Raw genomic sequence first — 144179 nt, forward strand, 5'->3', positions numbered from 1 at the left:
AGTTCGTGAGAAGCCACTAAAGATGCTAAGCCAAAAGAATCAACACAAATCACTAACTGCTGAACACTGTCTCAAAGGACACGTCGTAATGAGGTTGTGTTCTAATCGCCTCGAGTAGCACTCTCCACCTGCACACATTAAGCCTCTAAGTTCCCTTCAGAGCTCAGACAGTTTTAACCACGATCAGTTTGTTAAGACTCCGAATACAGCCGAGTGAAAGCGTTCCAGCAGACATGGGAATCTCAAAGGGGATGCTAATCTATAAGCTCGATCACGCCAGGTGCACTAACCACACCGGCCACAAGCAATCAATGCTGCATCCATTACTGAAACGAGTCTAATGATGCTTCGGTTACTCCGAGGTTCTAAATAATGTATACAACACGGTCAGTTCATCACGAACGAGCTGAGGAACATGACCGTGCTCCGGGATATGTGGCATTATTTAACCTTCATTAGTTTTGGGAAATTTGTTTAGCTTTAGGTCAAGAAGTTTAGATCCAAATTTGATATTTTAACTAGTCAAAGCTTGAAAAATCTCACCAAATGTACACTTTATATACAGAAAGTATTGGGACACCTGATTTTCCAGCCAAATGTGGTTATTTCCCAAACAGTTATCACAAAGTTCAAGACATACAATTACATCGGACGTCTTATATTTTCCCTTCACTTGTGCACAAAGCCAGCACTGAAGATCTGCTCTACATGGGTTGGATGTATGTGGAACATTTACATTTACATTTGCGGCTTATCCAGAGCGATGTACAAAAGTGCTTTGAGTCTCCAGCAATGAATAAATCTACACTGGTACACAAGATTACAAACTTAATATAAATATAACTCTTGATTTCTACAAAACAAACTTGGAAAGTGCTAATTTAAGTGTTTTAGGAAGAGGTAGGTCTTCAATCGTTGCTTAAAGATAGTCAGGGACTCCGCTGTACGGACATCTAGCAGAAGTTTATTCCACCACCTCGGTGCCAGAACAAAGAAGAGCTTGGAGTATACTTACCTCTCATTCTGAGAGAAGGTGGTACCAGTCGAGCAGTGCTGGAGGATCTCAGACCTGGTGCTGGTGCTGGTGCTGGTGCTGGTGCCTGGTCCTCAGATCTGGTGCAGTGCGAGATGTGATGAGGTCACTGAGGTAAACTGGTCCATTTTTGGCCTTGTAGGCAAACATTTGTGTTTTGAATCTGATACGTGCAGCTACTGGAAGCCAGTAAAGGGAGCGCAGCAGTGGGGTGGTGTGGAAGAACTTGGGCTGATTGAACACAAGTCGTGCAGCTGCGTTTTGGATCATTTGCAGTGGACGAATAGCGTTCAGGGGAAGACCTGCCAGCAGAGACTTGGAGCAGTCCAGACTTGAAATGACAAGACACTGAACAAGCACATGGTCAGCCTGTGTGGAAGATCTTCTGATATAGAGCTCCAACCCTATTGAACACCTTTGGGATGAGTGTTAATGTGCTGACTGCACCCCAGACCTCCTCACCTTCTCACCCACATCACTACCTGACTTTACTCACACACTTAAGGCTGAATCTCACAGAAATCTCAAAACAAATGTTGAATGTGATGTTCAAAAAGCACATAGGAATCATATCACATGTCCACAGACTTTTGCTAGCCAGAGTACAATTCATAGCAATTTTCACAAAATGTCAAGAAAAGTCAAAAGTTTGCTAGCGACAGTTTGTTTCCAGAAGAAACTTGTGGTTTGGGACACTAAATACCATTAAGAGAAATAACTTATCATTAGCTTTGTTAATTGTAATTTGCTAATGCTCATGAAACATGTCTTAGATTAGGGGTTTAACTGAGAGAAGTGATTAATAGAAACACTGAGTCATGCTAGACTTTAGCTTTTCTTTGTCAAGGGTGAAATTTGTACTACCTTTTTTCTAGAAACTCTTATTTCTGAGTACAGGATGCTACATTCTAGCTTTGGAAGCTAGTAATTAGCATGTTTAAATGTGGGATGAAAACAGAACTGCTCTTGTTCTGATTGAAAGTTATGATTATAATAATAAATACAAGAATTTTATTTAGAAAAGAAATCACTCAAAAACCTAAAGATAAAGCGTTTGAATCCCTCAATCTCTAGAAGGTCATAGTGCCCCCTAGTGGTCGGTTATCTTCAGTGCACTACATAGTGATAAGTATTGATTTATTGTTGTTTGGTTGTTGTTGTATTTTTGTTAAAAAAAAAACTATTTTTAAATATACACTTACAGGAACAGGTCTGGCTCGGATGTCTGTTTTGTACCGCGCTTTATAAATAACATAATCGGATAATTCAGTTAGAACAAAGCCCACTTCGGAGATGAATGCCGGTTTATTTTTAGACATCCTTCAGGCCGGTGTGTTGTATAATTTTATTATGTTGTACTTCAATACCTTGAGTATTTGTAAATGCAGTTTATGACCTGTTAGGGGACTGTGGTACGTTTATAAACAGGGCTTATTAGAGGAAATAATGGTATTTATGTTGACTTTGGTTTTAACATTGAATACAGATTAGCGTCAGTCTTTTAAATCTGATCGGAGAAAAGGTCACAGGCAAAAAGGATGCAGGAAAGGAATATCCAGGGTGTGAATTACGAGCAGGTTTCAGACGGGTTGACTAGCATTAAAAAATCCAAACACTGGTTTCGGGTATCTGAATTATGACTTTAAATATATATAAAAAAAAACATTTTTTAATATGTTTAAGTGAGGAAGGTAGCTAACATGTTTAGCCGGGAAATTTATACCTGTTTCCACTCCCATATTAAAGTATTATTTTTTTCTTACATTACATGAGAAAAAAGGTTTGTGAATACCTGAGCATAAGATCATCTAAGAAGATGTTCCACTAGATTTTGTGTGAGACTCATTCAGCCACAAAGGTGTTAGTAAAGTCAGGTACTGAGGTGGCATTAAGAGGTCTGGGGTGCAGTCAGCGTTCATCCCGAAGGTGTTCAATGGGGTTGAGGTCAAAGTTCTATAGAAGGAGATCTTCCACTCCAACTCATGTAAAGCATATCTTCATGGAGAGGGGTATTGGTTTGGAACGCATCCTATACAATTGTGTGCCTCCGGCTTTGCAGTAACAATTTAGGAAAGAACCACATATGCCAGGTGTCTTAATACTTTTGTCCATATAGTGTCTGTTATTTACTTTATTTGTGTATAATGTTGACTGAATATATCTAATTACTGGATTACTGGCTAATTATCTCTACCAAATTCTTTATAATCTAAAGCTAAAATAGATGTTTATGCTAGCAGTATTTAAAAGGGGAAAAACCGCCATAGCTGCATATAAACATCAATTTAGCTATGCTAGATTTAGCCAAGTTAGCTAACTGTTCATCTCGCTAATTCAGTATGTAAGTAAAAAATTAATGAAAAATTAACACTAGGGCGAAGTGATGAAGCAAAATTACTGTTCCAAAGTTGACTATTTTCCCAAAAAAAATGTTCCGAAGACATTTATTCCTCTTTGACCTCATCAATATGCTAATTGGTACAATTTCTATTTATTACAAAAAGACATTCATGTATTTGTCATTAACCTGTAGTAGTTTTTATGTCTTGTTAATATAGTAGCTGTCATTTCTTTACCACTCTCTACTTTTATTGATTCAGTATCAGTATGGAAGATCTTGGATGAATGTGAACACTGACTAGATCCCAGACCTCCTCGCCTCACCTTTGTCTGAATGAAACTCCACAAGCGCACTCCAAAATCTAGTGAAAACATCTTCTCTGAAGAGTGGAGCTCTTCAAAAACGTTATGTTTAAAGAGGTATGTTCAAAAAGCATATACAAACCGTATACCCAGGTGCATGGTGTTCCACAAACTTCCATATTGTGTTTTTACATAAGTACAGGAGTGGTGTATTTTACCCTCCACTGCTATTAATGTAATATATCAGCGTTAATTGGTTAGCGTTAATGTGCACCTAAAAGATGAAGGTGAAGTTCTTCACATTTATCTTCCCATTTTCTTAAAGCATTAATTTGCCATTGTTTGGTTTTGACGCTTCAGTTTTAGAAAAGAAAATGAAAAACCCCACACCGAGTTTGTGTGATGTTGACTCCCTGATCCATAAATCAACAGAAGCAGTGTGTAAGATAAGGACAGCGATATTGAAGTGTGTTTTCAATCACAAGCAAAACAAAAGCTCTTTTTTTTTCATGTCTCTGTATCAACTCGCAAGGGCCGGAATGTTAATGTGAACGCTCATTAAACAACTTTCAATTCTAGAGGGAGAAAAGAATAAATGAAACCTGATGTATATTTAATTTGGGAGTCTTCTGTTTAACATTAGAGGTGCCTTTGTTTCATTTTCAAGCAATACAGTTGTCAACTGTAAATATATCGTATAATCCAATCTAATATTTTTTAGCAATACTGGCTGTAGTTTAGCAGTTTAAGAGATTGGACTTTGGAGCTGAAGGTTGTGAGTTCAAATCCTATCCATCCCAAGCTGCCACTCCTGGGCCCCTGAGCAGGGCCCTTAACACCATATCTGCTTAGTTGTATGAATGAAATAAGGACATCTGCTAAAGGCCATAAATTGAATGCTGTGATGTAAATAACAGCGTAGGTGTAAGTGACTTGTGCAAACATTAATGAAATATTAGTGATTAGCCAACTAGTGATCAAATGCTGGCCATGCCCACTAGAGTTTGCATCATTTGAGGATGAGTGAAGCAGTGTTAGAGGATGGAAGGATGAGGGGACAGTGGCAGAGGATAGGGGGATGAGTGAAGGATTAGTAAAGGATGGAGGGATGAGTGAAGAAGCAGTAGAGGATTGAGGGATAATCTATCTATCTATCTATCTATCTATCTATCTATCTATCTATCTATCTATCTATCTATCTATCTATCTATCTATCTATCTATCTATCTATTTATCTATCTATCTAAATAGAGAAGTGGTAGAGGATGGAGGGATGAGTGGAGCAGTGGTAGAGGATAGAGGGATAAGAGAAGGATTAGTAAAGGATGGAGGGATGAGTGAAAAAGCATTAGAGAATGGAGGGATGAGCGGAGAAGAGGTAGAGGATGAAAGGATGAGCAGAGCAGTGGTAGAGGATGGAGGGATGAGTGGAGAAGAGGTAGAGGATGGAGGGATGAGTGGAGCAGTGGTGGAGGATGGAGGGATGAGTAGAGAAGAGGTAGAGGATGGAGGGATGAGTGGAGCAGTGGTGGAGGATGGAGGGATGAGTGGAGCAGTGGTGGAGGATGGAGGGATGAGTAGAGAAGAGGTAGAGGATGGAGGGATGAGTGGAGCAGTGGTGGAGGATGGAGGGATGAGTGGAGCAGTGGTGGAGGATGGAGGGATGAGTGCAGCAGTGGTGGAGGATGGAGGGATGAGTGGAGAAGAGGTAGAGGATGGAGGGATGAGTGGAGCAGTGGTGGAGGATGGAGGGATGAGTAGAGCAGTGGTGGAGGATGGAGGGATAAGTGCAGCAGTGGTGGAGGATGGAGGGATGAGTGGAGCAGTGGTGGAGGATGGAGGGATGTATAAAGGAGATCATGTTTTTCTATTTCTGAATGTTTCAGAAGTCAATAATTTTCACTTAATTGAGAATACAAGAGTTAATATGGAGCGAAAGATACGATTTAATGTTTACATCAAATCAACTAATTCTGATTCATTAATACTGGAGATCGTCGGATTGTTGTCGATGTGTCAGATGTGTTGTCAATGTCAAAGAGCATTTTGAAATGTATGAGAATAATGAGAATTGTTGCTCTGCTCATCATTTTATCACCTTTCAATGCGTTTAGACATTGGATATGATTTTTTTTCCAATTTTACTCTGATCCGATCTCACTGCTGGTTATTGGTGCAGCAGTGGAAGCGCACGTTGTTGAGGGACGAGTCGTCCAGAGCGCCCTGGTACAGCTCCATCTTGGTCTGGATGCCGCAGATGCCCCCGTTATGACAAACGTCACTCCAGTCTCCGTACTCGCCCCAGGACATGCCGCGACCCTCCACTGTCGGGTTGCTGCTGCAGCGAAAACGGATGTTGTTGGCGGTCGTGTCGTCGCCAAAGATGCCCAGGTGTGGCTCGACACGGAGCTGGAAGGAGCTCAAGGTACCAGTTGGGCACCACTGAGGGTCTGTCCACTCACCAAAACTGAGAAGGACGAAGAGGTTCGTTACAGCAGAAACATCAACATGTAGTAAATTTGTTTGCTAGATTCAATTCTAGTGGGTTTGTTTATGATTGAGTCAGTCTTAAGTCATTCATTTGGCAGACGCTCATCCAGAGTGACTATTTCATTTATACAAAAGAGCAAATGCGAGATAAGGGCCTTGCTCAAGGGCCCAGTAGTGAGCGTGTAATGGTGGTGTTGGGGTTTTGAACTCACAACCACGCTACCACTTCTGTGGTGGATGTGGTAGCTCAGCTGATTAATTTTTGCATTTCTGATCGAAAGGTCGTTGGTTCAAATCCCAGCACCTCCAAGCTGCCACAGCTGGGCCCTTAACCCTTAATAGCTAAGCTGTATGTAAGAAAAATGTACAGTCATTTGCACTGGATAAGGGCGTCTGCCAAATGCACTTAATCAGTTAATCACTTAATCACTTAAACCGACAGACTCAAATACAAGCCCTTTTTTATTAGATGTATCCAGTGTATTATTTTGTCCAATAATCGAACCCCAATGCTTCTTTCCAACATCTGGTTAACTGCTGCATGTTGTGAACGTGCTGCATTGCGTGCATTGAGGATGATTAATTATCAGGCTAAATGCAAATGAATCTTCTTAATGAATAAAAGGCACAGCAGGGACAATTACATATATTCTGAATTGTTGACTGTATTTGATTAAACATTGAAACATTCGAAATTTCATTCATTTGGGGACGAAATATTTCTGTTCTTATTAGTGGATTAGATCAAATGCGTTCCCTGAAAGATTTTCGTCACGACTCTGTACCATGGCTGATGGTGAATCCTGCAAGGGAGAAGACTTAAGTTTGGCTCATGTTTTATACATGACAGGAAGTCACACTGTGTCCTAAACCACATCACTGAGTCTGGAAACTGTCACTGAAGAACAGGATGTGGTTCGATGTGGATAGAAAAAAATCGGGGGAGTTTTTCACAGCTTTCATGATACGATCCAATAAACAAACACCGAATATGTCTCAGCTACTGCAAAATCATTCAGACCAAAAAGAAACGTGAATTGGATTTCTCATTATATATCCTTTAAGAAATATAATAATTTTCAATTGCCTGAGAAAACGAGGATATATTTTACTTTCCCACACTGGAATCCGAGAGGAACCTCATAAACAATCATTTACATGCATTTTGTCTTTGGGAAATGGAATGCTGACCTGGAACCAGTTTCGTGAGCAGTTTCTATGAAACACAGATCCAGTTTTACGATAACGATTGATACTTCCTCCAAATTGGCAGTTATAAACCAAGGTGGCTGGTGTACATTAAACCCTGATTTTATCCAAAAACAAATTTTTCAGATATATAGAATTCAGCACAGGTCAGTAATCTCATGGGTAGTTACTGCTCCGGTATCTGTTTTAGAAAAACTGGTCTCCAGCCTAACAGAATCCCAGTGAGACACAAGTCTAAAATCCCAACACCAGTGTCTACTTAATCATGCAGACTACATCTAATCAATGCTGAGTCCATTACTGGCCATCTCTAATGATCTTTCAATTACCCATAGAGATCGGACCTTTACCCTCTTACTTCATGGTCACACTTTATGGTCTTGTTTGTAATTATTGCACTGGGGTGAATGGGGTGGGACACTACAGTATTAAACATTACACCAGAGCCAGCGGTGGAAAGTAACGGATTACATTTAGTCGCGTTACTGTAATTGAGTTGGGTTTTTTTGTACTTCTACTTTTTAAAGTTTGATTTTATTTAAGTATATTTTGTCCTTAACTAGATTTGAAATCATATCTGTTAGTGACTAAGGAAATAGATGAAAAAAAAAATTATTCAAGGGAAAAGGAAATTGCAGCCCGGAAATTGCACTGATTGATTGATGGGCGGAGAACAAACATGCCGTCGATTCGAAAGTTGTTCAATGCGTGCGCTCGCTGTCTGAATTCCGAATTTTTGCGATTTCTCTAACATCATAAACGACAATATAACAGGATTTGTTTGTTTTTTTGCTGTGAAAGTGTAAACTCATATTAAACTCATGGACTGTAGTATTTTTTTACTTAATTGTAATTTCAAAAATTTTTTTTTTTTAAAGTAACTGTAAATATTTCTTTTAAAATGTTAACGTTTTACTTTTACTCGAGTAGATTTTATTAACTTGTACTTAAGTAAAAAATTAATTAAAGTAACAAGTATTTTTATTTGAGTCGAATATTTTATTCAACTCTTTCCACCTCTCTAGAATTCTCACTTTTTTGCAACAGAAGCTTTGACATTTGCAAATCACGGGTTTATATTAATGTTGTGGTTTTAATACGTTTTTATACCGACGGCTTACACAAGGATGTGTTTTTCCGATGCTGGGTGCAATCGCTGATATGGTGAGGGGACGTTTATTGAGCATTTTTATGCATCCAATGGAAATCTGACACACAAAACATTTGTAATATAACAAACTGTCTTTTTTTTTTTTTGGTTTGCTTCAGGTAAGTTTTTTTTTTAAATGCTGGAAAGGAAAAAACAGTTTATAGTTTATAGATAAGGAATTAGTTTCACTGTTCCATAACATTAAATATACTGTAACTATAAACAGATAAAAAGCACAAGTCGTCCTGTACTTAAAAAAAACAATTAAAGAATTCATTGTGATCATGTGGTCAATTTTTTTAAGTGCTGGATCCTGCCTTATTGTATTTCTCTCTAATAGAAACTTGCCAATAATGAAAAACACCAAGTCGTCTCTATGCTGTAGAAGTGGGACAGCGTCTGTGATTCTTTTGTCTTTTTGATGTCAACAGCTAAGTGAGTCATCCTCCATTTCACTATTTCAGTTGGTTTAAAAACAATACGCTCAAAATAAAATATAAAAATTGTATAATATAAGGCTTTTGCATTTCCCGATTAAATTACGGCATATGATTTGTCGTATATGGCATGGATATACAGCATACGGCCGCTTTTTCGTAATTACAATGTGAGAAGTCGCAATAACAGAGGTAGTGAGAAAAATCTCAAAAGTAGGCCAGGATCCTGAGGGTTCAATAATTTATAGAAAAAGTCACTTTATCATGAAAGAGCTAGAAATTTGACAGCACTCCTGGATATGTGGAGCACCGTGGCATCATTAGTTCGGCTCCTAAAATCACCTGGAACTTGCCTCGAAGACCATCATTCTTTTGTCTACAGTAAATAATAACCCTGTAAAGTCTCGAGTCGTAATTCAGTTATTAATCTTCAAGCCAATTATTCAGAAGCTGAATTGAAAGTAATGGCAAAGGTGAGAAATGGAGGGCTGGACTTGGGTTCGGCTCCTGGGAGTTTAACGGGTTAAATAATAAATAGCGTTGTTGGTTTGCTGCCACATAACAAAAAATGCCATTTGACAAACACACAGATGGTTTTCTGGTGTCCCAAACCTGAAATAACATTCTGGATCATCTGGTTCTTATATGCGAGGAATAATGCTGCATTCTTTGGAAACCTCTGATGGGTAAATAAATGTAGAAAGTCTGTAAATGTTTCTCAACCCTACGTTTACAACATGGCTTCCTTATTTTAAATGAGTTATTAGTAGTATTTCACTACAAGCACAATAGTTTGTGGAAACCTGACCATAAGATTGGTATGAGCTTTTTTTTTTAGTCTGTATTTGCAGTTATAAAAACCTCCACTCTTCTGGGAAGATGTTCCACAAGATTTTAGAGTGTGCTCTTGGAGATTTGTGGAGATCCATTTAGGATGTTAGTAAAGTCAGGTAGTGATGAAGGAGAGGAGGCCTGAGGTGCAGTCAGCATTCACACTCATCCCAAAGGTGTTCAATAGGGTTTGAGCTCTATAGAGATCTTCGACATACATCCAACCCATGTGAAGCATATCTTCATTGAGCTGGTTTTATGTGCTGGGGCATATTCATGCTGGAACAGGTTTGGGTCTCCTAGTTCAATTGAATAGACAATTTGATGCTACAGCATCTAAAGGAAAAATTGTGTGCCTCAAACTTTGGGGTAACAGTTTGTGGAAGAATCTCATATGGCTGGAAAAGTCAGATGTCCCAAAATTTGTGTCCAAATAGTGCACTTTTGATGAAAACACAGACTCGTTATTTGGAGATATCTATAACACTGCACATACAGCTCACTGTCTTGAGACATGAGAGTTTTTTATAACACTGACTTCCTTAAAATACTGACCTCAAACCATAATTTTTTACTTAATATTTCCTAAACAAAATATTATAATAATTATTATAATTATCATTATTGTGATATCTTAGATTTTTTGAGTTTTCTATTAAACATTCCAAATATTCATTGAGGTTTTAAAGGATCTCACTGTCCAGTATGGGACTCCACACTGTAGACGAAGCGACGGTCATCATTCTGGACGCAGAAGAGACGGATTCCGTTCAGAGCCGTGTCATCATTTCCATACTGGTTAGGCTCGACCTGTATAGAGGATCTTCTTAGCATACACAGATATGCACTACAGATGGATTAGTAGACATTCATTCTGATGATCACATTGATGAAATGGACGAAATGGTTACCCTCAGGCTGAATCCCGTGGCATAGAAGTTGACAGGACACATCTCGGACCACATCCAGATCCCGAATTTCTCTCCATTGGGCACTGTAAGGATGGAGGTGTAATTTCGGGACGCGAAATTCACCCCGGCACGAATGACACGAGGTTGATCGTCGACCTCGATCTCGGCGGATGAGGCCAGAGTCAGCAAGCAGAGAAGGGAAATGTAAATGAAAGCCATGGATACAGTTTCATGAACACGTCTGCTTTCAGGACAAGATGGGTTTTTATTAGTAGCGCTCACGTAACTAGAACGGCTTATCACGGGTTAATCATTTATTACACATGGACTTGGGAAGACACAGCTGCCACAGGACGGTGTTTGACTTTTACATACGCTAACTTACGGGTCCTTTGAATTTTTTGCTGCTCTTGCATCATTTCGATCTTCTGCACAAAAACCATGTTTAATATATTTACATTTTCAGTTAACAGATTAAATGCTATGAAATTACAAATTAATGTGCACAATATTTGTGCCTTTTTTTACATTTTGATTAAAAAGTCTTTCTATCTATATTTGTTTAACTGGGCTGCCCTTCAAATGTACTTTCATGAAGCATAATTTCGATTCCTATACAGTGTAAACATATAGACATTTGATGGGGCAATTAAATATTATTTTACCTTATTTAACACCATTCTGTGTTTTTTTTTTCTATTTGATTTCTTTATTATCTGCAGGATGAATAGTGATTAGACTAAAACATAAAAACAGCAGGTGTTCAAACACCTTTCCGAGGCAGTGTACACGGTATTATCTTGGTGTGGGGAGGGGGTGTGGGTAAAATGAGACACAGGAGAGAAGTTCTTAAATAATCTATATTTTAGCATTTTTACTTGAATTACCTCATCAAAAAAGGTAATAGTAGTTCTGAAGTAAATTGACAAATTATTATTATTATTAAATCTACAACCCCAATTCCAAGAAAGTTGAGACAATTTCTGTGTAAAATTTAAATAAAAACACAATGCAATGATTTGCAAATCTGATAAAACCATATTCTATTTACAATAGAACAGAGAAAACATCAAATATTCAAACTGAGGAAATGTACCATTTTAAGGATTATAAAGGTTGAATGCACAGTTTGTAATGTCATCCACAAATTCAGGTTAAATCTCTATCATGCAAAGGAGAAGACATGTGTGAACATGATCCAGAAAAGCTCATTTAAAAAGTACTGAGGCAAAGTGGAAAACTGTTCTGTGTTCAGACGAATCAAAATTAGAATTTCTTTTTGGAAACAATGAACAGCACATCCTCCGGACTAAAGAGAATAGGGACTATCTGGCCTGTTATCAGCGCTCATTTCAAGCATTTGGAATTGGGGTTGTATTATTATTATTTAGCAAACTGAAAATGTTAGAAATGCCTTTGTTTTAGTGGAAACTTTACGCACACCAAACATACTATATTGTCATAAGTATGTGGACAGCTGACTACTGAACATCTGATTCCAAAAACCATGTTTTTTACCAACTGTATAGCAACTGTTTGAGGAAGACCCATTAAGACCCACTGGCTTCCTGATCGTTCAAGGTTATGGTTATATCTGAGGGTAAGGTAAGGATTAAGGTCAAGACCAACCTTTTTGGTTTCTGCAAGTGTTTATTGTATATAATGAGTTTTATAGCTATTACATTAAACTCTGAGGCTAATAGCTTTAATAATATAAGAAATTATTTAAGATATTGTTTACATTTCTGCTCTAACTGTTCATAAATATTGCTGTACAGTATTCATTATAAAAAAATGCAACACTATTTAATAGCAAAACAGCTGTACGAGGTGTTATTATGCTGTATATTATTTAAGGTTTATGAATATGGGCTTCATAACAAGTGTTAGAGTTTTTATAAACCAGGCCTCAAATTCTTTTAACCAGAATCCGATTAGCACCATATCTATTCAAATCTCGCTGCTGGCTGTGGGTGCAGCATGGAAGCATAGAGTTATAAGTTCATCAAGGGTGTCCTGTTACAACTCCATCTTGATCTGGAAGCCTCAGATGCCCCTGGTACAACAATCATTACTCTATCTCTGTATGTTCTCCAGGTCATGCCCTGGCCTTTGATAGGCTGCTTCTGCAGAGGAATTGGAAGTTGTCAACGATCATGTCACCACTAAAGAAGCCCAGATGTGGCTCCAGACACTGCTGGAATAAGCACCACTGAGAGTGTTGTCAGACTGAGCACTAGAGCTACAGTTGCTTCAAACAGCAATAATCTCTTTCCCAAAACATTTTGTAATTGTTTGCTGAGATCAATCAAACGGGATGAACAGCAGGAAAGCAGAGTTAAAGCCAATAGGAGCTAAATACATTTTTCAGTGGTGCACCATTCTGCCCTATTTCAAACCAGTAAGAGCTTGAGATTATATTTAAAGCTAAAAACAGCCAAAGTTTCCTCACATTCTGTACTTACTATAAATAACCCCCAAAAAGATTTACATTGTATCTTTGAAAGGTATCTGTGAGAATAAATGTTGATATAGAACACGTTTCGTGACAAACTTCATATGGATAGCTAAATCCAAACTGGCAGGCATAATCCTACATGCTTAAAATCCAAATCCTGATCTTAACCCGTGAGTCCTGCAGCGTCGAGAACAAAAACAAAACTTTAATTTCAGTCCAGTAGAGTTCAACAGAGTTCAACAGAGTTCACTTCACTTCAGGTTGTTTTGTGGCTAGTTACTGCTGCTGTGTCTGTGGCAGAAGAACTAGTCTCCAGTCAAATTGGATTTAATGGAAAGCCCAGAGACACACATGCCTATAATCCCAATACCGGGCTGACTTTAATCATGTTGACTACATTTAATCAATTCTGCGTCCATTACTGAACATCTCCAATGATCCTTCAGTTACCCAGAGATCAGGGCATTACCCCTTCAGACATGATGAGCCTTTCATGTAATCATGGGGGGTGAGATGTAGGCAGGGCTTGGATTGGTGAAGCCTGCTCTGAGATTATGAAGATAACTTCGGAGATTAGTGCATATAAAGCCCAGACAACTTCACTGATACTCTAACAATGTGATAGGTCCATGTACGTTGCATTCATTCGTTTTTTTTCTTCGGCATTTAAAAAACAAAAAGTAAATTACAACATTTTTGTTCCTTTTTTTATTTGAATTTTGAAAGCAGTGGCACAGTTGAGGGGTTAAGGAGGACCCCAGCAGTTAAGGGGTTAAGGAGCCCAGCAGTTAAGGGGTTAAGGAGCCCAGCAGTTAAGTAGTTAAGGAGCCCAGCAGTTAAGGGGTTAAGAAGGGCCTCAGCAGTTAAGGGGTTCAGGAGCACCCCAGCAGTTAAGGGGTTAAGGAGGGCCTCAGCAATTAAGGGGTTAAGGAGCACCCCAGCAGTTAAGGGGTTAAGGAGGACCCCAGCAGTTAAGGGGTTAAGGAGGACCCCAGCAGTTAAGGGGTTAAGGAGCCCAGCAGTTAAGGGGTTAAGGAGGACCCCAGCAGTTAAGGGGTTAAGGAGCCCAGCAGTTAAGGGGTTAAGGAGGACCCCAGCAGTTAAGGGGTTAAGGAGCCCAGCAGTTAAGGGGTTAAGGAGCCCAGCAGTTAAGGGGTTAAGGAGGGCCTCAGCAGTTAAGGGGCCCAACAGCGACAGCGTGGTGGTGCCAGAAATTAATCTCCAGACTCTCCAATCAGAATTCCCACATCTTAACCGCTGAGCAACCATTTCCCCAGCGACATCTAGCAGAGAATTAAAATGGAAATGGAAACCGTATTCATGGTTTCAAGAACATGTTCCATGTCAGGATATGACAGATTTATATTAGTACCATACACGTGACTTCATTGGCTTGTCGCAGGTAATTCATTTTTTACACATGCGCTGTGACAATATTTGACATTTACCTATCATACAGTTCCTTTGCATTTTTAGGCTGTTACATAATGATCTTTGTAACAGCATAAGGATTGTACATATATACAGAACTAAGCAGCAGTTAATCAGATGTAATAGTAGCTCTTTAAATATGATTTACTTGAATTGGCTTACTGCCCCAAAACAGCCAGACTTATCTACATATATTATGTAATACATTGTACTTTCTTTGTTATTACAGAAACATTGATTACTAAAACATTAAAATTCTATGATAACGGCACTTTTATTAATGATTAAGTACTCGCTTAGCCGAGGTTTCCCTCTACAGTAACTAATCTTACTAGTCTTAATCGTCCTACTAACACATTTCTGTAGCTGCTTTCATCAAATTGAACTCACTAATGTTCAACTATGCAGCCGAATATGGACCATCTCACTTATGGTTCTTCTCTCACCCTGCACTGCACCACCACACGCCTTCCGATCCTCAACCTCTGGTTGACTGGTTCCACCATCTATCAGCATACAAGAAAGACATGTTTCCAGACTCTTCTGTGTTCTGGAATAAGTGGTGGAATAAACTTCCACTTCATGTCCTCCAGTAGTCTTTAAGCAAAATCTAAAGTTCTAGCTTTAAAATCCTAAAAAATTACCTTTTAACAATCTCCCAACAGATCTTTAGACTGATGGTATTCTTATTCGGTGTCCGATTGAACCAGCGTTAGAATAATTTTATTGATGCAGATGTCAATGTATAACTAATAAGATGAGGCTACGCACCCCTACAATGCTAACAAAACTCTAACGACTTGTTACCCAATCTTATATATTAGTTACAAATGATTAAATTGTAAGGATAAGAGCATTGAAGGGTAAGCAACTTACAATTATGCCCTTCATACAACTGAGCAGTTGAGAGTTTAAGGCCTAGTGGTGGTTGGACTTCTTACTCAACACTGTGCGCTTCCCCTGCTGAACCTAGAGCCAGGATTAAGATCAAATCAGGTGCTAATCAGATTTCTGTTGAAGGAAATTGAGTCTTACGCTCTGTTCCAGTCGATAAAACAAGATCTCACACTTCCAATGAAGCCCATATTCGTAAATCGTTATTATTGATTTCTTGTAATCAAGTTTATTTGCCCTATTAACCCCTCATAAAATTGTAATATTGAGCTATTAATAATTTCTTAATAACTTTTGCTAAATTATTGTATAATGCAACCTTAACTTTAACCTAGCAGGGACAGGAAGTGACCTCAGGGAGCTACTGTGGTGCTATCAGGAATATAGACCAATGTTTATGATAAAAAAAGAGTTAAACCTGAAGGAAAGGGAAAAGGAAATTACCATAAAGTCCTTAATAGCTTTTAAATATTAAATATTGTTTTTATAGTAATAGCTAGTTTACTGAAAGTTGTATTTTTGATGATCCAGATAAGCTGAGTATAATAAAAACAAGTATAAATGTGTAATCATTAATATTGTAAGGATTATGACACGGATTTCATTTCCCATCAGCCACTGCAAATCACCGGGACCATGCCGCATTCTTGTTTGCAAGTCAGTGGTTAAGATTTTGGACTTCTGATCTAAAGGTTGTGAGTTCAAATCCCAATAAAGCCAAGCTGCAACTGTTGGGCCCTTGAGCAAGGCCCTTAACCCTCAACTAGTCAGTGGCGTAAATGAGATAATTGTATGATAAGGGCATTTACCAAATGATATTATTGAAGGTCTTTATTGTTGCTTTCAAAGCAGGATCCCAATCCCTGGGCCATGATTTTTCTTCAAATTTTTTTGATCTTGTCTAAATTAATGACAAAGAGTGATACTATTTAAACACTGTATAAACAAATGTATTGGGACATTTGACTTTCCAGCCATATGTTCTTCTTCCACAACCTGTTGTTACAAGGTTTGGAGGCACATCATTTATAAAATGTCTTGGAATGCAGTGTAATTCAATTTAACTTATACTAGAAGATCCAAACATGTTCCAGCATGACAGCACCTCTGTGCTCAAAGCCAACCATGAAGATATGCTTTACTTGGGTTTGAAAGGGAAGATCTCCAACTACAGAGCTCAAACCCTACTGAACACCATCACCAATGTGAACGATGGCTGCACACCAGTACCAGACTTTTCTATCACCCTTGTAGCTGAATCTCCAAAAGCACACTCCAAAATGTAGTGGAACATCTTCCTAGAAGAAGTAGAGGTTCTTATGATCAGGTGTCCACAAACTTTTGTCCATACTGTGTGGATATCTTCATATGGTATGCCAGTTGCATATAAATAAAATATAAAAAAATATTCCACTGCTACACACTCATTTCAGAAAGGGAATAATATGCAGCTTTCCCAGGTTTGCTATGACCACAAATGGATTATTCAGCACAGAACTGGAAACACAGCTTGTGAATAAAAACATGTCCACCGAGGCAGCGCATTTTGTTTATTCGGTCATGTTGCAGCTCAGCATTTACTAATCGTGCTTGTTTCCTTGATGAGTGATGTACTTGATGTAGTCTTGTGAATTGGTCATTTCTGGGTAAAACAATACACTGCACTGCACAGCATCGCTGACAGGAATGCAACTGCAAACCCCCAGGTTTATATGAATTGGTTTAGTGCTTCATGTTTTTTAGTGACAACTTATGCAGGGACTTTTACTGGGAGAGGAACGGTGAGACTGAGTGGAGACTGGAAGGACCCAAATGCAGGATGCGACAGGACTATAAGCAGTTAAAGACTGCTTATAATTAAGCAGTCTTTAAGGAAGGGTAGCAAACAGAGGAAACAGTTCTATGGTCAGACCCGAATGACAGAGCAATAGGGCAAAGGCAAAAACACAGTTCGATAAAAAGTCCAAAAAAACGCTGAGCCAGGAGACAGAGCAATTTGGGGGAAACCAAAAAATCTGAATCCAATAAAATGTCCAAAAATCAAACAGAGCAACAAAGGGGCAAAGCAAAAAAAACACAAACCAAAAAACAAGTTCAAGTCCATAACAGAACCTTGGGAAGTAGAGCGGAACAGGATCAGGAACAGGAAGTGGAACCGGAACAGGCAGGGTGGCAAGAGTACACTCAGGGACTTAGGAAGCCGGTAAGATAATCTGGCCCTGAGCTAAAGTGTTGATGTCCTTAAGTACCAGGTGGAGCAGGAAAAACGGCAAGATGGCCACCGACCTGGAAGCAGGCGCCAAACTGGGAGTGCACACCGTGAGCCCGGAAGATCCTGACACACTCTATAAATGAAAATGTGTGGAATTGTGAAAATGTTTTCTGTAATATGTTTTGATATTTTTGGGAGACATTTATTGAAGGAGTCTGGGGTACTAGCATATTTTTGTCCTTTTTTTTTGGATATTAGAACTGGAAATTCTCATTATTAATATTAGTAGTTTTCCAATTAAACTACTTCAAGATACTGTATAGGGGCAAAAGTGTTGGGACACCCAACTTGTCCCGCCATATGTATTTTTTTTTCCACGTATGTTCAAAGCTGGAGGCACACAATTGTAAACTGTATGAAACTTTCCCTTCACTTCAGCTAGGAGACCCAAACCCCTTCCAGCCTGTGCACAAAACCAGCTCCATTGAGATATGCTCAACATGGGTTGGATGTATGTGGAAGATCTTGAGTGGCCTGCTGCAACACTCTAACCTCAACCTCATTGAAACCCTTTTGAGATCACTGCAATCTCCACAATCTAGTGGAATATCTTCCTGGAAGAGTGGAGTTAATTATAAGTGCTAATGTGGTCTGAGTGTGGAATGGGATGATCTAAAAATCACATACCAATCGTATGGTTTAGTGTCCACAAACATTTAACCAATGCAGTGTATAAAGGAGAGCGTTTCTTGATTCGTCTGTTTTCCCAGCACTTGCCCGCAGGATTTAATGATGTAAATGCGTCACATTTATATATTACGGTGTGCCAAATTAGACAGCGCCGAATGGACATTAGATTAAAGCAGACAGCAAGACAGAAAGGGCCGAGTGCATAATCGGTGCTCTATCCTCTCGGCCATGGCGAACATAGTTATCCGATACACAACTGCCGATACGGATGACTGGAAAGAATAATTGTGTTTTTATACTGTGAAAAATGTCGCTAATTAACGTAAGTGGCATCGCGATCACTCTTGCTGTAGGCCACGCTGCTTACGGTAGGACAGTAATCAGAACAGAGTATTTAATAAATCATGGACAAATGCTGCTGAAAGCCATAATAAAGTCTCATTGCACAGTACAGTTGCAGTTCCAAGTTGCGCTTTATGCGGTTTTAACAATGGACGTTGTCCCGAAGCAGCTTTTTGGAATAGAACTAATGATGAATATTAAGTTTTAATCTCAGAATTTGGAAAGGAACTATGTGAGATGATATGAGGAACAGAACAACCATATTCTAAAGGAAACCCATTTTCATCTGGGTGACACCAAATGTCAATTCATTATCCAGATCATTCATTTATACAGATCATTAATGGAATGCAGTCCTGGTCATGGTCATTGTAGCTCAAAGCCATTGCAGCAAACTGTTTCTATTAATTACAGTCCAGATCCATTTACTATTAAATGATTGCTATTACTCCTTTATACACTGTGCTATCGAGGTCTCTGATTGGGGAAAGTGGTAACTTAGTAGATAAGAGACTTCTGATCGGAAGGTTATGGGTTCAAATCCCTTGAGCAAGGCCCTTAACTCTCAATTGCTCAGCTGTATAATTGAGATCATTGCAAGTCACTCTGGATTAGGGTGTGAGGAGGTGTCATCTTAGTGGTTAAAGCATTGGACTTTGGATCTGAAGGTCATGAGTTTAAATCCCTGCCAAATCATTATTGTACGACTCTTCAGCCCTTTGCTTCAACAGCGGTACAATAATGCATATCTGCAGGTAACAGTGAAGCATGGTGGAGGTTTCCTTGCGAGCTTGGCGCTGCATTTCTGCAAATGAAGTTGGAGATTTGGTCAGGATTTTTGGTGTCCTCAATGCTAAGAAATACAGATACTTGTCTGGCAATCATCAGTGGGATTGACCCCAAAATGTATTTTGCAGTAAGACAATGACCCCAAACATACACCCAATGTCATTAAGAACTATCTTCAGAATAGAGAAGTCCTGGAAGTGATCATTTTGGCCTCCACAGAGTCCTGATCAACATTATCGAGTCTGTCTGAGGTTACATTAAGAAACAGAAGGATTTGATGCAGCCTACATCCACAGAAGATTTCTGGTTAGTTCTCAAGATGTTTGGAGCAACCTACTGGCCGAGTTCCTTCAAAAACTGTTTAAATGTATCTAGAAAACTTGCTGTTTCGCAGGCGAAGGGTGGATACACCAAATATCAATTTGTTAACTGATAAAAACAATAAACTATTAACACTTATTTTTGAAAGCATTTACAGCATTTTTTCCACACCTGCCTAAAACCTTTGCATTAGTATATTTAAAAATATATAAATATTGTGTGTGTGTGTGTGTACATTTCTCTAATTTATATGCTAAGAATACACTTTCATATAAAAAAACCCAAGACTAAAAGAACCCCCAGGCTAGTCTGCATTATGCTATAGTTATAAACATTAATAACAACTCGTCTGGCTTTGAGTATTTTCTTCCTGTCGTTCTATCACCATAAACTCCAAAATTATAGCCATAAAATGTGGTGCTTAATGATACAGGAAGTCATTATTTTAAACTGTTTACTAAACACACAACGTAAATGTATGCTCCTGGCTTGTGTTTTGGTGGCTCAATTGCTCCACACTGTGTCCATACAGGCACATTGCACTTTGGGCAGAAACACTCCCAAAACTGTGGGGTTGTAGCACCAGTTAAATCGAGTCTGATCCCATCTGGCTTCATAATACATACATTAGCATAAATCTGAATATCTGAGCTGAAAGATATTGTGGAGTAGATCTTTATATATACATTATATTATTGAAATGTTCCAGTTTGTGTAAATTTTATACACATATACCACAGAGAGAGTGTGTTAGAGAAGTGAAGAAAGAGGAGTGGAGTGGGTGGAGAAAATGGATAGCAAGAGTGATTTGTGATAGAAGAGTATCTGTGAGAGTGTAAGGGAAAGTTTATAGGACTGTGGTGAGACCTGAGATGTTTTATGGTTTAGAGACAGTGGCAATGAGTAAAAGACAGGAGGTGGAGCTGGAGGTAGCAGAGCTCAAGATGTTATGTTCTTTGGGAGTGATGACGATGGACAGGATTAGAAATTAGTTTATTAGAGGGACAGCACATGTAGGACGTTTTGGAGACAAGGTGAGGGAGGTGAGATTGAGATGGTTTGGACATGTGCAGAGGAGGGACATGGGGTATATCAATAGGAGAATGCTGAGGATGGAGCCACCAGGAAGGAGGAAAAGAGGAAGACCAAGGAGGAGGTTTATGGATGTGGTGAAGGAAGACATGCAGGTAGTTGGTGTGAAAGAGGCAGATGTAGAGGACAGGGGGGTATGGAGACAGATGATCCACTGTGGCGACCCCTAACGGCCAAACGAAGATGATACTATAAGGTCAAAAAAATTGTGAAGACACCTAATCATAAGGTTGGTCTGCTTCTTGAAGGTCCTATTCCACAATTGTGTACTGAGAACTTTGTTTGGGGAAGAGCCAAGTTTACAAGAACTTCTGTATGTAGAAGAGGGTTGACAGCAGTTTTCTTAAATTAATGCTGCTCTTTCATACAACATGGAAAAACCAGCTCATTGGAAGCATGTTAGTCTTTCCTGGCATAGCTGCTCTTTGAAAGGATAAGCTTTTAAAAAGTATATTCAAATATATTCATCTGGGTCACTGGGCACTGAAACAACACGTTCACGAACATCTAATGTTATAATATATCTAAAGTTTATACATTACAGTACTGTAAATTGTTTTGCTAAATTATATACCGTAAATATCTCCATTAACATATGATGGTATATTACCTCACACTGATCATCATTCTTTAGGAATGATGTAGGCGAGGCCACGTCTTAACTTACCGTATTTACAAGTTGCATTGGGGGTCGTTGACACGCATCTCCATCCTAAGTTGTTCCTTTAAAAGAAAGCTTGTCCTAAATGTTGACAGGACACCTGGTTGATCGAAAAGTGTGCATCAGGACATGAGGGGGAGGTTTTTATCTTCATCTTGATGGCAAACAGGAAGCCAGACATGAAGCGCACAGTGCTACCGGTTTTTATTCTGTTCTTCATTCATTAGGATCATTCATCCTTAGTGACCACCTGGTCAGGAGGCGGAGTTTCTCGTTGAGATGATATAAACTGGAGCGATGTAGCTGAGGAGGCGATAGAGCCTAAATTCACACACCACGCTGATAAATAAGTGCATCTACTTACCTGACCGCATTACACCGCTGATAGATTGTACAAATATCGATTTGTTTATTTTTGTGGAGCGAGATGTTCATGTCGAGCTCTGAGGCGCCATCAAGTGAAAGAAGACGCAACAGTGTTGAAGTCAGTTGGCATACATGTATTCACACCCAAATAAAACCAAACTAAATATACAATTCAAAGACCTTTTTTTTTTTTCTTTAAATATAAATATCGCAGGAACGGAATGTTGTGTCTGTGCAGCTACATGTTTCACAACAACCGGGTGGTATTCCTTACATTTGAGAAACAAAAAAAAAAAAAAACAGGTTAAAACGATGAGTCGATACAAAAAAATATATAATTAAAGTGGAATAATGATCCGAGGAGGTTATATACAACAAATCGCTTGTTTGTTTTCATGCACTGGCTTTTTTTTTTTTTTCCTCGTTTTTCCCCCCTACAAAAATCACTATTTCCAAACCTGACAAATGAAAGAAAGCTGAAACTTCAGGCATCACATTTCCAAACAAGGATTTGGATTTTGAATCTGTGACTTAAAGCAGCACGAGAATGCGAGCGACGAATTGAACAGTTAGCGCTTGTCAAACTGAGGTCAGGTAGCGTGGGATTATCGTTATCATCGTTAGCGTGCACTCGGTCTCAGGCCGGGTTAGTGAGGCCGTGTAGGATTACTGGAGAACAAACTTCAGCTTGAGACGTTTAGAACCTGCATTGGATGATGTGTAAAAAAAAAAAAAAAAAACCAATGTTAAAATGAACAAACAACAAAAAAGTGAAAATGGAAGGTGCGGTCGGTGAAGGTGCGCGTCCTCGAAACCGTGAGAAACGTTCGGAACCGAAGCTGGATCACAAAAATAAAGCTTTCGTCAGCCCCTCCGAAGCCACGCCTGAATTTTGTTTTAATTTTAAGACCTAAGTCACCGATTACACCTTTAACTAGTTTTTAAACACATTACTGGTCAATGGAATAATCGCACTGAATAACCTTGAGTACTAGTTATACAAGTTTGACGATGGACATTCCTTCCTTTGGCTAATTAGTTACACGCACACACACAAAAAAAAGCGAATTCTCTTTAGTCGTCGGACGAACGGCCGTTATTTTGCTTCCTGATCGGGTTTCCAAGTACAACGAAATCGTCCGCTCTGATATTCTCTATGAAATATGGAGTTAAATTGCTTTGCTTGGTTTAAATCAAGGTGGCCGTAAGATCGAGATAAAGGTAGGCGGCGTCCAATGCTGTGGTCTGCAGAGACAAAATTTACAACAAAGCTTTAAATCCACAAGCAATGAAAAAAACTCGTATGTGACTGACTCAACTCCAGCGCAGTTTCTATGTCCACATGACCTCCCACTATGGGCACGATTATAAAAGTCTTCTTTATGAAAGAAAAATTAATTCAACACAGTCTGTACATCGTTAACAAACACGTCTCAAAACAGGCTTTTGGGAATCTGTTGTTTCACATGAAAGTGTGTCCTGGGGGACGATACGGTTTGGCTCTTGTTTTTTTTTGTTTTTTTTCCATTTGTTTCTTCTTCCGTCTTTCCATCTCGGGATTTCCGGATCACTCATACAGCCTCACCATTTCTGTCATGGATTCGTCTCGTCCGTATTTTAGGACGTGCCGTTGTCAGTGCTCTTGTAAACCCGGATGATCACCTGGAGTCAGAGTCACTGGTGTCTGAGGAAGAAGAGTCAGAGGAGGAAGAGGAGGAGTCGGAGCTGGAGCTGGAGGCGCTGAGGCGAGCGGGCATGGAGTGGTTTGGCTCTGTGCTCACGCTGGCCTTCTCCGCTGTGGAGGAGAAACACGGTCGATTTATTTATACATACATACATACATACATACATACATACACACACACACACACACACACACGCACACAGAGACTAAAGGTCGACCGATTCATAAGTTTAATCAACAATAGTTTGATTAATTGATGAACCGACCCTGATAGCCGATTGCTGGAACTTCAGCTATGGCATAAATCCATACCGATAGTTTTTCCGGGTTGCGGCATAGAAAAACTGCCGTCATTACACACTGCAAGAGCGACATTTAGGGGCGAATCATTGACTCCACGTGCAGTTCATTTAAGTGTTACTTTTTTATACAATATTTATGACTATAATATTTTTTAGATATTTAGCACACTCTCATGAATCAATACTACTTTTGTAATAAAAGACCAGCACTATTTGTGGAATTCTTTTTTCCCTTACACATAAGATTCAGCAGTGGGAACATGGTGGTGCTGGGGTATGAACTTTTTGATCCAGAGTCCAAATGTACTATACACGCTCAATACAATATAATGTAACAGTGGTGCATTATTACACCGTAATAAACGTCTCAAAAAAAATACTAAAACAGAACCACACTTTCTGTTCCAAGTTGATCACAAACCATGTCTGCTGCATGAATGGTAAAAGAATGCAGACTATTTCCCCAGAAATAGCGATGGTGCCGTCTGTCTCCCCTAGGTCCAGTGAATTTTCCAGAAACAGACTAAGGACTGATTAAAATCACAAATGTATTCGTAAAACGTTCTCAGTTCCGACATTCAGCTTTGATCGGTCGTTTCGTTGCCCCCAGCTGTCTGCGCACTTGACCTTATTTCACAGGTTGTGCGTGTTTGTCTTTCCACTTACACACAGAGTACAAAGAAGAAAAAAAAAAAAACGCATTTTTGAAAGTTTTAAAACTCGGGCGGTAATTTTACAGATTGAATTACAAAAAAATAAAAAAATAAAATTGTACACAACTTGATTGTAAACCAACTCAATGATGCCAGATGCTACTTTAGTTACAGTTTATAAACGCTCTGACATTGAATTCTGGACTCAACATGTAAACCTCCTCAGAATAGGATGATGAACTTCTGATCGGAGGTTCGCGGGTTCAAATCCCAGCATCGGCCAAAGCAGCCACCACAGGGCCCCTGAGCAAAGCCCTTATCAGTCAGCTGCTGCACTGTTTACATTGACAGCATACCCTTATCCAGGCGTCTAGAGAATGTTGTAAATGTTCACACCAAGTGATGAAAAGATTCTCACCTTTGGGTTTCTGGGGCTTTTTGACAGAGTTGAGTTGGCCACTAACATCCTGCAGCCGTCTCTCCAGCTCCTTTCTCTTCTCTAAAGCCAGCTCCTCACGAGACTTCCCACCAGCCGGCTTCATCACTACACACACAGTCATGGACAAGCCATGAGATGAGTTTGATATGAACTCAACTCAAAACCCTTATATACTTTACCATTATTATAATTAAATTGTCATTTTGATTAAATTTGCATCGAGATATAAACACGCTTGCAGAGCAGCGGTCCAAATATTCAGAAGTACCAGGACAGAGATCAAGTTGGAGTACTCGTGAAACCTCACCGTAAGGTTTCCGCGGCTTTTTGCGCAGGCAGCTGGTAACGTAGCTCTCGAGTTCACGCAGCGTAGACGGTTTGAGCGTCTCGAAGTCGATCTCGATCTCCTCGGGGTTGGTGTCGCGGAGGGACGGCTCGCGGGACTGGATGATGTGCACGACTCGGCCCAGCTTATCTCCCGGCAGCTTGTTGATGTCGAGGCTGAGTTGGCGTTTGGCGTCGTAGCTCATAGGCAGACCGTCTTCCTCCTCCTCGGAGTCGTACTGTGGTATCGGCGGGGCAGGAGCCGAGAAACGGGCCGCTGGTGCCAAGGACTTCTTAGTTGTCCTGAAAAAAGGAAAGACGACAGTTCTGAGTTAAAACACACACACACACACACACACACACACACATATATATATATACACACACACACACACACACACACACACACACACACACACACACACACACACACACACACTTAGATACAGCTGTCAAAACAATAATACAATAATTCCTTGTCATACTTGTTGCTCTTGCTGTTCTTCTTGGCAGGAGCTTTTTTGCTCTGAGTAGACATTGTGGCCATCTTGCTGGATTTGCTCTTTGTTACTTTGGGGACTTTCTCTCGCTCCCTCTCGTTGCTCCGGACGCCTTTGCGCTTCTCCGGCTTCTTTTTCTTCTTCTTGTCCTTCTTCTTCTCCCGCTTCTTTTTGGGTTTGATGATGGGGCCAGACGAGAGAGCGGCCAACTGCTCGTGCACCGCCCGCAGCTGCACAGGGAAAGAGCAGTGTGATTATATGATATGGGTAATTACGTATAAACCATAGAGAGATGAGTGTGTTTGTGTGCATACCTGAGTGCACACTTGGTCCTGTAGCTGGGCGAGGCGCTGAGCTCTCTCCTCTTCGCTGTCCGAGCTCGGGCTGCTTTCGCTGCTCGGCTCGCTGTCGCTGCTCGGCTCGCTTTCCGAAGAGGACGACGGAGACGACGAGGACGATGAAGATGAAGATGATGACGACGACGAGGAGGAGTGCTGCAATCCCATAATGCCCACGTTACGACCCAGAGAGGTCGGCGCCAACCCTTCTTCGCCCTCCTCTTCCTCCAGGACCTCGTCGGGCATCTTTGCGAAACGGAACTCGAACACGTCCTTAAAGAAAAACGATTGTAAAAATTAAAAATTATATATAATAGCAGTGTTATAACCGCTGAAGTAACAGATTAAATGGAGGACAAAAAGAGAGACATGCTTTAAGGGGAAAATGTATTATAGGCGTCAAGAATTGACTTGAGGTGTGTGTGTGTGTGTGTGTGTGTGTGTGTGTGTGTGTACCTGCAGTCTGCGTGCCATTGCCACAACGTCGTGCTCAGGTGGATTGTACTTATAGCAGTTGGAGAACATGAGCCTCACGTCAGCACTGAACTCCTGAGAGTCCCTGTACTCCCGCTCGTCCATCTTCCTCTGGAGATTTAATTAAAAAGAAAAATGTAAATAATAATAAATTTTTTTTAAGTTACACTTTGTCATTCGTCACTCAAATGTGGATTTTATGCCGTTGCTCTCTGTGGTTTTACGTGAATTATATTGAACAGTATATTAAAATTAAATGCAGACCGATTCATCGTTTGGTAATTATTCAGCACCGGTAGTTGATTGCTGAAACTATCGGAAAAAAAAAATCCATACCAATACTTTTCCCAGCTTGCGTCTGAGAGGGTGCGCGGTCTTTACGAGAGCGGCCTCTAGAGGCGAATCACTGATGCCACGTGCCGTTTGTTTTTACACTGAGACTGACCTTGATGGTGCTGAGGTCCATAGGGTGTTTGATGATGAGGTGGTAGTCGTGCAGCCCGAGCAGCGACGCGTCGACGGGTTTGTAGAAGGGCCAGGCGTAGGCGGCGTGCTTCTTGCTCAGCAGCTCTTTAAGGATGGAGCTGCAGTAGCGCAGCTGGCCGCTCAGCTTGGTGCGGTGCCGCGGTGCACTCTTCGGCCTTGCCATCTCGGGCAGGTCTTTGCGCGGGGGTTTGATGGGACGGCGCGGCACCGAACGACCCATGACGGGCTGCAGGTGCACGGGCTCGCTCACGCCCATGCCGCACGTCAGGCTGGGTACAGGCGAGAGCGAAAGAGCGCCACGCCCCTTCCCCATACCCATCGCACGGCCTGCAGGGGGCACGGGGAAACCCGTGGTGCTCGGGGTGGTGGTGTCCGCTTTGCGCTTCACGCCTTTCTTCTGTAAGGGGGGGATTTTTTTTTTTAAATAAGGCTCTGCCAATCTTCCTCATGAAAACAGTCTATAATCTGCTCTATTCCCCCGATCGTATCATAATGCTCATAAATAAGACATTTTGACCCATTTCGTCCTCCATCATTTCATAAGTGTATATCAGTACCTTAGCGGTAGGCTGTGTGGGGGGCAGAGTCATGAGGGAAGGAGGAGGAGGAAGAGGAAGAGGAGGAGGCGGTCCGGGTTTACTAAGCATCACGTGGGGAGAGCCGGTGAACCTGGAGTCCGGGGTTTCGGGAGACGACGGCGAGTAGGCGGATTGGGACACAGCCGGAACTTGCTGAGCTGCACTCAGACTACCGCCTGTAAGAGCGAGAGAAAGAGATGGACAGATGAAGAGAACAGAAGGAAAAAAAAGGAGAGAGAAGGATACAGAAAGACAGATAAAGGCAGAGATAAACAGAGATGCAAATAAAGGATACAGATACAAAGAAAACAAAAGGAAAAAACGACAGCGAGAGAGAAAGAAATATGTTCATCATTAGCTCGGCAACACGTCAATAACACGTCAGTAACACAGAAAAGACTGAGTACTTAAAAAGTGCACTAGATAAAAGATTACGCTATTAAAATCAGTTTATGTGAAAAGACTATTACTCATATGATACGAGTCAAACAATGATTAATATTCAAATAATCATGAGCCCAGAGCACTGCTTTCAACTACTACAAAAAAATTATAATAAATTGGTGCAAACGAGGTCACGTGTGTTGTGTTGAGTTCGAGTCTGGAGTTTCTTCCATTGTTTATTCCTCCCTAAATGTTCTGTTGAACTGTATGTTGGTGATCAGTAGATACACAGAGCGCCGATCAGAACGAGTTCAAAACAAAGCAAACGCTCGACTCTGATTGGTGGATCGCTGCGTGTTTACGTTTTTATCCTCAAATAAAAATAACTGATTTCGCAAAATGTAGTTAATTTAAAACAAAAAAAGAAACTTGTAGTGAAATTAAAGTACAAATCTCCCCGAATGAAAATACTTCAGTAAAAGTAAAGATGAGAGAAAAAGCGACTTCGGTACAGTAACGAATTACATTTACTTCCTTACTGTTCAGCACAAACATTTCTTTCGTGAATCCCTTCTACCAGCAGAACAAACGTTCTTCACACGTAAAACACACACGGTTATTAACAGACGCTCCCTTGTGACATCACCTCTTCCCCGCCGGGATTTGGCCGTCTTCATAGCTCGGCCCCTGGGTGCAGGAGGAGGCAACTCGATCTCTTCCTGTGGCATCTGAGCCACCTTCTGCAGAAAGACCTTCTCCAGAGACTGGGCCATCAGCACGATGTCGTCGGTGGGCTGGGTCACAAATCACACCGTTACTTTCTTATACTTTTCTAAAACCGTTCGGATTTGATCTGAGAGAAGGAAGCTACAGAGACACAAAGTCCCTGAATAATTAACCCGTAGTGCGGGGGGGACAATGAGTAACCACAGGAGACCAGCTCCATGGCAACCCCAGAGAGTTTTATGTATGTGTACATGTGTGTGTGCGCGCGTGTTCTCACCTTGTTGTAAATGTAGCAGTTGGTGAACATGGTATTGAAGTCCTGAATGCACTCACTGGCGCTGCGGTAGTAGTTGTTCTCCAGCCGCTTCTTGATGGTGCCCATGTCCATGGGCTGCTTGATGATCTTATGGTAGTCCTAAGACAGGAAAAAAAAAACACATCGTTATGAACACAATCTCCTCAAACATGGCACCTGAATCTCACACATCTCTATGAGCATGTCTGAAAATCTAGTGGAACATCTTCCCAGAAGAAGGGAGGTTCTCCTAAAAACTAACTAGGACTAAATGTGGAATGGGATGTTTCAAATCCCTGTCTAATTTGTGTTAGATTTGGACGCAGGCTTATATTTGTTCAAGGTCGGACCCTGTTTTCCCCGCCCACTTCTTTCCTATTGGATGAAACCGCAAAAAAAACGCTTTGCTTTATGCGATGCTGAGAATAACGTTCTACAACTCCATTACGGCTGTGTGCTCTCCGATCGCTACATCGTCGCACCCAGAAAAGAGCAGACACTCACAGGTAGGTTGAGTCGAACGGCGTCCACGGGCTCGTGGAAAGGCCAGGCGAAGTGGTGACGCCAAAGCGCCTTCGTCATCACCTTCTGGAGGTACTGCAGCTGGTTGGTGACGCGGCTCAGGCGGTTCGGGTCCTTCACCGGGAGGTGCTGCGAGAGCGGTGGTCCAGCAACAGGCATGGGTGCGAGCGGGAGTCCGGGGCCCTCAAAGCCCTCGTAGAGTAGAGACGGTTTGCGGATGCGTTTGCCCGTGTTCGCTGTGCCTGACTCCAGGGCACCCGTCATGACAGACCTGCTGCAGAGAGAAAGAGAGATTACAGGCTTTGAATCATAAAAACCTGATTATCATTCACAAACGACTGATTCCTTCAATTGCACTGGATACAAAAACACAATGTGGGTCACGTTACGGTTTTTGTGGTCATGGATCGGATAATTTTTCGGCTCAACACCAAAAAAAACGGAATATCGAAGTCTTTCGTTCCGTGAAGAAAAAAAAAAAAAAAAAAAGATTAATCAGCAATTTTTGAAATGAGCGAATGATCACGACATCCCTTTCAGTGATCCAGATCTTAAAAGAGGAACGTACTGACTTTTCAGTAGGTTTGCAGCCACAAAGAGTGCGTTTCTATTTTATTTCAAAACACTGAACTTAAAGGAAATAGTTATAATACTGTCCTGAATAGTGCACAAGTGTGTAATTTGAGACACGGCTCAAGTTCGTTCCGTCTCTTGGAGCTCAATCACGGCTGTTAGCATGACTTCATGGTCCGACTGGGAAATCTGATACGTTTGATTTGTTTTCGTTGGTTCTAGTTTGAAACTTTCGCCGTTTCACGTTTGAGTTTCCACCTTTTTTCCCCACACGTAAAATAACGTGAGTAAACCGAAGGCAACGTGATGAGCGTTTCCTTACGCTAACAATGCAGTACAGACAACCGGATTCTTCTTACCGCCTAGAGAAATCCACACGCTCAGAGGTGTCGAATTAAACTTAGCGTGTGGGCTGAAACACTGAATCGAAACGTTTCCCGCTTTTATTTGGTGCTTTACTGTGCGATCGGAATCAGCAGTCGGATCAGATTTTAGCCTGCGCCCACAGGACGTATCTGACAGCTTGACGTAGAGAAGTTGACCAACACCAAAGATTTTGTATGTGAAGAAAGGACACAAATCGTGTAAAAGAAAGCAGTCGTGACATGTACGTGTTGCAAAACTCTGTGACAAAAGCTTGTACAACCCCCCAACGACCCCCACCGAGGGGGGAAACGCAAGGCAGAAGTTCTTCTCTAGATAATAACCAGCAGCCCAACTAGCTGAAGAGACGTCAGCCACGCCCACTAGTTTTCTAGTGGCTCACAAGATCGAGCTCCGCATATTCTCTCTAAACCGTCTAGCAGTCACGCGCGTTTTTACCCACCGGTATAATCAGATCTGTTCGGATTCCGAGCCGTCTGATCAAAAATCAGAAACCTTCTAGGTGAAGTGTTAATTTTGGCACCTTTGGGTTCGGATGTTATTATTAATCTCGTTGTGTGGGAAGCCTTGGATGATGATGACGCGGCTGTTTTTTTTTTTTTTTTTTTTCGTTGCAGAAAATTAGGGTGTTAATTGGGAGTTACGTTTATCGGGTGGAAACGTGTGAATTTAAAGGTCAGGGTTCACCGGGATGACCAAGATGAAAGTTGTTTCCTCTTCGGAAAGTCTGATTCCCCAGGGTGGGAATGGCAATTGGGAAATCTTCGACACGTACAATAAACGCTTGAGAGATCCGTCGATCATGAGAGATTCCCTTAAAAGATTTGTTCCTCTGAAAGATCTGTTCGCCTTGAGAGATCTCCATGAGCGATCTTTACGTCTTGAGAGATTCCTGAAGGAGATCCATTCACCTTAAAGTAGAAAGAAAATCTCTTCTGCCACGTGACCCCATCGCAGGCCCCGCCCATGGCCGATTTGTAAACAGGGCAGACAAATGTAAACAGGTCTGTATACAAATGAATCCCCCCGTCACGTGACACCTCCTTACCAGGTAAGCAGTTATCAGCTTTTCAGCAGGGAAAAAAAAACTGTCCACTTCACTCCATTTAACAATAATAAAAGACTAACCAGTCCGTTAACAGGTTGATAAATCATCAAGTTAACTAGCTGCCTGACCCAGTCAGGATACGAACCGAACCAGCGAAATAACAGCCGGGTCAGTACTGCGTGATCAGATAGTGGCAGCATCACAAACGGCTTCCGCCCTTAGTCAAGTGTACTAGGCAAGACCGTTCCGCGCGAGCGTTTCCCCCCTTTGTAGGGCGCGCGTCAAGGAAGCGCGCGGGCGAACAGGATCGAGCCAATAACGCGGCTAAAAAGCAAACAAAAAGGCCAAAACGGGTTTTTAACCGTCGCGATTTTAATCGGAACTCGTTTAAACAGTGTACAAAAATACAATCAATACAGATTATACTAATAATAATTATAATAATTTATCCTCGAGTATTTACAAAATACTGTTGACAAAAAAAAAAAAAAAAAAACATTTTTGTTTACACCCGACTCAAAATAATCTGCTTGTTTACCTTCGAAAAACCACCATCAACATCACCCTTCATATAATGTTCATAAAGTGTTCGTGGATGGTATTTAGATCCCTATATAGTGCACTACGATCACATGGAGCCATTTGGAACTGAGCCCGTGCCGCTTCGTCCTTTTGTGTTCGGTTAGAAAATCCTACAGCGAGCTGAAAAACAAGATATATTTACCTGTCAATAGACGGGTTGACCGCCGCATCCATAAGGATAAACCGGATTTATTTATTTAGATTTGAGCGGTTTCGGTTCTATTTTTTTTTTTTTCACCAACGGAGAGCTCAGTTTTATTGTCATTAACCGCTAGAGTCCGAGAAGCAAATGGCGCCTTTCGGTTTCCGCCCTCGAAGTATATCAATATTAGCGACCAATCAGTTCTCAGTACCGCCCACCAGCTGAACACCTTATTAGCTGACGTAAATGTCAATCAAATTGTGACCACGCCTGCTTACACAAAGGCGGAAGTTCGTCAGCAGACGTTCCAGGGCTCAGGGTTGCCACCTACAGGTGACGCGGAGCGCCTACGTCCTGTGTGGGCTTTTTATTATTATTATTTATTTATATTATTTCTAACGTTCTGGAAACGTTCTTATAGGAACGAAATTTTTCCACATACACACACACACACACACACACACACACACACACACACACACATATATATATATATATATATATATATATATATATATATATATATATATATATATATATATATATATATATATATATAATTAAGTTCAAAATAACGTCTGGAACATTCTCACAACATTCTCTCATGCGAAAAAAATCACCAAATAGGTACTTTTGTAACTATAAACCAATGGCCAGAAAACGTTCTTGTAATGTTCTTTACTGTTACCAAATACAGTAGGTACTTTTGACACTATAACGTTCTTCCATGGTCTCATATTTAGGATGATCATTAAATAGAAACTTTTGTAACCACCGACTAACATCCTGGAAACATTCCTGTAACGTTCCTTCATTGTCTTGTACCAGGACAATCGCAAAATAGGTACTTTTGTAGCCATAAATTCACACGCCAGAAACATTCCTGTAACCTTCTTTCGTGATCTCAAATCAGAACAATCAGCAAATAGGTACTTTTGTTACTATAAACACGTGTCCCAGAAACGTTCCCACAATGTTCTTTCATGGTCTCATAAGAATCAGAATCAGAAAAATTATTTATTGTCAGGTACTGCAAATGGTTTGGCACAGAGCACTTTACAGATACACAGATACACAATGTGTACACAGTTTTAAAATGAACTTGTATAAGTAAATAAAAACTGTATACATAAAGTGTCTTTGCATGAAAAGTAGTGCAATTAAGAATGTAAAAGTCAAAGTGACTGTCCAAACATATATACAGATACGAGGTATGTACACAATCTAGAGTGAAATAAATATTGTACACAGAAGTGAGTTTGCATAAAAATTAGTGCAATAATCAAATGCGAAAGTGAAAGTGACTGTAAGTTTTTGTGGCATGAGGTCCTGGTCCTGGTGGACAGAAACCAGAAGTTCGTATCCAGGATGAGAGGGGTTGGCTGCTCCAGGTCCTGGAGATGTACAGCTCCTAGAGGGATGGGAGACTGCAGCCGATCACCTTCTCAGCAGAGCGGATGACACGCTGCAGCTTGGCCTTGTCCCTGGCTGTAGATGCAGCAAATTAGACAGTGATGGAAGATGTGACGATAGAATCGAGGATGGCAGTGTAGAAGTCTAAGGAGGAGAAACTTGTTCAGCTGCATACCTCCTCTGCTGAGTCTTCTTGGTGAGAGAGCTGATGTTCTACTCTGTCATGAGCTCCTGGGTGATGGTAGCAGAACGACTCGACAGGAGTCCCACAGGGAAGCGAGCCTGGAACCTTCCTGAAATCTCCTATCATATCCACTGTCTTGAGAGAGTTGAGCTCCAGGTTGTTCGTGCTGCACCATGACACCAGACGGTCCGTCTCACTCCTGTATTTCCGAGTTTTCTTGCTTCTACGGCAGTTTTTAATGGCTATTTTAATCAAGGAGGCACGTAACAAAGTGAAGAGGTTATTTTTCTCCAACCAGTAAAATAAAAAATAGCTACTTTTGTAACTATAAACTAACGTCCCAGAAACGTTTAGTAACGTTCTTTCATTGGCTCGTACATGGACAAGAACAAAAGTGTACTTTTGTAACCATAAACTTACATCCCAGAAACATTCCTGTAACCTTCTTCATGGTCTCCTACCAGAACAATCACCAAATAGGTACTTTTGCTAAAAACCCATGTCCCGGAAACGTTCCCATAACTTCTTCATGGTTTTATACCAGGAAAAACAATACATAAGTTCTTTCTTAACTATAAACTAATATTCCAGGAATGTTCGCACAACGTTATTTCATGGTTTTATAACAGGAATTTATCCAAATAAGTTTATTTGAACAACAAATGCTCCCATTTACAGATGTAACAGGAACATTACAACAAACAAGCAGGTGTTGTATTGATTAACGAGTATGTATGAAAGATCTAACGTGAGATTCTCTAAAAAACATGTTCTTCAGGACGTCAATGGAAACCAAAAACAAACACGTCCTGAAGGTTCTGGGAGCCGGAGTTTAACTGGGTACGTCAGGCAGTTGACACAATTTAATAATGAATCCTTTCACAAATAGCTGAAATCCTTCGAAATTGTTTCATGGACATATAATACAAATAATGAAACAAAGATCAAGATTCTGATTTAGGTTTATTAACAAAGACCTCAGAACAAATTCCAGCCTAAAAAACAACACAACTAACGCATACCAACAACGTGTTCCCACAGACTCAGTTTTGTAGCTTTGCACCGATTCGAACTGGTATATTAAATAACTCAGGAAGCTCGTTACGTCTGATACGTGGAGTTACACTTGCGTGTTCAGCCACACCCTCATATCATCGAACAGAAATAAGCATCACAACACACAAAAAAAACATACAATAAAGTGACATACTGTACGGTGAAAATACAGTGGTTTAAAATAAAAAAATAATAATAATTCACAGGCAGAAACCTTTTTATTTGGAAATTTACAAAAAAAGGGCATTTTAATTGCAAGTTTGAAGCTTTATAGGAAAAATAACGTTTGTGTACTTATTTTATTGATTCTCAATGTTTATGATATTTACACCTAATTTAAAAATCCTATCATTTACATTGCACAAACACATCAACACTTCAGAAGTAGAGAAGACAGCAGGACATGATGAAAAGTAGTGAGTTATGTGTGTATATATATATATATATGTGTTGTTGGGAAAATCGAGACATTATGACATGATCATAAAGAACTGCTTGGGCATTTATGAGCATCTTATGCCAGTATTCCCAAAATCCGTTAATAATGAGAATAATGTTACTGTTGACGACTGTTTTTTTCTCAACATTGTATAAAGGACTGAACGGGGGGGGGGATGATTCAGTTTCATTTCCACTCTCTGCATGTTCTCACATTGTCTTTATAAAAACACTTTCAGCTGCCTAAATTGATGGATTGCGAATAACGAAAGGAGACATTTGGAAGGATTTTGCTGTGTCAGCACTTTTTTTTTTTTTTTTTATCTGATGTAACATAAGTGATAAATTGTTTGTGGATGCCTCTAATATTTTACTATAACCAGTTCAAAAATTCCCACATACGACATAATCATTAAAAAGTTGCCATGGTTTGAGAGGAAGTGATTACTTTTCTATATAATCAAAAGCCCCCGTGTTTTATTCATTATGCAATTTTATATTTTGATGTGATTACCTGCATGTTTTTGTCATGTTCCTGCATGGGCGTTAATAACACTGTTATAAAGCTTTATTTTCAGAGGAAATCGATATTACTCTATATTACACTCTTATAGAAGCACGTTTTAAGGCATCTATAACTATTTAGAGCCACTCATAATGTATTGTTTGTATTTTGTTTAATAAAAGCATCCAATTTTCTGTCTATGATGATCTAAATATCATAAACACACCAATAAGAGGTAAATGATATGTAGACGTTCATAAACATCTTGTCATCTTGTGAATACTGGCATATTTAGTCGATGTCGTCATGTGTTTGATGTTAGGGATCCCCCCCCCCCAAATGAAACAGTACACCATGTGACGCAACTGAACCGGGTGCTAAATTCACTTCATTACTCTGTTGATTCGGAGGTTTCGCTGTCTTCCTGAGCGTTACGATGAAAGCTGGTGTTCTGCAGACGCACAAACTCGGCGTACTGCCCGTCCCTCTTCAGCAGATCGTCATGGCTGCCCTGCTCCAGCACCTCTCCCTTACGCAGGAACACCACGTTGTTGGCCGTCTCAACGCCACTCATCTTGTTGGTGATGAGCAGCACGGAGCGACCGTTCGACTTCTTCAGCAGCGCCTGGTGCACCTGCGAGCAGAACAGTTCACTTTATATGATATTTAGTCTGAGAAAGAATGAAAGTATGGGTTTTGTAGTTAACGAGCTTCCAGAGAAGAAAAATGTCTATACTGTCTATATGCCCTATTCGCAGGTATTCTAACATTTTTCCAAAGTGATTTTTTTATTCATAATATTTATAATTATATTTAGTATACATTTTTTGTAAAAAAAAAACCATTTGTGTTTGAATTGAAATTGTGAATTTATTATTTTTTGTATATTTTATTCCGTTTTCTAAATATGCCTTTTATGTATATATATATATATATATATATATATATATATATATATATATATATATATATATTTTTTTTTATTTTTTTTATTTTTTTTTTATAATTATAGCAAAAATATATAAAATAATTATTTCTTTTAGTCATATTTATATTTTGTATTTATCAAATTGCACATGTATTTTACTAAAAAAAATAAATGTATTTGTATATTTGCTATTTTATTAACATTTTTACTATTATCTTATATTACTATAAATTATATTATATTTTATATATATATACAGTGTATATATATATAATATTATATTCTTAAAATTATTACATTATTATTATTTTGTTAATTTATTTATTTTGTTTGTTTATTTATTTATTTCCTAGTTGTTTTGACGCTTATCGCTATAGTTTCAGCTCCCAGCACCTTGATGTACCACGTGACTGAGATCTGAGGCATTGGACTGTATTAAGGTCTTTTCTCTACAGAAATAAAGGAACAGCAGGCTTAAGAAGGATAAGGAGATGTCAGGTTACCACATGCTCGCTCTCAGTATCCAGGTCACTCGTGGAATCATCTAGAATGAGGATCTGTGGGTTCCGGATCAGGGCTCTTGCTATGGCTATTCGCTGCTTCTGACCTCCGGATACTTTACTTCCTTTTTCTCCGGCATCTATCAGATATAAAGTAAGAAAATGAACACTGTAGCAACGTCTGTCTGTCTGTCTGTCTGTATGTCTGTCTGTCTGTCTGTCTGTCTGTCTGTCTGCCTGTCTGTCTGTCTGTCTGTCTGTCTGTCTGTCTGTCTGTCTGCCTGTCTGTCTGTCTGTATGTATGTATATAATAATGTGCATATTAATGAGATCTTATTAGTGTACATAAAAGTGTAATTATATATCAGAAATATAAATATATAAAAATATATAATATATATACAGTATATAAATATAAATTTAATCCAATGTCATTATATTATGGGATAAAAATCTATAGTAATGTCTCGAACCACTTTCAAATATAACATCTTTGAGAATTTTGTACGGCTTTTATTAACACAGCCAGTTCAATCAGGGCTCCAGCGATGAAGACAACATGGAGATGAAGGTCTAATAAACATTGATATTAAAATGACCCCCGCCCTCCCCCACCACCACCACCACCACCGAGTCCATCACAATGCAGAACGAAAATTGGACTAAATTTTCTCATCAGCGGAGAAAAAACAGGAGGCAGACAGAAGAGTAATAATCATACAGGGCTGATCAGAGACATCTCATCCCCGTCCACTCACCAGTGTCATAGCCTTGTGGAAAGTCACTGATGAATTTGTGAGCATTGGCCAGTTTAGCAGCCTTATACATCTCGTCGTCCGTGGCGTCCGTTTTTCCGTATTTGATGTTCTCTCTGATGGAGCGAGCGAACAGGACCGGCTCCTGAGCAACCACGCTGATCTGAAAAGCAGGAAGTTTTGTAGTAATTTGGAAACGAAGCACAATCATATAATACATTCTAAATATGTCTGAAAATGAATGAAAGGAATGAAATATAATATAGTGCTCATGTCTTTTTGATTTGTGGTACATAAATAAGGAATCTTCGTGTGAAACACACCGCACCTTCTCATGCAGATACTGATCCTTGTAGTCCTGCAGCGGCTGCTCGTCCAGGAATATCTTTCCATCCTGTGGCTGGTAAAACCTCTCGAGAAGCCTGACGATTGTGCTTTTACCGCCATCCGCTGGACCTACCAGAGCGGTGATCTCTCCAGGCTTCAGCTCAAGAGAAACGCCCTAGATGAGTTGAAAAAAAAAACATCACTCAAATCCACAGGAGCATTAAATGCGAAGAACTATGTTACGTGATCGTTAAGGTGTCTGTTAAAAAGCACTGACACTGGAGACTTTCCTTTCCAAAAATATATAATAATAAAAAATAAAATAATTATATATTAATATGTGGAAACTCTCTGGGGATAAACATCACCAGGTATAACAAATGCTTTGATATAAACATGTGAGATGAGGCTATCTGAGGTAACTTCTGACTAGGGTGCTGGCTATAGAATAATAATCGGCACAAATCTGACCAATCAGAATTGAGAACTCGATCACGGAAACCACCAGAGAAGTAAAGACGATGAAAAGTTTTGTAACATGCCAACAGGTGGCAGCACAAGGCTACACGCACAGTCACAGGGAGCAGAGAGCTTCATAAGTCATTGTGCCAAAAGTAGCTGTGTACATCTGGAGCTGTGCAACTGGGTCTATTCTGAACACGTGCGTTCCCACGTCTGCTATTCTGACCACATGTGCACCCTGTAACCGAGCTCCTCCTCACAGGAGTCGGATGATCTCACGTCCGCACTCACCCGCCTCGTATTTGAGGCAGACGCAATTGAAATTGACAGAAGATAAAATGATGTACCATTTATGGCTTTTCACTGTGAACACCATCTATCATATTTCTGTTTCACACCCTTTTACCTTCATGGTGAGTTTCATGGCAGATGTGAACCAGAGGGAAAAAACATAAGTTTCAGTACTCACTTTGAGAACATTCTCGTCTTGCCTCGTCGGATACGCAAAAGTGATGTTGTCAAAGCGCACGTGACCACTGAGAGTCTTGGGAGCTAAAGAACCATCAGGAGGAACATCAGGTTTCCGGTCCACGTACTCGAAAATCTTCTCTGAGGCGCCGACGGCTTTCTTCACTCGAGGGTAGTAGGACATCAGAGCCTGTGGAATCGGTTTGAGAAAAGATCAATACAGTATGATAAGTAAAATATGTAAAACAGTCCCTAAGTGTAACTCAGTACTGGCTTTACCTCTACAGCATGACTAAACTGAAGCTCGTACAGCACGAAAGACACCAGATCACCACTGCTGACATCATTTCCTGCCACCAGCTGGCCTCCATAATACAAGATGCTCACTTTCAAGGCCAGACTGGACATCTGAGTGAAAAGAAGAGTTTTCAGTTATGTTATAAAAATGATACGTATTATGCAACATATGTGTGTGTATATATAGGACAAAAAAATGTAAGCAAACTAACAAATTTTAAGTACTAAATATGAAAATATAACATAATTAAAAATTATTTAAAAAAAAAATAATAGTAATAAATAAAAAAATATATAAAAAATAATTAACAAAAATATAAATATATATATATTGTATTTTATCCATTTTTTCTTCCAAAAAAAAGAATAAAAATATAATAAATATAATAAATAATAAATGTTATATTATATATATTTTATTATTTATTTATTTATTTATTTATTTATTTATTTTGGAACAAACAAAAGGGATAAAATACAAAAAAATATCTATATAAAATTGACACCGTGAAGAAAACAAATGCTTGTAAAAATAAAAGGAAATGTAAAATATATTTAAGTCTCACGCTGTTGGTCCAGGTTGAAGCTGCATAACCAGCCGCTTCCACTTTGTTGAGGGAGTAGGTGTGCTCCAAGCACTTCCTGTATCTCTCCGACTCTCCATCCTCATTGGCGAAGCTTTTCACAGTCTTGATGGAGGAGAACGTCTCAGTGGCCACACTGTTCGATTTGGCGAGAGACTCCTGCACTTTGACTGCGTGTGTCTGGCAGAGGTGGACAGTAATGAAGTTTAAATATCTGTACTTTCTTCTTCTTACACTTTTAAAACAGGCTCGTTACTCGTTTTGTAAACAGTTTGTACCTTTTTTATTTATTACGGCAGTGTTGTGCATTGTGACGGCTAGGTATTAGCATTCAGCTAATTCGCATCAACAGATCTAGACTTCCAGATGAAAATGCCCAAAGCCATATCCACGTTGATATGCTTTACATGGGTTGAGGTGGAAGATCTCCTGCTATAGAGCCCTGACCTTAAACCTACTGAACACCCTGGAGGTAAATTGAAAGCTGACTGCACCCCAGGCCTCCTGAGGCCTCCTCACCTCAACCCAAATCAGAACCTGACTTTTTAATACTAACACCCTTGTAGCAAAATGAGCACAAATCTCCACAAAGAGAATCCCAAAGGAATAAATGTAATTATCAGTGAAAATGTGGAATAAATGTGGAATGGGATGTTATATAAAACACATAGAGATCTAATGTTCAGGTGTCCACATACTTTTGCACTTATAGTGTAAATATATTTAAAGCAGTAGCTTATTCAGAGCAGTAGTTGCACTTCTATTTAAGAGAATTTGAATATTTATAATACCTCCCTTCTTTTGATTTGTCGAAACAGAGTTCAAAAAGCCAGTTGTTGCTCTCTATACTGTTTCTAGATACCGCAAGTTTGAAACCAACCTGGTAGAACCTTCCGGAAAACTCTGGGATGATCCAAATGATGGGAAGGCCGAGGATGGTGAAGATGGACAGGCGCAATGAGAGGAGCAGCATGGAGCCGTAGAGGAAAACTAAACGCATGGTGTACCACATGAGCAGGCTGAGCTCTTCGCTTAGGGACTCGCTCATGTCGTTGGTGTCTTTGGTGATTCGGGACACGAGTTCACCTGAGGAGCAAAACAAACACGTGTATCATTAGATAGATAATAGATAGATAGATAGATAGATAGATAGATAGATAGATAGATAGATAGATAGATAGATAGATAGATAGATAGATAGATAGATAGATAGATAGATAGATAGATAGATAGATAGATAGATAGATAGATAGATAGATCATTCTTCTATAAGTTTTTATTATTTTTTTTATGTACCATATATTTTATGTGCTTGTTTATTAAAATGTAATTAATAACAATAAGTCAGGATGCAATATTTTTGTCATATCACCTCTAGCTGCAAACAAAACTTTTGGCACCCCTCATGTGCTCTTCTGACATGTAAAGAAAGTGAACGCACTTCCCAATGACTATTCTTGAGTAACGAGTCTCAACAACTTACTTAACTTCTTTCAGGTTCGGATATGGTTTACATTTTAAAATTGTATTTGATTAGGAATTTTACATTTTTATGATATGCCTCAGCCTGTTGCAGAGGTTGTATTGACTTGTAAAAAAAAGAATTAGTGATTTAGCTTGGAGGAGGGTTGCCAAATCTTTAGTACAAAAACGCTACACGATTGTTTTTCTAAACGATTCGTTTTCACAGCAAATAATACGCATGCATGCCTGTTACCTGAGGAATTTTGATCGAAGAATGCGATTTCCTGTTTCAGCACACACTCGAACACCTGACTCTGGATGGCGGTGTGTATGAGGCTCATGGTGGTGTTGTAGATGAGATCGCACACGAACTCAAACACGGCGCTGTGGGGGAGGGGGGATAGTGACTAATGAGAATAACGACTAATGAGTCAGAGTGTGCTAGCGAAGTTAGTATTTTACCTCAAGGCCGTCAGGATCGACATGATTTTGATGGCGTTGGCAAAAGCGTCAGGTTCGTCCTCCTTCATGATCCAGTCGGTGATTTTCCCCGTGTAATGAGGAATAGCCATCTCACCTGGGGATGGTGTAAATCAGCTGATATTAGTCGACCTATCACAGGTCAATTATTACCATGTTTTAGTTGTACAGTTACAGTTTACCCACAAATGTCTCAGGAAAATAACAACTCCATTTCACAGCAAACACCACAGCAATCAAACATGGCCGCCACATGCTCAAAGCACACAAACGCCCTCCCTTTATAAAGAGACTCTGGTTCACAAACAAAGTATTTCCTCGTCTCTGTACTCGTACAACTGACAATTTCCGATGTTCATTCTGATTTGCCTTCGGACCTGTTTAGTGTTCACGTTTCCTTTTTTTAACTTTCCGTCGTGGATCGAACGTTTTATGATCAAAAACGTGTTCCTGCTTTGAATTTACCTGCTGTAATTCCACTAATGACTGTTTCCCTGCAAAAGTGTACTTTTATATGCTCTAAATTATGCACAATAATTTTGCAAATGTGAAGAAAAGAACACACACACACACACACACACACACACACACACACACACACACACGTATGACGGATGTGTGTGGGGGTTCCAGGTGTTATAAATAAAATAAAAAGCTCTGCTTCATGAAACAAAAAGTAAAAAAACGATAAAACAAACACAAACTGCTAACAAAATCCCAGGGATTTCCCAGCGCTCAGTCGACACCACCACCACCACCTCCTCCTTCACGTGTGAACAAGTGAAAGCGAAAGCAACAGAAGTTACACTCTGCATCGTCTTTCCTTGCGTTATGTTGCAGACCGAAGTTTGTAACTCAATAACACACGGCAACATAGAACCCAGAAAATTACCGAGAGAGGAAGCGACTACCAGCAGGAGGACCGCCGTGAACCGGCGCTGGTACGGCTTCATGTATCCCAGCAGCCTCTGCAGCGAGGCCTGGCCATTCTGTTTGGGTTTACCCTCGGGCTTTGTCAGGATGGAGGGCACGTAGCGTTCCCACAGCAGCAGCGAGAGAGCCGAAACACCGTAGCACTGAATCAGCTGAACGGGAAATAAAATGGATCTGTATCATGTGATAGATATCTACAATATGGTCAACATTTGATATGTTTATTACTGCATGTCGAAAATGCACTAATCATATAATGGATCATGTAGGAACGATGTATTGGTGTATTTCATTTGTCACAATTATATTATGTTAACATTAATTGGTAAATTCTCCATTCTGATTGGTCAGAAAGTGTTGATTCATTTTCTATAAGTTGGAGCATCTAAAGTGACAAGGACACCTGGTGAAGGAGTCTCCAGTGTCTCCAGTGTTTATTGCTGAATTTATACTTTCTGGTTAACTCAGTAACATAGGAAAAAATATTAATTTTAGTAAATAAAATCTTAATTATTATCAAATTACTGTGAGGAATAAAACACTTCAGGACGTGCAGCCTGTAACCCTTTACTCACTCCTTGCCAGGTGTTCCATCCCCAGGTGAGCTCCAGCGTCGACCAGCCGCATGCCCACAGCAGTGTTACGTATACCGGATAGACCAAACTGTGCACAGCCAGGGTCTGGACTCCATTAGATCTTTTTATCCACGCCGGGCTCGACGGGTAAAAAAAGAAAACGAGGAGAAGGGCTATGAACCTCAGAATCCCTCCGACCCAGAGAGTGGTAAATGAATGTGGAAGGAGAAAAGGCGAGAGTCGGGTCGCCCCGAACGTCATCACCACGGAGACGTCTACGCACAACAGGAGGAAGACGAACAGATAGAACGCCATCTTTTCCTTCATTCCTGAACAAACTTCAAAAATAAAAAGGGAGTTGTTTTAAAAAAGGTTGCAGATGAAAAAAGGAGCAACATTTACATCAATATTTAATTTAATTTGTCAGATTTTTGCAAGTTTCTCGAAACCATGTAGGTCTGTTTTTAGTTAATGTGTATTACTTACTAACGTTTTATGCATTTAACTGGGAATACTATTGAATTAGGGATTGTACGATTCAGAGATTTGCATCGGTGCATCAGATACAATTCGGCATTTGTTACCGCGATGCGTCGTGTTTAACATATTTGCATCTGTAAAAAAAATATTTATTTATATTAATTTTTTAGTAAAGGCTCAATGCTTTCATTATTTCGAAATTGACTAATAATTTGTGAGCAATATTTGAGATGTAGATCGATTTCTCGTCGCTAAACTGATTCTCGAGCGTCACAACACCAGAAGAGTTACACAGAATACGGATTTACATGGCAGAGGTAGAGCTGCGTCTTCCTGGAGACAGAACAGGGAAAAAAAACGATTTTGTTTAATCTTTTTTTTTTTCTTTTTGCACTACGAAGGCCTGTTTGTGAAATGTCAGAAGGTACTTAAGTAAATTGATGATCTTGATCTTGATGATATTGTGCTACACATCTCATCATACTAACAGTTCCACTGAAATACTTTGAAAATAAAACTACATTAGATTACAGAGTCATGGTTTAATTAACGAGTCATTTAATTGATTGGGTAATTAATTAATTAATTGCTTGATTCATTAATATTACAAAAACATAATAATAAGAACCGTAGCAACTTTTTATATAATGTTTTGGTAATAATGCAATATTTTTTTTTTTTTTACAGAAAATATTATGGGCTCTTCTTCTTTATAAGCTCTAGTATATAAACTTTTATAATAAATATTATAAACTCAATCCTGGACACCTTGAACATCAAATATCTCTAAAAAATAAAGCTGATTATTTTGTATATTTGGATATAAAATTCCAGTATATTTTTGTAAATGGTTTGTTTTTCTATAATTGATGTACAATAGTAAATTATTACATGTAGATACTTTCACTTTCACGTTATTGCTTATTTTTGTTCACCACACATCTGACACGATTTGTAAATAATAATAATAATAATAATAATAACAACAACCAACATTCTTCTAGCATCATTCTAGGATTATATTTTTGAAATGTTTATGATTATAATAAAGGAATAAAGTTGAAAGCCGTACTTACACTGTGAGACGCGTTATAAGGCGTTATACTGCTTTGCTGGACTTCTTATGCGTTCTATCACCAATAATTAAATAAATTCACCAAATAAAAAAGCGAAATGAAGAAGTGTGGTGTATTTAGAGAAGGTTTTTGAGTGCAGAAGAGATTCAGGTGTTTACTGCACACACCGCACATGAACTGAACAACGACAGAAAGACACCGAGGGGGAAGAATGTGGGCCGTATCCTAAATAGCGTCCTGCTCCCTACATAGTGTCACTTACATACCATGTCCAATAATGGCTTCTGCGCTCGCGCTAGTGCACTACGCTTTCCGTAGACTGGGCATTCAGGATCGTTAGTAATGTTGTAGATGAAACCGAAAGTAAGTCAGATGTGGGGAAAACCCAGTGTGCGGCCTGTTGACATTAAAATGCACTAAACAACACTTACGTGAAGCTTTGAAAAAGGTTATATCTTCCCAAACTGACGACTTCAAAGCAAAACAAGAAAGAAAAACCAGATACAATGTTGTTATCTGCTTCCTATTAAAAAGAAAAAAAAGCCTCACATCCTCGACCAATCAGGATCAGCGCAGATGAAAAAAATAGCGACATCTGCTGGTTTAAAAGTGCATTCTCTATAGACTGGGGTTTTAATGGTTGCCAGATTGAACCATTTTCACCCAATTTCTTCAAAATGGAAAAGCATTTAGGTTTTTTAAGTACTAAACAATATGGCCAAAAGTTTGTGGACACCTCAACATCACAGCCAGATGCGGTTAGCATTTTAGAGAACCTGAATGTGTAAAAATGGTAAGAGAATGATAAGAAGAAAATTCAGGACAATTAAACATTTACACTGGAGTGTTTATCTATCACGGCCTGCCCAGTCACCGCACCTAAATCCTATTGAACTGCTCTGGGATGAACTGGATCACGAGAAAGATGATGTAAATAAACAATCCGACTGATTTTCTCATGTTGTGTTAAAATGATTTGTAGTTATATGATGCTAAAAAAACGGTTCAGCTTGTAATTAAATAACAGCTGTCAAAATGTCTGAAATGTTCCTGAGCATCAGAGAATTAAAGAAGAGCACTGACTCACTGTACACATGACAGGGATTACTGACTAATATTTTATGCATGATTTGGAAATAATTATCCTGTAATCTCTGGTTTGGTTACAAGAAATTATGTATCGATATCACTGGCAAAACCGAACTCATCCTGTACACACACCATCTATATTATGGACCGTGGAAGGATTTGATAACTGCATAAAACAACAGGAAATCCTATTAAATTGGATGGTGGGTGAATATTATGCTTCCCATTTAGTTATTATTAATTAGTTAGTATCAAAAATGTGAGTTTTACATAATAAAATGGTGCAGAAGTAGAAAATTTGACAAAATTAAACAAATTGAAGAAATCTACAGACTGTATTCTTCACAGAAGAATGTATTTTCTTTAAAAAACTTGTTTTATGGTTAAAAAGATCCATTGCAGGAAAAAACCCTACCAAAATGTTTGAATCCTTTTTAAAGCTGAGAATTTTCAGCCCTTTTCCATTCGATTTCTGTTACTTCTTTTCCTCCAACAATGCTTCGTGTACTTGTGTGTGAATTCCAGACTTTCTTAGACTTCCTGAAATTCAACTTTTATTTGTATAAACGAAGTCAGATTCCTGCAATTTAAAAAACACCTCCAGATCTGCAACCCAGCCTCAAGACACACACACATACACACTCATACTCCTATTCTTTTCCACACAGTGGCAGGAAGTAGTCCAGATATGTGCAGAAAAAGAATGAGGGAATAAATTAAGGAGGCGTGGACATAACGGTTCACACGACCCGGGGTATTTTAGCATGGGGTTCAAGAGGGAAAAAAAATCTGGGATTCAAAAAGATATACAGACTCGTCCATGAGGGAAAAGTTCTGCACACAGACGACTTGCTTGTGATCTGAGTTTCAGGTTAGAAGGAAATCAGGAGGAACCTTTTGGGACTAAATATTTACTATGGTCCTGGTGGAGGATCTTCTGATCTTTATGTTATGGCCCATCAGCAGTTTATGTCATGGTAAGTCCAGATCGTCTTGATGAACGGATAGATTGAAGGATGAATGGAGGGAAGGATCATTTTTAAATGCAACGTCAATGCAAATAGATGAAAGGAAAAGTATGTTGATGTGTAGATGAGGGATAAATAGACAGATGTAAATGATGGATGAATGAATAAAAAAGACAAGCATATGTATGTGGACCGAATAATGAAAAAAAAAATCTAAATGAGGTCTAATGTATGAAAAGATAGATAAGATAAATATATAGATCCTTTTATTTATGGGTGTGTTGTAGGTTAACTGCATGCTGGAATAAGAGGGAGGAATGACAAGAAAAGTGATAGATGGCAAATGAATACAACACGAGAATGCAGCATCAGATACAGAAGGCAGAATGTAATTGGTGGATGGATGAACTGATGAGAGGTTTTATAGATGTGTGAAATGGATGGTGATAAAATCCCATTTTTTCACCCGAATGTGGTTGTGAAGAAATGTAATTCCAAATGTCCTGGGCATTTAATTATTACATTATAAAACTATAAAATGAACAAAACGTTGGATTTATTCAGACAATTTCTGTGATTTTGCTTGTGAAAAAAAATTACCTAAAATTCATGCATCATTAAATGTTACCACTGACGTGTTATTGAAAACCCAAACTATCAATATTCAACGTAAAAGTGATTTAACGTTTTTTTTTTAATTCATGCATAGCCAAGAACAATCCTGTCTTTTTTTCAGTTGTTGTGGTCTGTGAAAGATTTCATTGTTCTCCACACCTGTTAGTCTATTGTTCCTCTCCATTACGTTCATCATCACCATAGTGTTGCCCTTCAACCCTGACCAACTCCTACTCCACTCCATTTCCTGTTGCTGCAGACCTCTTTCTGGTTCACTTTTCCTGTTTGTGTAGAGTCTGAGTTTCCTGTTTCCCATTTGGTCTCAGGCCAAGAAAACGCCTTTCGGGCCTTTGTGGTGTTTGCCCGATTTTTTTTTACTTTTTACAGCATGGCTATTCCTGCTTCTGATTTAACTGTTCAAACAGGGCAGAAAATCCCTTATTTATAAAATACTATTATTTTATTTATTACTTACATTTATAGCATTTTGGCAGTTGAGGATTAATGAATGTGAACGCTGACTGCACTTGAGGCCTCCTCACCTCACCTACATCAGTACCTGCCTTTCGTAACACCCTTGTGGCTGATGAACACAAACATCCATTAACACACTCCAAAATCTAGTGGCAGAAAAGTGGAGGGATTTATAAGAGCAAATTGGAACTAAATGTGGAATGCGATGCTCAAACATCACATACCGTACTATGACCAGGTGACCCAATACTTTTGGAAATATAGTGCATATAAACAGAGACAAAAACAGGGAAAAAGTGCGAGTATCAGTGTTTCAGCAAGAGGTAGTTCTTGGGGGAAGCAATAGTTTTAGTCATTTGACCTGCTGGAATAGTTCAAATAGTAGCATTAGGAATATCTGTGGGTGAACAAATTAGGATAATTAATTGAAAAATAATCAATATTTCATTTTCCTTGATTTCCCAAGGGTTTGCTCTCTTTAAACCATCGCCAAATGACCACTGGAGCAGCTGTCCTACAGACAAAATGTGCAAAACTAAGTTTGGGAATGGTGTGTGTGATGCGGAATGCTCCGGCTCCCAGTGCCTGAAAGACGGTTTCGACTGCGTTAAACCCAGAGAGGCTTGCAAGTAAGAATCTGATTGTGTCTTGTGTCTGATTGTACGGCAAGAGTAATTTGATTGTCTGCTTGTACAATGTCCAAAAGCAAGGACTAAGAACTGTTCTATCATCTTCTCTTACAGCTCCCGTTACATTCAGTACTGCCTTAACCACTTCGACAACACTAACTGTGATATGGGCTGCAACACTGCCCCCTGTGGTTGGGACGGATTAGACTGTATAAAAAACTTTAAAAAACAGCGACCCAATTGGGCCAAAGGATCTCTGATAGTGCATACAGCGATTCCTTTCCAGAAAATGCCATTAGAGAACAGTTCATTACTTTGGGCTCTTAGCGTCCTGCTCCAGACCAGCGTCAAACTGAGAGGGGTGGTGCCTCTTAAGCCCAGTGATGATTTCTTTGCTATGGATGCTGATCAGCTGATAGAGCTGCACCAACAAGTACCTAACTACAAGAGCAACAGGTATGAAAATCATTTTCTTGCATTTGATGTTATGAGTATAGATCCATTGGTAACTCTGTAGTTAAGGAATGATGGTAGGGTTTGGTGGGAGCTCAATGGTTAAGGCATTAAACTCTGGATCGGAAGGTCACAAGTTCACCACTAAGCTGCCACTGCTGGGGCCTTGAGCAAGGCAATTAACCCTCAACTGCTCAGTTGTAAGTCGTACTGGATAAGGTCATCTGCCAAATGCCATCAATGTAAATGTTTGTTAGAATTGCTCGAGTGCCAGACTGCCACTTTTAGGTTATTGGCCCAGCTGTTCTTGGGCCTCGACCTCCACCCTTGCAAGATGGCTTAAAAAATAAATAAATTGCATGGTCCATTTATTTTGAGAATAGTAGTTTAGCAATAATTCAGCAAAGAAAATAATGCCAAATTTAGTGATCAGCAAATGCCACAGAATTTGGTGCTGACATTTCTAAGCCCAACAAGTCAAGTCAAGATTATTTCTATTAGCGATTTTCACAACAGACATTGTCTCAAAGCAGCTTTACAGAAATCAACAGTTAAGGTGAATGGTGTGCATTTATCCCTGATAAACAGCCATGGCAACGGTGGCAAGGAAAAACTCCCTTATATGTAATGAGGAAGAAACCTTGAGAGGAACCAGACTCAAAAGGGGAACCCATTCTTATTTGGGTGACAGCAAGAGTTTGATCATAAATTTTCCACAATACAGAACACTGGAGAGTGAGAACTAACATGAGTACTGGAGTATATATATATATATATTTATAGACAACCAAATTGTCTTGGTCCAAATAGTCCCAACAATAATTCCCTGAATGTCTTTACCCCTAATTATTTTGCTACTAATTTGTAACATTGTCAAAACAGTAAAAAAGGAATAATATCGATTCAGCATTCACATTTTGTCATTCGGTCAATAAGTAACTTCAATCCATGTGTTTATTTTGTTTTAATTCAGGTCATTACTGTTCCTACAAGTGGATAACAGGCCATGCTCCGAGTTATCTCACACTTGTTTCCCCTATGCATCCGAGGCAGCTGATTTCCTGAATGTCTTGATGATATTGGGCCAAGCCCCATCCTACGTCGCACCATATATCCACATGCTCATTAGCATCCGGGGCATCAATAAGGAGATCACACTGACAGAGCCTCCCACCCAGGATGGTATGCTTGACCACACAAAACGGCTAACATTTTATTTTCTTATTTTTCATTTGCCAACCTTGTTCCATTTCTATTTTCTATTGCAGTGTAAAAGAGCCATTATAACCATTTTTTCCTTATCTTGTCTATGCTTTACAATACAGGTTCTCCTCCATGGCTGTGGCCCGTGGTTGGTATTGCAGTGGGCATCGGGGTATCGCTGGCTGTTGTGGCACTGGCCATGATGGTATGGTTCTGGAGAAGACGGCAGAGGAGAGAACGAGGAGACAGAGTGCATCATAGGTCTACTGCAACTGGAAACAATGATGAGAGTGAAGTCTGGACACAGCGCTCCGCTGAGCAGAACAAAAGGAACGGAAGGATAGCAAGGGAGAAGGACAGAAATGGTGTAAAGAAAAAGAAGAAGAAAGGGAAGGACTTAGGAAAGAAGCGTAGGGAACCCCTCGGAGAGGATGCCATTCGGATGAGGTGAGGTTACTTTGTCCATTCGAAATTTCTTTGAATGGTTCATTAAGCAATCGAATTCCTTGTTCCATTTGTTTGTGAAATATAAACAAAGTTGTGACATTTAGAGCTGTGCCAAAGGTCAAGAGAACATGTGTTCCAAAGACAAAAATAGCTCTTCCACCATCCTTCCTGTTCCCATCCTGACACCCAGCTTGTTTACTCGGGTTATCTGTAACTATAACAGATTTAGGCCGTAAAAAACACCATTGATCTATCGGTCAAGCTGTGTGAGGAAAATTTGCTAATGTCTTCTGGGCACATTATCACTGCAGGCCTCTTAAAAAGACCTTGGACATTGGCAGTGACACGGACGTGACCCAGAGCTCAATGGAGGACATCAGCAGGACAATCTGTGACCACAGATCTCCAGATCAGAAACATTTCAACAACAGTCACCAGCAAGTCCCTATAAGTAAGACAGACAAGTCAGGTTTATGATAGTGTCTCAGATAGGTACAAGTTTCATTGTGTTAACATGGTTTCACCATAATTTCCAGGTCCGCCTAGACGGTGGGACAGGAACTCCATTGCTACACATATGAGGACGCCAAGCAATGTGAGTGTTCATCATTTTTAAAAGTGTTTCGAAAAGGCAAATCTTGCTGAGAAGTAGAAGGATTGAAACAAGATCTGTAGGTGGAACCAAGAATGGTCAATAATAAGAACGTAGTCTGGTTTAACGTTGTCATTTGAATTCAGAGTAAAAATATTTCGCTTCCTGCAGACCAAATCAAGCATCAAAAACATGGAATAGTCCAATGGCGTAACCAATGAGCCGCCACATCCATTTTAACCTTCACATAATTGCAAAGGACCCTCATTTATCCACAATAGGATCTTACAGGCAATTAATTTAGGGGCATAATATTAAATTGCTCCTAATACGTTGTCAAATATAAACTTTCAGACATTTTTACATTAATTTACATTAACGCCATTTGACAGACGCAACCCAGAGTAGGGTTTCAAAATTCGATTAATCTTTAAAACTGAAAACTTTCCATGAGCATTAACTAGAATATATGGGAATTAACTGGAATTACTGGGAATAAACTTGGACTTTATAAAATTGCAGGTTATCTTGATGTGTGTTCACATACATTACATAAATATTACATACATTTACAAACAAACTTTTACTAACAATTAAATCAGTCAGAAATAAATTTTTTTTTTTAAATCCGTATTAGTTTACATGCGTCATCTTATGACCAAACAAAACATTTTTAGATTTATGTTTGTATATTATACAGTTCATGTAAAGTACTCCAAATTTCTAAATTAATTCCCATCAATTCCCCCAAATTCTTATAAAGTCCTGGGAGGTTCCCAACTTGGAATATTTCCAAAATTTCCCAGATGAAGTTCCCAGAGAAATTTTCCACTTTGCAACCCTAATTTCCGCCAATTTGCAAAGCAACTTACAATTACCATATTTATACGACCGAGCACTTGAGGGTTAAGGGCCTTGCTCAAGGGCCCAATACTGGCAACTTGGTACTGGCAACTTGGTAATATTCACAAGGACCTTTTATTATTTCATTCCTAATTATTCATTATTCATCATTATTATAATTATTTTTACCTCCTAGTCAACCCCAGTGCAGTGGTGTGGACCTGATGGTTCTGTGGTTCTGATCCGAGCTGTGAGAAGTGGCCTTGATCGAGTGGTGCTGGAACTGCTCAGAGCTGGAGTGCCGGTCAATAACACCGACCACACCGGTAATCAGCACTTTACTTATTAAACCTGGTTCTGTTAAATGGAGGTAACTGGAGTGTCTGTTGTGGCCTTCAAAGTCATATCAAGAACTGCTTTCAATCTGTCTACTCTTTACCCCAAACCTTAGTTTCTGTATTTTTTGTGTAATTCTTTATATGCTAAGTGGCCAAATGTGTTTTCGAACATATGACCAGATGTGATTGATGAATATCACTTTCCAAAACCATGGGCATTGCTTTGGGGTGTCACCCTTTACTGCTTTTACAGCCTCTATTCACCTTTGCACTAGATTTTTGAACACATTTTGATTGGTGCTCGGTGTATCTACTGATCACCAATATAGAGTTCAGCATCAGTTCAACAGAACATTTAGAGAGGAATAAATGATGAAAAAAACTCCAGACTCGAACTTTTATATTGAACTATATCGAACTTAATATATTTTATTATATAGATATCAATAAGTGTTTGACTCTTAAATATTTTGGATATTTAAGTACATTTGAGTGCAAATAATTTTGTACTTTTACTCAAGTGAAAGTTGAAAGGGACACTTTTTCTGGAGTCATATTTTACCAAGTGCATCTCTACTTCAACTACATGGTTTGTTTACTTTGTCCACCACTGGTGGTAAATGTGGCGAGTTCCATATGCTCACATGTCCCGTAATCTTCATAGCTGACTGCTCACTTTCACCTGCATGGGAGAAAAACCTTGTTGGGTCATTCTTGGACTTCTGAAAACCACCCCTACCATATCACTTGAGACGTTGTAGGGGGCCTATGAATTATAATACCTAGATATAATACCTACATAGTTGCACTGATTCCTGAATAGGGTTTTAAAGGTCTAAATAGATATGGCTTGATGGGTAGATGGGGAGTAACATGCATTTCTCTGATCTCCCCATTTTCCTCCTTCTCTTCCTCTGTCCTTTCCTACTGTATTGCTCTGCTCTCAGAACTCCTAATTCCATCCGATGAGTCTGAACAAAGTTAATGTGCTGTGGCGCATTGAGTGTGACTGCTTTTGTAACAGCTTTCATTTCAACTGATTTCATCGAATTCCTTTCGCAAGCTCTTTAGACCCTATTTAACAAAAACACTATTCACCGCTTCTTCTTCTTCTTCTTCCACTTCTTTCATGGTTTTCTTACTTTGAAAAATTTTCCTTCATAACCCCCTGAAGCCATTGCATGCTTATGTTTGCGTCTTTGTGTATGATGGAGCCTCTTCTATCCTTTATTTCCTTCCTCTCTAAATCCACTCTCTCTGCTAGGGAGATCCGCCCTGCACTGGGCATGCTCAGTGAACCACCTTTCATTAGCAAGGACGCTGATACGTTATGGTGCTGCTGTGGACATGCAGGACCATAAGGTAAGGTAGCCCTGTTTTTTTTTTCATACTGTCACATATTTCAGATAACTTGGTTATGGTTGAATTCAAGGACCTGTTTATTTCCAGGGTGAGACGGCTCTGTTTCTTTCTGCTCTCCACGGCTGCTATGATACCGCCAGATTCCTACTTCTAAATGGTGCCAATCAAGAACTGATGGACCGCAGGGGGCGTCGGCCAATAGATGTGGCCCAGGAAGGATACCATCATCAGATCTTTGAGCTTTTATTAGGCTACAGGGTTCACCAGAGCCCGTTACCTGTGGCCCCAGCTACCGAGGTGCTTTGGGATGATCGCACTTACATGTATTCCCCGTGGGCGGCATCGCCCCCATGTCTGCCAGGAAGAAGTGCCTCCTTTTCTGGGGTTGTTGGACCGAGGGACCTGTCTTCACCCCAGCCCAGGTAATGTTTGCAATATAAGTTACTCAGATGAAAAGCAGAAAAATTTACTGGATGGATTTTGGGCATTATCTTGGAATCCACCAACAGGATGTCAGGATAAGTCACTCGTACATTTGGACTTGTGTCCAGAACTGTCTTGAGAGAGTTTTTGTCTTGTCTGTGATCTGTAAACTGAAAGGATCTCTTACTGCAAAAAACCTAGTCAAGACTCACAATCTCATTTCTAGCCATAAAAATTGTATTGAGCTTAATCTAAGAATAAAATACTATGCAAGAGCAGATTGTGTATGATTAATATGCAAAAAAACACGCTATCACTCATGGGTTACTACTCTTGGATAAGCATCAATTCCCAGGAGCACCGTCTGTATATATTACAGTGCAAATTGACTGTATGAAAATTAGTGCAAATTACAGCTATATCTTTTTTCTTCTCCACAGTGACTGGCAATATGTTCAGGCCCAAAGCTGGCGGCCAATGACAACCCATTCCACGACGGCACTGGTCAGCCCCAGGGTTCTCAGTCGGACATCCCGTCCAATCAGCACACTCCAGGAAGTGACCTCAGAAGCTGAAGAAGAAGAAAGAGAAGCAGCTCACCAAGTCCACAGAGCAATGACACCCAACATCCTGTGTCCTCAGCCGGCACCCCGGCAGCGTTCGTTCTCCTGCACTCAGCCAGCTCTCCAGCGTCGCTTCAGTGCCAACCAACCAGAGCCGGTTGTCAATGTCCTACCTGAAACACTACCTAATGAGCAAGTGGAAATAGTGGTTGTGCCCCATCCTAAGCCAAGTACCAGCCAATCAGAGAGCAGAAGTGCAGGGATGGAGTGTAACACAGACTCTGGGAGAGAGAGGAAGAAGAGTAACAAGTCCAAATCTCAAAGCGAGGTGGTTAATACTGAGGCCATGTCAGTACAGACTGTTATGTGATCGTGATGGATTTTTATGACACTCTGTATTGCAAGAAGTTCCAAAAGTCTAATTCCACTGCCAAGCACTTTTCACTAATACATGTATATATATACGAGGTGGTATCAAAAGGTTTCAAGACTTCATTTATCTGCATTTACATGCTATTACCTTCAAAATAGTCCCATTGCAGCAATATAGTGCTCCCAGCATGCCTGACACTTCTGCAATGTGTCCTGGAAGTCTTTTGTTTAAACCTTCTGCAATTCACGCTGGATCTCCTCAACGGCGTCAAAACAGCGACCTTTAAGTTGAATCTTCATCTTCGAGATGAAGTCCACAGGGGCCAAATCCAGTGAGTAGGACCATGTGGATTGTTCTCCGACAATCATTATGCAGAAGTTGCTGAAGGGTTTAGACATTTCCGGGGGTCGAGCTCGTGTTCCTGATCTCTCGTCGCCCTCCAGTGATGTTCTTCTGGCGTGTGCAGAACAGCACCAGTTAGTCTTGAAACCTTTAGATACCACCTCGTATAGAAAGCAAATATACATTATATGGACATTAAATTAATTTTACAGCCATTTGTGGTTCTTTCCCGAACTGTTGCTACAAAGTTTTGGGCACACAATTGTATATGACGTCTTGGGTTGGTGTAGCATAAAATTTATCCTCCACTTGAACTAGGAGATCCTAACCTGTTTCAGCATCACAATGCACCTGTGCACATATCCAGCTCCTTGAAGATATGCTTTACACGGATTGGCGTGGAAGATCTCCTGCTATAAGTCTTCACAGGCACACTCTGAAATCTAGTGGAACATTAAATGGGGACTCAATGTAGAATGTGACGTTTAAAAAGTACATATGAATCTTGTGGTCACATGTCCATATATTGTATGCTGATCTAATATCAAGTTTGTGGATGGGGTTATTTTTAGTGTTATTACTATTGCTTTTTATTATACGTAAGAAATAATGTAATATAATTGTACAAACCAATGGACTGGTAGTGGATTTAGGCTTTTGGCCCCAGCTGTATGTATTATTGTATAAATAAAATGACGTATTGCCCTGTCTTTTTTTTTAACCTGTATAAAACTTACATTTGTAAAATAAACCTGTTTGTTTAATAGTCTTAAAAACTTTTTATCATCTCATGAAGTCAACTGTCGGATGTTCAGTCGAAGTAGTCTTGACCTTTATGATGTCATACTACAATTTAGGGCTTGTGATATTTCTTATTAGAAAACACTGGATAGTTTACATATATGAAATTGAATCTTTATCACTGTAAAATTATATAAACAGTGCATTCAGAAAATATTCAGACCCTCGTGCGAATTCTAGAAATGTCTAAGTGATGAACAATCTTAGTCGATCAGCTGATGACATCATAATAATGTTTGTGTTCCAGCTAGTCATGCTATTGTAAAATGAGGTCATAATACAATTTGGGTCATGTGATACAGTTTAATACTTGGATATTTCTTTTACTGCAATATTATACTCTTAATAGATGTTTAATATGATGCTGAATCTTCATCACTAAAAATAATATAAAATAAATGAATAAAGAGTAAAGCTAGTGATATACAGGTGATATGTAATTTGTTAATTTAATAAATTACAGTACACAATTAAGCAAAACAGTGCAATTTACTGTACCGTATTGTATAAACTACACAGTATAATCTGATGGTCTTGTAGCCCATTTCAGGCTTGTGCAGGTCTACAATTTTGCCCTTGACATCCTTTGACAGCTCTTTGGTCTTTCCAATGGTGGTGGAGAGGTTTGAATAGAAGATATGCAGATATGCATAGTCATGGTTTTGTATTTAAAAAAAATAAAAAATAAAAATACAGGACACAGAACACATCTCGGCCCAATCGACTACATCTGGTGCGCCAAAAGGGTCAAATGGTATTAATAATCGCCCCTGGCCCGGGACTTCACGGTGAAATGAAAAGCTGCGGTTGAATGTGTACACAGACAGTCTTTATTGTAAAAGAGGTAGAGAATACAGGTGTTTCACTGTACAGAGAAAGACAGCACTGTGGATATACGCATTCAAACCGTAAATAAAGACGGCAAAACGCACCCCGTTCTGGAAAGAAAAAAAAAAAAAAAAAAAACACAGTACACACAGTAAAAAAAAAGAAAGAAAGAAAGAAAGAAAAAAAAAGAAAGAGAAACACACACACACACACACACACACACACACGAAAAAACACAGAAGACAAAAACGATCTTTGGATTATTCTCTATTGCCCCTTTAAACCGTGCCAATTCTCAATCTGAGCTTCGAAAGAAACAATATAGGGTTAGAATAGCAGTGATAACAGTAACAATAGTATTAGAGTTATAAAAGCAGACATAATGCGGCTTACCTAACATTTCTCCTCGTTCTTCAGAACCCGAATATTGCAGTAACGCGTAGTGGAAGTAGTTAATGAAGAAAGAAATAAACTATAAACCAAAAAACTAAACGGACGAGTACATGAGCCTAAATAAAAGCCGTTTCCTCCTTTTTCTCTTGTGCGCACACACGTTCCAGATATTGACTTTTTTTTTTTTAACAAAAAAAAAAAAAAAAAAAACAAACCTAAAAACACTGCACTTTGGCAGAAGAGTGAAAGTCGCTCTCTCTCTGTTTTCTCCTCGTATCATGGACGCGTCTGGAACCAGCGCTTGCCCTCAGTCTGAATTGTCAGAGGCGTCGCTTCCGGTTGGAGAAGGAGGCGTGTTCTGATCCTGCCAGCTCCCGTTAGTCTGCACATAGACACGAGAAATAAGAGCCTCATAAATAACATGAAATAATCTACAATACAACAACTCAAACTTGTACAATTCTTGCACGTTTTTGAAAAACGTTTAAAAAAATCTGTAAAACATCAAACAGTTCATTCATCGCAAAGTTCACATTTACTGTTTTAATCAATCAGTGGGTGCCAATACTATTAGTAAACGCCTGAGAATCCTTTAAGCAAGACACTACAGGGAGAAATAAGGTCAGGACCTAAGTTCCGCCCACTGGAAATGCCCGATACAGCTGTAAATACGTTCCCTTTGTACACATCAGAAATATTACAAAGCAAAATCTCAACATTGTAATACTGTAAATCTCATTTACAAGTTTCGTTTTTATTGATAATTCATTTTAAAAAAGAGCGCAGCATTCCAAACTTTTTCTGAAAAAACTTCCCAGATTACAGCCAAAAATCCATAACTAGATTTCAGCTCAAAAAGCATAATTGTGGAATTTATTCTGTCTCCTGTAGTTTGCCATAAAACCCACTCAGATACAAACGCCAGGAGCATGCACTAATGTGAACATCTTTCTTTACAGACAGATGTTCAGAACCAGATGTGTCTTACCACTGGATTGCTTAAACGTTTTTTTTTTAAAGTGAGCTAGTATTATAACGATGCGCACACTATCGTATTAATGTTTTTTTTTTTAAACGTCGCATTTACTGAGCAAACCATGTAGGTCACTGAGCGCACACGAGGACACGATCGGGAAATTGGTTCTGAATGAGTGTGGGGGAAAAGTCGCGGCTCATTATTTAAAACGGAGACTTGTAAATTCATGTAATCTGAAATTAACACACTTCTGTGTTATGTAACCCGGAAAAACTATCTAATGTTTATTTAATTTTTTGCCGATAGCTCCAGCAATCAGTCAGCCTTTATTAAACAAGATGGCTGATATTAAAAAAGCCTCTTGACCTGACTTGTGTTTCTCAAATTCCTCTAAAAATTGCAGAATCTATTTTTGTATTAATTACACACTGAATGAATGGCATTTGAATGAATATAAAACTTTCCCAATGATGGTTCGCATTATCGTAGAATATTTATATTAATAATGGAGCTCCCTTGAGAATTCGATCCTCAATGCAAAAATCCTCTTCAACATTACATTCATCAAGGTGTTTATTTCGAACATCTGGAAAACGATCTTATTTGAATATGGAAAATCCCCAAATGAAATGCAACTGTGACCCTCATATCATCAATGTCCAAGATCTATCTGGTGTTTGACAACGGATTCTGAACTCATTTATGGAAAAGTGGTTTAAAATTGAACGTGTGCGGGTTGATGGAAACTTGTGGACTATTCAGCTCTCTGTATTCTCTTTACAGTCACCCAGAACAGCAATGTACAATGTTCTCGTGGTGGGTTCTTTTTCTCTTCCAATTTGTCGGAGTTTGTAATGATGGGTCGAGTATGAGCATGCGCGTGTAATGATCTCACCCGGCTCTCTCTGGGACTATACAGTCTTTCTGAAAAGCGCAAGTCCTACCAGAGAGAGAGAGGACAAGGAAGTTTAGGTGCGTCCACACACAATTCTTATAATGGATATAATAATATACAGTTCCCTCCACTAATATTGGCACCCTTGATAAATACGAGCAAAGAAGACAAAATGTACAAAAAGAATCCGTAGTCATTGATAAACAATTGCAAACACCACAGTTTTTGCATTTAAAAAAATAAATAAATAAAAAGACCTTTAATAAATATACGTGTGGCCCAATTATTGGCAGTACAACGTATTTGAAGTAGATATTTTACAACCCTGATTTGAAAAAAGTGTGAAAAATTAGAAGAAAAAGAAAATGGAAATAAAAATAGAATGCAATGATTTGCCAATCCATATTCTATTAGCAATAAAACGAACAATCAAAAAATATATAAAAATAAATAAATAAATAAAATTGGCTGCAACAGGTCTCAAAAAAAGTTTTTTTTTTGGTTTAGGAGCTATACGGTGTCTAATATAGGATTTTAGCTGCTTAGCAGTTCTTAGTGTCCTTTGTTGTGTTTGTTTTCAAATGCAGCCAGGCCAGTTCAGCACCCAGACCTTTACAAAGTCATGCTCTTGTACTGTGCACTATGCAGTTAGTATTGTTTTGCTCAAATATCAAAGGTCTTCCCTGAAAAAGACATTTTCTGAATGGAAGCATTTCTCTAAATTTCTCTGCTCTAAAACACTAATGGAGGCTTTGATCGATATCATCAGAGAAAATCAACCTTTTTTGAAATCGGGGTTGTACATCTGGAACAGAAAATTGTTCAACCATGACTTCTGTTCGAAGGGGAATAAATAGAAGGTAACACATTTACCGAGGGTGGCAATATTAGTATATGTCACTACACACACACACACACACACAAAACGTGCACACCTTAGAAATAAGATGGAGAAAGGATCTCACCTGAGCCCCCATGTGGTAACCAGGCTGCTCTCCATTCACAGGAGGAACTCCAAGGAAGAGATCAGCTGACCCTGAGAGCGAGAAGGACCCTGAGCCTGGGAGAAGTATGTGTGTATTGTGTGTGTGTTTTTATATGTGTGGGACATAAGGTTATCTGTAAAAAACACATGCTCATTGCTTGTGGCCACCAGGCCAATTGATTTCCTCTTCATTTACAATAACATAATTACATTCGAGCCTGATTAGTTACTTAGTCAGAGTCGCTTAATATTAAGTGAAAGCCAGCAGAGGACAAGAAACAGCATACTACACTGATCGGATTATGCTAATTAGTGCCGACTAGCTTTAATCCATTATTATTAGCAACGTTGACCACTTCCAATATTTATTATAATAAAAATAAAACAATTCTGGCCTTACACCAAGACGTCCTTAGTGCCCGTGGTTTGCTTCTTCAGCTTTGTAACCGAGCTTTGTAATCAGGTAAAGATCATCCATCTTAACAAAAAAAAACTTCCTACGAATGTTCGTCTGATTATATATGTTTTAGCGATGTGGGTTAGAACACGGTCTCAACCTGTACCAGTTTAAAAGTCAAGTCAAGAGGATTTTTTAATATCAGCAAAAAATAAAATAAACATTGGATAGTTTTTCCGGGTTGCGTTATACAGAACGAGGGCAGCCTCTAGAGGCGGTTTGTTTGAAGTGTCTTTTTATTCATTTTGGATGCAACTGATCCGATTTATTTGGAGTGTCAATTTTTGTTTCGGCTTGAATGCATGTCTTATTTTCCTCAATATATTTTTATAAAATAAATATATTAATTTAATATAATATTAATAGTTTTAATAATATTTATATAATATTATATAGATACAAATGTATAATTAAATACAGCGCAAATATGTAATTTTTATAAACATTTTATTTTATTAATATCTATTTAATTTAGCAAATCTTCATGATTCAGTACTGTTTTTTTTTCCTAAATAGGTTCAGTTCTTTTTATATGGAGAGTTTTATTTGTATTTTTTTATCAGCAATTTTTTTTTTTTTTTACATTTCTGCACCTTTGGCTTTAAATATAAACAGACGTCCATCCATGACCTTTTATGAGGCTTTCATGTCCAGCACAAATCTAAGAAGCAAACTTCTCCTTGCAGATCTGACCTCGTTACCTTTAAAAATCCTTAATCTTCAGATAAATCCATAGCGTTGGACGTACCGGTGGAGTTGGGGGTTTGTGGCGACCCCTCTCTCTGCGTCGCCCCCATGGCCGTCTTCATAGCGTAAAGGTTGGCCTCCTCCTGGAACTTGCTGATGTTTTTCTTGTAGCGGATTCTCTTGTTGCCAAACCAGTTGGACACCTGTTACAACACGGAAACAGGAAGTCGATCAACGTTTGCATAGTCATAGCAACTGCTGCCTCACAATGTAACAACCGATCACAGCTGTGCGGGCCGAGTCTGCTCCTAACACCATGAGGAAACCCCTTTTGGCCATGTCCACGTTAATACGGCATGAATTGGGAAAAACGGAGGCTGGTCGAAAACGATGACGCCGCAACTTTTTATTTACTTTATAAGAAAATAAAGGTTACAAGTAGTAACACAAATAAAATGTTTTAATACTAAGTGATGGAAACAGATCGAATGCCGTAGTGGACCACAATCACCATGACACGGTCTGTTTCCTTCATACACTATAACAACCGTATGAATGTTTTGTTGTATTGCGTCGCTTTGTTTGCTGTTCCGTTACTAAGAGGAGCTCGGCCTCATCGTGCATGGAGACAGTTACCAAAGCGATTAGATGTGGCGTCTATTCAGTTCATACTCTCCAGAATAGCATTGTCAGTGTTTACCTGGTGCTCTCTTCACTGCCTTGGTACGTGTCGTGTTACCTGAGAGACGGTGATGCCACACGATTTGGCGAGCTCCTCTTTGGCCTCCTCGCTGGGGTAAGGGTTCGACAGGTGAGAGTAGAAATACTCGTTCAGCACCTCCGTGGCCTGCTTGCTGAAGTTGCGCCTCTTGCGCCTGACAGAGACACGCCGCCAGTTCAACCAGTCACATCTCGTGCAAACAACGAACCGGGCTCAACTCATCGGCTTATCATCAAATCCAAACGAGAGCGCAAATATTTACACGCGCAAACACGGCACACAAAACGCACGCACCTGGCGTCCAGGAAGCGGGACCGGAGGATCATGACGGCCTCGCACGTGCTCTGTTTCAGCTGCGTCTGGATGGAGCTGAACTTGCGGTGGATGATGGCCACCATGCGCTCGATCTCACGCGGGGACACGGGCCGTGCGCGACTGTTCCCGCAGCAGGTTCATCACGTGGGTTGTGAACTCGCTGCACGCCTGAAAAGCAAGAAGTGGAAAACGAGTGTGAGAATCCGCTACAAAAAATAGAATTCGACAAAAAAAAAAAAAAAAAAAAGTATCATTTTAATATACTTTAATAAATCAAACACAATAACGACATCAAACACTCCAGAACGTTCCGTTACAACAAAAATAATCAAGGTCACAGTAGATCCAGTAACTTCTGTCTTGCATAATGCTCACGGTTTCCTTCACTGGTTCAGAAAGATCTTTAATAGTGAATTTCTCCTGGAAGATCAGGAACGAAATTGACCCAAAAAGGGCGCGACCCTTTTTTATAGAACCTGCACCCAACAACGATCCCCGCGATCAATTTCCGCTTTTCAAACCAAGATGACCGATTCCTGCGTCTGATCCTGGATCGATACGGTCTCTTGCGTGGCAGCTATTAGATGAAAGTGAATCTTTTCCCCTCCCTGCGCAGATTATTGACTTCTCGATACGCGTTCTCGGAACCCTTCTTCCATCCGACGTGCTGATCTGCTGCCTCGGGACGTGACGTCTGATGGCACGTTCGTGGAATGTAAAAACTGAACCTGAACACATTCGATCTCTTCGCTAATTTGTACCGAATGTCATTAACGTACCTACTGAAGCTGGTTCTTGGTCATGTATAGCTGTGGACACTACATTTCTCCTGCTCTACCAGTTTAAGAAGCTTAGCGGTTAAAGCACTAGACTCTGGATCAGAAGATCCCTAGTTCAGATCCCAGCATCACAGAGCTGCTACTGCTGGGCCCTTGAGCAAGGCCCTTAACACTCAACTGCTTGGTTGTAAACACTTCTGGCCAAATGCCGTAAATGTAAATGAGCTGAATCTGATTTGTCTCTGGTTTTACCAGTATAAATTAGACTTCGTAGCTCCTCGTATTTCCAGCCTTGAGCACAAATACAGAGAAGTTGCACGTGATATGACATGTATGTGATTTTCCTTCACGATTCATAATGAAACCCCCTCCTCCTCTTTTCTTTGTGCGACAGGAAGGGCGAGTAAATCGTAATGACATCTGGTTACAGATCATGTAATGATTTGAGTGTGCGGTCTAAACTTAGCCCTCTCTCTCTCTCTCTCTCTCTCTCTCTCTCTCTACTGACCTGCTCGTATTTCTCCAGCTCGGTGTGGTAAATCGTGCGAATCTGGCTCAGCTTCTGTTTGTAGTCCGAGTGCTCCAGCGAGCTGTCTGGAGACATACCGCCCGAGCTGGTCGCCGCGGAGACGGCGGCCGCGGCCCCGCCTCCTTTCTCCGGGCCGGCAACGCCCTCGGCCAGGAGCATGTTGTCGAGTCTGACGAGCTGCGGGTCCGGAGGCTCTTCCTCCTGCGAGTTCCGCATGGACAGACCTGGGATAAAAAAAAAAAAAAAGTGCAGAGATGATCGTTAGGTTAAAACATGATCATCCAGATTCTATACATCAGTCTCTCATCGTGTCCTCGTCAAATACAAACCACATCACAGGCGTAAACGCACAGAATCGAAGCTTTTCCGTGCTTTTAATACTAGTAACTCCTTGGAAAACCAGACCGATCAAACTGATCGTTAACCGTGAATTCCTACAAGTATGAAATTGCGCTACAAAATTTTGAACAAAACTTTTTGGCAAATTTATTGTTGTACGGCCCATTAATATTTTTAATATCAATCTGCAATGTAATCGAATAAAGCAATAAGGGTTTACGATTCATCTGGCAACCACATGTAAAAATCAAGCAACCGCATATAACAGGTCATGTGTGTGTGTGTGTGTGTGTGTGTGTGTGTGTATAATATATATATATATATATATATATATATATATATATATATATATATATATATATATATATATATACATTTAATGTTGAGTAACACCTCGGAACGACTTGGTTCCAGATACCGCTTAGGTTACAACAGCTGCAACTCTCTCAGAAGATCCTGCGGCAGAAAACTTACTGACGCTCCATCGCAAATGTTAAACAGACCCTCATAGAAGACAATCAATAATTACACGTGTATTACAAGAACATCCAAGAGGAATAAAACACTTAGTAACATAGTTATAACACTCCAATATCCATTCATTTCATATTACAGCACATTATTCTTATTCATTATGATTATTCCTTCCACGAGCGTTTTGTGATTACTTTTTACACAACGTTGATCTGGGAAGGAAAAAAAAATCCCATCAACGTCTTCCTGACGACACTTTCTCGATTAGTTAAACACATGATTTTTTTTCCCCATGGACCGAGGGGTCCGCGTTCTGCCACGAAGCCTGTATACTGTCATGTATATATAACGATTAAATTATTAATAAATGTACATTTATATCATTAAAATGTAACTCGGATCATCAAACGCAGAACGAGTGGGCGCTTTATTAATTTATCGATAAAAAGAAGAAAATACCTGGCATACGGCAAAAGTCAATAAAATGGAAATAAAATTAGGTTTATTATTATTTTTGGGTGACCCCATGATCGGGGACCCCTGACTTACAATAGATGCTTAATATAATAAAATTAATAATAAATTAAATATAATAAAATGTGATCAACACAATAAGTCTGAATGTGTGTGTATATATTTATATATAAATATAAATAAAAATAAATAAATAAACACACATACCACATATAGATACACATTCAGCTAGCTAGCTCCTGTTACATAAAACATTATCCTATTTTACAAAAAATCTACGAGTTAATTTACACTCATTAATACAATAATAATTAATAAACAAATGTTAAAAAAGGACAAAAGAGGTCTGTGTGCTTTACGCCATTAACCTCAGATTGTCGCTTTGTTCAACATGGCGTCTCTCTCTCACTCTCTCTCTCTCTCTTTCAATGGCCTGCTTACAAATACAATAAACTTTTTAATAAATTAGTTAACATTTTTTAAAAAGTGCAATATTAATGCACATCAATTAAACGTACCTGTTTTTTCTTTAATTTCACACAACACGCTGAATAAAGCCGGTTTCATTCGGTGACAGTTCAGGGCATGTTTTCTGTAGGGTTTAAAGAAATATTAGCGATTAGCTTCCTTTAAAAAAAAATACCAAAACATAACTCTCTAATATGCATCAAATATACAATTAATCTTCATCTCCAGGTTTATAAAACACCCGGAAAAAAATTGTCCAAAGTTTTATTTATGTTAACATTTCAATGTTAAGAAACTTCCCCTGGACTGCGGATTAGCCGACACTCGTCCTCTATTATAGTACACAAAAATAAATACATAAATACAAGCTATAATCGCTGTAATGTGATTATTGACTTGTGTGAAGTTTGTATTTTGTATTTTATGTTTTATAAAGAGGGTTTTGGGAACTTTAAAGCGAGGTTCTCGGTGCAGGATAAATAGGAGGCTAGTTAGCAACAACAACAACGTAAACAATACAATAAAAACACAACAACAACGCGATTAAACTAAATTAAACATTTGTAGAAAATGTGCAATTTTTTACAAACATTTTATCAAGCTGCAAATGTGTGTCCTTATTTAGTATTTTATATATAATGCGTGTATGCTAAGCTGTGTAGCTTTGTGCAGCTAGCAACTTCATGCTCAAAGTTTGTTTTTGGGCATCGAGCCAAAATCGGATCATAAGCAATAAAAATCAAGGCGGATTTTTTTTACTCACTTTGCCTGAGCTTCGTCCAGACTTTGGTCGGTGATGGTCATGATTTGTTGCAAAATGTCCCCGATGTCACGTCTGTTTTCGTGGCCGTTTTCCGTTCCCTCGAGGCCCGCGTCATCGGAGCGGTGGTGTGGCGGAGGGTGCACCGAGTTCAAGCCGTGCATTCGCGGGTGAGTGTTTAACGCGAGCCCCCGGCCTGAGCTGGGCCCGTTGCCTGTAATAGGCTGCTGCTGCAACATACCGAGCGTCACATTAATCTAACCCGAGCCAGCTGTGTGTGTGTGTGTGTGTGTGTGAGAGAGAGTGTGTGTCAGCAGGAGTACACAAGGGTACACACCCTTCAGTCAATACACACTCACACTGGTGTCCTCTAGCGATAGGGTTCTCTCATAGGATAGAATAATTATAATGTAAATATATATAATATAAAATATAAGATTCTAACGGTATTATTGCATATATTACACTGTAATGTAATGCACATATTAGTGCACACACACACACACACACACACACACACACACACACACACACACACACCACTGGAGGTAAATATCAAAGAGGTGGAAGTGCCAACAATATGCAACAATAATGTATTTATTATACACACTGTACCCAAAGTTTTACAGAGATAAATATGTTATAAAATTTGCATTTACGACCTCAGTGCGTATAAGTTTAACCAGAAAGAGTGAGACATGTGCGACAGTGACGAAGAAAAACTCCCTGAAATAGTATGAGGAACCAGAAAGGGAACCGTCCTCATCTAAATGACACCGAATGTCAATTCATTACAGATCCATCATTGCTGAGGTGTGCGGTGATAGGTGCAGAACTGTTTGTGCAAACTGCAGCCCTAAACCATTTATAGATAGATAGATAGATAGATAGATAGATAGATAGATAGATAGATAGATAGATAGATAGATATGTAAGCATATGTACAGTGAATAAATATAAAGGCTATAACAGTGCAGAGACGTGTGGACGTCATTAAGAAGTATTGACTTTTGCTAATAATTACAGTCCAATTCTATCGTCATAGTGTTTTTGATCAATTTTATTGATTTCCGCTCGTGTTTAAAGGGACGGTTGGTCATTTTTAAACCCCTGCTGACCGTAAGCCGAATTGCAATCATGAGAAAAATGACAAGAATTTATCCCTCCTCCAAACTAATCACAGCCTCGACACATGTCGAAGCTTGAAGTTGCCTCTTCAGGAACAGGGGAAGTGTTCCCGTGGAGTGAAGAAGCTCATTTTAGGACCAGAACTTTTTGGACACCACTCTGTGCAGCTGAGGAGGATTAATACATGGACAGCCTGAAGAGCCTTGAAGTTACCGAGCAAGTCAAGAACTATGAGGACTCTCATTAATATCAACAGTCTGCTGCAAAGGACCCATTATTGAACTGCAAACATCAACAATGATCGAACTGTAGCGAATGGACATTCGGTGCCACGTTGATGAGGATGCGTTCTTTTTTGAGTCTGGTTCCTCTCAAGGTTTCTTCCTCTTAACATCTCAGGAAATTTTCCTCGTCACAGTCGCCACTAACTCGTTTATTAGGAATAAACTTAGAAGCACTAACATATATAGTCAAATCTGAATTTCCTATTTATATCCAGCGGATATAATAACGGATGGTATTATATTAAGGTCCGGGTTTGAGTCATTCCTGCTTTATAAACATTCATAATGTCTTTATCAGGTTACAGTTACATTCAAAAATTTTCTTTGATAATTAACATTGAAATGTATTAATTTTTGTACAAGTCTCTGAGAATACATTAATATTAACCATTTCATGTGTATTATAGACTGCTGTTACAGAAAACCAGAAAGGTTCTGACCAATCAGAATGAACGAGAGATCTAATTAAAACATCTAATTAGGCTTCTGATTGCAACTAAGCCTCAGCGAAGCCTTTAATATGGAGATAAAATACATTGTCAAATCAGTTCACATTGTCTATTCTAAAACGATCAAGTCAGCAGAAGTCGTAGCTACAGACACAGTTAATCTATAAAAGCGTTGCCATGACACATTTCCAGTACTGTTTTATCCTCGCACATTCTTAAACCGAGTCGTGCACTTCTTGTTTTTTTGCTGGCAGACAACAGGAAGTGGTGCAAAACCACAAGTTTTTTTTTTTTTCTTGTATTGAGCAAACGGGCTGCTAGTTTCAACTTGCAAAGCGAGCTGTCAAAAGCAAGAGCAAAACTAAACTCGATACATGTAAATCATCACATTCTTTTGAAAGCCTGCTATAGAGCCTTAGGTGAACTTATGCATCAGGCTGCATCAGGTCTTATGCTTTCGGGCGGTTCACACACACACAACGAGACTCAGGTTACTCAAGTTTTGTAACGTTATTGACCAAGTCTATAGGGGTGGGTTGAAGCAGAGTAAGGAAGAGGAAGAAAGTCAGAAAAAAAAAAAGCAGCCCGAGTACGAAACTCTGAACCTGCCAGCACATCGGCGCATAGCTATTTAATTAGATTCGTTTTCGGAAGGAAAACTCGCAAGTGTGAATTTAATATGAAGCATCTATTTTCGTTTGGCGGCAAAAGGCGAAGCCAATGAGGGCCGCCCACGAGACACAGTCTACACGACGCTTTTTCAACATTTCAAGGGCTGGAAAACGGTAAGAGGCCCTCATGGAACTTTCATTGTGTTTGACAATTTTTTTTCTAAATCCACTTCTTATATGAGATAACATTCTATTCCAGACCTCCTATAATACACAGTCAGTCAATAATTAACTTTCCTGAATTCATTTTGCTCGTGTTCTCTCTTTCTGTAGCGTGTAACAGTTACGAGTGGGTTGTGCAATGGTCATGGGTTTTTTTTTCCCTTTTTGCTGCTGTCAGCTTAACATTTTTCAGTAGGATCTAGAGCGGTGCTCCATGAAGTAAACAAATTAGAACTGTTTTTACCAAGCGACTCTGCAAATATTCCCGATTGCCAAACAAATCCCAGTCGTGTATTAGAATTACCCTGTTAAGTATATTTTTACAAAAATAAGTACTCCCTATACTTTCATAAATTAAGTTTAGAGTTTCCATATCCGCTGGATGACTGAAGGACATACCAGTGCACTCTGACATGGACTGTGTGGAGGTCAAAGGTCCGATCCCGATGGAGGAGCAGCTGGAGCCACTGGTCATCATTGAGGAAGGGGACGAGCAGGACGATTTCGCACATAGCTCCACGAGAGGGAAAGGCGTCCTGAGAGTGAAAAAGGAAGCCATGGAGGACTCGGTGGAAAGTACAGATTCTAAAAATGTGGAAGGAGGTGAACCCGTGCACGTAACTATCACTCGGGAGGAACTGGAAAATCAGCAAAAAGAAGGGTCGGGTTCTGGAAACCGAAAGATGGAGGGAACGAGGGAAACAGATGAGAATGCAGATGTGAGTAATGTCCAAACAGGACCTTTATTAAGGATGGAGAAGGTAGAAGGGGAGATGCAGGGACTGAAGACGGACGCATTGTCTAAAGCAGAGTCACCTGCTGATGATACTCAGCCTTCAGCACATCTCCGCCCCAGAGACCGACTCAGTCCTGAAGATGCTCAGCTAAAGGTAATGTCCTTCAAGAACAGCTGATTATGCTTTCTGAATTGTGTTTTAAGGAGCAACTTGAAATTTTTAGACCCTGCATGTGCGAACAAAGAACACAACGACATGCTTTTCCTGACCTGACCCCAACTCTTAGTAGTAAACCTTGTGACCTGCTGGGCTCCAGTTATAGGTGGAGCTTATTTCAGGTGAAAGTTTAACTTTTTTAAAGTATTTTTTACATCATATGATATTACCAGTCTGGAAAAATGTTACATTACAAACTGATCATTTCCTTGTCTTTCATATGACACATTGTGATACTCTCAGTGTACTATATTGTTTACCCTTGTATGACCTTTACAAGGCAACTTCCTAGCAAACACCATTTTTGGTTAGTTAAAACATTACTGGTTTGTTCATTCGCGAATTTTGTTCTGAAATTAGTCCAATTTGAGTACGAACAACAGAATAATAGATCATCAATAGAACAAAACTGTTCAAGACTGACACGTATACAGTATACTGTTTAATATACATAATAATCACGCCCTAGTTCATGCAGTATAATTACATTTCTATTGTATTTACATACATTAAAACAAGATTTAGAGGTCAAAATTAGATTTCTTTTCCGCTTCTATCAACGTACAGACGAAACGAAGCAGCATCATGAAAATTTACAGATTTAGGATAGAAATCATAAATGAATATATTCACTTTTTCGATAAATTTGATCCCTGTGTTGTGATAATCTGTAGGTCCGCAGATTATCCCCAGATTCCCCGGATGCTCTGTACGAGCTGCTTTGCGCCTTGCAGGAGGGTCGCCGTCTCAACGACCAGCGTTGCTCCTTCACACTGCAGCCACGCCGGAGATGCCACTCGGAGCCTGGAACCCCACGCCACACCCACAAAGGTGAGGAAGTTAAAGAGCCAGAATCCAATTTACTTACAATTCCAGTACTTTAGAAGATACACTATTAGTACGTCATGGTACTGAACTCTTCAACAATCAAAGACTGTGGTTTCAAATTCTCTAGAATATTACAAGCGTTTGTTACAGTTAATTACAGGTGGTTCTATTGATTATATTGTATTTCTCATAGTGTTGAACTTTCTGGAGTTACAGAATTATTTAAAATGTTACTTTATTATTATATAAGGTGCAATATATATATATATGTCTATTATACTATATAGAGAAAGATTTGTGCTACGAAGTGCCAATAATCAAACTTAAATGAGGGCTGAGGGCCCTAAGGTAAACGTCGCATTATACAAAACTGTATTATATTAAAATTAAAATGACCCTCATTTATGATTCCATGATACAGTAATCCCCCGCTTTACCTCGGTTCGAATCTGGCGCCCCCCGGGTTATCGCGGAATTGCATTTGTCACATAACTAATTTGGCTGATTTTCTGGGCACATAGACCAAACAACTTATAGGGAATTGTTTTTTATGGAGTTTTATGTTGAAATAATGAAATTTATTAATAAAAATATAATTATTCATTAGAAAATGAAGTAAAATGTTAATACAGTATGATACCGTATACTTAAAAATAGCATTTTTTGGGGTGGCGTCCGTTTATCGCGTTTTTTGTTTTTTTGATAAACTGGGATTTTTGTATTTCTAAATAAATAAATATCGAGCATATCTCTGTAATCTGGTTCACTAATGCAGATTTAGAAATCAGTGAAACGTATAATACAATAAAAACAGTAGAAACGATCCCATTTCTAGTAAAATAGAGATTAGCACCCTGTACAGCTATTCAAGCTGTAAGCAATAAAATTTACAATTGTAATATCAGTGACCGCTAATCGTTGACATGAAACTGGTTGTTATTTTCGATTTTTTTCGAATTGGGATAAGTTAACTTTGAAGTAAAAGTTTTTCATCTTAAAAATATTAATAATAAAAAACATAAAATGTTAAATTAGAAATAAAGATCTATAATAGAAGCATTTTTTTGTTTTGTTTTTTTACTTTCTTCTCATATATACATATATAAAAATCGAAGGTCACCACTGACCAACTTTAGCTCATGGACCCTAGTTTATACCTAGCTATACCCTTCCTAACTACTATAGTTTCTACTTCTTTTTAATCTTTCACACATTTGCTAACTTTCTCATCACTAGGTTATCTTTTACTGCTTAGTTTTTCTATTACTTTATATTGTTACTAATACTGTAGGCTTGTGGATCGTTACTGATTAAAGATTTAATGTTCTAAAGAATATTACCAAAACCTACTGTAGTTTAATGATAGAATTTCAAATTATTACTACATTTTTATAGCATGATTTTTTCTATAAGGTTGTGTTTACTAAAACTTTATTACACTACATACAGCTACCACCTCTTTGTCCAATTATACCTTCATGTACCTTTCTGTTATTCACACGTGATTGTCAGGTTCTCGCCAATAACATTCCTTTGTTTTTATTGTCACTATTATTCCTGATACTGTATTGTTACTACAATGTTCTCATGTGTTATCGTTTACTAAAATTATTTTACCTTTACTATGATTTCCAATTCTTTAGAATATTAGTAGAACTTTTTACAGTAAATATAGTGTATTATTTGTTATACTCTTACTATTATATTATAGCGTGGCCTTTTCTATAAGGTTACATTATTATTTATAATGTTAGTCTATTAAACTATATAGAGCCATCAATTACTATAGTCTTCTATGTCCAATTATACTTTGGACTACTTTTTATGTTTACTTTTTTTTTTTCGTCACTAGCATTTTTCCTGTATTTTAACCGCTTTCTTGTTACTATTGTTGCTACAAAATTTTCATGTTTTTAAATTATGTTTGTAATAATTATAGCATTTAAAATTATTTTACTGTTACTACTATTTTATAGGTTGGTCCTTTTTACAAAGTTATGTTACTATTTAAATATTATATTACATAGCGCTCCCACTTACTATACTCTTCCTTGTCCAAATATATTTTTTCTACTTTTTGTGGAATTCACGTTTTGTAACGTTTCACAAGCGTTTCTTCATTTTCGCTGCTTTGTTGTTAGTTTCTACTTGTTATTACTTTTACTACAGGTTTCAAATTCTCTACAGAATTCATTCGTTTGTTTGTTGAATTGTTTCTATTTATTATAATTTTTTATAGCGTTTAAGATTTTCCTTTTTTTTTAATTAAGGTTGCATTACTCTTTAAAAGTAGTTCTTTCCTTCCTATTATACTTTCTTCAGCTTTTTTGTTATTTACGCATGTTTATGACTCGTCACTAGCGTCACTTGTATTTCTTTTGTTATTACTATTTTTATATTGTTATTACAATGTTCTTATGTTGCAATTTACTAAAATGTTACTCTATTATACTGCATAGAGTTACCACTTGCTGTACGCTTCCTTTTCAAAGTATACTTTCTTCTACTTTTCCTCTACTTTTCTAATTACTAGTATTCTTTTCTTTTCATTGCTTTGTTGTTATTATGACTGTATTATTACTACAATGTTGTAATGTTTGCTATTATTGTAGGTTATTCATTGTAAAGTGTAAATTTACTACAGTTTTTTAGATTTTCCAGAATATTACCAGAATTGATTACGGTTAATTATAGTGTTTCTATATCTGGTACTGTTTTACAGTGCTGTGAACAAATATTTGCCGCTTCCTGATATTTTGCATATAAGTCACATTTAACTTCTATTAGTTCATGACCTCAATCTCTAACGCACTTAAGTTACGCGGCAGGAAAATGATCCGTTGCACACCAGCAAGTCCAACTCTGATTGGCCTAAAAACGACTAAATGAAGGTTTTTTGGGTGGTTTAGTCAAAGTCTGGAGTTAAATCTGCTGTGACAAAATGACCTTAAACAGGCCGTTCTTTATTCGAAAATCCTCCAATGTGTCTAAATTAAAGCAATTCTGCTATGAAGAGTGGGACAAAATTCCTCCACTGAGATTTGAAAGTCAGACTGCCAGTTTTTGCAAATTGTTGATTGCAGTTATTAAGTTACTATTACGTTACAGTAACTTTTTCGCATAGGGCCTCTGCAGGTTTGGACAGTTTTTTCCCCTTATTAAATGATATCATAATTTAAAAACTGCATTTTGTATTTACTTTATTTGTAACATTAAAATTTGCTCGATGATCTGAATCATTTAAGTGTGACAAATATGCAAAAAATTAAAAAAGAAAAACAGGAAGGGGGCAAATATTTTTAACAGCACAGTACTGTGTAATACTATGACTTGCTGTACTGCAGTCTATACTTTCTTCTGCTTTTTTTCATTTTCATTCTTTATCATCAAATTTATGGATCTGGAGATTTAATTTTACTAGTAACTTTCACTTTCTATAAAGTGACTTTTAGTGTCCCCTACCACAGAGTGGACTTTTTATCAATTCTTACTTATTCTTATTAATTTATACTCACGTCCTCTTTTTCAAATAGTGGTCTTCTCATCCATGACATCGCTGCAGAAGGAGGAGTTCTTTGATTTCGTGGCCACCTCTCAGGCTCGAAGGCTGGACGACCAGCGTGCTGATTTTCAGAGCACTTCCCCAGAAACCCCCGTGCCTCTGTCTCAGGAGTCTCGCCGCCCCTCCAGCGCCCCTGCGAGCTTCTCACAGCCCAGACCCAAATCCAGGAGAAGCAGCTGGAAGGTGATGGAGTTCGGCCAGACTGCTCCCAAACCAGCAGCAAAAGAGGAGCTTTATAACATGATCCTGACCTCACAAGTACGTCCTCCACTTAGACACTGAGCATAAACATTCATTGTGTTGTTCTTCAGCTTCTGAGTGTGAATGTGTTGATCTAAACTTTAAAAACAAAAGGAGATAAGTAAGAAGTGCAAAAGTGCTTATAGGGCAAGTACAGGTTTCTTTCTTTCTTACCTTTAAAACCCTAACTTGGTCAAGGAAAGTTTTTTTTTTTTATATATATATATATTTGTTTGTTCGTTTGTTTTCTTTCTTTCTTTCTTTCTTTCTTTCTTTCTTTCTTTCTTTCTTTCTTCTTTCTTTCTTTCTTTCTTTCTTAGTCTTAATGGGGCAAGTACAAGTTTCTTTCTTTCTTTCTTCCAGAACCTTTAATTGGTCAAGAAAAGTTTTGTTTTTTATATATATATTTGTTTGTTCGTTTGTTTTCTTTCTTTCTTTCTTTCTTTCTTTCTTTCTTTCTTTCTTTCTTTCTTTCTTTCTTTCTTTCTTTCTTTCTTTCTTTCTTTCTTTCTTTCTTTCTTTTCTTTCTTTCTTTCTTTCTTTCTTTCTTTCTTTCTTTCTTTCTTAGTCTTAGTCTTAGTCTTAATGGGGCAAGTACAAGTTTCTTTCTTTCTTTCTTCCAGAACCTTTAATTGGTCAAGAAAAAGTTGTTTGTTTTTATATTTTGTTCGTTTGTTTTCTTTCTTTCTTTCTTTCTTTCTTTCTTTTCTTTTTAGTTCTAATGGGAAAAGTACAAGTTTCTTTCTTTCTTTCTTTCTTTCTTTCTTTCTTTCTTTCTTTCTTTCAGAAGCTTTAATTGGTCAAGGAAATTTGTTAATTTTTTATTATTTGTTTGTTCATTTGTTTGTTTGTTTTTCTTTTTCTTTCTTTCTTTCTTAAAAAAGTAAAAAGTACTAAAAGTTGTTTGTTTTTCTTTGTTGGTTTTTCTTTCCTTCTTTTCTTCTTTCTTTCTTTCTTTCTTTCTTTCTTTCTTTCTTTCTTTCTTTCTTTCTTTCTTAGTCTTAATGGGGCAAGTACAAGTTTCTTTCTTTCTTTCTTTCAGAACCTTTAATTGGTCAAGAAAAGTTGTTTGTTTTTATATTTTGTTCATTTGTTTTCCTTTCTTTCTTTCTTTCTTTCTTTCTTTCTTTCTTTCTTTCTTTCTTTCTTTCTTTCTTTCTTTTCTTTTTAGTTCTAATGGGAAAAGTACAAGTTTCTTTCTTTCTTTCTTTCTTTCTTTCTTTCTTTCTTTCTTTCTTTCTTTCTTTCTTTCTTTCTTTCAGAAGCTTTAATTGATCAAGGAAATTTGTACATTTTGTATTATTTGTTTGTTCATTTGTTTGTTTGTTTTCTTTCTTTCTTTCTTTCTTTCTTTCTTTCTTTCTTTCTTAAAAAAGTAAAAAGTACTAAAAGTTGTTTGTTTTTGTTTGTTAATTTTTCTTTCCTTCTTTTCTTCTTTCTTTCTTTCTTTCTTTCTTTCTTTCTTTCTTTCTTTCTTTCTTTCTTTCTTTCTTTCTCTCTCTTAATGGGGCAAGGACAAGTTTCTTTCCCCAACAAATCATATAATACTAGAAGTAATTTCATTATTTTGGAAAATATTAATAAACGTATAAAGGTCAGATACGTGTGTGTTCACTGAAGAAGATATTTCACAGTGTTGATTTTTCTGAGACGTCTGTAAGCACCCACAGTACACTGACTTTGTTTCTCTGTGCCAGGCGCAGGGCCGTTTAGAGGAGCAGCGTAGCAAAGCACCAGGGCCTATGGATGACGAAGATTTCTTCTCCTTGCTGTTGAAGGTCCAGGGAGGCCGTATGGACGAGCAGAGAACAGAGCTTCCTTTAACCCTTCGGGATTAAAAGAGAGACGCTGGCTAACACTGATCAATATCAATATCTAAAGAGTGTTATTACGGTTAGGTCTGAAATATAACTTCTTTTGTCTAAAATGATGTAATTTATGATCATCGGAGCCTCGATGTATGTGTCTTTAATTGCTGGCAGTGAATTTGTGTTTGAGTGTTGCTTGTAGAACTAGTCTATAAGTAGAGCTGGGGTCAACACTTGGGCTAAACGGTTGCAGCAGGCGTTTAATTTTTGCTGAAGTGTTTCACTGCTGCTGTTTGCTTCAGGAAGGCGTGAAAAAGAAAGATTTTTTTGAAGTGTGTGGTGTAAAGCAGCGAAAGACCATGAGATAAAAAAGCAATGTGGTGTAGAAGCAAGGCAAGACACTGTAAGTGATAAGAACGCACGTTGGTCCATGTATTCATTCGTTTTCGCTTGATTTAATATTCATCCATTTTCCCTATTCGTTTAATAACATAATGTGTAGTAATCAGAATCTCGCGATACCAAATATGAACGATGCCCTACAATGCACAATATTTACAGTCTAACATCCCAATCCTTAAAGAGGATTTCATCAACGGAAGAGGACGTGTAAAGACTCACATTTCCTATCACTCCCATTTCAAAAGCACACAGTATGAACTTCTCAAACCAAAGCCAGAATGTTGGATGAAGCTACTGATGGATCATGTGGACATTATGGTGTTAAAGCATTGTAACTTAAATTTGATTGACATTTATGACCCCAAACTAACATAATGATATACTGATACATATCATGAAACAAGCTTTTTAAGGAAATGACGCGATTCCAAGAAGTGGGTGGAGCTTCACGGAATTCGCTTCGCCGCAAACCGTATTGTTGAAATGAACACATTTCTGAGTTTTGATCGTCGTATTTTTTTCTGAATGCAGAGTTTTAATAGATTTAAACATTTAAAAATATGTTTCTCTACCCGTAGTGTCTAACCTTCAACTGACGATCATTATAAATTGCAGGCGGTCGTATTTAAGCAGCCTGTTATTGAGAAGATTGAGTGGCGCAGGACGGTGAGGTCTAAAAACATTCTCGATAAAGATAATAATCAGTAATAAAATCGAATAATAAATGTACACAGTCCCTAAGTTTATGATCAGAGTCGCACTGTAAAAAATTTTCTATTGATACAAGCTACAGCTGATGCGAGCGTTGTGCTAACGGAGACGTCTAGACGGCGTCTGAATCGCTGCCGATTTCGTGGTTTTTTTCCACTCTGTCAAAGCGACTCGGTTCTTCGTATCGCATAAAAAATGACGTAGCATAACTCTGCGGCTCGGAGCTGATTCACTCTGTGCCTCGGCATAACGAAGGTCCGATATCATGCCACACCAGCGTCCGCTCCGAGTAGAAAACATCAAGTGTGTAATGACTCAGACATGCAGTTTGCACAATGCTAGTCTCCAGCTCTAAGTAGCTCTGAGCCTCCTTTACTTACACATAATCTCTTCGAATTAGCTCGTGATTATGGCGTTTTTCGAGGCTGAGCTACACAGGCGGTCGGAAAAAAAACATCATCCGTGTTCGCTTTGTTTCCAGCTAACTCCAATAAGCGATGTATATGAAAAACACGGACATGTCGATCGATCGGAACGCTAAAGACGTGCCGCGGCGTTCGCCGCTCATGAGCAGCCATGTCGATTCAGCATCGCTTGCTAAAAAACTTTCGATCCTAGATTATATCTCTGGGACAATACTGTAGAAGCAAACTCGTCATGGCTGATAGAAGATTATTAAAAATACACATTATTACTTGTATTTCGTTTGGGGCAGTTTTCTGTATAAAAACAACATTATTCATTTATTAAATGAGAATAGTTGAATTTGAGATTCCTTTGGTACACGGTTATATTTCCAAAGAGCATTCCGTAATAGGAGAGGTGGCATGGAATCGCAGCCGCACCAAAAGCTGCCAGTTCTGGGCCCTTGAGCAAGGCCCTTAACCCAATAGCTGCTCGGTCGTATGAATAAAATCGATGGAAGTCTCCTTGGATTTTCAATGTGACAAAGACTAGCAAACGTTTCGATTTTGATGAGTCTTTTAATAATGTGAAAGCGTTGCCAGGTAACAGCTACACACACACACACACACACACACACACACACAGAAGGTCTTGCACTACTTCACCGTGTTGCCAAGTTGAAAGAACTATTCAAGTATGAATTGATTTCACATGATTACTCTGTGCTTTGATTGTCTTTCTGAGGTACGGAATACATGCTGTGGTATTTAATGGAGGGGGGAAAAGGAAACGTCATCGTTGTTTTGTTGTACAAATTAAAATTGAATGGTTTGTGCTCCAAACTGGGTGGTTATTATTCAAGATATCGGACAGTGTAATTCATTGTTTGATACGCAGTGTCCAACTTCATCATTGGTATCAGAAATTTTCGAGACGAACTCTGTTTACAAGAAAGTTATTTATCTACGTTCACACACTATAGTCTCCTCGCACAGCAGTACAGCGCCCCCTGGCGGTCCGCTCTTTTATTTGATATACCGCCTGTAAAAGTAAAAATGGGGAAAATAAATAAGGAGGGATTAGAACTCACAACCTTCAAATCAAGTCTAAAGCCTTTACCACTGACTTTAACTCTCAGAATAAAATTATATATAAAATATAATGATAATAATCACCTTTATTTTATATACCGCCGTTAAAAGTTAGATCTCGAAGCACGTTCAAAGCATAAAAATAGTAAATAAAAATAACAAAAATATGAAACGAATAAATATACAATGAAAATCGCATATGCATCAAAAATAAATACATAAATAAATAAAAAATCTCATCACCTGGAGGCTATCCCAATTTTTTTTGTTGTTGTATAGCTTAATTGTGCAGGGATTAGAACTCACAACCTTCAAATAAAGGCCGTCTTATCCACTAAACGACCTTTAAGTATAGAATCAACCGAAATCAGAATTGATTTCAGTGCAGGTAATCGTCATCGCTGATTAGAACTAGTAAAGCGTCATGAAAAGACATGCAAAGTCGCACAAGCGTCGGTAAACAAAAACACAATTATATTGCAGCTACTGCAGATTTTCAGATTGATCACTGGATGTAAATACAAAATTGGATGGAATTTCTGGTTTGTTTAAGTACATACATCTGATTATATTGATTTAAATATTATATATATTGATTACGTCACAGTAACTCAAACACAATTTGTAAAATTTGCTATTGGCCAGTTACATTTCGATATAAAGTGAAACTTAAAAACCGAATAACAGCAAACACACACTAGATGGCAACAAAAACTAAGACATAATCACAGCTAATAATCAATAAACCCTTCAGCAAAGAAAATCAAAGCAACACCAGGAAGAATGACGAAGAAGTTAAATAATGACTGTGAAGACGAATAAGCGAAAGTAGATATGAAAACATCTTATTATAACTGACAGCGTGGAATTATTTTGGTCAGCTTTCATCTAGAACTGTTGAATGTACTCCAGGTTGTGTATTAAAATCATGAACAATAAATGTGGGTACTAATCGAACACGATTTGTGTCATCTTCATAATAATAACAATAACTGCCCAGATATGTAATAGATATAAAAAGGTTTTAAAACAGTATGGACTATACTGACAAAAGTACTGGGACACCTGATTTTCCTGATTATATGTAATTTTTCCTTAAATTTTTACCACAAATTGGGAAGCAGATTCCGGTTGGAGAAGAAGATCTCCTTCCTATTGAACACCTTAGAAAATGGATTGTATTTATTCCCACACACTTGAGTATTATGTATATATTCTCTGTAGATTCCTGACATAAAATCCCAAACAGCTGAGTACAAACTGTGCTAAAGTGTAAGGGAGTGAATTCTTATGCACCACGCTGAATACTGAGGCACACAGGGCACCATGAAGGTTGATGAACATTACTTTGCTTCTAATCGGTTTCTGTCCCGTTTATCCTCACTCCGTTCTATCATTTTGCAGTCTCACGGCGTTAAATTGCGTCCTGCTCAGCTGTAATTGACGCCTGATGCAAGCGCTTTGCTTGATTTGGAGCGTGATGAGATCGCAGGCTTTTTATCCGAACTTATTGCGTTAGAGGACAAATGCATCGTGGCATTAAAACCACTCTGTGCACAGCGGCATCGCCGTAGACGACTGTGAGGACACAGAGGTCCGGACCAGTTCTTTTGCCTCAAAAATAAATTAACAAAAGATAATCACAGTAATTACCATTATGAAGACTGTACATATATAAAACACCAGCCTTATGCATGTCTTTGTATAAGGAAAGGGAGTCAGAGGACATAAAGCAATCCTCTAATACATGACATGACATTACATAATATAAAAATATAACATGGCACAACAAAACATAGCATGACGTGGCATAACATGACAGTACATTACATAACATGGCATAAGACAACATAACCACATGGCATGACATGACACAACACATGACAACATACATAACAAGACATGACATGACGCGACATACGACATGACACAACATTACGTAGCATGACATGGCATTACACAACACAACATGACATGACCTGACGCAACATATTACATAATGACATTACATGACACATGACAACATGACAAAAGATTATGAAACATCACAACATGACATTAAATGACACAACATTACATAGCATGGCATGACATAACTTCACAACATAATGACATGATAAGATATTACATGATGCGACATACGGCATGGCGCAACATTACGTAACATGACATGACATAACCTGACAACATAATATGACATTACATAATAAAATATGACATGATGCGACATACGACATGACAACATTATAGAGCATGACATGGCATTACACAACACAACATGCCATGACATAACACATGACAATACGACAAAAGATTATGAAACATGACCACAACACGACATGACATGACACAACATTACATAGCATGGCATGACATAACATCCCAACATAATGATGACATTACATAATAAGATATGACATGATGCGACATACAACATGACACAACATTACGTAGCATGAAATGGCATTACACAATACATCATGACATGACATGACACGACAACACGACCATAAATTATGAAACATGACCACAACACGACATGACATGACACAGCATTACATAGCATGGCATGACAAAACCTCACAACATAATGACATGATAAGATATTACATGATGCGACATACAACATGACACAACATTATAGAGCATGACATGGCATTTTACAACACAACATGACATGAAATGACACGACAACGCGACAAAAGATTATGAAACATGACCACAACACAACATGACATGACACAGCATTACATAGCATGGCATGACAAAACCTCACAACATAATGATATGACATTACGTAATAAGATATGACATAACGCAACATAGCATTACATAGCATCACATGGCATTACACAACACATGACCTGACACAGCATATAACATAATGACATGACATGACATTACATAGCACCTGTTTGACTTCAACACTTCAACAGAAAAAAACTGTGAAATTACTGGAAGCACTGCAGTTCATGGAGGAATAAAAGAATAAGAACAGGGTGTCTGATACTGTGTACCATGTGACCTCACTAAAATCCTCTTACACCAGCACAGCCTCCTTCATCTCCCTCTGCAGGACCAGTATACTGCATGATCCCAACACTACTGCTGATTCAGGAGGCCACTGTTTATTTAGCATATCACCAAATTGACAGGTTTTAGCTGAAGCATGCCAGATACCATCGACCATTAACACGAGGCATTATCCTGTTCCGGCTTGGGTTCTAGGAGTTTGTCCTGAGGGGAGGAGCGTAAGATAACAAGATTCTGCTTGTTTTTTTGTTAGGTTTTTTTTTCATACCGACCTGTAAGTGAACAATTTCTGCATGACTACTACTAGATAGAGGAGAAATAAATGTTCATCACAGAGATGTCAAGCTTTAAAGATAAAAAAAGAAAAAGTAGAAGCACTTAAAAGCATAAATCATGGTTGAAAAAAGGCTAAAAGAAAGATCATAATGCATGTAAAATCATAACGAGGACATGAAGATTCTTGAGAAAATAATATAAGAAAAGAATAATAGTATATCAAATTGTATCTGTATCTTTTTTTTATCCATTTATAATTACATTTAATTTAAGTTGTGGAAAATCCACAAACGAAAGCATTAGATAGATAGATAGATAGATAGATAGATAGATAGATAGATAGATAGATAGATAGATAGATAGATAGATAGATAGATAGATAGATAGATAGATCGTTCAATTCTCTGTATTTATTATAATGCTTTTTAAGTTGCAGACATTTTTACGGTTTGTTTTATCTGGAAGTCTAGAAGCCAAATAAATGGTAAACAGAGCCAGCTGGTTTTCTGGCTGGTGGGATTGAGTCATCCCGAATGACTGTCTGGTAATCGGATTTCTGCGCCGTCTTCTAAAGGTGCCTTGGGGAAATATTCCAGGCGAGTGTGAACGTGCCTCCTCGACCCCGTCCTGACCTCCGTGTTCACCTGCAACCTCCTGCGAGGTCTCGCGGGAATTCAGATTTATTACCTCTCCGTTGGAAATCCCTCCAGCATCACAAGTGCAACTCCAGGATGCTTCTGAGTGGGCATTAGAGAAAAGCACAGCTAAATTAGTTTTCAATCCTGGCCTTTTCCTGGACTCATTCGGACGTTTTTTTTCTCCTTCTTTGTGAAAAAAACATGATCACATTCTTGCATCAAGTGATGTAAGAGCCGGAGGAGGAAGGGTTGCAGGAACAATGCTTGGAATATGTGGGCAGGATCTTTGTGGATTAGTACATATTCAGGGTCGGCTAAGGAGAAATCTGAATTTGCAAACTCGATTTTTTTTATATCATTTTATTTAATGTGCGACAAGGGGTTACATTTTTATATTTCAAAAGTGTTTTTATAAGCCATTAAAATTTTTTTTATTTTATATATATATATATATATATATATATATATATATATATATATATATATATATATATATATATATATATATACACAATATGTACAATATTTACATAATATACACACATAAAAATTTTTAAAATATATATTATTTTTATTAATAATTTTTTTTAAACATATTGTATATTGAATAAAGTGTACAGTCACACCCCCCCACCCCCACCCCAAATCATTCTAGTGTTCTCATTTGTATCCTAAGTAACAGCAAGTTGCAGATTATCTTAAAATTCGCGGCAATCCGCAGGGGACCGAATGTTCAGGAACGTTAGGAATAACATATCAAACTATGACAACAAATTCCATAAAAATTTCAAAAACACTATTGTATTTAAGTGACATAATGTCTAGATGAATTCACTGAGGTACCATAGGGGCTGTGGGGGTAACCCCTGTGAGTTCCCGGGGGACCACTCTATATATAATTTGTGTGCATATTATATACAGGACATATTGTCTATTATCTTTAAAAAAGGTATGACTTATTATATTGTATTTATTCTATTCTATTCTAAACCTAACATTCTAAATAGGTTAAAGAACCGTTTAGTAGACTTCCTGTTCCTGGATAAGTGTTGATAAGCCAGAAAAAAGAGCAAAGGTTTTGTCATAGAGAGTTTTTTTCGATCAGAAGTTATCAGAAAGCCAGAAGAAAAAAGGATTTGTGGGGATCTTGGGTGGATGTATGGAAATTTACATGAGCTTTGAATGACCTGAATGGCACTAGAAAAAAAGAGAAAAGGATGAAGCCGGTGGGTCGAGAATGTTTTGGTCTGGGGCTCATTTATAGGACAGGACAAGAAAACGATAGAATCTTTATTGTATTCACGTGTAGTCTAAATATGCTGTTAACACCATTCGTCCCTTTAAACACATAGAGGTGATGATCCAGATACATTTCCCACAAGCGGCTACGTCCAATTTCTGCTGTGACTCCTAGAGGTGCAGTCAGCACGAACAGATCTTGCTGCTTTCATGCAAGTCGCTGCAGGCCGGCTTTGACCTCCATTGAATCTCTTAGCGAAAAGGGAGGAATTATTAGAGCGCTGAACTCCTTTCATGGTGCTAAGTTGATTTGAGTTCGGCGAAGAGATTAAAGAGAGTGTAGGGGCACCAACGCGAAGCTGTGATCCGCTGCTGATGTGTCGAATCTTTAATATAGGAAGTGCGAAGCACGTCTTTGGGAAGGGAAAGAAGGGAAATGTGAAAGAAATACCCCAGTTTTGGGTAAAAGCAAGAGCTGTACATATATAGGGTTATTCCCTGAAATGTTTATATACTTCATATGGACGAAGGTTTGTTGACACCTGATTATGAGATTTTAAACATCAAATTTTACACAATTTGTCCCTATTTTTCTATTGTATAACCTCCACTTTTCTGAGAAGATATTCCACTAGATTTTGGAACGCGCTTGTGGAGATTTTGTGGAGATTCATTCACACACAAGGGTGTTAGTAAAGTGAAGTACTGATGTAGGTGAGATGAGGAGGCTTGGGGTTGAGGTCAAAACTCTATAGCAGGAGATCTTCCACTTTAACCCATGTAAAGCATATTTTCATGGAGCTGGCTTTGTGCACATGGTCATGCTGGAACAGGTTTGAGTCTCCTAGTTCAAGTAAAGGGAAAATGTAATTATATCACATCCTGTGCAAGAGACGTCCTATACAATTTTGAGCCTCCAACTTTGAGGTAACTTTTTAAACAGTGGTCCCCCGGAGCTCGTAGTTTCCAAAAATCAGTGAATTTTGGAAGTACCCCAGCAGGTATCTTCCTCATCTAGACATTATGTCACTTTATACATGTAACAGTGACAGTATTTGACTGCATTCGGTAGTTTAACATGTTACTCCTAACGTTCCTTAACATTCGGTCCTGCTGCTGATTCCCACGAATTTCAAGATAATACGCAACTCGCTGTTACTTAGCTTCCAAATTAGGTGTCCCAATACGTTTGTCCATATAGTCTATGGCACACATCAAACTAAATAGGATTGGCATATTATACTCTTTCTCTCACAAACACACACTTGGTGCACTAAATCCAGCCTGCAGGACAAACCTAGCATAAGTTCAGACTGAAGCTAATTGTTATTCTGCACCTTTTTTTTCCTTTTCTGTCATCACATTGCCTACGTTTGATTATTTCATTCATCTTCATTCTCGTTAGTGTCGTTTGAAATTGAACTAAAGGTGGTGGTTAGCGGATCACTCAGTTTATATTCAGCAAGAGCAGTTCTGAGTTATAGCGCTAATCTAGATATGCATGTTAAAAGGCCTGCAATACAATCCGACTTCTCTCGGGTTGATATTCTGCTCAGGCCAGCGTTCAAACCAAGAGTCTGAAGTGTTATGGAGTGCTTACATGAATCACAGCATGTCTACCAATACGTGTCCTGCATCCTGAAAATCAGCACTGAGCTCCATGAGCGTGAGTATATATATATATGTGTGTGTGTGTCAGTCCTGATTATAGACCTCTCCACAAGCATAAGAAACAAATTAGCAGTAACCAATTGTACACATTTGCTACCTCATGTGCACAAAATAGATCCGTAGTAGTGCTCTCCTCTAAGCGTGTAGCGCCCCCCTTAAATACTGTTCATAATTTTCCATTATTATTATTATTATTATTATTATTATTATTATTATTACAATTATTATTTTTCTCTTTTATGTTGGATGCCCTTCCTAACATAACCCTCCCCATATATCCGGCGCTTGGGCCCGACACTAAGAGTGCACTGGCTTGTGCAACTCATAATGGGTAAGTCGATTATTTTCCAATTTTGGCGCACTCAAACGTTCGCATTCGTTACCCGGTACAATCTGGAATCGAATTTCTTTGTATCACACGCTGGATTTTTGCAGGCAGTATCAATAGTCCCTAATTACCACACCAGAACATTGGAGAGGTCCAGGGCGGGTTTTTCCATGCAAATAACCTTGGAATGTTTCTTCAGACTTGATAACTGTTTATTTATTAATTTGTCGATCTACATTTCATTGGAATACAAGTGCTGTTTGTTTTATCTTTGGGCAAAGACTCCATTGTCAAATGAGGCTTAAAAGGCAAACAGTATGACGCAGCCAAGCAATTAGAGGAGTGTGAGATGGAAAACATCCAGCACGGGGCTCCCTGTGGCTCGGATCTGAAATTAGTCTTGATCAAGCAGCTGTCTTTATTATGGGAACTCATTGAACGTGTCAGATAGATTTGCATATAAATGGTCTCCCCTGGCCAGACGTGAGGATGCGAGCCAGAACAGCCAGTTTGGATACGTCTCTGTCGGGCAGGTTAGCACTTACGAGCAGCTTGTGCCATAAAGAAATTTGTGATTGTGAGTCATAATACAAACCTTGGTCCATTTTCTTGACCTCAAGTCAATGTTTATTGACTATTTACACAAAACAACATGCGCTGTTGAGGTATTTAAAACGTTTCATCGATCCTGTGTAGGAATGCTAACAACTTACTTAAAGTCATTTTTATAATCTTCCTGTTTCCATTTTGATTTCTAGCTTTTCTTATGGTTTCTAGCAAACTGACAGCTTGTTCATATTGGACCAGTCTTCATTTTCCTGAGTTTTTTCCTATTTATATAATGGAATGATAAAAAAGTGCATAGTCATGCTAGCTGGCTAAATGCTGATCTCACGCCTGGATTCAGCTAACCAAGTTCTGTTACACACTGTGATGGCACTACTGCTGCTTTAACTATTTTAATGATGTTTACAGCTATTTTACAAACATTATTTGGAATCATTGAAACTTACCTTATTTATGACCAATAAATGTGAAGCCATGTAGTGGAGCTTGTGATTCAAAGCTTATACTTTGGGTTAAATTACATCATGTATTCCCAAAAAAAAAACACCTCGGGCTTGGAAATTAAACATGGGACCAGTGCTAGTGCTTGTCGAATAAATAAAGAAATGAATTGACCTGTTTATCCATTCATTCATCAAATTAGTCTGTCTATTCGTTCATTTATTCATTTATTTAATTATTTAGTTTGGTGATGACCTTATTTTTTTAATCTGCATTTATTTATCTATCTTTTTATTCATTTTTTCTGTTTCTCTGTTTGTTTATTTGTACACTTAATTAGTTTGTGGGTTTATTTATCCATATATTTACATATTTGTCTGTTGATTAGTTAATTTATTCATTCATCCATTGATTTTCTTAGAGGGTTTGTTTGATAGATTATTCGTCTGTCTGTCTACTTGCTTATTTATTTATTTGTTTGTTTAAGTACATTTTTTTCTGCATGACATTTTTATCCCGTGTTTTATTTCCCCAAATGCATAAAAAAAAATCTTTCATTTCTCAAACCAGTATGTAGTCCTAATCTCATTGCTCATAGCTGATAAAGTAAAAAACGAAATCACGTCACGTTGCTCGAAGCCCATCTCTATTTCCGAGACCCCTCAGAGAAAACAAGACGTCCAATCTGGTTTATTTTCCATCTGATAAAAACTAGTTTTGAATCTTGTCAGCGGAGTTCTGGCTTTTCCCGCAGGTTTTCTGTTCACCATCAGTCATTACACCAGCGCCACGACAAGTAAAAGCCTGTTTTCTCTGTTGCACTTTGATTCCTCGTGCAGGAAAAGCTGGTGGGCCGCTTCCAGCCGTTCAGCTCCGAGGATGCATGCATTAACCATCTGTTTCTTCTGCATCGATACCTCACGGTAACGATTAGCTGAAGAGGAAGAGCTACTTTAATGCGTCTGTTGCATAGTGATAGATAATGGATAGCGATGTCCATGGGCACATATGAATGTTTTATAAAGCATTGTGGTGTAAAAGTGGTTGCTCAGCTTGTAGACAAACACCAGAAGGTGGTGAATTCAATCCCAGGAATGCCACAGTTTTGGACCTTAATGCTTCGGCTTAGCGGATAGTCTAGTGTTTGATTTTCCGAGCTAAGAAATAATAATGCATTCGAAACCATCTGTCTATACTTTTATGTGTTTATACCTGGAGGGGTGCATTTCCAGTGTCTCTTAATTCATCTTATGTTCTTTAGATAACATAAAACTGCTGAGGTATGTAAATGAACACAAATTCATGCAATTACCAACCAATGAAATTCACCGTAGAGATTTTTTAATATCGTTTATAAATCTGTTTTTATTGAGTCTCAGTGGCTTATTAGATCCAGCATAGTCTAGGATCAGCATGTGTGTGTGATTGTACAGTTCTACATGTGTGTGTGGGAGAACACCTGCTGCTAATCGTCACACAACTCGTCTCTTTGTCACACTGAATCCGAATCAACCAGCTGGGAAAAAAGAAAATGACTTGGGCTAGTGGAAACATGCTGCTCTTCCTCACCTCGGGCTGTTTTCCACACATTAGGGCACATTTGGAACGCCGTGCTCTCACCGCATTTCCGTCTGGGAGTCGTCAGGACATACAAAAAGCTGCTGGTAGGAGAATCGGGTAGGCATTGACAATACACAAAATACTCCAATTCTTCCATTTTGATGTGTGGATCTCATATGAGCCAGAGTGAAAAATAATTAGTAAGAATATAACACAATGTCGTTATTATTATCTCGAGCCGTTTCCTACAATTAAACCGGAGAAGTTCATATTTTACTTAATATGAATCCTACCACTGTGTACATTATGGGGAAAAAAAAACACTGGCAAAATCCAGTTTAATAGAACCACCGTGAACACGACCAAGCAGTTACTAAGGATGAATAAATGAAGACTGTCACGTTGGTGAACTGAATATACAAAATATACAAAAGTCCTATTTTTATTGACATTTCTTTTCTTAGCATCTCTATGTTCTTTGTCCTTTCGTCCTCGGAATACAAATATCAGTTTTTTCTCGCCAGTGTTTATATTCTAGGGTACAATAATCCGAGAAATTTAAGTCGGCGTACGCGATGGTGGTCTTCGACGCTCCTCAATGCATTAACTCTAAACTATAAACCTGCGGTTGAACCTGTTTGTGCTTGTTTTTTTTTTATTAATGTTTTAAGAACAGCAGTCTGAACCGCCGAGCAAAACCGAGCACCCACCAAAGCATGACTTAGCATAAGAACCGGTCATTAACCCGGCGCACACACAAACATTATTCTGCGCCGGGTAAAGATGCGTTAACGATCTGTGAAAGTGGCTTAGGCTGTTGGGGGAATTTAAATGACCAGCCATCGGCTCCGTTTGTCCCAGGGGTGAGCTTCATCCTTAATTGAAGATGGAGGCGAGCCGATGCAGGCCTGCTTTCGGGCCTAATGACATCCACACACCACCTTTCCCATCGCCATTCACTTAGTGTCAGCACTATGCTATTAGCAACTTCAAACTCAACAAACTCACCGCAGGCGACTCCGGCATACAGAGCAGCTCTGGGTCTGAATAACGGCAGACTTTTCTCATTAAACCGTGAAAAGGATCGACTTTCAATGACGAGCTTTGTTGAGAGATAAAAAGACGCCGGTTGTCACTCGAATGCATTTGGTCGATGTTTTCTTCTTTTAAAAATCAGATAATGTGCAAAACTCCGGCCTATAGGAAGAGATCGAGGCAGTTCTGTAGGGTATGTAGTGAATTCATTTAATAGCATAGGATTTTACATTTAAGAGTTTATTGTTATGTATACGGGAAACACTGTTTGTTGCAAATCCGTACGTTGTGAATCCTCCAGCAGCCTATGACATAAATTACAAAGGATATAGAAAGATAAAAAAGAGATAGAATAACATAACATGCCTTTGAACTATCAAAAAATGAACAAATAAAACCGTAAAAGGCGTATACTGAGACATCTGCCACGGTGGGTGCCATCTTGTAATGCATCATTACAACTATTTTTACAACAGCAGTTTTGCATGATTTATATGAATGCAATGGTTGCCATGTTGGTTCCCTCAACCTGGATTAAGTCTCCAACCTTCCATGTTTGACTGTGGGGGTGAGGCAGACTGCTAACTTTTTCTCTCTTCTTCTCTTTGGACTCATCTGTCATCATAGAACGTTCTTCCAGGTGTTCACAGTCCAATTCTTGGGTGTTTTTGGCTTTTACCGTGTTTGTTGCATAGAAATAATAGGAACTTCGATGTGTCTCAAAAAACAACCTTTTAAAAGGTATTTCGGTGAGACGCTGCACATGCACTAGTAGCCCAATGGTGGATGAAAGACAGGGATGGAAGGAATGCCTGGGAGAAAGAACAGGAGGTAAAGGCTGGTGCTTTGATCACTGAATTGCAGAACCACCCCAAAACACACACACACACACACACACACACACACACACACACACACACACACACACACACTCCCAAGTCTGAGGCTATTGCTAAACAGCTTTAAATTCCTCCTTGCATTCTCTCCTGCTCTATGAATTCAGGTCTCATCCCTGACGTCCCTGCAGCTGTAAAAACAAATCTCAAGACACGTCCCGGCCGCCTGCTGAAACTTCTTATTAGGAGAGAGTGCTAATTTTTGAGTCCTTGTCTCCTGTAGGTCCTTGTGTATGCAGAGATAACACTGATCTCAATTTTAATAACACCGTCATGTTCATATGGCGTTCGGATTCGATCACATTCCATCGCTGATAAAGAGTTAAACTCAAAGGCATGCTTTTTGTAATGAGTTTGTTAACATCTTGTCTCGTAACAGGGTTGTAGTTCTTCTGTACAAGTTGGTATCAGGAAGTTTTGAGACTCGTTCTGTTTACAAGAATGTACTTTACCTATGTTTACAGTCTGAACTTACTACAGCGCTCCTAGCGTTCCTGCCACTTCTGGAATTTGTCAAGCATCTTCTGCTATTTGCACTGCATCACCGCAAAGATCTGGCCAGTAGGGTGGGTGCGGAAGTGAGATCATGTTGTTCCCGGCGAGACACTCACGTATGAGAAGAGCTTTGTGACAGGTTGTGCACGTGGTCAGAACAGAAGACATGATAATGCACGTGGTCAGAATAGCATGGGTTGCACAGCTGCCGATGTACACGGGACGATGTATTTCGGCGCACTGACTTATGAAGGTCGGTGCTCACTGTGACTGTGCGTGCAGCCTCGTGCTGCCATCTGTTGGCGTGTTACAAAACTAAAAACTTTTGGATACCACCTCGTACCACAAGAGTTAAAAAATGATTACGATATTTAGTGGTTAAGAAATGACCATATTTTCATCCATTTATAGTTACACCAGTTATATGCAATCAATTCTCAAATTTTCTCTCTTCCTCTGAACATTTTTGGTCTATAAAATGTCCCAATGTTTAAGCTAAAACTGGAGACTCCTTCTATAAAGCTTCAGCATAGCAACAGATCGACATATTTCTTTAAAATATCTGTCTGTGTGGAAAAAACTGGCCTAGATCTGAGTGGACTAGATAGGTCAGGAAAGATAGGTCAGGAAATGTCATGAAAAATTATGGGGAAAAAAATCTCTGAAAGGACTAACATTGTTTTTTCTCTTGCAGTGAGGTCAGTACAGAAGTTCTGGGTGAGAGACTAAAAGTGACGAGCCAAATATCAAACAAACAATCAATATTTTACATTCTCTCAGACACGTGTGATCTGTTTGACGTCATTATAATATTATTACTATCAGGTACAAAGAGAACGAAGGGTAAAACATCAGCTGTATCCTAATTACCTGCTGAGTGAACACAAAGTGCACTAATATAGTGTGTAAATGCTAATGTTATGTACCCTATGTAGTGCACATATTAAGGGAGAGGAAGGGATTTGGGATTTGGTCTGTTTAGATTTATTTATTTGTCAAAAAAACTGGGGTGCTGTATAATAATTCAGTTAATAAAATATAGTAATATTTTCTATAATATTTCAAAAAGAAATGTAATATAATGTAATACATACATTGCAATGTAAATATTTATTAGATAAATAAATACTTAAAAATTTTATAAAAATTATTGAAAATAATGTAACCTAATAAAGTAACGTATGTTTGCATATTGTATAATAATTATAAAAAGTTAACATGATTTGAAAAAATATATTACAATATAAATATAAATAAATATTTTGTGTAATAAACGTAGAATGTAAACATTTGTATATTACTGAATAAATATATTACAATAGAAATATTAAGCATATAGATTTGTACAAAAGTAATTAAATATTACAAAAATACGTACATAAAATATAATTTCATATAATAAAGTAATTGTTTATCTTTTTTTTTGTATTGTTATAAATATAAAAAAAAAATATATAAAAAATCTATATTACCAAAAATTTTTACATATTGTCATATTATAAAGTGACGTATTTTTATGCTTTATTTAAATTTTTATGTGGAATAATATGACAACAAATATATATATATATATATATATATATATATATATATTGTTTATACAAATATAAAATAATAAATACCGGAGGTGAAAGGGTGCTGAATAAGCCCCGCCTATTGCGGAAGTGACGCCGACCAATGGGAAGCCCGGAGAAGAACGTCACGTCAGCAGACGTCGGAGTGGATTGGTATGCTAGCTACATTGAAACAATCCGAACAACTCGAGCGCTCTCAGCGTCCGTGTCTCCCCGTCTCCCAGTCCCTGTCTCTCGGTGTCCCTTCCGTGGAGCCACCGCCGCGCTCCATCGCTCCGGTTCTGGTTTCCGGCGTCTCCGTGGTTCTCCCGGAGCACACTTCCGGAGACGGTGACGGAGGGAGCCCGTGAACTTGTCGGCGTGTAAGTTTAATCTCACGTTACTTGGGAAAGAAGAAGAAGAAGAAAAAAAAGTCGGGCTTCCAGTCTCACCGGAAACTGGGAAATGGGTCGGCATGGGCACGGAACCGGTTCTGGATGATCCGCGAGGCATCCCGGTGTGTCTGTGTGTCATAACCAGGATTAATACTAACCAAGGAGATCGATGTTTCTGTGGATCTTCTGGAGAGATGGTTTTGATTTCTGAGGACCGGATTCCTCCTCTGGTTCGGTTCTCCTTTCTGGACTTTCCCACTTTCTTTTCATAGGAAGTGGTTTTTACTTCTTATTTTAAAAAAATGCCCGTTTTCTAAAAAGAAAATTAATCCTGGAAGCAGCATGGTCCTCCATCTCCCGAGCTTTCAGACTGACTGATCCAGACCAAGTGAAGCTGGAGGTTCAGGAGGAGAAGAGGTAAGTGCTTAGGAAGGAAAAGTCGCCCACATGCTCTGGCTTTGGGATCCGGCTCAGAAAAGTGTTGAACCCTTGCAGGCTGGTGGAAGATGGCTGTGTTTCCCAGCAGGAGCAGGTGAGAGAACGACCTCGGGGCGTATTGGATCTATTGATCGAGATCTCGAGCCGGACCGAAGGACACATGCAGGCCAAAAAACGGTATTCCATCTTGTTCTCCGCCAGCGCCTGTGTCGTACTGCTGCTGTACCTCGGCGGGGTACAGATCGCCGAAAGGAGCCCGGGCGGCGGAGCCCGGCGTGGCCCGGAACCTCGCTGGCCCAGGTTTATCGAGCACCTCCGAGCGTTCCGTACGTCGGAAAGCGACGTCGGAGCGTCGCCGAGAGACAAGAGAGATGCCGTGTCCGGTGTCTACAAGGGCCGGATGTGCCGCATGGACTCGTGCTTCGACTTCTCTTTGTGCAAGAAGAACGGCTTTAAAGTTTACGTCTACCCTCAGGAGAAAGGAGAGAAGATCTCGGAGAGTTACCAGAACATTTTAGCTTCGATCGAGAGTTCTAGGTTTTACACTTCTGACCCGGGACAGGCGTGCTTGTTCGTCCTCAGCCTGGACACCCTGGACCGGGATCAGTTGTCTCCGCAGTATGTCCACAATCTCAAAGCAAAGCTACAGAACTTGAACCAATGGAACGACGGCAGGAATCACCTGATCTTCAATTTGTACTCGGGGACGTGGCCGAATTACACGGAGGACCTCGGTTTCGACATCGGGCAGGCCATGTTGGCCAAAGCCAGCATCAGCACGGAGAACTTCAGACCCAACTTTGACGTTTCCATTCCTCTGTTCTCTAAAGACCACCCAAGGACAGGAGGGGAGAGGGGCTTCTTGAAATACAACTCCATCCCACCGTTTCGGAAGTACATGCTGGTTTTTAAGGGGAAGCGCTACCTGACCGGGATCGGTTCGGATACGCGGAACGCTCTGTACCACGTTCACAACTCCGAGGACGTGGTCCTGCTCACCACCTGCAAACACGGCAAAGACTGGCAGAAGCACAAGGATGCGAGGTGCGACAAGGACAACGCCGAATATGACAAGTAAGTAGATTTTACTTCATTTATTTTTTTTAATGAAAAAATATCACCTGAGCCTTTACATCACAATCATTCACCGCTTAGCCACTTTTGATCTGTAGGCACCGAGGAAGCACCAATCATCTGTTAAGTAGGTCTGGGGAAACAATCAGGCAGCAACCTGAATCGTCCTGCTGTTTCTCAGTGAAAGCACATGGTCCTGATCCTCATTAGAAAATGTTGATTCAAGCCCAGATTTAAATGTCACCTCTTTCCGAACGTGGGGGCAATGTGCCTTCTCAGAACCTCCCAGACGCCTCAGTTTGTCAGGCAGAAGATCAGCCTGGTACTTCTCCTTGTGGAAAGTTTGTCCTTAGATCATATCTTCAGATCTGAAGTTCTCATCCAGGTTTCACGTGACCACGTCGTCACAGAACTGACTTGTACAATCTTGTACATACATACAGTGTAAACAAATATATATATATATATATATATATATATATATATATATATATATATATATAAGAACATATAACTAATAATAAATGCATGTGCATACATACATAACGTTTATTATACGTATATTATCAGTTCCCTACGGATCTCAACATCTGGATTTCTGTGCAACCGTTTCGAAAACCAATATTTTACACACATAAAACAATATAAATAAACCGAATGGAACGACTGAACTGAAGTATCGAGTTGCGGTCTGGATCATCGAGGTCATGTGACCGCTCAGACACAACGTTGGCAAATCAGAGGATTACCCTGGTGACCTGCACTACAATCGTTCTTTTCACTTTCTACCCCCTGATTTATGCAATATCCAGATAACTGTTACAGATGTAATTATGACCTACTGCAGAGGGTGAAATTGCTGAGGTAAATATCGAATAAATTTAAATCCGGCTCGAGTTAAAATGTAAACCTGGGCATATGTTGCTGAAATATAATTTTTTTGTATGTAAAATATAGTATATAATATATATTTCTAATATTAATAATATTTGTGGCATTTGTAAAGTACATTCATGATATCTCTCTGTCCATCTATCTGTCTGTAGATAGATATTATTACTGTAAAAAGAGAGATAGATAGATAGATAGATAGATAGATAGATAGATAGATAGATAGATAGATATTCGCCCTTCCAACATTTTTAACATTAGTGCCGAATTCATCTGATTGAACAAGTTTGAAACCACGGACAGAAAACTTGAGCTGACAAATGTTTTGCAAATAATAATAAAAATAATCATAATTGTCTACAAAGTCTAAATGATGGTTATTAATGTTATTATCGGAATTATCATATTCCATTATTTTAAAAATTCAAATATTATTACACTTTGAAATTGACAAATCAAACAACTAGTCAAATGTTTAAGAATAATCAATCAAATCATCTCTTTTTGATCTACTTCCAAATGTGGAGTCTATACACATTATATTTTCCTATATTCCACCCACATACACGTTTTACATCTCCAGTAGGAATATTCTGGATTTTGGTCAGTAGTTTTATCCTCTGCGGTCGGACTCATAATTGGAGCACCAGAACCTGGTCTCTGTAACATCTCAGTTTTCTGAATAATGTTGAAATCTAAGGTGCAAAGCGAAAGGCTCCGGTGAACCGCACTCCATCTGTTGGTTTCAGTAGACACTACAAACATTAGGTTTCATACTCCTGAGTTTTTTCCGCATTAAGTCACATGACCCGATGGTTCAGACTGTAACGGATACGAGTCCAGTTGCTCAATTCGGTCTTTTAGGGTTTTTTGCATGTCGCAAAGCTGTTGTGCAAAAACCGTTAGGGAACGAGGGACTGAGGAGGTGAACCTTGAACAGAACCAGACTCGTGATGGAACCGGATCGGGAGATTATCTTGTATTGTTAAGAGTTGCAGAAGAGGAAAGAGAAACGGTGCTAAACGTGTTGAGAGGAAGACCCGTGTGATGACTGGAGGACAGGGTGGTCTTTACGAGTACAGCAGCAGCAGCTTTATCATTTCCATGTGAGGGCATAATAGAGCGAACACATCCTGATAAATCGCAAGTTTTCACAGTCGTAACTGGATCTGCCGTCCGATTTGATGAAATCAGACTTTTTCTTTTTTCGAACAAATTAAAATTCACTTCCTTTGTCATATAAAAAGCACGTTTTTAAGTTCAAGCTGGTGAGCAAACAGTCGCGTTTTTACTTTCTGAGCTCTATATGTTGCCCACCCACCCAAATCCAATACCCTGGGGCACTCTGATAGATTTAACATCAACAATACCCACAGTGCCAGTGCAGGCAGCAGGGGGGTGTCGGACCACAGGCCTGACGTTTACCACATGGCAGTCCATCGGCGCTGAGTAACTGCTTCCTGCCAGACCTCGGGCGCGACCTCACACCCTGGCGGCTTGACCTCAGACTCGAGTCTCCTGCCGGCATGCTGTCACTGTAACACGCTGAGATTTTCACATGCCACACACAGCAGCGGCATCGGCTACAGCGACGCAAAGCAGCTGTTCCGTCACGACCTCCTGTCTCGCGTCGTGACCATTCACGCTCCGAACCGAAAAATTATTATTCATTTATGCGGAATATTTAATTTCACACACTGATTTTGGTCGACTCCTAAAAACAAAAAAATAAACACTAGTCAAGTCCATACAGCAGGAACATACAGTTCTTTTATTAATAACATTTACATTGTGTTCATAAGTCCTGATTTTAAACACAATTTTTAGCATTTATTATTCATTTATGCAGAAGAGTTTATAGAAACTCAACAAGATTGATTTTAGTTGACTTAAAAAAAAAAAAATGTATGCCCTTACAACAAGAGAATTCTTTAATAATATTTATTTTAATAATAATGATCATTTTTAATAATAGTAATGTTTTACTAATAAAATTTGATTGAAATTTTTTTTTTTTACTTTTTTTCACAATAAATAATACAATTGTCTTTTTAAAGACATTTAATTATGTATCACATTATATAGATTCGTGCCCAAAAAAATTTTTCACGTACTTTAATATATTTAATTAAATTAACTATAGTTAAATGAGGCATTCAAATTTTTAAACCAGTAACAGTGAAAGAAGAATAAAAGTAGGTCTGTAAATATTTTAAAACATATTTTAAACAATTTTTTAAGTATTTAAAAAAATTTAACATTCAGGCTTTTTTTTTTTTTTTTACGCAATCAAATGAATTAACAAAACGAAACAATCGTATCAAAAGACGCACGATATCGCAAAATGTAGATTATAATATAATGAATTTATATTGTTCGAGAGGATATTAGTCCCTGCTAGTTGTATTTCACACAAAAGTAAACCAAATTTATTGTCTCTTGTGGATCCACCTGTAAAATGAAGTCTATATTAAATATGAAAAAAGTCTGATGATCTCATAGCCTCGGGTTTGAACTTTGACCCCTCAGTAACTTTTAAAATGTTCGCAGCAGCTTGTCGAAATGTTTTTCCGCGTTCTCTCTTTATTTTTCTGAGAAAAGCTTTTAAATGATTTTTTTCTCCCCCCTCCCGTGCCGTCATGTGGCTTCATGCTCACATGCTGTGTGGATTATAATTAGCCCGGATTAGTCATTCAGCAGCGCATTAGTCTGCCGAGAAGGTTTCGGCGTCTTTCTCGTGGAAAACGGAGTGCGGTACGGACTCTAATGCACCACATTAAACCTCCGATCTTGAGGTGTGTGTGTGTGTGTGTGTGTGTGTGTGTGTGTGTGTGTGTGTGTGTATAAGGCTGTGTCCTGAAGCGTTTCTTTTCCCTTTTTTCTAGCAGGTGACATTGAAAAATCCTAAACATTTCATTTCACACTAATCTAATTTATCACTTAAAGCAGATTGAAGCTAATTAGAAGTTTGCGTTCTGACTATTAATTAAAGAAGTCATCTACATACATGAACACACCGTCAACATCTGGTACCGAACGTACGGTGCTCGATGTCTTTCCTTTCATTTCTTTCATTTCAGACTCTGGGTTTTAAGGTTTCATCGGATATTTGAAGGTTCTTTGTTTCCTGGAATGAAAATGGTCTGTTCTTGCTTGTCTAAGGCCGTAGCTATCGATTATATTAGTAATAAAGTCGATTAATCTAGTAATCAGATAAAAAGTATTTTTTTTTAATTAAAGAGCAACACTTAAAAGATGCAGGAGAAAGAAGACAGGTCTTTTAAAACAAACGGGTTTTTTTGTTTCCTTTTTTAGAAAAATTAACATTTATTGCTGAAATTGCACACAAGAATATCTTGGAAAACGAAACCCATTGAATTGCCATATTACATCAAAATGCAAATATATATAAATATTCATAAATAAAATCTATTTTAAACGACTCTTTAAAAGGTAAACACACTGTAGGTTGTTTTCTTTGTTTTAGTTTGAAATGATTCCAAACTTTGTAGTGTTTTTCGGTCTGAATCGCCCTCTCGCTGTTTTCTCCCCGTTCCTCCATATTTCTTTCTGTGGAGTCTTCTGTAGTACCCGTCCGAAGCGCACCAGAGTTTAGTGGCTGTTCCGTCAGTAATAATGGTCCGTGAGGAAACATTGTGCTCTGTGTGTAGTTAAATGGACTAAACAATGATTTAAATAAAATGTTTTGTATTCAAATTAGTTATGAGTACTTGGTTACTAAAGGAATCGTTTAAACCGAACCTTGTCCTTCAGAGGGACAAACAAATAGGTGTTTAAGGCTGTAAATTTGGGAACATGACTTTTCCAATAGTTCCTACAATGGGTAATGGCTCTAGGTGGTTTATGGGATTTCTTGTTGGGTAGGCGTAGAATGTTTCGATGAGTTTTAAAGTTGATAGATTCTGTTGTCTCTATATTTGAGGATTATTCCAGGGGTACAAAGAATCTGAAGAATCAATTAAGTTCCTTAAAGTTTCTTTGGGTAGCTAGATGGTCTAGTATTTGGTCTAGTATATCCAAGGTAGTTCTGTATGGATTCTTCCTGGAAATGGAGAAGGGTCTTTTTTTTTTTTCCAAGCAAGACCTTATGGAAATGATGTTTTTGCAAAGTTCCTTAGATAGTTAAAAGGTTCTAGCATACACCAAAGGGTCTTTGGGATCTGGACCCTTTCTTAAAACCCACTGAGTTCTTTAAAGAATCTTGTCCCCAAGAGGACAACCAAAGAACATTTAAGAGGGTTTAAAGTGCCCTAGGAAAGATGTGGGGTACTTACGGGTCTTTTGCATGGTAAGGGGGTTTAGCTTTCTTAAGGTCTTGTACCTTCTTTGGAAACACTGTTCATGGGTTCAACTTAGGATCCTGTCTTTAAGAAGGACAACCCAAAAGCATTCATTTCTAGGATGCCCTGATTGGTTAATTGTTGAAGCTGTGCGTTAAAAACACATCATTATCAAGTATTTTTTTCATGGCTCTACAAGGTTTCATGTTTCTTAGTAGGCTAAAGGGGTCTTGTAGGGATGCTACGTATAAAATAAAAAAACCTGTGAGGGCACAATCCTTTTAAAATAAGGGTTTCTTTGGATGCTTAAAGGTCCTTACTTTTACACTGGGTTCTACTAGGAATCTTCTATGAGGAACTTTATTAACGACAAGAAAAAAGTTCTTATACCTGTGCAAGATTTCTACTTGATATGAACTTGACATTGGGCCTCGACGGGCAACTCCAAATTTTTCCACAACCGACCATTGTTGCGTTCTACAGAGAACATTTGAATGGTTTTATCCAAAATGACAATTTTAAAAAACGGGGCCCGAGATGGATATGAATTCTTTTTTTAGGGTTACCATCCCGACCTTGAGTTTTGAGCCCAACATACAACTAGGGGCAGATCTGACTCATGCTGATGCTCTGAAACATTAATACAGTGTGTACTGTCAGCATTCAGGAAGCGAGTTTTTGATTTCCGCCTTGCCAGGATTTTGCGTAATTGCCCCCTGATGATAAAAAAAATGCATGGCACATTTTTTTTAGTGCAGGCAGCAGCTCATTCTCTTCTCATTTCCTAACTAGCCATAGGCCATTTTTTCCCCCTTCTTCTTTTTCTACACGGACTCCCAGCGAAGACATCGTACACGGGCGTTCATGCGAAGCCACAACGCTGACGGCTACGACCGGGTGAATAATTGATGCCCCGTATTTGAGTCATGTCGTCCCTTTCTTCCTTTACTTGAAAAAATCATGTCTTATTCATGGATGCCTCAGATCGGTTCCATCAATTCTCACAGCGCATCCCCTAAAGGCAGGACTATTTTGGAAAATTAAGTAAGTGACTATGAAACATGAAATGAGACGGTGCTGGGAATTTTCTTACACGGTCATGTTTCCAATGGAGTCTGCAACTGTGTTTCAGGTCCCCGAATGTATAATCTGATAGTGTTTACTAGGAAGTCATCAAGCTCTTTAGCTGTAAATCTGCTGTAACGGCACACACATGGGTGTTTTTTTGAGTTTTCCTCGAACGTTCCATGGGCACTACGTGCATTTGTTTGAATGCAAACCGCTGTAGGTCTTGTTCATTAGTAACTGACGTGACTTTAACATATACGTAGGACCTAGCATACCTAGCATACCTCCAGGATTATATTTCTTAACGTATTCTCATGGATAGATCCAGCCAGGACTCCTAGGACCTCCGAAACACGTGTAGACCCCAAATGCTTCCCTTTATGCTGAGTCATTGGGCAGCGTAACATTACGCTGAAGAAAAAAGGCTATCTGCCGCCTTCTGCATACATAAACTCACAGATGTCTGTGATTGGTTAGTGTCTCTGACCGACTGGAGAGAGAGTGTATGGCCAATTCTGCCTTCTCGGATACTCTGTTAGGGATGGTATCGTTAGGGGACATAGTCGGAATCCCACAAGCGCTAGAAAACAATATTTTACATTTCTGCCAAGTATAGTTTTATGTGTACAAGTTTGGTGGACGAAGAGTTTTCCCTGGGGCTTTCTTATACCAGAAATAGAAAAAAGTCAAATAAAACACTTAAATATAAATGCCATGCTTTAGGTAGATGTTGTAAGGTTTTCTAGAGTTGCCAGGAATCAATTAAAGGTTAACCATAAAGCTATTGGGCCTCGATACATCTAGGGTTAACTGAGGATGATGCGATTCGCTTCTTGAAGCATAACCAGCAATACGATACATTAAAGATAGATATGAAGCAGCTACTGATGTGATACGTGATACGATTCCCCCCTACTACGATGCAATACTATGCGATGGGAAAAATGTTATGCTCTGCAACTCAATATGGTACAGATTTCTTTGGTTCAGACAGACAGCAAATCATCAATTTACTTAAGTGCCTTCTGACCTCTAACCTCCTTTTATGAACAGGACTTTGTAGGGCAAAACAATGAAATAAATAAAACCAGATGTTCTTTACATGTAGGAAGTTACAGCTCTACCTCTGCCATGTTAATCTGTATGCTGTGTGACTCTCAGGACACGCCTTGGTCTTGTAGTGTCGTGACGTGTCATGTTCACTTAGCAGCAATTCTCAGGTGCTGAGAGAACGCGCTCGAGAAACTAATAATTATATAAATCATTTATTTATTTTATTTAATATGCTATATGCTAATGTAAAAATCTAATCGAAATACGTTCTGCCACCACGACGCCAATGAATGTATTGCGTAGCTCCCTGTCTCTGACGTTACCTATTTGGCACATCGGGTGGCGTTGTTCCAGTCACCAAATGGGACCTTCCACTTTCTTAGCAAATGTTTGTATGTATATTGTAGGGTCAAAACGATCGAGTTCTGCGAGGGCTCAACGCTTCTCCTTCGACCTGATGTGAAAGGTAATAACGGTAAATGTTTAGCGCCTGCATAATTAGAGCTAGACGACCTCATTTGTATGACCATCTCCTTCAGGCGACGGTTGCTAATTAACTTGGAAGCGTTTTCTGCATTTCGATTCCGCTGGCGTTGCTTTTGGAAAACGCTTCCAAACTACTGCATTGTACAGAGTTACAGTCCCACAGAGCGATCCAAAGGGTTCAAGTTTAAAACCCTGAGAGGAATTCCAGAAGAAAATGTGAAAGTGGGGGGATTTAAGATGGAAGACTACGTGGCACAAAACAATAAATGAATTAGCGGCTATTCCGAGTCATACGAAATCCAGTTTGGAGTTCAGCTGTGTATATTGGTTTACCTGAGTGTGTAATTACGTTAACGGGCGCCCCGAAGCCGTCTCGGGTCGTAAAGCGGGATGCGATTCCGCAGGCAGCTGTTTCGCTCGCTCTAATAGCAGATTTGGCCACTTTCGCCCAGACAGCCAGTGTAATCACACGCCGAGACATCGCGGCGGATTTAATGAGACGGTGATCCTCGAAAAGATAACAGACTGCTTCCAGATCAATGCTCTCTCTCCACCCCTGCCTTAGTGGGTGATTACGGGCAGGAACGCAAGGCGCTCCGGCTGCTCGAGAGCCCTTGATGAACGAGTGGAGTGGAGAAAATAATGATAGAAATTGTAACTGACTCGCATCTCAACCAAAATAGCTCAAACAAAAGACGGATCGAGACGTCTCAGGCTGAGGATAACTCGATTTAGCACCTATCATGCATTTAAAGTGCGGGTTAAGTTACAGAACGATTGCAAATATTTTATCTTGATTAAACTACGATTCGCAAAGTAATCACCGGGAGAGAATAGAAACGGGAATTTTTGACGGTTATTGAATCTTGCTGTTGCTTCGGCCGATTCGGAGGGTGTTAGTAAAGTCATGCACTGATGTAGGTGAGAAGGTGAGGAGGCCTGGGGTGCAGTCAGCGTTTATCAGGTTCAGAATGTTTGGAGCTCTTTAGCAGGAGAGATCTTCCAGATCGTCATGAAGCCAGATTTGTGCACTGTCATGCTGGAACAGGTTTGGGTCTCCTAGTTTAAGTGAATGGGAAAATTTCATGCTACCACACCCAAAGACGAGTTTGTGGTAAGTTTTTGCGGAAGAACCACATTCAGCTGGTAAAGTCAGGTGTCCCAGTACTTCTATTCATACAGTGCATCATCATCAGTTCATCATGGTTAGTCAGAAGACAGAAAACTTGAGCTGACCATCACAGGGCTGAGAAACTCTTTCCGTAGCTCAGTGCAGCCACAAACAGGAAAAGTGGTTAACCGGATTTCTCAAAGTTTTAATTACGACGTAAGAACAGGGGCTTTGAGGATTCGGATTTGGACTGTAGTTTATGTCAACAGTCTGCTACACTGACTCAGGACTACAGTTGGCATCTGATCACCATCACTGCACCTCAACATCGTTCATCTGTTATACACGGACATTCAGTGCAACCCGGAGGAGGATGAGGTTTCCTCTTGAGTCTGGTTCCTCTCAAGGTTTCTTCATTATGCCGTCTTGGGGAGTTTTTTCTTCACCACAATTGCACCTGTTTGTTTATCAGGGACAAACTTAGACTTATAAAGAACATCTTATTTATTCTTTGTCACCACATTATCTGCTTTAAGACAACGTTCATTGTTAAAAGCGCAATAGAAATCAAAATGAATTAAATCAAACAATTGAAACCCTTCCAACAAGACTGTTGTTTTTCCGCAAGCCAAGCATTTTTTTCCCTCTCCCTCCTGTAGTTTTCAAGATGGAAACGAAACAAGTGTGGACTCGGATAAGAATTCAACATGACGCCTGGGCGAACCCGTCAATTTGCATCGATTCATTTCATTTCCATGTTTTTTTGCATTTATCCCCACATGCCGTTTTCATTTCTCAATACGCTGCTATTTTTAGTAAAAACGAGGCTGACGAGCCGAAAAGTACTTTCATTAGCATTTTTACAGTTTTAGGTGTTTTTTTTTTTTGAGGGGTGGGTTTGCAGAATCAGCACTTCAGCTTTGTTGAGCAATAGGTTCTGTATAAAAGCACATTATTTGACAACCTTTTAATGGTTCCCAGGTGGCAAACTGAAAACGATGTTTCATTGGGTTTTTCGTTTTCCTTTTTTTTTTTATGAGCATTGCTGTAATCTTTCATTCAGTCCAGTTAAACAATTTTTAACATTTTAATTTTCCAGTGTCGATGGTCCATGACCACCTCTAACGCTCACTGTAATGCTCTCGCAGCACTTTAGAAGGTTTTTTCGGTTAGTTTTACCTGTATCACCTCTACAAATGATACCAGCATGCAACAGCCAATCAGCTTTCTGTTATTGGCTCAAATCTCTCTCGGATTGGACCGACGAAAAAGCCTTAATAAATGAATTTAGGGCCCGGTTAAACCAGTTTCTTACAACATTCCTAATGGTCTTAAAAAGCCTTCAATATAATTTGGTGAAATCTACAGAAACCCTGAAATGACGGGCGCCAAGGAATTCCTCAGACAGTTTTTTGCTAGATCAGTTCCTTGAAATTGTCCATAATTACTTACCTATTTGCATTCAGTGGCAGTTTTACCAAATTTAGCACCAGCGGACCTTTTTTTTGGGTGTAATTACAACATCAGATGTACCTTTAGCTGAAACAGGGCCCATAAGAAACTAATGAGAGTTTTCTCGGACTTCATCTGCACAAGAGACGGCTGTATTACTCTTTGAGTTCAGACTCATAATGTAATGTTGTTAGGTTGTGTTCTTTAAACACAGCCACTGGCTCTTGACAGATGAGACGAATGGCCTTGTCCTTGCACCGCACAAAAAACTAATCAGAAGCCCAAGCTGCTGCACTCAGAGTCAATTTTTCTTTTCTTTGACGTTGTCAAGCCTGGCTAGCTTGGGGATGGACGCAGCAGTGAGGGAGCCTTGGTTAAATGTGATGTCGCTGAGTGCTGAAATAGCTGCTAAATTTTGTTCTTTTGAACTTTTCTTGGAACCGTCAGGCTATAAACTGTCATTGGCATGATCGTTGAATTTATGATGCACTACTTTACTGATATCAATTATTTGTGGATTAGAAATAATGTTAACCTTTTGTTTTTGTGGGGACGGATGATCCGCTCTGGCAACCCCTAACAGAACAGCCGAAAGAAGGCGACGACTAACTTTTAGTTTTTGCCCACTCTTAAAGTTGTACAAGCAATCTTCTTTTTTTCTTTAGGCTGCTCTTTTATAAGGGGCACCACAGCAGATCATCCGTCTCCAGACACCTCTGTCCTCTACGTCTGCCTCTTTCAAACCAACTACCTGCATGTCTTCCCTCACCACATCCATAAACCTCCTCTTTGGTGTTCCTCTTTTCCTCCTTCCTGGCGGCTCCATCCTCAGCATTCTCCTACCGATATACCCCATGTCCCTCCTCTGCACATGTCCAAACCATTCAATCACACCACCCTCCCCTTGTCTCTAAAACGTCCTACATGTGCTGTCCCTCTAATAAACTCATTTCTAATCCTGTCCATCCTCGTCAACGAAAACCTCAACATCTTCAGCTCTGCTCCCTCCAGCTCCACCTCCTGTCTTTTACTCAATGCCACTGTCTCTAAACCATACAACATCTCAGGTCTCACCACAGTCCTATAAACTTTCCCTTTCACTCTCACAGATACTCTTCTATCACAAATCACTCCTGCTATCACTCTTCTCCACCCACTCCACCCTGCCTGCACCCTTTTCTTCACTTCTCTAACACACTCTTCATTACTTTGCACTGTTGACCCTAGGTACCTGAACTCCTCCACCTTCTCCACCTCTTCTCCCTGCAACTGCACCCCTCTAATGCCCTCTCTCTCAGTCACACACATGTACTCTGTCTTACTCCTACTGATTTTCGTTCCTCTATTCCTTCAGCGCATACTTCCACCTCTCTAGGCTCTTCTCAACCTGCTCCCTGCTCTCACCACAAATCACAATATCATCCACAAACATCACAGTCCATGAAGACTGCAAACAGGAAAGTGCTCAGAGACGATCCTTGATGCAATCCAACCTCCACCTTTCTGTCATTCCTACTCACTTCACTGCTGTCACACTGTCATACATGTCCTGCTCCACCCTCACATACTTCTCTGCCACACCGGACTTCCTCATACAATACCACAATACAATCCAAACTACAATTACAGACTAATGTAATTTGTAGGGAAGCAGCCTATAGACTGAATGTTATATGCTAAATTTGTATTTTATAATATTTTTGTTTTAGGGAGGCTAATAAACACATCATTATGGATGTTAAACCTGAGAGAACTTCTGATTTGTGCGTGTCACTTTCCACGTTTTTGACATACTGAAGCTTTTCTTTAAACCCAAAGTTGTGGAGTTTGGCCTCAAACATTTTCCGATGCTTTCAAAACTAGAACTTGGCGATGTGCACTCCGTTTCGAGTGTATATTATGTACATTTCTGCCTAGTTGATGCTCATCATCTGCTTTCTCATCCACCCACAGTCCTCCGTTTCTGTGTGCAGGCAGCAGGCTTTAAAAACTGCTCTATAAATATAAAAATATAAATCCCTGAAGGGCGGCATGACGTCAGCCCGTCTCCGTGTCACTCTGGCCGCTCACACCTTTTTTCCGTCTCCTCCCAGCTTTTGGCAGCTTATCCTAATTAGAAATGTGGTAGGAGCTTTTGGTTTATTGCTGGCGTTTGATCCCGGTGGATTTCTACCTTCACTGGCTGCACGGGAAGAAGCTTTAGGTTCGAAAAGATGACTAGGAAAGCTAATTTGGTGTAGCAGGTGTAGCATTTTTATAGCTCGGTTTTGATCGTCCTCTGTTCAACACTAGATATAATTTAAAGGAGGATGAACCACTAATAGGCTTGTGCAATGTTTTGTCTTATTCTGAATAGCATAAAAGATTTCAACTATGACGAACAATTGAAATCGCGATCGTTTTCACGAATCTTATCACGAAAAGGCTTTTTTTTTTTCGGTAATTTCAATGATTTTTAAAGGAGCTTACATATAATTTGTACAATTTGTCTTGTGCAGAATTTGGACGCATCGACTCCAGTCATTGTGGTTTGAAGGCAAGGGATTGCACGAATAGATCGAGTTTTCTTTTTTCCTTACGATTTAGCCGTTTCCTTTTTTTTCCATTTTCCGAATTTTGCTCTACCATCGCAAAACACTTTTAAGCCACACCCCTTTCCCCCCTTAGGTGCAGCATGGTTAAAATCAGATTGACAAAGCCGGAATTGGCGTATAAAATGTTTTGCGACGTGACGTCATCGAGCATATCGCAAAACCCAAACAAAACACCTACATTACATGTACACATACATTAAGTGATGTATTGTTTGTAGTTCTGCCCTGTTTTTTCGCCAACAGAATTTCGCCACAGCACTGTTTCGCGTCTCTGAGCATCATGATGGCGTTTCGTTCGGTTCAGTCGCAATGGCTCACTTATTAACAGCAACTTGGTTTTACGTTCTCATTTATTTTTTAATAATCCCAAATATCAGTATTCAACATTTTATGTTTAAAATATAAACTCATTATTTATGCATTTGTAACTGCAGGTTATAGCATTACAGGTCCCTCTGAGCAGTGTGTAAATGCATTGAAGTGCCACTTCAGATTCAGCTTCGGTTTCCGTTGCATTGAGAAGATAAAATTTAGTTGTTCCAGCTGTCCACAGTAGTTTGTAATGTACCAGCACAATTGCACACTCAGCAAAATATCATCCAATTATTATTATCAATAAAATCCCCCCAGAAATATCGAGAGATTTTTATTTTGACTACTTGCTTTAATTGCAGTCAAAAGGAGCAGGTTTGAAAAGGAAATCCAGGCACATGGTTACAAATTAACAACAACTACCTGCACATGCTATAATATAATCAGCCAAATTGTTGCGTAGGAAGAATTTGAATATTTCAAGTTACACATAACAACTATAAAGACAGAAGCAGTTCGAGGCGACGGATGTGAGCGGTTGATAAGGTACGAAAAACGGAAACATTCGAGTTGATGTCTCGCTAGTGTTTATTTTAGATTGCGCTTGCTGGACTTTGCCTTGTGGTTGCGAAAGGTAGCATTTAGTCAGCACGTGTAATGAAAGGCTTTCCAGATGTTTCCCAATAAAACCTTTCCAATGACGCTTTAGATGTCTGGATTTTCCCTCGGTTGACGTCCTGAATTATTATTTTTTTTTTTTATGCATGAGGTAACGACTAGATTTTTTTTATTATTCAGGTTGTCTACAGTATCTAGTGGTTTTCTTACAAGATGTTAGATGTATTGCCCCGAGCACTGAATGTCAGTGTGATAACAACCGTTTTTCTTTCTATAGAATTCTCAATTTCGATTGGTCAAAAGTTGTTGATTAATAATATGCTGGATACGGGCTTATCTCGTACAAGCATGTAGATATTGGAGATTTTTTTTAGAAAGGGGCTCCAGTGTCAGCAGGCTTTGGAACATAAGCTTACTCGAATACTTTTCCCATGTCTGAGAGAAAAAGTTAAGATAAGATCGATAAGATATACTTTTATTCGTCCCACAGCGGGGAAATTTTGAGGCTGTTGCAGAAACGACAGGTTTTACCTGTGCGGACAGGAACTGACTTGTTTTGCAGACGTTCCTCAACGTTAAATGTAATATTAAGCAGAGTATAAAATGTTTAAGAAATATGAAATCGCCAAGTGCATTTATGGCGTTTGACAGATGGTCTTATCAAAAGCGACTAAAAATTATCAGGTTTTTTTTTATACAGTGAGCAGCAGAGTATTAGGGGCCTTGCTCAGGGGCCCAGCGGTGACTGCTTGGTAGTAAACGCTTGAACGTCAAAGTCCAGTGCCTCAACCACTGAGCCACCAGTATACAGCGCACCTGGAACAAAGAGGGAGAGGGGCCTTGCTCAAGACCCCCAGCAGTGGCAGCTTGGCGGTGCTGGGGCTTGAACCCCTGACGTTCCAAACAGTAAGGCAGAGCCTTAACCACTGACCTACCACCTCTAATATTATACAGGCAAAAGTATTGGGACACTTGGCGATTCCAGCCGTACGTGCTTCTTCCCCAAAATTGTTTACCCCAAAGTTAGAGGAACGTGATTGGATGCGCAAGAATTAAATTTCCCCTTCACTTGAACCAGGAGACCCAAATGTTCTCCTGCATGACAATGTGCACAAAGCCAGCTCCTTGAAGATACACTTTGGATATGTGTGGAAGATCTCCTGCACCCCAGGCCTCCTCACCTCACCTTCATCAGCACCTGACTTTACTAACGCTCTTGTGGCTGAATTATTACTCCACAACATCTCCAAAACATCTTCCCAGAAGAGCGGAAAAGGGGACCAGTAGTGGTATATTCAGGCATCCACAAGCTTGACTTCCACTTTCATAATCCTGTGCTGCAGGTTTTAATTTTTCACGACGGCACATTTGTTTCGAGCGAGCCTCGTGCTGTGGAGCGTCCAAAATCTCCACGCTCGCTGTCAGAATGTGTTTAATTTATGCAGGCATTGTAACGGAAGGAGGACACACACACACACACACACACATACACACACAAAAGAATCAGTGCTGTTGCCAAGGTGTCGTTTACACAGCAATCCCACGCTTCTGATGGAGAGATGGCAGTGGATCCTGGCCAGGTCCGGGCACGTCCGCCTCCAGCCAAAGACAGCAGAATGCTGGGAAATTTGATGGAAAGGTCACCTCCTCCTCCAAGCTCTCCTGTTCTACACAAAACAACCTCACCTGGCCTTTCACTGAAAGCCCGCCATGAGCGAGGAACTTGTAGAAATCTGGCTTGAATCTTTTACACTCTGACTTTCTATCATTTCTGTGTGTGTGTGTGTGTGTGTGTGTGTGTGTGTGTGTGTGTGTGTGTGTGTGTGTGGGGTTGGAACAGTAGACGCAGAGAAAAATTGGACCTCTCTCAGCTTTTGCTGATGGATCCATTGTGTGTCCGAGTCCGAGTTTAATGGGGTTAAAAGGGAAATCTGGATGCGTTCCTGCAACGTTCTTGGTTTTACGTCGGCATTTCAGACACGCAGACTTCCCAACCCGAAACTTTTCCCTCAGCCAATAAATTCACTCAGTTGGGAACATGCTGGATGCGGCGATAATGAATTCTTGGCTGAATTCCGCAACACGGAATTCCGCTCCTTATATCTTATCCGTGAGTCACATGATCATCTACAGTGACATTATTGTAACGCTGTATGTCTTTAATGAACACAATGCAGGAATGAGGGAAGAGGTGCCGCTGTAAATTCGGCGCAGAGGTAACGCTGAGGAAACGATGTTAATTCTGTAAATTGATCTCATAAAAATGCCTCACCACACATCAGACGTCTTTGTTCGGACCCCAAACATTTCAGAACGATTGATGTTCTTTTCTTTCTTTTTTTTTTTTTGTTTGTTTGTTGCCGACGGTGAACGCGGTGAGAAAATTCGCACATCTAAAGCTGGTTTAAATGGAATAAGCCTGATTGGATGACAATCAAGTCTTCAGAGCTTTTAATCCCTTTGTGTAAAATTTGATGTTCTGCATTAGGATTAGTCATTTCATTAGTCATATTCCTAGAAGTGAAAATGTGGTTTGTTTTTAATGAGCCTTTTGGAGAATTTGCAATAGTTGACACTGAGATTTATTTATTGATTTATTGATTTTATTTTAATTATTATATATTAGTATATATTTTTGGGCCTTTGAGATTAAGCAGCATTTGCTATTTATTTATTTAAAGAATTTTTCACTTTTTTACTACACCATCCATCCATCCATCCATCCACTAGATGCTTTTGAGGTCACTGACTGTTGTTTTTGCTTTTACATCAGTGATTCTATTTCCTTCTCTCAAAAAATTGTCTTTGCTCTTTTAGGCATCTCTCTGGTCTTGATGTTGGTCTGCCGTCTTTAATGAAACCCAGAGCTCAGAGATTTGTTTAAAAAAGCAGTCTGTATATCAGGGCCTTATCTGGGCCACTGGAAACACCAGTCAGTGAGATCCTCCAGTATGTTTGATTTCCAGAAAAATACAGTGCCTTCCAGTGCTTTTTGGAGGGGAACATCTGTCGAGGGTCAGAGGTCTAAATGTTGGAAAAACAACAGTGTAAAAATGTTGGAAAAACTTGCAACAAATAAAGTTGAAGTTTGGTTTATCCCTCTTCTCTAAACGAAGGCTCTGAAGTAACAGAAATGATCATACAGCCACAGGCGGATACGACTCACCAACTCGTTCATAACCAACCGTACAAATTTAGTAACCGCTTCAGCGAGGGCATTGATTACTCACGTACACGTGATTAACGATCTCAGATTTTTCATCTTAGGATGGCGAACGAGACCTCGATGATCACTGCGAATGTACTGCAGATTCCCAGGAATGAACAGCACGTTTGTTGTTTGCTATCTGCACGGTGTGTGTGTTTGGGGGCTGAGCTCGTGGCAGGATACTTTCTAGTGTTGGGAGATGCGAGAATAAAAACCTGTCACACGCACACACCACTTGCGTCTCGGTTCTAGGTTCTCCGGCTTTTAAATTATTGAGCACAGTAGAATATTTCACACAGTGACAGTTTTCCTGAAATTTAGCTCTTATTTATGGGCAGGGGAAGAAAAACAAGAACCTGGAGCATACTGGGAGTATTGAGGAGGGTTTTATCATTATTATTATTATTTTTAGTACAGCAGGGGATCATGGGTTCTGCAGTTACAGTAGTTCAGCGAGATTAACGATCAATTGCAACTATGGAGGTTGAACGGTACATGCGTAATATTTTAAGAAAGGAAGATTCACCGGTTTGCATAGGCTTCAAATGTAAGTGCCTCGGTGTGGGGCATCAGATACAAGTTGCCATTGGTAACGCAATAAATCGTTTTTTTAACAAATGTGCATCTGTAAAAACCTATTTCTTTATATGGAGGAAATGACATTTAAGGTTACTACGGAAACCGAGGCGTGTCACTTAGACACTGAAAGTCACTTAGAAAACAAAATAACATGGCAGAGGTAGAGCTGTAACTTCCTGGAGAAAGAACAGGAGAAACATTTTTCTTTTTTCGCATTACAAAGGCGTGTTTGTAAAAGGGCCACGTATTAGTATGATTACTGTCTGTCTAAAGCAAGGAAATAAAAGAGAAATAAAATAAGTACGATGCTAAACTGCATAGCATCATATTTTCTCCACATCGTATTGCATTGAATCGCATTGTGTTAAATGGAAATCGGATCGCACTGCACAGTGCATCTGCAAGCGAGTAGCGGTGACTCACAGTATGCAACTTTATTGTATCGTTGGCTATTAATCGAGATGTGAATCGCATCGGATCGTACCTAATACATATAGATGGTGTATGTAGTGTGGTACCGTGGTGTGACTCAGTGGTTGACCTCACATCACACACACACACACACATCCTGTAGTGTTTTATACTTCTTAGATAATAAAAAAATGATTGATTGAATGTTTGTAGGAATTATATAGACTCCGAGTTGTAAACCTTTAGATTCTGGAATCGATCCAGACAGGGTCACGGGGAAAGTCCAAGTTTTGTCATACTGTCAATTTGTCCTATGAACATAATACACTTCGAGGGCACATTAAGCATTCAGTAGTTAGAGTTATAATAATAATCGCACCAATCAGAGTTAAGGACAGGATGTTGTACCAAAGACCTGAAACCAAACGGTCATGAACTCAGCTCAAAGGAATTAACATCAACGGCTTTGCTCACGGAAACTCAAACAGTCCTCCATACGTCAAAAAGTTTTCACAGCTGATAAAAAATCACATGACCGGCACCGTGTTCTAAACGTCCTTTCCCGAGCGGCTCCTGGACCTCGCTCGAGGGCTGTTCTCAGAGCTCGATTTCACGGTACATGGTTTCCCATAAGCAGCCTATTGTATATCTTTTTCCTCACTGAATCAGCGCCTCACTCTGGGGAACTCACCATTGCAGAATGTAGGATTGTCATTTGTTTATGCAGCTCTCCGACCATTTAGGCAGGATGATGTATTTGTGGATCTTGGCAGCACCGAGACGGTGATGTATTCGACAGAGAATGCAGAGAACCGATATTTCAACCTCACACACTGGGCCTGTGGGTACACACACAACCACGCTGGCAGGGTTTCGTGCTGTTTCTAGGCCGGTGGTAACTTGCATCTCTGACACGACAGGACTTTGGCAATCTTCCTCGTCATTCAATACCATATATTCGGGAAGGGATTTATAACCGAGCGAGGTTTAAGCAGCTCGGAAGACGAAACGAAGGCTTAAAGTCTTGCTACATATTGCCGTGTTATACTTGTCATTATGGCGTCTCTGATCCAGGGATCGGAGGATTAGTGGCCTGATTTAATCATCCTGAGTAATGCTGGTCAGCAATGCTGCATGATGGAATCCGTTTCCAATGAAAATGTATATTTCAATTTCTAAATGGAAGCAATTTCAGCATGATGGCCTTTTTTCGTATAAGCACGTTTTCCGAACTCGCAAGTAAGCACTTGTACCGTGATTATTGACACTAGGATTAAAACCAGGCATTGAGGCAGTTTCACATATGAAAGATCAGATATTTACAATTTAAGCCCTGCTCTTTATCCAGCAACAAAAGATTCAATGGTTTCCTCCAGCCAATCTTTGAGCCCTCAATAATTTGCTATAAACTCCCCAGTCTCTGCTTTTTTTTCCCCCCTCATTTGAATTAAGCCTTTCCAAAGACCTTCTCTTGTAAATTCTTTCAAAGACATGGGCTGCTTTCATAACATATCAAACTGTATTTCATTAACAGAGATGCTCTGAGGATTTGGTCTTCCAGGTTTACAAAGTATTTGTTAAAATGGGCATGGGCTTTTGTAGGAAAGGAGCCCAGAAGTTTGGACATGGAGGATGTGGAAATTTTCTATAGCAACACATCTCGAATTGTTAGAATTTGGCAGAAAACTTTCATTTATTATAGTACAGCTATTGCTATTTATTACACTTTGATTTTATTTTAGCACCTAAATTGAAACCATGACTTTCCTGTGGTGGAAAAACTACAGTTTTACCTCAGAGTGTTAGAAAACGCTGACACTGGATATTTTTTTATTTTAAGTACATAATTAGCTTTAGATAACGTTTTGTTGAAAATCAACATCTGACCAATCAGATTCAAGAATTTAACATGTACTGTAGGGGTCTAATGGTACGGTTAGGGGGAAGAAATGCAAAACATAAAATTGCCGTTTATTATAAACGTTGTTTTTTATTATTATTATTAACATTTGTGACCAACACTTTATAATTTTTGCAACAATTTGTACTCAAATGCCTGCTTTGGTTTAAATAGAAAAAAAAAGTATTTAAATCAAATCGAATACTTCAAATTAGTGCAGTACAATTTTTGTTTTATATTGAAATGAGTAATCAATTAAATTGGCACAAATTAAATTGTTTTTATAAAATGTAATCAATGGAAAATTAATAATGGAAAATATTGCATTAAATAGACCCCATTTGGGTAATAAAGATGTGTATATGTGGGGTTTTTTTTTTATTTCATTTTCTTATTTTTTATTTTTGTATAGTTTTTTTTATATATATTAAATTTTCCGAAGAGTCTACTTAACAGCAAATGTCTGCATTTAAAAAATATATATATATTTATTTATTCATACATTCAATTTATTTATTCATAAATGAATTTATTCCCTCTATTCTTCCTTCATGCATTCACTTCCTCGATATGTGGAATTTTCAGGATTTTCTCCTTTTAAGAGAGAAAATCTTGAAGCTGGACATAAAATGCAAAAGAATCCATATCGCTAGAGTATAGAGTCTCGAGTATTCCGCTAATATAGTGTCATTTAAATGCGTCATTAGTTGTAAAATTATAAATTGTTTGTTTTAATAGCAGCTGTATTCTTACCAGCATTTTATGACCCTTTGTTCAAGGTGTACTATCATCCTAAAATCTAGATACAGGCATGACACTAAGCATGCATACTTTTGCTAAACCCAGCGTGCAAGTCCACCACTTGGCAAGATGAAGGCCTGATAAATTTGCACATCAACACTCGACTGCATTTTCACATGCCAGCGCTCTCATCTCCCGCTCGAGCTCTCTTGCGAATCTTCCACTCCATCAGCAGAGCTGGATTGTGTCGTACGAGTTTCCCCGTGCCATGTGAGCCCTTTTTTTTTTTTTTTTTAGATTATTTTTTCTTTTTTTCTTTTCCTTTAAAGACTGATCAAAAGGTGACTGCTTAGTTCACATGACTGTATGTAATACCATCTTTGTATTTTTAATTAAGATGTCTCTTGGGCTTTCCGCATGGATTTCGGGTGCTTTTACTTGAAAGGACTTGTCTTGGCTCGGGTCCACTTGTTGGAAACGGCTGGGAGATTGGGTTCCTCCATTCCAGAACAAGGTGCTGTCTGGAACCTGTGCCACCTTTTCTGCAAGTTACCATACCAACAGCAAAAAAAAAAAAAAACTCATTACAATAGGAATAATGTCCATCTGCCAGATATACAAAACTGTTATTTTAGGTTTGGAAAATCCTGTTATTTTGGGGTTGTTTGGTATAATTAATCGGGCCACCTGGTTTGTCGTGTCATAAGGACAGGACATTTAAAGGTTGTATGCTCTGAATACTCGTCTGTACCCAGTGTCGCTGTTACATGACACCGAACAACAGGCTCATTTCAGGTGGCTTGTTTATTGTAGCCTGTATAGAAATCGTTTATTCGTCTACAAGGCGTTTCGTTTTTGTCTGAATTGTAACATCAATGTCTCGGTCGTGAATGTTATAATAGAGGTCAACATGACAACATTACAAACACTGGAGAGTGTGAAAGAATGCTGGGTATGATTTTTCTGCGTGAAATTGTATTTACGTGTCCTTTGAATTGGCAAGTTTTTTCGAACGTCGAAAGAAAACAAGACTCAGGTTTCTTTAGTTAGTAAAAATGTGACACTGATTATCATGTAGCATTCACTGCTAGTTTGGTTTTCTGTTTTTGTGTTTTTTACTTTTTTCTTTCCTGAACCTCTTTTCACTAACAAACATAGGAATTCTTGTGGTACAATTCTGCCGGCTCTTTGCTCGTGAGGTATTTGTTTTTTGCTAACACTATTGGCACCACTGTCTAATGGATTATTTGGTATCTTATAGATTATCTGTAAGCTGGAAGATCACCGGTTGTTCCTGCTGCACCTGGTGTTCCTGTGAAAAACACAGGCTTCCTTTTCCTCAAAATTGGCAGGGCTTCATAAAAATGCCAAACTCCTCCTGCCATCTCAGTGAAACTTTTGACTTCCCCTCGCGATCCCATAACCTGCGAGCTTGCCAGGAACTGCACTCTTTCATCCTTCCGCACTGTTAAACTAATTACCTGCCCGCAGTGATGGCCTGGGAAAGCATTAAGCAGGCTTACGGGACATGCTTCGTTGGCTAATTTCGACCACGAGGCCCTGGTGCTTTATGCCTGCACGACGAAACGCGAACGGACTCCCTCAAGCGCTCCCCACATCAGGGGTGCAAATGAAATCAAAGCAATTAAAAATCTCAATGGGACATTATTTCCCCCATGCTAACCTAATTCCATCATCCTTTTTTTATTATCGGAACTCTGGTTTCAAGCTCTGGGTTGCAGTCGCTTTGCTTCCCTGTGCTCTTGAGTGCCTGTAATGACTTCTCGCCAGGTTCCAGCCCAGGCCCGTTTATCGAGGTTGTGTGGTGATTTGTCGTATCTCGCTCAGCAGGAGGTTTTGTTCCTATCGCTCATTCCTCATTCCTTCTCGATGCCCTCATCCTGACCCCCTAGAGGATTATGGGCTATACCGGTGCATTCCTCGAAGTCCTGTCAATCATTCTTAACAACATGGTCCACCTTCTTTCTAAGTGGATCGGACATGGTGACCTGGTCAACTAGCATAACGTGTGTGCCCATATATTGTCAGGCTCATTTTTATAGTAAAGGTTTGCCGTCTTGAGGCCAACACACCTGGTTCTAGAGACTGATTGTTTAGTTGTGCTTTCCCCTCCAGACTTCTCAGCATTCCTTTAAATTTGGGATCATTCTTTGGTGGACTGCCAACGTCTTGTGAAATAGCGTTGTCTCGAAGAGAGATTTGTTTATTTTCCACTGCATGAGCAAAGCATCGCAAAATCTTAGGTACAGCAAACTGAATTGCGTAGTTTACCAGTAGACTCGTTCGTTCTTCTATCACATGACTCCCAAAGACGTTACGCAGGTATCCGAGTAATACAATGTTCTGCTCAAGCAAAAGTACTTTAGTGAAATTTTACTTAAGTACAAGTAAAGTGTAAAAATCTACTCGAGTAAAAGTAACTCATTTTAATTGGACATTTTTAACTTTATTGAAATTCTTGGAACTAGAGTCAAAGTTTGTGTGTGAAGATGTGTCGTGGGATCTGATTCTTCAAAATGTACCATTTTATTTTATTTCTGATCAAGAAAAATTTGTTTATTTTGATGAACGAGATTCAAAGGACCAAGTCACTAAAAAGATCCAATTTTCCCATCACCTTTGTGAACACACAGTATAAAAAGCGCTAAGCAAGCCGATCAGTGTTTGCATGTCCGGACTTGTCTCTGATTTCCTTGTCACCCTGCCCTCAGTGCTTCCTCACTGATGAATTATTTAGAAGGATGCAGTTGGGGACTAAAATAACATCTGTCCTAGCAGCATGAGAGCGCTGTAAACAGGACATCAACTTTTAGCCTCGTGATACCAAGTTTTTTTTAATCCTGAATTTGTGATTCTTTTGGGAAAATCTTGTGACTTATTCCAAATCCTACTCCAGTCCCAGATGATGGCACTTTCGGTGGTAAAAGGAGCATTGTTGCAACCAAAGTTTGTCAAGGAGGTATTTATTAAAAATATATGGCCCAAAGATGCCATGTACTGCAGGAATCCGTATTAGAGCCCTAACCTTTGGAGTGGCGTCGATTTATTATAGAAATGCACGTCATACTCAATATATTAAAACGCTTCATACAAGCAGTGACCTGTTCACATCGGCCTTCAAACATTAGCGATTCGCCTTTCTCCGTCTCTCCCACGTCTCTCCGTCTGACACTCATTCGATTCGACCTTCTTGGCTCGTGAACAGACGAATTCCTGCCATGTAATTATCTGTCCAGAATAACGTATCTCTTTCAGGAAGTGGGGCTAGAGTTACAGAGATTTCACGCAGTTGAGTGACCCTGGATTAAGGATTTAGTCTTTTTTCTTTTTATAGAACTGATTTTCTTTTCTCTTGAATAGTTTTTCCATTTTATTCCAAATAGATGCCGTTGAACCAAAGCAGATTTTGGAAGCTTGTTTTAAATGAGGTTTAAACCATTTTGTGGAATAAAAAAACACACTTAAATATACCTGACTAAGCGCCTCAAATTTATGTTCCCGCCAATCAATTCCTTTCATCTCTGACTCGCACCAGGTTCCTATTCAAGGTTCCAGAATTTATTTGCCACAATCATAGTTATATGCAGAAAGTGATGAATGTGTGCATTCGATAAAAGGATCTACTAGAAAAAATTTCTTTTTTTTTTGGTCAATCAAGTATTTTGTCCCACTTTGGATCTACGTTCAAGGAATGTCTTCAATATCTGACTCAAAGCATCAGTGGAACAGCCAGAGAAAGGGACTAATAAAAGAAGGGGTAATGAATCCGTGTGGATAAGGGGGTCGCGGAAAAAATGGGCCGATGCGCCTCCTTTGTGCGGCAATTAGATAAATGAACCCGAGGTCGGCGCGAACGCCGAAGCAGCGAGTCTAAATCTTTTATGAAGCTTCCTTTGAACTGCAGCGATGCTCCAGGACCCGGGACTTCGCTGCTCTGCGGGAACCCTTTGATAGATTATTTTAGTTTTCTTTCTTTATTTTTTTATTATAATTTGTTAGCAAACCAAATGAAATGAAGCCCAAATGAGCTTCTATATTGTTTACTCAGATATCTACCATTCTAAAAAATGTTTGTAGAAATGGTCCACGATTAAAATTGTGCTGTCAGTAACATTTAGTGTCCTTATGTGGAGGACGAAGTACACAAACCATGCAGTCGAGTTAGTCAAATCGGTAAGATATCACGCCTTTAAAAGACAAAGTGTCCCTAACTAGTCCTGTTCCTCCCAATATTATAATTATAATATTAACATATTAATCATAATATTACCTCGTGATGTGTATAAAAGACACCCGTCAACAGAATCACTCTTTTTCATTCAAACCTCTCCAGCACCATGGGAAAGACAAGAACGTCAGAGACAAGATTGTAGACCTGCACAAGGCTGGAATTCAAACCTTACGGGTAATATCTGTACTATATGGATCGCTATAGTGTCAATAGTCAAAATTCTAGTGTCTTGACAGCTTGAGAGCTGACCCACACCACCCCTGGATATCTGATTGCCACATTTTCCATGTTTTGCCACCACCGAGCTGCTGTTCTTCAAATATTCCACAGAAAGTGTTTATTTTGTTGGGTCTCCTTTCATGGAAAGGTTTGTGCTCTCACTAGGAGTGGAATTGGGATAGCCGAGAGAGGGCGATGAACTGGAAAGAATCTCTGCAATGTGAGAGGATTTTTTTTCCTATGTCATGACTAGAACTTTCCACAGGTTTGGAGCTGACGTGGTTAAACACGATCGGTGCGTATATATAATCTGTTTATATATGTATATTATGTTATTGATAATGCATGGTAATATATCCTCAAATACCCAGTGTCACCCGAGTCAGACGGTTCGGCAATAAAATGGTGCATAAAACTCATGAAATGCGAGCAGTCCACTCGGCGGTCGATGCAAATACTTGGACGCAACTGTACACCAATTCTAGGATTCTGTTCAGTTTTCCAGATGGTCTGCTGATCCAACCTCACCGCAAGGTCAGCAAGGGTTGGAGCGAAGGACTGCTCAAGGACGCACACAAGTAGCTTTAGGAATCTGATAAGAAACCCATAAATCAGCCAGCTGCGGGTTGTCTGATTTGAAATGCAATCCATGTTTTCTTCGCGGAATGTGTGGAAGTAAGGCTGATTTGAAGTCGTTTAGTTAACCTTAACGAGCAGTTAACGGCTAGTGCTGCGAGGATGCGTGGGGACGCAAACTTCCGACTGTGTAATGTTTAACCTTCGTCTGAACACTGAAATGACAAATGAAAAAAATTAGTAATCCATATATTAGGGGTGTAATGATACACAAAATTTATTTGAGATTTGTAGATTTTGAATTCCTTTTTTTTTTTTTTTTTTCATTTTCTGCCTGGTTTAAATAAAGAAAATATAAAAATAATACACAAAATAAATCAAATTAAAGTAGTATACTTAGAAATACACATTGAATAAGTACAAATTAAATTGATTAAATACAATTTAATAAATGGAAACATTAAATAGTTTATATTTGTTAGATCCCTTTTGTGCAATATACGTGTGTATATGATTTTTTTTTTTTTTTTTTTCTTTTACATTAAATTTTTTAAAGATATGTTCTACTTAACGATTCCACTTATTTCAGCATACTTTAATAAATGTTTGCATTTAGGAAACACAAAAGTTATTCATTCATTCATTCAATTTATTTATTAATAAATTAATTAATTCCTTTTAACCTTCATTCTTTCATTCTCTCCCTCAAAATGCAGAATTGTCAGGAATTTCACATTTTAAGAGAAATTGTTGAAGTTGGGCATAAAACGCAAAAGAATTTGTATCGCCAGAGTGTCGTCAAAACTTTGGCAATGACACGATGTCATTGATTTCGTACAAATGCCGAAGGAAACATCACCACAGGACTCATTTAAATATAAGGGAAAACTGCCGACTGCTGCATCGATAACGTACACTTCCAGTGTTTTCTTTCGAGGCATACATTCCTACAACACCTCGGGTTCTCTTAGAAATGCAGAGCTCTCTGTGTGGGATTAAAGACGCTGCAATCCTTCTACACACAAACACACTCTTTACCTACAGAGCACAATGCAGTGGCACTTTAGTCCCTCACTTCCTCATTCGTACAGTCTGCTCAAACAGATGACCTTCAGCATTTATGTTAATACCACCGCGTACGCCATTGGATTTGTGGTTTTCGATATAAATATATTAGCTGTAAGGGTTTTTTTTCGCTCCAAACGATTTACAGTCTAAACCAATTTTGATGACATTATGCACTTCGGCCAATCAGATGCTTTCGAGAGTCTCAAGTGTCCCACCCCTAACATCCATGATATGCAATGTCAGGTATGAGGCTAAATCACTGGATCTCCACTGGAGCTCTACAGAAAATTGGTGAATATTAAAGGTTATTCCATCAAAACATACAAGTAAACGCCACTGACTGCTCTAGCAATGACAGTGTCCCATTGTGACCTATGCTAACTTCGTAAAATGCAGCACCAATCAAAAAATTAACCCCAGGATTGATGCGAAACAGCAGTAATATTTTAACAAACATCGTGACATTGTGCAACATTGTGCTTGAGCTCTGTGATTTCATTTTCCATGGTGCTTCTTCAGAGTTGGGGAAAACATATATGAGGAACCAGATGGTGTGGAGCACAGTGGGTCATGGCAATCTGAAGCTCATGCAGTCTCTCTCTCAGACAAAACATGTTTCCATCTGTCTCAGAAATTTGAGCTGGATTACTGAAAAAGTCCAAGGCAAAAGAGATCATGAACTGTCATTGTGTGGAAAAAAAAAGGCTGTTGCTTGGAAACCGGGAGTGAGATTGATGATTTAGCTAGTAAGAAGCTAATGGATGACCTGAACCAATGGCTTACAACATACAGGTTGAATTTTGAAGGAACCTGGAATTTAATTATTTACTTAGCATGAAAAATACTCTAATTCCACTAGATATCAAATGCTTAGCAAAACAATATTTATAGGCCGTGTGACATTGGTGACAGAATGTGACAGAATCATCAAAAATATCAAGATTTTCCTCAGATAATGTGTTCTTACTACTACTATTAAGTGACATGACATTCTTTTGATTCGTTGAATATATTTGCCAATTAAAAAAAAAAAAAAGTTGGCTGAAGGATATGCTAATTACAAACCACATGCATTAAATATACTGAAAATAGATCGTTATGTCAATCGATAACTCAAAACTTGAATTGTAAACTAGCTAATCTGAGAGCCTGACAATTTTGATTGTTAGCATGTCACAATAAAATCTTGATTATAAACAATATAAAGGCAGAATGACTTTCCAGTCCAGACATCAAAATAATCAAGAATTTTTACCTCAGATGTGATAATCATTTAAACTTAGCCATGAATGCTAAGCAAACCCACGTGTAGCCTTTGACGACACTGTATCACTGCAGTGATGATTGAAAACAGCCAAAACCAATCGAGAATATCAACATTTACCTCAGATGTGAGGCCGAATCACTATGAATAGACTGTGGCTACAATGACGTTATAATTACACATAGCACTGAATTCTGGTCAAAGCCACATGATATACCCACTTTGTTCATAATGTGTTGTGGAGTAAAACCCAAAATAATCAAGAATATCAACATTTACCTCAGATGTGATGGTAAAACCCAAAGAAAAATAATTTTGTTTAGAATCTGCAATGTAAAGGCAAGGGGATGGCGAACACCAAACAAAAATCATTGCAAATATCAATGCTTATTTTTCACACGTTCTTAAAATACTCTGTATTTACTAATAATTACACGTAGCTTTGACTGCTAACCAAACCTTACATTTTATGCAACATATTCGCTCATTTAACAGTATAAAGGTTGACTTTGACCAAAGAAATATACAAATGTACAGATGTTTATTGGAAAATCTGTTTTCCATTTAGAAATCTTCTATCACCATAAATAACATTTACACACACTTGGAATCTGGATTGTTGGTTTCTCCAAACATTCAGCTGAAGTACTTTGAATACTCCATGACAGCTAACAATCCAGACGACTGCTTTCTAAATAACGCTTACAGAGCTCGGACGTACGCTTTGGCTAATTGACTTGTTGTGCGGTGAAGTCGGTTCGAATGAGCCACAGTACAGACGAAATTGCATGGTGTTGGATTATGGAATGGTTGCCATGTTGGTTCCTTTGACATTCCAGAATAAGTCAACATTCCTTGTTTAAAAACAACCCCAATCCATTAGGCTTTCTCCTCCGTGTCTGACATCATCTCTCCTGTTCTCAAACAAAAGCATTCACGTGTCCCACAAGCTATAAAAGCCTTGGAATTTCCACACTTTTTAACAGACAATGTATATGGTTAAATTGCTAATTAGGAAGCTACATAGCTACAAATACACTGTAATTAAACTTAGCGTTGAATGTTAACCAGGTCTTTGTGTTTTATAGACAATAAAAAGGAACAGACACATTAAGAATAAAATAATTAAGAATATTTACCTCAGAACTTTGTACATATACTATTACACTGTAATTATATTTTCTGAATATCTGCAGTTAAGATTTCAAGTTCAACATTTTGGCCTGTATCTTTTCTTTGCTTGTGTGTGTGTTTGCATGTAAACAAACTGAACTGCACTGCAGTATTCTAAAACAGAGCTATTTTCATTTCCGGTCTTGTTTCTAGCCCCAGCACAGCAAGCGAGCTCCTGAGGCTGTCCCAGAGACCCAGCATGCCCCTGCTGAGTGTGCTGTGGTGCATCACTCTCTGCAGGGGTCATGACCTTTCAGCCCTCTTCTTTCACTCGGCTCGTCTTTTAATTAAGAGATCTCAGAGACTGCAGCTCTCTCCAGATCACTTTCTTTACTGCCATGTCTCGAACAGCTGTTTTCTAACAGTTGAGGAAAAATAAAACGCATTCTACGTCATGGCTAAAACAAGGATGAAAGTGGAAAAAGGCCGCCCCCATAATGTAGTGTAATCACTTCTCGAAGCAGAAACAACATGAATGGTCACAGTGAAGTTGGAGTGAATAAAATGAGGCCTGTTTGAATACATTAGCAACATTGGCTTTGTTCATTTGCAGCTGCTTGTCTACAATACAATGTATAAATATTAAAAAAGCAGACAGTGATTTGAAGTGAATTCAGGGTGCAGCATTTTGACAAGCACCTGTTGTTGACTTTTTTTTTTAGGGTTTCTTTACTCCACTCTAGCTACATACCCTCCCATGTTTCCACACTTGGCCTTAATGTTGTAATTCATGACAGTAATTGTGTCCACACCCAGGAAAGACTTGATCTATGCTTATTTGGGGGGGATGGGGCTTATTTGTTGGTTTGCGTTTGAGATTTTTTTCTGAAAAACAAATGAAATATTTAAACTTTAGTTGTGCTTGAGTTGGAAAATAATAAGCAATATATTTTGAATCTCTGGCATGTCCTAGTGCAGGAATACCCCCAAACGAGAGCGTATAACACCCAAACTAGCGATTATACCGCTCAAACGAGGGAGTATACCCCCAAACGAGCGATTATACCGCCAAACGAGGGAGTATACCCCCAAACGAGGGAGTATACCCCCAAATGAGCAAATATAGCCCAAATGAGGGAGTATACTTACAAACGAGGGGATACACCACCAGAATGAGGGATTATACCCCCCAAACGAGGGAGTATACTGCCCAAACGAGGGACTATACTGCCCAAACAAGAGTATACCGCCCAAACGAGGGGGTATCACATGTTCAATCATTTTTAGCTATGAAAAATGTACTACGTTCACAACACCCTTAGTTTAACTACTAAGCAATGAAAAATTAACAGTACGATTAAATTGTACTAGTCCGATGAACTTTGATCAGACTTGCTAAGGTATCTTCTGCACAAAAAGCCTTTTACCACTTTGACCAAATTTGTTGAACCTATCAACTTTACTAGGCTCATGACCCTACAGCATTAATAGCTGATCCAGACAGCACTATTATGGGTTTAATGTGACCCCAAGGAACCATTGTTTCCAAGAGAACCATGAATTTGTTTTTTAATGACTGCTTATTTTATAGAGCCTTCGTACTTTATAAATCTTACTGAACTCTCGGGGCAAATGAAAAACGGATTTAAAGACGATCTCATTAGCTTTCTTTCTCTGAGATCTCAATTCCTCATGGCCACCACCGGCTTAGACTCAAGTGCACTGTGGTTGTAAAAGAGCTAAAACCACAGCTAGAGGAAGTACTAATACTCAGCAGCTCAACAACCACAAGACCAGAACTGTATAGATTTCCAGGAAACATCCATGAGCAACACACTAACATTACGCTGAAAATAGATCATTTCTGCCATAATGAAAAATTAAGTGCAAGCTAACGCATCATGAGATTGCATTCAAAGCAAATTTTCTGGTGAAGTAGCCAATCAACACTCCCTGGTCTTTTTGAGATTTTTTCATAGCAGCAGCTTGTGGCTTTTGATATCGGGCTTCGGTTACATGAGGTTTCTGAATCGCAGCTAAACTGTAAGCTTCAGCATTTCGCAAAGCTCATAGCACGAACTTTGGTAGTTTGTGGTCTTAAAGGTTTATAGTTCGAAGGCACTTCTGAGAATCTTTACCGGTTGTCTTGGTACAAGAACCGGAACTTTAGCGAGTCTTTGAATTTTTTATTTTTTTTCCCTCACTAATTTGACATTCAGGTTTAATTGCTTCTTGCCACCTCATTTTGATAATCCAGCGTTATTTTAGAGCTTTGTTGAGCATCTATGTGCAACATATAGGCAAAAATAAGTACAGTGACCTACATTATATATATATCTAAAATATTTAATGAGTTGCTTTAGATTTAACAGTTCACAAACAACTTCGAATTACATGCGAAAGTCTTCAGTTTTAGATTTCCAAGCCGAGTGAATTATCCCATGTGTTCATTTTTTTTTGGCCTCACAGGCTCTTTATTTTGGAGCGTCGTCATTACCCACAGCTTCTCAGCATGGAATTTCCATTGAACCAGTGCTGAAAAAATCTTGGTCGCCCACCAAGATAAGATAAGTTTTTTTCTTTCATTATCTAATTAGGCATTTGGTTTAAACTATAAGTCTCTCCACCAACTAAAAATTATTACTTTTCCTCCCTGTGCTCTAAAACTATTAATAAGCAGATTTTTATTGAGCTAATATGCGGAATTGTTGATATTTTTATGTTTTCTGTGTGGTAGTGTTTGTTTTGCAGACTCATCCATTGTTAACAGTCTGAGGTAGTTTTTCCACCACAGGAAAGTCTTCAGAACACTGGAGACTATACATTCTAATTTCTCTTAACTACACATGTTAGTGAGGGAAAGACTCTTTATAGCTACTATAACATAAGAGAAGATCATGTACCGTAATTTCCGGACTATTATGCGCACCCATATATAAGCCGCACCCACTAAATTTTACAAAGATTTTTATTTTGAACATAAATACGCCGCACCTGTCTATAAGCCGCAGGTATCTACACTGAAACTAATGAACTTTACACAGGCTTTAATGAAAGACAGTGTCTGTTACACAGCTTGTATCTAAACAGCAGCCTACCAAGAAAGTCATTGTTAACTGTCTTTCTCCATCCTTTCACAACTATTTCTCTCGGAAATTTATCTTTTGACATCGTTGCGCGTTTAAAAATTACCATCGGTGACGCTTTTCTCCCAATGCCGCAGCTCAGAACACAGGTGAAGTGCGTTTTTTCATGCTCGGTTGTTTTCAGCGTGACAAATGATTCGCTTTTCTTGTTGAAAGTCCGAGTGAACAGCAGGTCAAACGTCAGAGAAACATCATCCATATTTATGATGTGGTGTGTCCTGATTCAGTGGGAGCGCATCTGATTTAATATAAAGAGTTTCATTGGTTCACCTGAACCCATTCGGCAATTTAATTGGTCGAATGTTATGGGGCTCAGTTTTTTGGCTTGAAGCTTGTAAAACTGGGAAAAACCCAGAAAAAATCCATATATTAGCCGCTTCATTGTTTAAGCCATGGGGATCAAAGCGTGGAAAAAAAGTAGCGGCTTATAGTCCGGAAAATACGGTAGCTATACATTTCCATCCACCCTATCTGTCTGTCTGTTTGTCGGTTGGTTTGTCTGTGCCACAGTTTTCCTAGAGACTGACTTTATAATTTTTTTTAATTCCTTTTAATTTAAAGCTGGAATAGGTTCAGGCTCAAGACTGCAACTGTTATGAAGAGTTTTGCATTTAAGTACTTATCAATGTGTACAGATGAATACCTTTTATGATGATGGGTTCCCTTTTGAGTCTGATTTCTCCCAAGGTTTTCTTCTTCTTACCATCTCAGGAAGTTTTTCCTAAATAAAAAGAAACATACAGGAAGTAATTTCTACATTTCAAATTTACATTTGTAATCTATTTATTTCTGGAAAGTTGCTTTGGTTCGATGTATATTGTTAAAAGCTTGAATTGGAATTGAATTTTTATAAAAAAGAATGATGAAATCAATCATGTTTTCAATCAAATTTGACAGGAGAATACTTAGAGGAAACGGAGCACAGTGCAGTAATTAATGGCTATCAGAGTAGAAAATGAATTACCCAGGTTCATTCTTAAACTGTTTTGACTCTCAGTTGGGGTTGAAGCGAATAGAGAGAGAGAGAGAGAGAGAGATGAGGTCATTGAACTCGTCCTAGTTCTCAGTGTGTTTTTTTTTATTATTTATTTATTTTTTTAAAGTACACAACATTAAAAACTAATCTCACTATCTTGATTATATACTCAATAATATACAAACTATATGGAAAAATTTATCAATTTTTTTCAGCCATGTGTGGTTCTTTCCCAAACTATTTCCACAATCTGGAGGCACACAGTTGTGTAAGAGCATGAAATTCTCTCTTCACTTGCACTAGGAGACCTTAGTCTAGTGAAATACGCTTTATATGGGTTGGAGTGGAAGATCTCCTGAACATCTTCAGGATGAATGTAAAAGCTGACTGCACCCCAGGCCTCCTCACCTCGCCTACATCACTACCTGACTTTACTGGTTGAATGAATCTCCACAAAATCTCCATAAAATCTAGTAGAACATCTTCCCAGAAGAGTGGCGCTCATTATAACAGTAAATAGCGACTAAATGTGGAGCTGGATGTAGATATGAAACATGTCTGAATGGTTTGTATCATTGGCTGGGTGATATTAGGATGTATTATATGATATCATCACATTAATTGAATGCTCTTTGGAATAGCTCTGTGGTAGAGCTGGACGATATCAATATCAATAATCGATATTGTGATAAATTGTATTGCGATACACTTTTCTGGGATATTGCGATATTTTTATATTAAGTTTCATGTTCTGATCGGAAGTTGCTGATTTTCTATTCGTTCCATTTCATATGATTGTATATAAACGTGGATTCCTTCAGCGTCGGGTTTTGCAGCCCTGAGTGTTCGTGTCGTCACTGCGTTGGTGTTGTGCAGTGGTGATATATGAATGTCACACACTCGGGAAGGGAAACGTCTTCTGACCTAATGACTGTGTTCGCGTTCGGTTTATTGAAAAAGCTCACTAATGGACGTGTGAGAGTTTGAAAAGGATTTTTGAGATGTGGGTAAAGTGGATTCCAGCTGTGAGAGAGAGAGAGAGATTTTTTCTTTCTCTGTCTGTCTTTCTCTCTCTTCCTCTTTGACTCTAGCTCTTAGGATCGCTCTCTCTCTCTCTCTCTCTCTCTCTCTCTCTCTCTCTCTCTCTTCCAACTCTCTGGGTCTGTCTCTCTCATGCTCTCTCTCTTTCTCTCTTCTCTCGATCTGTTTCTTTCTTTTTGACTTTCTGATTCAGAATTTCTCTTGGGTTTTTTTTGTCTCTCCATTTTAGTCTTTTTCCTTTTCTATCTCTCTCTCTCTCTGTGTTTTTCTCTCTCTCTTCTGATGTTTCGCTTTCTTTTGTACTCCGTTTCAGAATTTCTCTCTTTTTTTGTCTCTCCCTTTTTGTGTTTTTTTTTTTTTTAACTTCTCTCGCTCTTTCAGACTTTCCATCTTACTTTTTGATTCTAACTCTCTGGGTCTCTCTCTCTCTCTCTCTCTCTCTCTCTCTCTCTCCCCTCTCAATTTATTTAAATTAACATGACAAAAAATACATTTTGTATGGCGTGACAAGCGTTAAGAACAACACAGAATAGGATTTAGAACATCTAAAGAACATCTAAAGCAAGTAGCCTGTGTATAGAAATAATAAAATAGTATTAGAACTAATGAAAGAAAATATGAATATATACAATAATGAATACAGCAAAACAATAACAAAAAACATGACGTACTGAACTTCGAGTTCAAACAGTATATACAAGTGTGATGGATTTTAGGGCTGTGGTTTGTGCTTATTGGTTGGTTGTGTTTGTGTATTTGACGAAGTCTCTGAGCCTGTCTGTCTGTGTCTCATTGGCAGATTGATGTTTTGTAGATAAGTTCGAGATCTGCTGCTTTCAGGCTCCTCATCATGTTCACAATCTCATTAGCAGACCTGGTCACAATGATCAGTTTCTCTCTTTTTTCTCTCTCGACTCATCAGCTCCTCACAGCGCCTCCCCAGACTGCGAGTGACATCATTACACTGCTCGGCCCCGTGCTCGGCCCCATGCCTCGCTCGGAAAGCGTCTGCCGGGAGAATAAATGGAAATGAAAGCAGAAAGCTTTCTGCGATGGAGTTTAAAGCGTCTGTGTCTCCCTAATGCCAGAGCAGAAGTGCTTCAGAAGTGGTTACTGAGTGATTCGGAAGCGGTTTTCCTTCCTTAAATTCACAGCAGAGCAATTTATGGCAGATTGTTTTTTTGTGTTTTTTTCATTCTCTCCCCCTCTCTTTTTTGACGCTAATTTTATTTCCGTCCCTACAATCTGTAAACTTTTCCATTTTAGAATCAAGAAGACGTAAAGCGAATAAAAAGCAAAAGGCATCACATTCCACAGATTATAAGCGATAAATCTAAATGGGTTTTATTGCTTTGGTATTTAAACGTCATTTTTTATTCCTGGAAAATTCTACGATCTCCCCCTGTTTACACTAGCATTCCGTTTTTGACACCAAATCACCAAAAAACCTGGAATAACAATTCACAGGTTTGGGTCTCTTAGTTAATTTAATGCCAACTTTGTAATTGTGCTCAACTTGCTCGAGGGCACCAACAGTGGCAGCTTGGCGATACTGCAGCTTGAACCGCCAAGCCTTATCCACTTAGCTAAACGTGTTGACCATAAACATAATTCCAAATTTGACCCGATGGTGGCACTAGAGAGTTGGCAGGAGTTTGTCCAGACTGTTCCTTAGACCTTTTCCAATCAGGGCTCCAAATTTCATCCCTTGTGATCGGATGATTCTACGATTAGCCAGAAGAAGTAAAAGAAGCAGAAGAAGAAAAGTAAATGTACATTTACGGAAGACGCTTTTATCCAGACTGACATGAGGTTAAGGGCCTTGCTCAGGGGCCCAGGAGTGACAGGTTGGTGTGGCAACCTTTCGATCCAAAGGCCAGTGTCTTAACCTACCCATTGTACATGCCCATTGTAGCTTTCGATGCTGGGAATTTTTCAGATTTCCCACCATTTCAAATCCATTCGAGGAATGGCCGTTTTAACGCTTTGAGAAATCATTCGCAATCCCGATTTCTTTTCGCGCTATTCGCATCACGCAGGCTTCAAATCTGACCTGCAATTATTCAGCATGTAATTAGCGTACGAACGTGTTGCAGTGGCTGCGGTATGATAATTGACATGTCGTCCTTGCAGTGTGTTTTGTCAGGTTTGTGCGTGTTGACATGGCGGTGGGTGGTTCTGCACAGCGAGTGTGTATCTCTCTTTAGTGCCGGTCTGTTTTTTTTTTTCCCTCATTCTAATTACAGAGTCATTGTATACAAGTTTCCTGTTGGCGTGTGCGAGAGTCGGTTGTTGCCAAGAGAGGCTTTACATGCTATAATCTGATTTATAGCTGCCTGGCGGTTACTACGGCAACAACGTTCGCTCGACATCGACGCCAAGTAGGGTTTAGTAAGGACGCCCAGGTAGAACTTTTCAGACGAGGTCTTGGTTGCTAAACTATCAGCGATCATCTTATTCCATAATGGTCACGCTCAAAGGCCTAAAGGCTGCGTGAGAATAGTTTCATTTCTAATGAAAGATTGATTATGGGATGCACATGATTGAGTCCCCATTTGCTGTTATAATAATCTCCAATATTCTGGGAAGATGTTCCTCTAGATTTTGTGGAAATTTGTGTGAGATTCTTTCAGACACAAGGGTGTTAGTAAAGTCAGGTACTGATGTTGGTGAGAAGGTGAGGAGGTCTGGGGTGCAGTCAGGTGTCCAATAGGGTCGGATCTCTGTAGCTGGAGATCTTCCACACAGATCCAACCCATGAAAAGCAGATCTTCATGGTTCACAGGGACATCATCATGTTGGAACAGATTTGGGTCTCCTTGTTCAAGTGGAAGGGAAAGTTTCATACTACAGCATTCAAAGACATTATGTCGAATCGTGTGACTCTAAATAACAGTTAACAGTATAAATAAACTGCTAACAGTTTGGAGAAGAACCACATACGACTGGAAAATCATAGTTTCCCAATGCTTTTATCTCTCTAATGAATGTTTTGTATTTGAAAAAAAGTGTCATGTCATACTGTAAAATTCACCATGTAGACTGTAGAAATCATGAAAAAATTCCTATTTGGAAATTGTGTTTATGTATTTGGGCTTTTAGAATTCTGCCTTGTCAGCTGTTTTGGGATAATATTGTGTAAGCCAGGAAGTACCACCATCTAGAACATCGTGTTGTTTTCAGAGTTGCTTCATTCGCTTGCACCGTAACATGAGGTGGAAGTGTCAGCTGCACACTGATACCGTCTGTGTGTGTGTGTGTGTGTGTGTGTGTGTGTGTGTGTGTGTGTGTGTGTGTGTGCACTTGCACCGAGGCGCCAAGTTGTGATGCATTAGCTTTTCTCAGAGACTCGCGTGCAACTTGACCTGCGAGTTTGATGAAGGCAGCTTTCAGTGCTGCATGTAAGAAAGCTCGAGGTGTGCAGCTCCGCCAGCAAAACCCCTGCAGCTCCTTCACCGCTCATACCTCATCCGCACTCGAGGAGAAGAAGGAACACGTCCTGGTGGGCGAATAGATCAAATATCAGATCTCAATGATCTCCAAAAATGCCAGTGAGAATAAATTGTACAACAAAAACTTTACAAGTGACTTTATTTTACTTTATACTTGAGTGTTGACAGTTCGGTGTATTTACCCACAATGCCATTCAGTCACCAGATATTTGCTATTTTTGACTATCAATACCAGGACGTGTCATCCCATAGGTCACTATCTGGTCAAGCCCCTCCCCCTTTACTGCTTAATTTGTATAAAAACCTGGGAATTTGCTGAAGGTGGAGGAACCTGGGAAAAGACAGGCCTCAGCGTTTGAAAAAGTGCAGGAATGTTCAATTAGGAATTTTAAACAGTCTGTCAAGCCAAGTGCTGAGAGAAGACGCTCAAATTTCTTTCTTTTCTTTTTTTTTTTCCCCTCCTCAAAGTGAAGGAACGGCACGGGATCATCGAGGTCACGTCTGTGTGCTGAGTCTCAGATCATGACTAGATGTTAGTGCTTTTTTAAAGCACTCCAAACAGTTTCATTTCGTAATCCTTTTGTTTTTAAATATAAACCTTATTTCCTACAGTAGCTCCTAATACCGTCTCCGTTCTAATCCCCGTGACCTGACGTGACCTCACGCAGGAGCGCCAGGTTCACACAGCACAGGATTTCTGAGTGCAAGACAGCGGAAACACGGTTGTTCTGCTGTTTCACCGTTATCAGTTTAGATCAGGGAGCCAAGCCAGCCTCTGATTGTTCGAGTCAATGAGGGCGACGGGGCAGTAAATGTGTGTCTGAGAGAGTAAAGGGTAGTTCACAGCACAGCAATGTTACAGGATCCATGTCGGGTTCTTTAATAAGTACATAGTTGTTCTATATTCCCTAAATTCATTAGCTACTTACAGTTGTAAATTTCAAGATAATTCTACACAAGTACTGGAATCCGTCACAGGATCGACTTCATGGTGTGTAACTCTTGAGAAATAGTGCTTCCTCAGATATTGTGTTTGCATCCTGAGACAAAATACCTGTGTCCTTTTGTGTGCTTGGACATGCATTAATCATCTTCAGTCTCTCAAGCGATAATCATGTTTAAGCCCTCGAGTAATCAGTCGTCTGTGTATGGCCTTGTCAAGCATACATTTTTTAACCCTCAATAAAATAATCAACAAATAATTGTCGATTAGTCAACTTGACTAATAATCATGTTCCTAACCTTGACTAATGATGATCTCAACCTTGGCAAATAATTGTGTTCTCAATCTCGATGAATAGTTGTGTTCTCGACCCTGATTATTAATCGTATTTGCAACCCCAACCAAAAATTGTTTTCAACTCCGACTAATAATCGTCTTCTCAACTTCGACTAATAATCATGTTCTCAATCTCGATTATAATAATATAATCATAATTGTAACCCAGACTATTAATCACATTCTCAAATCTGTGTAATAATCGAGTTTGCTACCTCGACTAATAATCGTATCCGCAGCCTTGCTAACTAACTTTGACGAATAACGATCAACGTCAAGTAGGCATGTTATTGACCTTGACAAATAATTGCATCCACAGCCTCAACGAATGTTGGACTAATAATCTTGTTTCCAATCTCGATTAATAATCATCTTCTCAATCTCGATTATTGTGTTCTCAACCTCGACTAATAATCGTGTACTCAATTTCGATTAATAATTCTTTGTAACCCCGACTATTAATCGTGCTCTTGGACCCGACTAAAAATCGAGTTCGCTACCTCGACTAATAATCGTGTCCGCAGCCTTGCCAACTAACCTCTCAACCTCGACTAATCGTGTTCTCAACTTCGACTAATAATCGTTTTCGAACTCAAATTATAATCGTGTTCTCAACCTCAACTAATTGTGATTTAAACCCCGACCGAATATTGTGTTTGCATTATTGACTAACGCCCCTCAACATGAACGAGCGCAAATCTACACAAAAGCACTCCAAGATCTAGTGTAACATCTTCCCAGAAGAGTGGAGTTGATGTGAAGGGATGTTTAAAACACGCATCTTATATTCAGATGTCCACAAACGTTTATCCATATATTGTATAAAAAATTTACTAATATCAACTGACTTGGAATAAAAGCTTATATTGTATTTCTATATAAAAGTATTTTTGTATAAATGAAAAAGAAAGTCACATGGCTTCGAGAGAATCCCATAATCTCGCTGCAGTTGGAGATAATAGTCACCGGTCTGCACTTGTTTTTTTTTTTTGTTTTTGGATGGAGTTGTGGGATGTGGCAGCGCTCGTGTCTCCGCACCGGCGTATTTAACCGCCTCGCTCGTGTTCTCGCCTCTGTTGTCATTTACTTTGGATGAGAGCTTTGGGAGAATGCATAAATGTAAACACTGCCTCTTTCTTTTTCTTTTCTTTCTAGGTATGACTACAAAGAAATGTTGCACAACTCCACTTTTTGTTTGGTGCCTAGAGGACGCCGTCTGGGTTCGTTCCGCTTCCTCGAGGCTTTACAGGTGACGCTCTTTTTGTCTCGGATCAGTCCGGGGTTGTTTTATTGGCGTACGTGTGATGAATGCATTATCTGTCTTTCTGTCTGTCTTTATCTATCTACACTGGTGGTAGCGGTTAATGCATTGGACTTTGGATCTGAAGGTCATGAGTTCGAATCTCAGCCACACCAAGCTACCACTCCGGGGGCCCTGAGTGAGGCCCTTAATCCTATAAATACTCAGTTGTAAATCGCTCTGGATGAGGGCGTGTGCCGACTGCCATAAATGTAAATATCGACAAAAGTATTGTGACACTTGATTTTTCCAGTCATCTATTTTTCGTACCCCAAATTTAGAGACACATGATTGCACATGTCTTTGGGAGCATTAAATTGCCCCTTCATCGAAATCAAGAGACCCAAAGTGCTCTGGCACGACGATGCCACTGTGCACAAAGCCAGCTTCATGGAGATCTGCTTTCCATGGTTTGGAGTGGAAGATCTCCTGCTAAAGATCTCCAACTCTATTGAACATGATGAATGTGAACGCTAACTGCACCCCAGGCCCCCTCACCTTCTCACCTTCTCATCAGTTCCTGACTTTGCTAATTGGGGGCTAAAATCTCCACAAATCTCCACATCATCTAGTGGAGCATCTTCCCAGAATAGTGGAGTTTTTTTTAAGAGCCAAAACTCCCAAACATCCCAAACTCATGGTCTGGTGTCCACACTCCAAAATGAATGTTTTCCTGTAATTTTTTTTTTTTACATTATTTAATTGAAATGTGTTAATTTCATTAAGTTCTTCGAATCTGATTGACAGAAACAGAGGCCACAGCTCCTTTGCTCTTCCTCATCCATATGTTGTGCGTAGGCTGGTGCATTTTCGCATGATTTCCAAGCTTTGTGTGTGTAAGCGAGCAGTGTGTCTACTTCAGTGTGCAGATCAGGTTAATGACGCTAAAGGGATTAGGGCGAGGGAGCAGCGGCCAATCGCACGCTGGCATCCTGCTTAACAGATTAGCGGCAGAACACACACACACACACACACAAAAGCCAAAGCACCAACCTTGTTAAGCATCGCCTCGTGTTATTCCACGTCGAGGACGGTTTAGTAAATGCGTACAGACAGCTTGCGGTTATTGCTGGCATCATGGGACGCTGCGAAACGACACCTTTATGCAACACGCCGTGACTCCATTTTCGTTATTGCCGATTTAACGTACGCTCCGATTACACACAGCTGGAACGAGCCGGTCGGAAATAAAAGCAAGAGAGATGCAATAGTCATTTCAGAGTGTGATTAGAATGATGAGTCGTGATCGTTTCGTTACAGCATTTTCTCATCGCGATATTGCGTATTCCTTTTTAGAATTTTTATTTATATCAAAAGGGGGCGCTAAAGCTATTTCCCGTATACTAAGTTACTGTTAGAGTTAAAAAAAAAGTTAAAAAGTAAATAAAAATATTCCGTGCCTTGTTCGAGGAGGTACCAAAAAAAAAGGTTTCGACACTAGTTTTGTAACACGCCAACAGATGGCAGCACAAGGCTGCACGCACAGTCACGGGGAGCACCGAGCTTCGTTAAGTCAGTGTGCCAAAAGACATCGTCCTGTGTACATCAGGAGTTGTGCAGCTGGTGATAAACCGTCAGCGAGCTCCTCAAACGAAAACGTGGACATGAACTATAGCTGCTGTAACATAAGCGACAAAGAAAACAAACAGTAAAATATTCATCCCCCCCCAATTTGAATAGCAGTTGATCATTTTTCCACACCACACCCTGTAGCGTATTACTGCCAGGCATCGTGTTTTCCACACAAAGCGATCCAGGGAGCTGAAATTCCCGGCACCGCTCACCGCACGGACAAATACAAATACCGCGTATCCCGTTTTTGTTATTCCGCGATCTGCCGTGTTTACAGAAGGCGTCAGCTGGCAAACAGGCGATCGCACTGTTATCCTCGTCATAGCTGCCGGCAACAGCTTTAACACTCCGATGTCCTGCTGTGTTTCCTGTCTCTGTTTCTCTCGCCCCCCTGCGCCACCCACCGCTGATCTTTATCTCGGATCTGTTTCTCTCCGCTGTGATTGAACTGTCGCAGGCAGACGCCAGTGCTTTGAGTTTCATCATCTCAAAACATCTCCTCATCGTAAATCCGTCGAAAATAACTTTCGGCTAAAATGCTCCCTACTTAGATCTAAGTTTCAAACGATTAGATATAGATCATAACACGTTTCTAACACGTGTGTGTGTGTGTGTGTGTAGGCCGCCTGCGTTCCTGTCGTGCTCAGTAACGGCTGGGAGCTCCCCTTCTCCGAGGTCATTGACTGGAACACGGCTGCCGTCATAGGCGACGAGAGGCTGCTGTTACAGGTACGTACATCACTTCCTGCCACACGCTATTTATATATGCCACCTGCTCACGTTTTCTATGATGGCCACCTTTTCACCGATGGGTCACGTTTTCTATGATGGATCAAATTTTCATAGATCTTCATGTTCATACTGATGGTTTGTTTTCTCTGATGGATTATGTTTTTATAGGTCACGTTTTCTCTGATGGGTCACGTTTTCACTGATGGGTCACGTTTTCGCTGACAGTCATGTTTTTCTCTGATGGTCACGTTTTCACTGACGGTCAAGTGTTTTAACTGATGGGTCATGTTTTCTCTGATGGGTCACGTTTTCGTTGATTGGTCACGTTTCTCTGATGGGTCACGTTTTCTCTGGCGTTGATGACAACATGAAAGGCTGTGTAGGTTTTTTATTTTTCGTCCTACCGATTCATGAGAGCGAGAAAAGATGAAGGAACGACTCCTAATGTTCCAAATCAACAAAGAAATGTGGAAAAGTTGTGGGCAATATACAGGAAACAACACAGTCCTTGCTGCAGAACCAGAAGTCCAGGATTAACATCTACCTCAGGTCTGCCCAATAAGTCGATTGCAAGTTTTATATATTTAAGTTAAAGGTATTTTTAAACCTTTTCAAGCACAAAATCGTTAAAGGGACACGTTACACTGGTTTGCACACAGGTACTTATAGAGTAGTATTGTGTCATCCTGGAGGCGTGGCGTGGGGAGCTAAAGAGTAGAGCTCGCCTACGAACTGTGACATCGCTATAAATAAAACTGGAACAAAAACTTTAATGAACTACGGCTAAAAATCAGATCCAGCCGTACATATCTGATCCAGAATAGGATCCAGAGTTTGAAACTAAACATCAAGAACAGCAGCAGCAACAATGAGTACAGGACGTGTCTATGTGGTAAAACTAACAAGGCTCTCCTTCCCTCACATTAAAAAACACATTTCTTTGGAGGCGTTCTTCTCGAACGAGTCCTGTGCAGCGCCGTGACGACTTCCGTAACCGAGTGAAGCACGGTGGTGGGTGTGGTCTTGCTCTCACACTTCTGGGAGAAGTGCCCATAAAAGGACTTCCGCACTTCATGACATCACAAAGGGCAAATACTCGAAAAACACTTTACGTATACGTATTTGGAAGGAGCATATTTGGCACCAAAATACTTATACGTCCAAATCTTTTTTTTTTTTTTTATGTTTAGCATGAACTAGCATTAAACCTCCCTTTTAAAAGTGCAATTTATTAATTATTTACATAATTCTTTTAACATTTTGTAACTTTACTCAGCTGAACGACCTTCTTGCTTTCCTCCTAATTGTTATTTCTAACTGTCGGAATATTTTCACCCACCATTACCACCCTGGAGATGATTTTCCGAACTAGCCGCAGTACGATTGAAACTCGAGGCCGAAGAAAACAGGGTCAGAAGACTGACAGGTTCCGTCTGAGGCGAGCCGCACGTTTGGACGTTTAATACGCCTCTGAACGCAACTGCTTTTCCCATTCTGTCTGAATACATTCCGGTAATTGCCTGGTGTCTGGCATGTTCTAGCACCAATCAAGTCTTCAGAACCGTCGATCGAGAGTCCATGCTTTATACAGCCGAATTATTTAGCTGTCAACGCGGGGGGAAAAATGAAGTACGGCTTTGTTTAACAGACGGATAACAAGTTGTTTCATGAGACCGCACTTCTTTTAGCTGCCACTCTGACTTCCATTAAAAAACCGTCTGAACAAACGTCTGCGTACGGAGCTGTTCTCCAACACATTAGCATGTTTTACTATTCAGGGTTTAATTATGCAATTTTTTTTCCCTCTGCACTGATCAACCGAACTAAATGATGTGGGTTATAAAAACATTTATTGGTGTTTAAGTAAAAACGTGGATGTTCCGATTCAATTCCAAATTAAAATCAGTGCTACGAAATGATACAAAGAAGTTCACACTCGATCGTATTCCAGTCCACCGCTGTCTCGTCCTCAGACCATCCATGATCGTGTGTTCAAAAGTGTGCAGAAATTTCCATATTTGGAGAAAAATCTAAATTTCTCACTTACGGATTTATAAAAAAATAAACAAAAAGTTGGATGTCTTTAAAAGTCGAATTTCCTGAAATTATTCTGTTTTTCAACGTTTCCTTCTTTCCCTTCGTTGTGTTTCTATATACATTGCTATGGGTTTAGGAATAAAGTCGATTATTCAGGTTCAGATCTATAGAAATGTAAATTATTTGGCCCATTTGAACTCTGCTAACGAGTCACAGTTTGTTTCAAACATTAAAACATCAACTGTAGATGTTCACAATAGATGGATATCAAAGCTCTCGTGTTTCACAATGGTTCGCGATGACATCATTTTTGATCATATCATTTTTTTATTACAATTTGCTAATTATTTGACTAATTGCTAACCCTTTCATTGTCTAGAAGTTCCACAGGTCCACACGTGTAGCAAGCGTGTAGCACTTAATCTTCTATTCATTACAGTAGCTAATAGTAATATGTTTTACAGTTGAATTGAATCTGTAGGGTTTCTGGATTTCTAATATCTTAGAGCTACAGATTTAGATCACTCTGATTATCAACAAAGCCCTGAAGGGAAAAGTCTATTTACATTTATCTGCAATAAACCATGAGAAGTTTTTGAGAAGTTTTAAAGCAGTTCTCCTCATTTATTTATTTATTTTTCTCCTGCAGATCCCCTCCACCATCCGCTCCATCCACCAGGACAAGATCCTTTCACTCCGGCAGCAGACGCAGTTCCTGTGGGAGGCGTACTTTTCCTCCGTTGAGAAGATTGTTCTCACTACGCTGGAGGTACGGTACACACTTCCTCTCCTGGCGATCAATGTACATCCTTCACTGCATTTAAGACGTCCCTTCATTAAATTTTAAGGCTCCGCAAGAAGTAATGGCGCTATGCAGGTCTGTAACATTACAGACGACCGGCTCCTCTGCTTTCCTCCCGTTTGACTTGATTAATCACCGAGTCAGGAGCTCTATTCCTGAAGGAGCTCCGGTTTCATGCACTGCTCTGGAGGAAGTATCCGGAGGCTCTCTGGGTAAAGCAAACCCAGGCCTGGCCTCACCGTCACTCACAGGCATTTATTGCCGAGAAATGAAACGTGGTGCAAACAAATCCAGAATGTTAATCTGTCCATATGGAAATGGTTTTGGTTCCTCTAGGTTCTCCAGTTGCTTCCAGAAAGAGGTACTGGGGTTTTATTCTTGCCCCTGAGATCACTTAACCTCAGATCATCTTGAGTCCTAATTCTGCTCATTCCACAATCATTAAGTCACAAAATGGAAAATATTTCTAAAACAGTATACGTCTGGAAACGCTTCTTCAAATCCAATTCCAGTTTTTGCCATTTGTTACTGAATCCTCTATCTGGTATGGTTTATATGGTTATCTGATGGGTGTCATCTCTGAAGACCATACAGAACATCACTCAACGATAGAGAAAAGTGTGTGTGTGTGTGTGTGTGTGTGTGTGTGTGTGTGTGTGTGTGTGTGTGTGTGTGTGTGTGTGTGTGTGTGTATATAAACCAATAGGAGAAAAACCTGATTAATTGCCTCTGTCTATAGGAATAGTATTATTTTTGTCCAGTATGTTGCTAAGCAACCAAATCTTTTCCGGTAAAATATGTGGATGTAACGTTATTTAGCTCGAGAGGGAGAACATTACAGCGAAGTTATTCCAGGTACAAGAGTTTCAGGCACTCCAATACGAGCTGTAAGTACACGTGTGAAATGAGTGAATGGGCCGAGTGAGTCACGGTTGCACGCTCGGTCTTACAGAGCAGAGAGTTTCACATGTTTTTTTTATTCGATGAAGTCGTCCGAGTCGTTCTCTTTCGGAAGAACGGAATTTCAAGTTTTTCAAGGAATTTCAATTTTAAGAATTCACTTAATACAAGTGTTTGTTGTAGTATTGCTCCATGAATAGAATAAACTAAAAAAAAGTTCAATCTCCAGCTCCTCTCAGTTTCTTGCCGATGTTTGGAAACCTGCTGAGAAAGAAAAGAAGGAGCATAAATACACCCGTGTACGATCCACAAATGTAGACGCTCATTTATTACCCACTCATTCTGTTTTCACCTTCTCAAACAGAAGCTCTTCCACTTTAACCCGCGTCCAAACAACCAACGAAATAGATGCTGTGGTGGCAAATTACACCTGTTAGCACCTGTTAGTGTAAAGCAAATAAAACAAACGTGAAGGATTATTAGTGAAATGCGTTTATTCACATCGTAAATACACACACGCATATTAACATTTGTCACATTAGCACCTGTTAGCACCTGTTAGCACCTGTTTACTGGTTTGATTCGTGTCCACTGTTCGTTGCCGTCTCTCTCAGATCATCCATGACCGCGTGTTGCAGCAGCTGAGCCGCAGCAGTGCGATGTGGAACAACCTGCCCGGCGGCCTCTTCACCCTGCCGCAGTACTCCTCCTACCTGGGACACTTTCCTTTCTACTACGCCCCGCTCGGTGAGTCGCCCACACACAACAATCTCTCACACACACTACACTCTCTCACACACAAACACACACATGCTCGCACATCAAGTGTCAGTCCTCGAAAAAAGCTAATATTGGAATGTTAGCGTGAGCCTCGGGCATGAATCACACTTCATATCGCTTTCTAGCTCATATTTAATTTATTCTACTGTCGATCAAATAATAAAATCATGATAAATGTTCTTGGGGTTTTTGGTCTCCAGGTGGAAAAATGTATTGCTTTTATATTTCTATAAAGAATGATGTATGTTAAATGAATTAAGGAAATCGAATGGGTTTTGTCTTTTGTTTTTGATCATATTTTATATCAAGGATGTGCATCTCCATAACTAAGGTCGATGTGATGCGCATCTCGATGCATAACCGATGACACGATACATATGAAGCAGCAACTGATGAACCGATTCACGATTTCGATTCGATACGATGCGATGGAATAAATACGACGCTCCGCACCTCAATGTGGTGCAGAAAGTTTTTATTTCTTTGTTCAGACAGACAGAAAATCATCTACTATTTACTATTTACTATTAATAAATAACATAGAACCAGACGCTCTTTTTTTCTGTTGTGTCTCCTGGAAGTTACAGCTCTACCTCTGCCATGTTAATCTGTATTCTATGTGACTCTCAGGACGCCTCGGCCTCCGTAATGATGCGATACGTCATGTTCACGTAGCAGCAGCGGTGCTGAGAGAACGCGTTTGAGAAACAGTTTAGCATCGAGTTTAGTCTGATCGTTAAGTGTCAACAATATCGATGCGCAATTTTTAAGTAAAAAGAATTCATTTTTCAGAAATTTGTTAATTTGTACCGTAATTTCCGGACTATTAAACGCACACAAATATAAGCCGCACCCACTGAATTTTACAAAGATTTTTATTTTGAACATAAATAAGCCGCACCTGTCTATAAGCCGCTGTCTACACTGAAACTAATGAACTATACACAGGCTTTAATGAAAGACAGTGTCTGTTGCACGGCTTGTATCTAAACAGTAGCCTACCAAGAAAGTCATTGTTCACTGTCTTTCTCCTTCCTTTCACAACTATTTCTCTCAGAGTTTATCTTTTGGCATCGGCGTGCGTTTAAAAATCACCATTGGTAAAGCTTTTCTCCCGATGCAGCTCAGAACTTTCTGATCAGCAGTTCGACGTCTTAACCGACGAAAAAACATCACCCATTTTCAGTTTGAATGAGAGGAAAATTAGAAACTAATTACAGAAGAATAAATGATTGCGTTTCTATTATTTCAACAAATGAGTCTGCCGGTAGTAACAATGAGAAAGCGATCATTACATTTAGTCCATTTTTTGCCCGTTATCTTAAGGGGTGCTAATATTTTTGAAACTCATTGTAGGAATCTAGATGAGAATGTTCAGGCCTATTTTTTTTTTTTTTTTTTAAACACTAGTTGCTAATTACTGTTGTTTGCAAGTAATGATTTTTAAATTAGTTGTTTACTTTTCCCAGAGGACCAATTAAACTTTGCCACAAATAACGAGTTTTTTTCAGGAGGCTGCCTGGTCCTAACCTCGTGTAATTACTGTGTGTGTGTGTGTGTGTGTGTGTGTGTGTGTGTGTGTGTGTGTGTGTGTGTGTGTGTGTGGTGTCTAATGAACTATAATGCACAATATTCCTATAAAACAGTCGGTTATGTGTTAAAGAAAAACCTGTATTTTTACAGTTAGGAGATTTATCA

At 39.3% G+C, this 144179-nt stretch overlaps 8 protein-coding genes across 12 annotated transcripts in view; 4 read left to right on the forward strand and 4 right to left on the reverse strand.

Moving 5' to 3' along the window:
* The window catches only part of LOC124403618 (raftlin-like), a 96905-nt gene extending 92002 nt beyond the window's left edge, over positions 1-4903 (forward strand). The window contains exon 12 of the transcript XR_006928919.1: positions 3634-4903. The gene's annotated coding sequence lies outside the window, so the exon portion shown is untranslated. The remainder of the gene's footprint in view (positions 1-3633) is intronic.
* A 701-nt stretch (positions 4904-5604) lies between these two features.
* On the reverse strand, positions 5605-10965 carry LOC124403715 (vitelline membrane outer layer protein 1-like). The gene is made up of 3 exons (XM_046877430.1): positions 10705-10965; positions 10491-10603; positions 5605-6143 (listed from the first exon to the last, which is right to left on the reverse strand). The coding sequence occupies exons 1-3, from the start codon at positions 10921-10923 to the stop codon at positions 5834-5836; spliced, it is 642 nt and encodes a 213-aa protein (XP_046733386.1). The 5' UTR covers positions 10924-10965; the 3' UTR covers positions 5605-5833.
* Positions 10966-22079: 11114 nt separating this feature from the next.
* brd2b (bromodomain containing 2b) lies at positions 22080-32553 on the reverse strand. Its single transcript, XM_046833772.1, has 12 exons — positions 32395-32553; positions 29648-29939; positions 29126-29263; positions 28769-28916; positions 27718-27914; positions 27120-27557; positions 26657-26785; positions 26177-26473; positions 25848-26092; positions 25346-25665; positions 25018-25143; positions 22080-23755 (listed from the first exon to the last, which is right to left on the reverse strand). Exons 1-12 carry the CDS (start codon positions 32424-32426, stop codon positions 23619-23621), a joined length of 2499 nt encoding a protein of 832 aa, XP_046689728.1. The 5' UTR covers positions 32427-32553; the 3' UTR covers positions 22080-23618.
* Positions 32554-34937: 2384 nt separating this feature from the next.
* tap1 (transporter 1, ATP-binding cassette, sub-family B (MDR/TAP)) lies at positions 34938-45896 on the reverse strand. Of its 3 annotated transcripts, none has more exons than XM_046833965.1 (13): positions 45751-45896; positions 43764-44101; positions 43148-43340; positions 42238-42352; positions 42029-42159; positions 41192-41397; positions 40294-40491; positions 39710-39838; positions 39432-39620; positions 38502-38675; positions 38177-38336; positions 37422-37558; positions 34938-36624 (listed from the first exon to the last, which is right to left on the reverse strand). In XM_046833965.1, exons 2-13 carry the CDS (start codon positions 44088-44090, stop codon positions 36382-36384), a joined length of 2202 nt encoding a protein of 733 aa, XP_046689921.1. In that variant the 5' UTR covers positions 44091-44101; positions 45751-45896; the 3' UTR covers positions 34938-36381. The 3 variants fall into 3 exon arrangements, 2 of the variants coding, with proteins under 2 accessions (XP_046689921.1, XP_046689920.1); XM_046833964.1 differs by lacking the exon at positions 45751-45896 and adding an exon at positions 45320-45683; XR_006923704.1 differs by lacking the exons at positions 34938-36624; positions 45751-45896 and adding an exon at positions 45320-45691 and having other exon boundaries at positions 38177-38349; positions 38463-38675.
* A 1233-nt stretch (positions 45897-47129) lies between these two features.
* Positions 47130-57776, forward strand: notchl (notch receptor, like). Its single transcript, XM_046833530.1, has 11 exons — positions 47130-47385; positions 48932-49094; positions 49209-49550; positions 50521-50729; positions 50873-51197; positions 51509-51648; positions 51734-51792; positions 52829-52958; positions 54235-54332; positions 54420-54754; positions 55196-57776. Exons 1-11 carry the CDS (start codon positions 47325-47327, stop codon positions 55686-55688), a joined length of 2355 nt encoding a protein of 784 aa, XP_046689486.1. The 5' UTR covers positions 47130-47324; the 3' UTR covers positions 55689-57776.
* On the reverse strand, positions 57642-67227 carry pbx2 (pre-B-cell leukemia homeobox 2). Its single transcript, XM_046833531.1, is given in 9 exon segments — positions 57642-58437; positions 60892-60986; positions 62117-62258; positions 62795-62930; positions 63071-63205; positions 63207-63259; positions 64379-64623; positions 66205-66278; positions 66918-67227. Coding segments are annotated over 9 exon segments (1191 nt in total). The 5' UTR covers positions 67154-67227; the 3' UTR covers positions 57642-58362.
* A 1529-nt stretch (positions 67228-68756) lies between these two features.
* On the forward strand, positions 68757-80565 carry LOC124375537 (G-protein-signaling modulator 2). Of its 2 annotated transcripts, none has more exons than XM_046833987.1 (5): positions 68757-69560; positions 69973-70498; positions 71236-71392; positions 74923-75209; positions 76889-80565. In XM_046833987.1, the coding sequence occupies exons 2-5, from the start codon at positions 70022-70024 to the stop codon at positions 77027-77029; spliced, it is 1062 nt and encodes a 353-aa protein (XP_046689943.1). In that variant the 5' UTR covers positions 68757-69560; positions 69973-70021; the 3' UTR covers positions 77030-80565. The 2 variants fall into 2 exon arrangements, with proteins under 2 accessions (XP_046689943.1, XP_046689942.1); XM_046833986.1 differs by having other exon boundaries at positions 68759-69560; positions 69968-70498.
* Positions 80566-93415: 12850 nt separating this feature from the next.
* The window catches only part of ext1a (exostosin glycosyltransferase 1a), a 55409-nt gene continuing 4645 nt past the window's right edge, over positions 93416-144179 (forward strand). For both annotated transcript variants that reach the window (XM_046877698.1, XM_046877699.1), the window contains exons 1-5: positions 93416-95247; positions 135514-135607; positions 137852-137959; positions 140649-140768; positions 142316-142448. In XM_046877698.1, coding sequence (XP_046733654.1) covers positions 94334-95247; positions 135514-135607; positions 137852-137959; positions 140649-140768; positions 142316-142448 — 1369 coding nt within the window. In that variant the 5' untranslated portion in view covers positions 93416-94333. The remainder of the gene's footprint in view (positions 95248-135513; positions 135608-137851; positions 137960-140648; positions 140769-142315; positions 142449-144179) is intronic.

Source organism: Silurus meridionalis, chromosome 21 (genome assembly GCF_014805685.1).
Source record: "Silurus meridionalis isolate SWU-2019-XX chromosome 21, ASM1480568v1, whole genome shotgun sequence".
NCBI classification, from domain to species: domain Eukaryota; kingdom Metazoa; phylum Chordata; class Actinopteri; order Siluriformes; family Siluridae; genus Silurus; species Silurus meridionalis.

Bases quoted from the DNA above. Each gene is read 5' to 3' on its own strand.
- LOC124403715 (XM_046877430.1), bottom strand. From the start codon at position 10,923: ATGGCTTTCATTTACATTTCCCTTCTCTGCTTGCTGACTCTGGCCTCA. The intron at 10,604-10,704 runs GTAACCATTTCG...TCCTCTATACAG, and splicing joins CCACGGGATTCAGCCTGAGG to GTCGAGCCTAACCAGTATGG. The intron at 6,144-10,490 runs GTGAGATCCTTT...CGTCCTTCTCAG, and splicing joins GTGGAGTCCCATACTGGACA to TTTTGGTGAGTGGACAGACC.
- brd2b (XM_046833772.1), bottom strand. From the start codon at position 32,426: ATGGATGCGGCGGTCAACCCGTCTATTGACAG. The intron at 29,264-29,647 runs GTGAGTGTCTGC...TTCCTGTCTTAG, and splicing joins CCGTTCGACTCAACCTACCT to GACTACCATAAGATCATCAA. The intron at 27,558-27,717 runs GTACTGATATAC...CCCCCCTTACAG, and splicing joins CCACACAGCCTACCGCTAAG to AAGAAAGGCGTGAAGCGCAA.
- tap1 (XM_046833965.1), bottom strand. From the start codon at position 44,090: ATGAAGGAAAAGATGGCGTTCTATCTGTTCGTCTTCCTCCTGTTGTGC. The intron at 39,839-40,293 runs GTGAGACTTAAA...CTTTTCACTCAG, and splicing joins CTTCAACCTGGACCAACAGC to ATGTCCAGTCTGGCCTTGAA. The intron at 38,337-38,501 runs GTGCGGTGTGTT...CCTGCTTTTCAG, and splicing joins ATCAGTATCTGCATGAGAAG to ATCAGCGTGGTTGCTCAGGA.
- notchl (XM_046833530.1), top strand. From the start codon at position 47,325: ATGGTCCTGGTGGAGGATCTTCTGATCTTTATGTTATGGCCCATCAGC. The intron at 51,198-51,508 runs GTGAGGTTACTT...TTATCACTGCAG, and splicing joins GAGGATGCCATTCGGATGAG to GCCTCTTAAAAAGACCTTGG. The intron at 51,649-51,733 runs GTAAGACAGACA...CATAATTTCCAG, and splicing joins TCACCAGCAAGTCCCTATAA to GTCCGCCTAGACGGTGGGAC.
- LOC124375537 (XM_046833987.1), top strand. From the start codon at position 70,022: ATGGACTGTGTGGAGGTCAAAGGTCCGATCCCGATGGAGGAGCAGCTG. The intron at 71,393-74,922 runs GTGAGGAAGTTA...TTTTTCAAATAG, and splicing joins CCCACGCCACACCCACAAAG to TGGTCTTCTCATCCATGACA. The intron at 75,210-76,888 runs GTACGTCCTCCA...TCTCTGTGCCAG, and splicing joins ACATGATCCTGACCTCACAA to GCGCAGGGCCGTTTAGAGGA.